The sequence below is a fragment of the Adiantum capillus-veneris genome, chromosome 21 (assembly GCF_014529385.1).
Source record: "Adiantum capillus-veneris isolate H3 chromosome 21, ASM1452938v2, whole genome shotgun sequence".
NCBI lineage: Eukaryota > Viridiplantae > Streptophyta > Polypodiopsida > Polypodiales > Pteridaceae > Adiantum > Adiantum capillus-veneris.
Genome location: NC_140951.1, coordinates 39,626,586 through 39,770,764, shown reverse-complemented (window position 1 = coordinate 39,770,764; position 144,179 = coordinate 39,626,586).

The following is a 144,179-nucleotide window of genomic DNA, read 5'->3' as shown; positions in this document are numbered from 1 at the left end:
AATCAATTAGAGATTTAACTCTAATGATTTCTGCGTAGTGTTTCTCGCTAGATGAGAGAGAAATTCTCAAGGCTCCGAGTCTAACAAAATATGAAGAGAATGGTCCTATTTATAGCTTTTTCTGGGCATCTGGCAGCTTTTGGCAGCTTTCCCCTAGCCCCCCAGCTTGAAAATGGCGCATTTGTTTGCCATCACTTCCCCTGGCAAGTTTCCACAGCTTCCACACTCACCCCATACCTTCCAGAATTTGCATGTTTGATTTTTGCAGATTTTCCATGATGAAATTTGGAATTTCCTATTTAACTCTAGAACCTTAGTGTAAAGAAGTCTTTGCTAATGATTAAAATGAAACCATCCAATTTTTGTTATTAATTAAATTTCTATGGTAATTTTCCAGGTCCCGTAACTGTTCCTGTTTTTATCGGAATCAGATTCTGAAAATTTCTAGACATAGTAAAGCTCTGCTTATAATTCCAAAAATACCAAAATTAATAGTGTTTGGAGTCCTGCAATAGTATTTTCCATTAAGTTTTTCAAGCTTAGTACAATTTTGAAGGTTTCGGAAACTGGAAACCTTACAATCACCCCAACTTAAGGATTTGAGATGTCCTCATCTCAACCAAAATTGGTAAAATCCTTGTGAAGGGATACTTCATCCTCCCAGGTGGCATCCTCAGTAGGGTAGTCCTTCCATTTGACCAAATATTCTTTGATAACTCTGTTTCTTAGACTCCTTTCCATGGTGTCGAGAATACAATTTGGTTGAAGTTCAAGAATTCCTTGCTTCTGCATTACAACTTGTTCGTCGTCCAGAGTATGATTTGGATTTGGGATGTAAGGTTTTAGAAGACTGATATGGAAAACATTATGGACCTTGAGATGATCAGGTAATTTTAGTTTATAATCTTGATCACTGATTAATTTAATCACTTCATACGGTCCACAATATCTGGGGCTTAGTTTTTTGTATTTTCCCAAGGATAGAGTGCTTCTTTTTGGCCGAACCCTTAGGAATACTTTATCTCCTTGTTTGAAAACTTGATCAGACCATTTTTGATCAGCATACTGTTTCTGGCGATCCTTGGCTGCCTGAATGTCTTGCCTTATGGCTTTGGTTTGGGCTTCCATTTCCTCCAACATTTGTTTGAAGCTTCTACCCTTGTAGTAGGATCAGAAAAGTTTAGGGGTGATATACACTCATGCCCATAAAGAGCATTGAATGGTGACATCCCAATGCTTTGATGAATCAAGGATTATTCACTTGAAGAGGGGCTTCTCTATTATAAGTATCGGCTTTACATTCCTAAAAATCCAACATTAAAGGAGTTAATCCTTTATGAAGGACATAATGCTCCAGTTGCCGGCCATCCCGGCTATGCAAAGACCCTTAATGCCATAAGGAAAAACTATTTCTGGCCAGGAATGAAAGGAGATATACTTCGCTACATCAGACAATGTCTTTCCTGTCAAAAGATTAAGGCTGAATGGGTAATGATGCCAGGAAAACTTCAACCTCTGGACATTCCTCAGATGAAGTGGGAACTCATTAGCATGGACTTTGTAACACGACTTCCCACTATTCAAGGGGGTTACGACTCCATTATGGTGGTAGTGGATATGTTGACTAAAGTCTCCCACTTGATGCCTGTAAAAACAACTTATACTGCATCAGACATAAGCCGTCTCTTTATCAAAGAGATCTTCAGATTGCACGGGCTTCCTAAGAGAATAGTCAGTGACAGAGATGCAAAATTCACTTCAAAATTTTGGAAAGCTTTATTTGAATCCTTAGGAACGCAGCTATGTTTCAATACATCCTATCACCCCCAGACAGACGGCCAGACAGAAAGAGTAAACCAAGTCATTGAAGACATCCTTAGAGCCTATTGTGGTAGGGAACCCCGAAAATCGATCAAATTTCTTCCTTTGGTGGAATTCGCCTATAACTCTTCTTTAACCTTGTAGAGGATTGGATTGTCAACTGTGGAAATAGCCCCAAGAAAAACCTTACGGCTAAGAGCGTCAGCAACCACATTCTCTTTCCCCGGTTTATACTTTATCTCAAAGTCATATTCCGGTAATAGTTCAATCCGTCTTCTCTGCCTCATGTTGAGTGTTGCTTGTGAGAAAATCCATTTTAAACTCTGATGATCGGTGATCAATTGAAATTTTCCTCCTAGAAGGTAATGCCTCCAGGGTTTTAGAGCATGGATGATAGCTAGAAGTTCCAAATCATGAGTTGGATAGTTCAGCTCGTGGATTCTTAATTTTCGCGAGGTAAAGGCGACTGGTCTACCTTCTTGGTTCAAGACTCCTCCTATAGCAAGACCGCTGGCATCTGTTACTACTTCAAACTCTTGAGTGAAGTCCGGAAGTTTGAGTACGGGAGCTGATGTGAGATTTTGTTTTAGTTTGAAGAAACAATCTTCCTGTTCTTTCCCCCAGGTAAGTTTGGCTGACTTTTTAAGTAACTGCGTCAAGGGAGCAGCGATAACCATCCTGTAATGTCCAAAAATCCTCTAATCTCACTGACTGTTTTGGGTTGTGGCCAGTCTATTATATCTTTAACCTTTGTGGGGTCTATTGAAATTCCTTCAGGGTTGATTATAAAACCAAGATAACTAACTTTTGGTGTGGAGAACACACATTTACTCATCTTGGCATATAACTGATGTTGGCGTAGAAGATGGAGTACTTTATGTACATGGTCTTCATGATGTTTTTCATCCTTAGAATATACCAGGATATCATCGAAAAACACCAACACAAAATCATCCAGATATTCTCTAAATATATCTTGCATGAGACGGTTAAAAGTGGCTGGAGCATTTGTAAGGCCAAAGGGCATCACTATGAATTCATAATGCCCATACCGGGTGTTGAAAGTAGTTTTGTAAATATCTGCCTCCTTAATCCGGATTTGGTGGTAACCTGATCTGAGATCAATTTTTGTGAATACCTTGGCTCCATGTAACCTGTCAAGCAATTCATCGATGCGTGGAATGGGATACTTATTCTTTACTGATACCTGGTTAAGCCCCCTATAATCAATGCAGAGACGTAAGGATCCGTCCTTCTTCTTTTGGAACAGAACAGGTGCTCCCCAAGGTGAAATGCTTGGTCTTATGAATCCCTGCTCAATAAGCTGACGAAGTTGTTCTTTTAATTCAATAGCTTCAGGGAGGGACATTTTGTAGGGTCTTCTTGAAATTGGTTCACTACTTGGAAAGGTTTCAATTGCGTGGTCTATATCTTTGGGAGTAGGTAAATTCGAAAGATCTTCCGGAAATATATCCGAAAATTCTTTAAGCCATTCTGGAGTTGGGTTGTCCCTTGAATCATCTGCCTTGTTAAGTTTTACTACAAAGATCTGTTGCCCTTTACGTAACCCCTTCAGAAGTCGGCTAGCCTTGACTAAATGAGCCTTAGGTTTCCCATTTAATCCTTGTACTAATGTTTCTTCACCTAAGTGATTTTTGAAGGTTAAGTTCCCTTGAGCACAGTGAATTTGGGCTTGATTTTTGATTAGCCAATCCATTCCTAGGATACCATCATAGATTCCTACTGGAAGAGTTCGAAAGTAGGATGAAGTCAGGGTTCCCCCTAGTTCAAACTCAACTTTCCCAGCTGTAAATTGAGATAGAACCTCTTTCCCATTTGCTAATTCTACTACTAATTTCTTGGTAGGATATCGGTTCAATTTAAGTTTTCTTAAACATTTAGGGGAGAGAAAAGAGTGCGTGTTGCCACAATCTATAAGTAGTTCAAATTGTTCACCTTCTCTGTTTGCAGTGGTTTGGATGACAGTGTACTGTTGTCGAGCTCCAGGATTATCAATGGCGGCAAAAAGAGTAGCTCTTTCATCTTCCTCATCCTGCAATGTAGGTTCTCCTAATGCAGCATAAGTTCTGGATCCTCTACCTCTTCCTCTGCCTCGTCCTCTATTGCCTCTACCTCTTTGATTATTCCCTTGTCCTATTTGAGTCTGAGAAGGGGTTCCGATAGCAGTTTGAGGATTTTGCCCCTCAGGACATTGACTCCTGTAGTGTCCCATTCTATTGCACCCATAGCATCTTATGTTCAGAAAAGTCTGCTCTATGGTGGCTACAGCTGACACTGTCCTTCGTTGACCTCCTTGATTATAATTCCCCCTTGCTCTTCCTCTAGAGTTATTGTAGTTGTAATAGTTCCTGGCAGGAGGGTTCCCTTCCGCTGCAAGTGGTTTAGCTCTTAGAAGAGCATCTTGAATAGAGGTGGGTCTCATAGCTTCCAGCCGGTTGCTCAAGGGTTTATTTAAACCCTGACAAAAGCGAGCAATCTGTTGTTCCATAGTCATTGGTGGTGCGTATCGTCATAAAGACACATATTTGGTGTAATACTCTTCCAAAGTAAGCCCTAACTGTTTGAGGGCGAAGAACTCGTTCATCTTGATAGCTTGGTGAGCTGGAGGAAGATATCTTTCTTTCACTGCCTGCTTCATTCTTTCCCAAGAGGGACTAATGGAAGGATTATCCCTATAGTATTGTTTCCACCAGAGTTTGGCATCTCCGGTGAGCCGGAACATTCCTAACATTGCTTGATTTTCTGAAGCAGTTCCTTCTACCAAGAAATAATCATCCATGGCGTCGAGCCATGCTTCGGCATCACGTTCTAAATTGGTTCCTTCTCCCTTGAAAGTTGGGAGTTGAACTTGTTTTAACAGTAGTTTCTTTTCCTGGGTGGGAGTATAGAGACTTTGGGCAATTCCCTGAGTTTGTAATTAATGAAGATGTTTTAGTGTTTATACTTCTTTTGTTTTGTCATGTAGTTCTCTAATTTATATACTTTTTAACACACTAAAAACAGAATCTGACAATCATTAACAACATTTCAATTTAACTACACAAGCATGTCATAAAACCATGGTATATACAAAGGTTGATACAACACTGACTCATACTATGTACAAGATGGGATCATACTATATACAATGTGTGATTCCCTAAATCAACAACCTCTTTACCACTGGTGGGTCTGACAGGGGATCAAAAAAGATGACGTCTTTTGGTCCCCTAAACCTTGGGCCTACTCTCATGGGCTTGATCCTACCTGAGTATATTACTGTGGATACCTGATCATAGACCCACTGATTCTGTAACACTTCTACCCCATCTACCACAATGGTCTGATCTGGATCTTCAGTCCCACTAAAGAAGAAAACTTCGATGGTCCGAAGTGTTTCTACCCACTTGAGTCTTTTTAGATTGAGTGTCAACCCTTCTAACTGTCCCGCATCAATCAGGAAAATTCCGCCAAACTGTGACCAGCTGATTCCCCATGTAGGAGGAGGGGAAAACATTAAATCTAACAATTGCATCATGCTCTTGCGAAGTACAAAGTTGTTGGAGCTGCAAGCAGCCTCGAACATGATGTTGAAAATCACAAACTTTTGGTAAGCTTGGCGGATATTTTCTTGTATTGATAGGGAAATTCTCATTTCACAATATACTATAATTAAAAATGCAATACAACTTATGCCTATTTTCCAAATTTTACCCTTCTAAGGTCAGGACCTTATTAAACCATGCTCTGATACCACTTGTAAGGTCTCCAAACCCGCCGACACCAAAAGCGGGATGGAACCTTTGACAGGTCTCTAGGCCTACTAAGGTCAAAGTCTTTTAAAAAACAAAGTTCCAGGGAATTCACCCTTACCATTGACAATGGTTTAGGTTTATAGCCCTAGAAGAGACCTAGTCCTGTCTCGCAGTGGAAACGGGACCCTAGAAAAAAATAAATTCCGGCCCTAAATCTTCATCCTTTAGATTAAGGTTTCCTTAGCCAACGCTTTTTTCCCTCTAGCATATGTGAGGGCACAGCCGCTGGTGGATTCCTTGTCCAAGTGAAGAAGTTTCTAATCGTTTTAGTGCGCGGGAATGGATAGTTACCTGACTAATCAGGTCCACCCGTCCATGATTGACAACCTTAGTCAATCCTCACTTACCAGCCCCCACTCACACATGATTCTATTGTTGTTTAATTACTACCACATTCATTCCACAATTAAAATAATGATTCTTTTTTAACTTTTCAAAGTGCATATCCTTAAGACAACCTTTGAAAACAGCATTGAAAGCATTCTTTCAGAAAACAGACATCTTTAAACTTAAGACAAGGTACTGTCATTTTAAGGTATCACTGACTAGTACTAATGTTGAGATGTCGAGCTCTACACCTTGAGCTGGCATCCACTACGGGTCTTGGCCGCTTACGGCATTTACTCACTGGCACGTTAGTCATTGCTCGCGGGTTTCGTGGAAGTTACCTTCCATTTACAGCCAGTTTTTTTCTCCCTAACCTTACGTATGCAATGCTTAACTTGAACTGAAATCTAAAAGTTTATTAATGGCATAATTGAAATCCACCTGGGACTGGTCGTCCATCTGCTGTGGGGCAGGTGCCCGTAAACTCTCCTCTGTTGGCCTATGGCTAGGCCCTGCTTCATGGTCGTTAGTTGCTTTGTTTCGTTTGTTACTAACATCTTCATCTTCCGTCAAAGGGTTCCCCCTGGTTCTCTTGGGAGCCATTTCGGCAGCCTTATAAAAAGACTTAATCCATTAGAGGATTTATTGAATAACATTTATTTTTCCTTGTTTACCCAAAAATAAGGGTTTTGGACCTCGGTTAATTCTTTGGCACTTAGATAATTTTATTTCTTAATTTTTCTTATCCATTATATACAAAAATTGGTTACTTTTCACCAAAATACGTACCTAAACTATTTTTCTAAGGTTAGGATAATTATGATAGATTTCCCAAGGTATATTCCTTCTCTGGTATTGATATCAAAGTGTTTCTATTAACTTTACTATATTTCCCTTTTTTATTCTTCCCAAGAATTTGAGTAATTTTACTGGGATATACAATTAAACTAATTTTCTAATGGTAGCATAATTACCACAGGTTCCTTGAGGTCTAATAAACCTTTGATAAAGATCTCAATTCAATTTAAATCTATTTTCTAATTTCCCTTATTTAAATTTCTCATAAAACAGGGTATTTTAGCTAAAGTAATTAGCTAGATTTATTTTTTGAATTTCTCCTAATTATCACGGGTTTTTGAACACCTATTAATCCCTGATAATTATATGAAAACATTTGAATTCCATTTACTAATTTCCTCTATTTAAATTGCTCAAAAAACAGGGTATTTTAGCTAAAGTAATTAGCTAATTTAATTTCCTGAACTTCTCCTAATTATCACCCGTTTTTGAACACCTAATTAACCACTGATAATTATATGGATGTGTTTAAATTTTATTTACTAATTTTCTCTATTAAAATTGCTTAAGAAACAGAGTATTTTAGCTAAAGTAATTAGCTAAATTGACTTTCTGAACTTCTCCTAATTATCACAGGTACTTGAACACTTATTTAACCACTGATAATTATACAAGAGCATTTGAATTCCATTTACTAATTTCCCCTATTAAAATTGCTCAAAATAGGGTATTTTAGCTAAAATAATTAGCTAAATTAAATTTATGAACTTCTCCTTATTATCACGGGTTCTTGAACACCTAATTAACCACTGATAATTATTTGGAAGTGTTTACATTCCATTTACTAATTTGCCCTATTAAAATTGCTCAAAAAATAGAGTATTTTAGCTAAAGTAATTAGCTAAGTTATCTTTCTGAACTTCTCCTAATTATCGCAAGTACTTGAACACTTAATCAACCACTGATAATTATATGGAAGCATTTTAATTCCATTTACTAATTTTCCCTATTAAAATTGCTAAAAAAAACCTGGGTATTTTAGCTAAAATAATTAGCTAAATTAAATTTCTGAAATTTTCCTAATTATCATGGTTTATTGAACACCTAATTAACGACTGATAATTATATGCAAGCATTTGAATTCCATTTACTAATTTCCCCTATTAAAATTGCTCAAAAAACATGGTATTTTAGCTAAAATAATTAGCTAAATTAATTTTCTGAACTTGTCCTAATTATCACGGGTTATTGAACACCTACTTAACCACTTATAATTATATGGAGGCATTTGAATTCCATTTACTAATTTCCCCTATTAAAATTGTTCAAAAAACAAAGTAATTAGGCCTAATTAATTAGGAAAACTTCTGAGAAAATTATAGGATAATTTTCCTAGATTAATAACTATCTAATGTATCTCTAATAAATAATTCAACTTAATCTAATCCTAATTAATATTTTTACCATTAATTCATGGTTAAATTGGCTAATTTCAGCCCTAATATGAGAGGATAAATAATTAACTTAGTATTACAAAGCTTAATTATAATAATCAGTAGAGATTAATTAATTTAAAGAGGTTTAAGAAGCATATATAGGCCTAATCTTTGATTAATTAACCATTTATCTTAATCTAACCTTACTAATTAAGAAGGATTAGGTTAATTACCGTTAGGGTTAATCAATTAGAGATTTAACTCTAATGATTTCTGCGTAGTGTTTCTCGCTAGATGAGAGAGAAATTCTCAAGGCTCCGAGTCTAACAAAATATGAAGAGAATGGTCCTATTTATAGCTTTTTCTGGGCATCTGGCAGCTTTTGGCAGCTTTCCCCTAGTCCAAGCAGCCCCCCAGCTTGAAAATGGCGCATTTGTTTGCCATCACTGCCCCTGGCAAGTTTCCACAGCTTCCACACTCACCCCATACCTTCCAGAATTTGCATGTTTGATTTTTGCAGATTTTCCATGATGAAATTTGGAATTTCCTATTTAACTCTAGAACCTTAGTGTAAAGAAGTCTTTGCTAATGATTAAAATGAAACCATCCAATTTTTGTTATTAATTAAATTTCTATGGTAATTTTCCAGGTCCCGTAACTGTTCCCGTTTTTATCGGAATCAGATTCTGAAAATTTCTAGACATAGTAAATCTCTGCTTATAATTCCAAAAATACCAAAATTAATAGTGTTTGGAGTCCTGCAATAGTATTTTCCATTAAGTTTTTCAAGCTTAGTACAGTTTTGAAGGTTTCGGAAACTTAAAACCTTACAGAGAGTCTTGTCTTTGAATGAGTTACCTGACATATGTCCTACTATGGATGCATGGCATAAGAGGAAGTTCATTGGAGAGGCTTATATTGATGGAGGTGCACAGATATGTGTTATTACTCAAGCTTGTGTATCAAAGTTGGGACTCAACATGGTGAAGACTTCAGGTTTTCGCATAAAGCTTGCCAACCAATCAAGGGTGAGGTGCTTGGGAGTTGTAAAGGACTTAGAGGTGGATGTATTTGATTTTAAGGTGCTGGTGAATTGCCATGTTATGCCCGCGGGTATTGGTGCTTTCCCTCTCATCCTTGGAAGACCATGGTTACAGGCAACCAAAGCTATACAGGATTGGGGACATGGTACCATCACTCTCTACAATAGAAGGGGTGATAAGAAGAGGTTTGACATGGCTAGCAAGCAATATTTGGATGCTGATTTTGATGAGAAAAGTGATGAAGAAGAGTACTCAAGTGAAGAAGAAGACAATGGGGATGAGGGCAGTGAAGTGGTAGATAGCAGCGATAGTGATCTAGATGTTTCCTCCTTGTTTCTCGAAGAAGAGCATGATGAGAAACAAAGATTTCTTGGCCTTATGGAGAATGAGGATATCTCTGGTCCTTATGAGAAAATTGAAGAGCTGATGCAACCCAAAGTTCAACCTAATGTCAAACAGGAGCTGATACAAGGTATGTTGTTTTCCGACTTGACTAGTCATGAGAAGGGTGAGTACCTGCATATGATACAACAATTTCCCCATTTATTCATCACTTCTTATGAGGAAATTAGAGGCTTTAAGAGAGAGGAAATCCACATTCCAATCAAGGAAGGAGCTCAGCCCGTATGCCAAAAGCTAAGGAGAATGGGACAGGTACAACTTAATGCTTTAAAGGAAGAGGTAGACAAGCTTCTTGAAGCAGGTTTCATATGTCCTGTGAGCACTGCAGAATGGGTGAGTCCTATTGTGGTCACACCTAAGAAGGATGGAAAGTGGAGGATATGTGTTGATTTTAAGCCTGTAAACGCAGCCATGAAGAGGGATCCATACCCTCTTCCTTTCATAGATGACATACTTGATTCTATTGCAGGGCATGAGAGGTATAGCGTATGTGATGGATTCTCTGGATATTTTCAGCTCACCTTGGCTTTGGAAGATCAAAAGAAGACCACATTTATCACGCCATTGGGATGCTTTTGTTATTGTGTACTTCCTTTTGGTCTTATGAATGGCTGTGCATGGTATCAAAAGCGCGTCAACAAGGTGTTCTCTCCCTTTCTTGGCAAGTTTGTGAAGGATCTTATTGATGACTTTTGTGTTTATAGCTCTAGAAAGGATCATTGTGCAAAGCTTGGGATGGCATTGAAGCAATATGATGAAAGTGGGGGTCAACTCAACCCAAAGACGTGTCATCTTGCTCAACCAAGAGTGAAGTTTTTGGGGCATATGATCTCAGAGAATGGGATTGAAGCGGATCATGACAAAGTGAAGGCTTTGGTGCTCCTCCCATCACCTAAAGATACAAAGCAACTTTCTACTTTTATTCAAAAGGTGAAGTATATGGCAAGGTTCATTCCTTTGTCCTCTCAACTTCTTTATCCTCGACAACAAGTAGCAAGGTTGGATCCTCTACAATGGACAAATGAATGTGAAGAGGTTTTCCAAGGTATCAAAGAGGTTCTTGGTTCTCTTCCTGCTATGCAAGATCCTAATTGGGATAAGGAGTTTTATGTGAATCCATCAGTAGGTGAGGATGCTATTGGAGCTATGCTTCTTCAACGAGGTAACAATTCTCACTACATGAAGCCTATCTATTGTGCTAGCAGGGTGAAGCTAGAGGTGGAGAGAGGCTATACTGAGGTGGAGCTCATTATGGTAAGTGTGATTTATGCATGTAGAAGGTTTAGGCACTACCTTCTCCCTAAACCATTCACATTCCTCACTAGCTACACTCTTCTACCTCAATTGGTGAATAGCCCTACTTTGTCAAAGAGGCTCATGAAGTGGATTGTGGAGCTACAAGAATTCCAATTCTGTTTTCTTGTTGAGGAGAGTACAAGGGCTACATTGGATGATTTGCTTACCTATAAGGAAATCACTCTTCTTCTTAAAGAGGATGCAGTGAAGAAGCAACACATGGAAGCTCCTGACATAGACAATGCCTATCTATTGTTTTTTGATGGCTCTTACAGGAAAGCGCATGGTGAAGCTTCAGGAGGTGTGGTAGTTTATGATCCTCAAGGTGCTTTGGTAACTAAAAGGAGTTTGAAGCTTACCGCACAAAGCAACAATGAAGCTGAGTATGCTACTTTGGAGAAAGGTCTCAACCTTTGACTTGAGCTTGGCATCCGTCGTGTGAGGGTAAGAGGTGATGCTCTTTTAGTGGTTAAGCAAGTACTTGGGGTGTGGAAAAGTAAGAATCCAAGGTTGAAAAATATGTGTTTTCAAGTGAAGAATCTGCGTAAGCATTTTGAAGCTTGGAGTTTAAGGCATGTGGACAGGTCTCAAAATGAAGAAGCACATGGTGCAGCACAAGCTTCAATTGGGCTATTGTATGTGATAAGGTCTGATTCTCCTCTTTATTTGGGAAGGGAAGCTTTAGAGAGGGAGGAAGAGTTTCTACAAACAGGTATGCTTCCATCAGAGTTGGAAAAGCCAAAAAAGTACGCCTTCCTACGTCGTGCCAAAAGGTATGTGCTACTTGGTGATGCCTTGTATATGAAGGGGGCTGATCTTGTGATGAGAAAAGTGCCTTGGAAAGAGGAAATTTACAAAATTTTAGAGGAGAATCATGAGGATTCTTGTGGTGGTCACTTTGCTACAAAGATCACTTTGCATAAAGTCTTGCAGGAGGGTTATGTGTGGCCAAGTGTTCAACGTGATGTTCATCATTGGTGCAAGTCTTGTAAAGAGTGTCAAAGCATGGCAAATAGGGTTCTAAAATAAAAAACTAGAGGCACCATTGTGGCTTATGATGTGTTTGAGAAGTGGGGTATTGATGCAATAGGTCCTCTACCTATGACAGCTAGAGGCAAATGTTACATACTTACTGCTATTGACTATCTATCCAGGTGGGCCGAAGCAAAAGTTGTTAAGCACATCATGAGTAAAGATGTTTCCTTATTCATATATGAAGATATTTTCTGCAAATTTGGCATGCCATTGGAGTTGCTTTCTAACAAGGGTCCAGGTTTTAGGGGAGAGTTGGTGGATTATCTATGTGAAAAGCTTCATGTGCATCGCAGGTTTACTACTCCATATTATCCCCAATGCAATGGCATGAATGAAAGGTTTAATGGAGAGATCATAAGGATGCTTACAAAGATGACAAGAAACAATGTGAAGACTTGGGATTTAGAGCTACCTTGTGCTCTATGGGCTTATAGGACTGCCATCAAATCAGGTACTGCTTTTTCTCTCTTCCATCTAGTTTTTGGCAAAGAGGCTTTACTTCCTATTGAGGTGGAGATACCAAGATGATGCTAAAGCTTGAAGAAGAGCCCAAGGATGCATTCAAGGAAAGACTTTTATATTTGCAATGTGTACAATTGGATAGGGTGTTAGCTTTTGAGCATTATGAGCAGGTCTTGAAGAAGAATCAAGCAAAGGAAAATGAGAAGGTAAAGAACAAGGACATCAAGAAGGGTGACATGGTGCTTCGTTACAATAGTAAGCTTGATAGCACTTTTCAAAAGAAATTTCAAATCAAGTGGCAAGGTCCTTTCTTGGTCTTAAACAGGTTTCCGAATGGCACATATCAGCTTGCTGACTTGGATGGTACCCTGCATAAAGCACATGTGAATGGCTACAGGTTGAAGAAGTATATTGCAAGGTTGATGAGTGTGATTGAGGATGAGCCTTCTTTTGAAGAATTTTCTGATGATGTGGTTAATGATGAAGATGAGGTGAAGACTCCCTCATGTGGTTTACAGGATCTCTTTTGTGCTGCTGATCATGAATGATCTAGCAGGCTGGGGTGTGGCAAACTATGTTGGGCGCATTTCTGACACCCCGTTTTTTGTAAATTTGTACATACGGACATGAAGCCCGATGTCAAAAGGGCGTGTGGATTTCTTTTTGTGGGTTTTTTAGCTTGCTTTAGCAAGCACATGTACATGCACTGCAAGTCGCTAGTCTAGTGACAGCTGTCGGGCTACTGTAAGTGCCCGTGAGTGAGTTTTTTGAAGTGAGCCTTGTATATAACTTAAAATCATGTACAAACTAAAAAAATTTCAGCCAAAGATCAGAAATTTTCAGGTTTTAGCTCGTTCTGTCTCCTTGGTGCTCTTGGATGCAATTTTTTGCCCCGACTAGCCTTCTCTACGTGTAGTCGTGTTGGGACAACTCTCTGTTCGCGTCAATTTTGCTCATGGGGGCGTATGGAATCAATTTTAGTAATCTTCAGCTTTCTCGCCAGTCATTTTTCAAGCTTTCTCTCAAGCTTTAAAGTGCCCCAATTGGAGTTGTGCTCATCAGGTTACGACTAGTTCTCTGCAGGGTTATGGCTATGGCAGCTTAGTGGCAAATTGTGTGTAGACAGATTCGGAGGGCATGTATTTATGAATTGTGGAATTTATGTTGAAGTTGTGGGTTTGTGATGTTTGATTGTGAAAGGAGAGGCTCTTGTCTTCATATGCATTGGTCGGCGTGTGCTGTAAATCCATGCTTTGGCAGGGTTTTGCTCCTATGTGACATAGTCTCTTGGGTGGGCGATGGCTAGTAAATTCCCAAGGGTCTACTCCTATTGGACTTGTGGTGTTTCAAAAGGATTTTGCGAAGCTTTTGGTGTCTTGTAGTTATCTTTCAACGCTCTTGGGTGACATCACTATAGAGGTGTTTCAGTTTGCTTGTTTCCCAACAGCGTCTAGTGACCTTTTTAGTAAACATGGGTACCTATGATGAAGAACAAGATTTACATGACTACGCGGATGACACATATGGTTTCATGGATGATGACTTTGTTTATCTCGACGATGAGGATAGGGGTTTAGCCTTAGGGTTTCCCCCCAATCTCTACAATATCCTATTCCCTTGACTCTCTAGGGGGAGTGCAAATAATTAGGTTAGGGTTCCTTATGTTTTTTTGTTGTGTTCAATAAGTGTTTGTACCTTTTCCCACTGATGTGCCTCCTAGACTTAGTGTGTACAAGAACGTGTTGCTGTTATTAGGATTTGGACCTTCATGGGATCTTTCTCTCATCCACTTTTCAAATCAAGCATGATTATCAACGCAAACAAGTGTTTCTTGTCCATTAGCATTGCCCCTTATCTTTTTACATCCATGTTTGTCTACTTTAATTGTGATGGGTAGCATAATATTCAACACATTTGCTTAGTACCAAACATTAAATTCAATGTAATGTTTTTGTCATAATCACTTGTCTAGGTTTAAAAATCAAGTATTCCGACTAAGTTAGTTTGACCAAGCTAGGTGTTAGAGATCTTCTCTTAATACCGTGCGGAATGCCTTCCTAATAATCAATGGTTACTTAGGTTCTTAATTCGATCTAGGCAGCATTGTGTGAAATGTACTAGGGCTTTCTAGTGGGCTTAGTCCCTATTGACCTTTAGCTTAAGTATTATAAAGGGAGTTTACTAGTGTAATGAGCCTGGGGAGGTGTAATAGTGTTATATGACCCCCCAAAGTTAGAAAATTAAAATGTTGAAAACGAAAAAAAAAAAACAAAGTGCCACAATGTAAAATCTTAAGATGGAAGAGAAATCTCAGCTTGATTGGGTACTTCACTCACATGTATCGCCTATGGTACTAGAGCCCTAGAGGTTCCCAGTGTGGGCGCTTTTCCTTGAAAGCAAAAATCCCAAGGCATACAAAATAAGAACACACATCAAAATTGAATCCCTTTGAAAAGACTTTGGGGGGTCAAAGAAAAGGTAATCAGTCAGGCGATGATTTCATAAGAAATTCCTTTTATCGTAGCTTAACTACAAGGTTTTCTAGGTATAGCCTCTAGTCAGCCCTCGGACATGAAATACTTGGCTCTCGCGATTAAACAACTTAATTGACCAGAGAAAATTGAGAAGCTTGCCCATGGCATTAATAGTCGATCTTTAGTGTCTTTCGACCGTTAAATTAGCGACCCTAGACTTGTTTAATTTTTTACCTTTACAACTGTTTATGCGTTTGATTATATTGAAATTTAATGTTTATTGCTGAAAAATAATTTAAAATTCTATTACCAATCAAATTGTCTGCCTACAACTACATATTCTTTTTAATTGTTTATGAGAATGCAATTATTGTGCCAATGTTGTTTGATTTTGCAGTGACTGAAGAAGGCTAAGGACACTCATCTCAAATGCTCTTCCACCTCAACGAATGAGCTTCAACTCACTCAATAGCTTCCGAGGACAGAATCTACATAAGGAAGGGGGGCATGTTAACCCTCACGGCTCACGAACACCCTATAACCTACAACATACATTGTACTATTTACTTGGTAGAGTCAGGTACCGGGCTTGTCGGTCCAATAGGAATGGTTAAGAGTGATCGCTGATGAGAGGTGCACTCTAAAACTGGAACGTATAACGTTTGGGTAAGATTGGCTAAGTGTGGGCGCCCAAATGTGAACGAGCGAACCCATATAAAAGTCAATCTAAACCTTTAAAACCTCATTCTCTCATTTGTGCAATTGAAGAGTGCTCTTGCTCCATCTCCATCTTCTTCTTCTTCATCTCCTTGTGTGTGTGTGTGTGTATGCATGAGAGAGAGAGAGAGAGAGAGAGAGAGAGAGAGAGAGAGAGAGAGAGAGAGAGAGAGAGAGAGAGAGAGAGAGAGAGAGAGAGAGAGAGAGAGCATTGCGGCGGCACGACGGCGGCGAGGCGGTTGAGCGTGGCGTAGCGGCTTCTCCCTCTTCTTTGCGGTGAGGAATCCTCCATGATAGGAAGCGTAGAGCAGTGAGTGACACACCAATTCCATCTTTGAGCTTACTAGTTTAGGCTTGTTGTGTACTTGGAGCCATTTGTGGCTCGCACACAATGTATCAGTAAGTTCCTTGCATTGACACGTGCGACATACGCGCACATCGAGGTGGAAGAGCATCCGAGATTGAATTTTCTTAGCCTTCTTCAATAATTGCAAAATCAACAAAAATTGGCTCACTAACTGCATTTCCATATACAATTAAAAAGCATATGCAGCTGTAGGCACACAAATTGATTGGTAACAGAATATTAAACAAATTTTCAGCAATAAACATTAAACCATAATATAATCAAACGCATAAACATGGCTAATTTAACGGTCAAAAGGCACTAGAGGTCAACTATTTATACCATGGGCAACTTCTCAATTTTCTCTAGTCAATTAAGCTGTTTAGTCGGTAGAGCCAAGTATTTCATATCCAAGGGCTGACTAGAGGCTATGACTAGAGGCTATACCTAGAAGACCTTGTAGTTAAGGCTACGATAAAAGAAATTCCTCATGAAATCATTTCCGGACTTATTTTCTTTTCTTTGACCCCCCAAAGTCTTTTCTCATTGATTCAATTTTGATGTGTGTGCTTATTTTGTATGCCTTGGATTTTTTTCTTTTCAAGGAAAAGCACCGACACTGGGAACCTCTAGGGCTCTAGTAACATAGGCTATACATGTGAATGAAGTACCAAATCAAGGTAGGAATTCTCTTCCAGCTTAAGATTTTACATTGTGGCACTTTTGATTTTTTTGTTTGTTCCTTTTCAACATTTTAATTTTGTAACTTTGGGGGGTTATATAACACTGTTATCCTCCCCAGACTCATCACACTAGTAAACTCCCTTTATAATACTTAAGCTAAAGGTCAATAGGGACTAAGCCCACTAGAAAGCCCTAGTACATTGCACACAATGCTGCCAAAATAGGATTAAGAACCTAAAGTAACCATTGATTATTAGGAAGGCATTCCCCATGGTATTAAGAGAAGATCTCTAACTCTAACTTGGTCAAACTAGCTTAGTCAGACTGCTTGATTCTGAAACCTAGACAAGGGATCATGACAAAAAAATATATAGAATCTAATGTTTAATCTAAGCAAATGTGCAGAATATTGTGTGATCAATTACATTTAAAGCAGACAAACATGGATGCAAAGACAAAGACAAGGGGCAATGCTAATGGTCAAGAAACACCTGTTTGTGTTGATGATCGCGCTTCATTTGAAGAGTGAACAAGAGAAAGATTCCATGAAGTTTCAAATCTTAACAACAACAACACATTTCTGTACACACTAGGAAACACAAAGAATACCTCTAGGAGGCACATCAGTGGGAAGAGGCACCAACCCTTATTGAGCACAATCAAACAACATAAGGAACCCTAACCTAATTATTTGCACTCCCCCTAGAGAGTCAAGGGAACATGATATTGTAGAGATGGGGAGGTAACCCTAAGGCTAAACCCCTATCCTCATCATCATCGAGAAAAACAAAGTCATCATCTGTGAGACCATACATGCCATCCGTGCAATCATGTAAATCTTCTTCATCATTAGAGGCACCAATGTTTACTAAGAAGGTCACTAGACGTCTATAGTCATCTTGGACAAAAGGGTAGGCTTGTGCAATGGGAGAGACACTCTCTACTAAGTATGGATTAGTCGTGGTCAAAAGATGTATCAACCATTATAATTCCTCAAAATTCCTCTCACACATGCTAGCGTACCTACCAAATCCCATTCACAGGCAAGCACCGGAAAGACTATGTGAAACACTTGTGAAAAATCAAGAGGGTACCTCTCACCCAAGGTAGGAGTGGATGACTCTAGCGTACTAGCCATATCCATACACATAGATAGATGATGATTAGAGTGCAAATATTATAAGGGTTGTGTCAAAAGGTCGTGTCCTTGTACATAATATATTTTTATGATTTTGTGTCATATATAGAACTTGTAGGTTTCCAAATTTTTGTTCGGTGGCTCTTGCTCTTTTAATTTTTAATTTTGGTTTTATGAATATAAGGCTTTATATATACATTCCGTAAGATTGGAGATTGACAGGTCAGGGAGGAAGGTTAAGAGGGGAGTGAGTGAATGATGAATGCCAACAACCACTCCCCCCTTCCTTGGGTAGATCATACCTTTTGGAATGATGTCGTCACCTTTTGAAACCAATTGGTCCAAGTTGTCATGGGTGAAGATTTTGACCAATAGTTTTTGACCGCCCTAGACATTTTATCTAGTTGCAAGGGTGGCAAGGTAATCTCCCATGATTTTATTTGCAATGTTGTTGTAGGTGTGAAATTACAACAGGAGGTGAAAACTCTTTCTTGTTTGTATGGATATGTATAATGGTAGGTGGAGGTTGTGTTGAAGCTTCTATTTCCGTATATGAACCTCATGAAGAGAAAGAATCTTCATGAAACTCATGAAGAGAAAGAATCTTCATTCATTTTTTCTATGGTTGAGCTGACCGAAACAAGCCTTTCTCACTTGGCAACCCATACTAGCTTCGGATCTGTGTATAGTGTTCAGTGATTTTTCCTTTCCCACGATCTTCCATCGGCTTTGTCGTCATAGGATTTGACTCACATGGGCTAAGTGACTGGTAAGGACACCATTTACATTTTGGCACCCAGATTTGATCATTTCTTTGACAGTAGCCTTGGTCTTCTAATAGTCGTTTAGGAATCCAACACAACATTTTCTTACATGTCTAGGTGCGAGTGGGGCGTTTTTTACAAGAAGGTTCCTATTTTTTAGCATCAACCATGGTCACCAAAGAAGCTTTAGAGACCCATTTGTATGTTTTATTCGTTATATTATGGCGCCTTGTGTGTCTCAAGCTTTGTTTCAACTACATAAGTTGAAGCTCTAGAGAGTTGGGCTATAGGTACATATGGTTCAACCTCCTGGACATGCAATGTTTTGGGTTTTATTTCCTCAGGAGGCAATATCTCAGGGACTATGGCTTGGGTGGTAGGGCTAAGAGTTGGTTTCTGCGTTGTAACACTCCCAGTACCCCAATCAATAGTGCATTGTGGTGGCTATCATCCACGCATGTCCTAGCTTTATACTGCCTTCCATAGTTCCAGTAGGCATGAAAAAAAATTCTTGAGTCACAACCCCATTGTCATAATTGACAGAAGTGTGCTAGTTTCCAAAAACCGTAATTTTTTTCTTGTTGACACCCTTGACTTGGATAGTACTCTTAGATAGAGAGATGGCTTTCCCAACTAACACCACACTCCATACGACAAAGATTATATTTAGCACCCGTGTCTAACAAGGCATTATATAGCACTTTCCCATAGGTGCTATTTAGTTCAATAGGGTATCGTATAGGTGTGTCAGAGTCCAACCAATCATCCTCTATTTCAACGTGGAATGCATGTGTAACTCCAAGGTTGGCCTCTCGTTGGCGTCTTATGCGTTGTTGTCGCTCCTTCCCCTCAGCTTGAGCTTGTATCTTCTTCAACTCTGTCTGTGCCTTGGTTGCCTTTTTTTGATGGATGGCATGTAGATCCTCTTGGCTTAAAGGATCATAATATTTTTAAAATTTTCTCCCATTGAGGAATCCAATGGTTTCATCTCTATCAAGTGTCTCCAAATGAATGGTACCTTGTGGGGTGATTTCACATACTCTATATGGTCCTTTTCCCGCATATTTCAATTTTTTCTTCTCATTTTGCACTCCATACATAAGGACTTTATCACTAGCATTGATATCTTTGTTCTTTAGATGATGGGAAAACCATTTCTTCCTCCTATCTTTCTCCACAAGTGCATTTTGCACAGCCAATTGCCTTTCTTTGTCTAACCTTTCAAGGATATATAAACGCTCAACTAAAGGGTTACCATCCCAAACTACTTGTGAAGCTACATGCAGACTAGGAATTACAAACTCCCATGGCATAACTGCTTCTTGGCCATATGCCATTTTGAATGGTGTATAATTACGATAAGCCCATAGAGCTGATGTCACCTTCAAATCCCAATCTGTGCGATGAGCTTTGATTGTTTTGGTCAAGATAGAAATTAAGGTCTTGTTAGTGCTCTTAGCTTGGCCATTTTCTTCTTGTGGATAATAAGGCGTGGACTTATAGCGGGCTATCATGAAGTTTGTTGTGAGCTCCTTTATCACTCCATTTATAAAATGAGTACCATTGTCACTCACAATCTCAAAGGGACAACCAAATCTTGTAATAATATTCTCAAAGAGAAACTTCGAAGCTGATCTTGCATTAGCCTTACGTGTCACCCTGGCTAACTCCGAATTTGGTTAAAAAGTTGTTTTAGCTTGGTTAGTGCAATTGTAATTTGATTGTATCTAGAGTACCCATCTAAAAAGCTATAAGCTTCCTTTCCTACAACTCTTCCAAGCACATGTTCTGAATATGGCAAGGGGTAATGGTCCCTCCTAGTGGCGGCATTGACTTTCTTGAGATCCACGCATACTTTGAGTTTCCTATTCTTTTTCGGCACAATCACTATTGGAGACACCCATTCTGAGTGCTCAATAGGGTATATGAATCCGCATTTGATAAGCCTTTCAATATCTTCTTGAAAAATCTTTGCATACTTAGGATTCATTGGGTAGGGTCGTTGCTGGACTAGTTTAGCCATGCTATTCATGGGGATTGTGTATTGCACCATGGAAGGTGGAACATCTTTCATATCATGATATGTCCAAGAAAATATATCCTTAAATTCCTTGAGAGGTTCTTTAAGTACATAGTCCTCAATCTCTATCAAATCTTGGGCAAAGAAAACAGGTTTGGACTCTTCTCCTGGGTCTTCTAACTCTATTTTCTTCACTATCGTTGGACCGTCATAGACTCCATTATTTCCATAGATAGGTATCCTCTGTGACTTTGTATACACAACCTTACGTTCCTCTATGGTGTAGGATTTGAAATGTTCAGGTGTAGGGTGTAAGTCTGTGGGGTCTTGTTGTTCTATGGACTGTGATTTCTCTTTTGTTGTTGAGCTAACTCTCAATTTTGTTGTCTCTTTATGGTATGACTCAACTTTGGCTTCTCTGTAGCAAATAGCTATGCGATGCCAATGGGTTGTGGACTACACTACATAACGCTTTGAAGGTATTCACCCCACTTATCTACCAACTTCCAATGAGAATCACATGCCCCTATATATTTAATCCATTTTGTGGTTGATTTCTTTTCATTTATTCTAGCACGCATATTTGCTTGATATCATTGCCTCTTATATCTCTTACTCTTCTTGTCTAATTTTCTATTACGGCCGATCTCTAGTGAAGACTCACTAGATGAATCGCTACTTGTGTCTTGTGCTCCCTTGGATAGATTTGTCATCTAGGGTACCACTGGGTTTGTCCCCACATTTGCATTAAGATTTAACTCAGATTCTTTGTCCTCAGAGTCAATTTCAAATGATGATTTTGATGCTAAATTGTGTGGGCTATAGTCTTGTGAGACATTACTGGTTCCAATGTCAGTCAAGCCTTCATCCTATCGGTCATCAAAAGCTATATGCATTGCTTCTAGCATATTTAAGGGTACGGGTTGTGGCATTTCATCCCCCTCAGGTGCTACCTAGGTCATCCCCCTATTTCCCCAAGTGTCTATGGTTGCTGCTAGGTGGAGCCAATCCACATTGTCAGACTCAGTCATCCGAGGTAGAACATCCATATAAGAAGAATCTTCTTAACATCAATGTCCATTTTACATGTGTAACAATACTGCAATGGGGCTGAGTGAATTGTGGTGCCATATCTATGATCAATTATAAACCTATTTCCTAAAGGATGTGCTCAACTAATTACAAGATCCACTCAAATGATAGAATCTTAGAACTACAAGTAGACATGGTTTTTAAACCAGTCATGCACCATTTTTGCTTCCCTCATGAAAGGATGTCCTAAGATCATCTCAGATGACATAGTGTGCTTGGAGAAATCCATAACAATGAAGGTATTCCTTATTTTGTGTCCAAAGACCTTGATCTTGAGATCTTCTAGCATCCCAACAGGTTTAACAATAGTCCCATTGGCCATCTTTACTACTATGTTTGTGGTCCCAAGTTGAGGTCTTCCCATAGTTTCCTCACAATTTTTAGTCACAATGCTAACCCCAGTGCCACCATCAAGGATTGCCTTCACGGTTAATCCCTTGGTAGTGATTGGTATGGTTGCATTGGATTCATCACCCTCAAAGTATTGTCCCAACTTGTTAACAGGTATTTCTACAACAGAGTTCTCATCTATGTTGGGTTGTGGATCTAAGCGTTCCTCCTATATTGGCATCTTTGTAGCTCCATCCATCTGTGAAAATTGTGGTAGCTTGAGGAAAGCTCGAAGAGCTAAGAATAGCTTGGGGTCTCCATATAGTTTGGACATGATGGTGGTTCTAACTTCTGAAGCCATGAAATCCATTGATTTGGAAATATTTAACCGGCACCTTTTGGGCTTCAGTCCCTTGACGTGGGGAAGATGGGATCTCCATTTCTTTGATATGGTCAGGTAGTCCCTTCTTTAAAAATTATTTCCAACAAGAAGTGAGTACGACCACTTTCCCATGACTTTAAGTCACTTTCTTAATGGATGACACTAGGGATGGCTAGGGGTCTATAGAATTTGTGAGGTTGTTGTTGCATAGGGAACACTGTGTCTATAATCTGGATCTACCTAGGTGCTGGCTCTAGATCCCTTTGGGTCTCTTCTACCAAACTCCTTAATTTCTTAACTTGCTCGATCTCCTCTGTAGGGTTTGGGTAAGTTCCTATCTTCTTCTTGGGCCCTTGGCCATTGTGGCTCATGACGATTTTCCTCGTTGGTTTCTTTCCTAGTGGTCGTTTTGATCTCCATGGTTTCACCTGAATCAAAATCCTCTTCAGTGTCGTTCATATATATGGAGTCATCTCCAATCCCTATGTTGGTCTTTGAAATGGGTGTTACCATATACATGTGGTAGTGATGTGTGTGAACACACTAGGACTGCCGGGACATTTTTTCCCTCTTTAGGAGGTTTTCCCCCCCTTGCATTGTATATACTCCCATCACTCTAGGGCTATCTATCTTTCCATTGCACACTAAGTAATACACTCTCTATTGTGTGCCTTGAGCTTCCTTCATCTTCTCCAAGTTTTGTGTTTTTTTTGCAACCCTAATTTCAACAATTGGTATCAGAGTAGGTTGCGTCCTCCCAAGCTTAGTCGCCAGCAGCTCCAGCACACGCCTGTCCACTTTCTTTGATTTTAGTGAGATTTGGCGAGCGTTTGTAGGTCGACAAAAATTTTGGGTGTTCTCGTAGAGCTCAGTCTGTTCACATTTTTTATTCAGGCTCTCTTTGGAATCCGTTTCCACTACAGGCAGTATTGCACATGCTATTTCGTCATTTTGTGCAAAATTTTTGTTAGTGCCATTTTTTGAATAACAGGTGCCTTACAATCTTCTACGGTTTGTGCTATATAGCATGTGTTGTTCTTGCTTTCATTCTCCTCTTTTTGGGCAGTTTTCACATCAAGCTCAACATTTACCATGTTTGACAACAACACAAATGTGTTCAAGATGTTTGTTGTTGAGGACACATTGGATGGGGACAATTACCCTATGTGGGCTTACATGTTGCAACCTATTATTGTGTGAAAGGGTGTTTGGAATATTGTGCAGGGCATTGATGTACGCCATGGTTCTGAAGATGTAGGTGATGTTGAGGATGTGGCAGGTCTTGCTGCAAGGATTGCTGCTATTAGAGTTGTTTTGTCTAAGACAGAACAAGATCGTTGGTATGTAAAGGATGCGCAAGCTCATGCATCCATTACATTGTCTGTAAAGCACACCATAACTCCTCACGTTTGTTCAATGAAATTTGCAAAACAGGCTTGGGATATTCTGGCTAGTCTTTATGCAAGCCGCAATGAGGCAAAAATTGCTTTGTTACGTAAAGAGCTGGAATCAAAGATTATGCATGAGGAAGATGATATGGACACTTTCCTTGCTGGTGTCAAGAATAACAATGAGCAATTTATTTTTGCAGGTGAAGTCATTTTAGACAGTTCCCTTGTGTAGACTGTTCTTGATGCCTTACCAGATTCTTACCAGACTTTTGATAGTACTTGGAAACTTATGATCCAAGGAAATCATGAAGTTGTCAAGTTTGATACATTGTTGTTTCAAGAGTCACTGTCTAGAAAAACAAGACTAGACAGCATGCAATTGAACAAAGTTTTATTGTTTCTCAAAGAAAAGGGTGGTAACAACAATGCAACCACTTCTTATAATTCTTCTGCGAGTGGAAAATCATATGTTCCTAATGCTTCTGCTCGTAGTAATTTGTCTGGAAATTATGGTGGTAAGGGCAAAAAGAAGACGCGTTGCCATTATTGTAAAGCTAATGATCACTTGATCAAGCAGCGTCCTAAGTTGAAGGCCAAAGAGGCTAAGAAGAAAGAGGGTGGTTCCATTACAAATGCTGGTTTCACTACAAAGGCAGCCATTGTTGCGTCTTCTGTGAAAGGAGACTGTGATGTTGATGTTGATATAGAATGGGCCTTTAGTGCAGAGTGCACTTACAATCCTACTGTCCATGATGCATGCATGTGAGTAGCTGCAGATTCACATGTGTGGTACTTTGACAGTGGTGCTACAAAGCACATTACCTCACATTGTGAATTATTCATGTAACATTTAATGGCCTAGTAGCTTGTGTGTAGCAAAAAAAAACATGAACATGGTGAGCATTTCATTAGAATAGGTTCCTAATGACTATAACAAGAGTGCTTGGGTGGAGAGAGCAACAAAAAGCATAACACCTAGTTAGATAGGCATGAATAATACTTCAAAAGAGAGAGAAACTAAGCTATTGACAACAGTTGAGGACCACATTTACATGGAGCCGGTCCCCCCTCCAAAAGGCTTTCTATTATAGGTTTCCCCCATCAAGAGAGACATTTTACAATACAATTCTTTGTGTTCCTTCAATAACTAGCTAGTGCAATGAAGATGGAATCTTCAAGCACTAAGCAAAACACTTATAAAACACAACATCAATTCCCTCACGGTCTCAGACCCAAGATCTCACACACCTTCGAAGATGGTGAGAGCTAGCGGGGTATGAGAGTATATTGAGAGGAAGGAGTAGTCTTACAAGAAAGGGGTACATCTCCTCACATAATCACTCATGTTAGCATAGCATAGCTTAGTCATTAGCATGGTAGAGGAGATGAGCATGCATTGAAGCTTGGTTCTTGGTTGGATTTGCATCACAAAGCCAAGAGTTGTTGGTGTAGGCCTCCCTTCTCACAAGCTTGGAGTAGATGATGAGCTTTTCATTAAAGCTTGAGAAGGAGAGAGAGAGAGAGAGAGAGAGAGAGAGAGAGAGAGAGAGAGAGAGAGAGAGAGAGAGAGAGAGAGAGAGAGAGAGAGAGAGAGAGAGAGTCTTCTTGCTTCACACATGAGCTAGTGTGAGTGTGCGTAGAATATTTCCTTGAGAAAATCAGCGCCCTCTTTCTCTTGGTCGACCCCTCGTGCAAATAACTCATGCTGACACCCCATTGGACCTCTCCAAGCTTAGCCAATGAGAGTTAAGTAGCATAAGTGGTAACCTTCTGACATGTGTCTTCCTTTCCTCTTTTGTCAGAGATTTAAGTAATTAATTAATGCAACTAAACTCTCGTTGGACCCCTTTGTCTCCTGTCCAATAGGAATCAGGCAAGCCATTGGGCTGTTGAATGCTCATTGGACCCCTTGGGAGACTGTCCAATAGTCTTCTAGAGAGCTTAATTCTTATTGGTTCTTTTATTAAGTATTTTTAGATGAATTAAACTAGATTTACTCTAGCCTAATTCTCATTGGTCCACCTCCATGGTCATCCAGTAGGATTTGAGTGCACCTTGTGGGCATCTGGCCTAGGGAGCTGACATGTGTCCCTCATACCCTTTGTGTAAAGGAATCTTGTGAGTGTGTGTGTGTTTCTCTCTTATCCCCTACTTACAGGGCTCGCCCCCTCCTATGTAGGAATCATGAAGAGTTTTTTGTACACACACAAAGCATCTAGTTTTCCTAAGCTTGACCATTGGACACAACCTTTGATTTTTGGAACCTTAGCATTTTGGAAGTCTTAATGGGCTGAACCTTAGGCCCCTTTAAAACCTGTTATTGCACATTGCTCTTTTGCAGATGGCCCCCCCTTAAGATCCCTACTGTGGCTGGTCTGCCAACTTAACCAATGCTCTAGCTTTTTCTCCCCTGGCACTTCCCCATAGTAAATGATCATTTTAACATGAGAAAATCATTTAGGAGAATTATATATTAGTTATTATGACAATTCACCTCTCTCGAGTTTGTCCCTCATGGGAATTCAATCACTTGTGCGAACAATGCCTCTTATCCGATTCAAGGGGTTGGAAAGATTGTGCTTACTACTACTAATGGAAGTTCTTTCACACTTGTTGATGCACTTTATGTACCTAGGATCAAGAAGCATCTTTTGTCTGTATCTGCACTTGCTAGACTTGGACTTGTAGTCAAATTTGTGGATGACAGATGTACAATTCATGATCTCAGATTTGGTGATGAAATTGTTCCGACCCCGTCCATGTATAAGCTCACTTTGTATGATTAAGTGTGGAATTTTTTTTGCAAATGTAGTTGCAGATTCAAGGGTTGTTTTAGATGCAAAACTGTGGCATGCACATTTTGGGCATCTGAATTTTGCCAGTTTGCTGCATTTTCAGAAATTTGATATGGTTGCTTCTTTGCCGCCTCTTGAAGCACCTATCAAACATATTTGTGAAATGCAATGTTCTAAGTTTCCAAAGGATGGTTCAGTCAAGGCCACATGCAGGTTGCAGCTTGTGCATAGTGATGTTTGTGGGCCCATGCAAACTCCCTCCTTGGTAAATTACCTTTACTTCATGACTTGCATTGATGATTACTCCAGACATGCATGGGTATTTCCGCTTAAAGTGAAGTCCAAAGTTTTTATGTGCTTCAAAACATTTCTAGCTATGACTGAAAATGTATCAAAATGTACTATGGGAACCCTCTGTTCCGATCGAGGGGGGGAGTATATGTCTCATGAATTTAATGCATTTTTGGATAGTTGTGGTATAAAATACCAATGTATAGTGCCTTATACACCTGGCGGAAATGGCATGATGTATGGTCAAAAGTCAAGATTTGCCACATTCTTTGTGGCTTGAGGCCATCATGTGTGCCACTTATATACTTAACAGGAGTCCTATGAGAGCTTTGCAGTCTATTACTCCATATGAAGCATGACATGATAGAAAGCCTTCTATTGAGCACATGTGTGTTTTTGGCTGTTTGGCATATGCTTTGGTTTCACAAACACAGCCCAAAAAATTGGATGATAAGGCTGTCAAATGTATTTTATAGTGCTGAAAGCAAAGGCTACATGTTGTATCATCCGCGAACAAAGCGTATTCTGGTTTCACGGGATGTAATGTTTGAGGAAGATTTTGTTCAGCCCTTGCTGTCATGTAGTAGAGACGTTACTGTGATCTCACAAGACATTTATGACACGTTGTTGCCTCTTTTCAGTCGTGGAAGTTTAAATGTAAATTCAAATGAGAAAAATGTACAGGCTATGGGGTTTCCAAAAATGTTACAGATCAGTCTGTTACTGATGCAGATGTACATGATGTACTTGATGAGGAAAGGGGTGAAAATGAGCAGGCTAGAGGTATGCCAAAATGGCTGGTGCATACATTGCGTGATAGTAAATTGGATGCACCTTTGTCTAGCTGTACTCATTCCAGCTCTAGCCATGCATCTTATGCATCAGATTGTGATGCTTTGGCTGTGTCTAGCTAACATGATGTTGAGGAACCTCTGTCTTTTAATGAAGCACATAATTTAGAAAATTGGATGACTGCCATGCAATCTGAATATGATGCACTTATAGAAAATGACACATGGACTTTATGTGATTTGCCTCCTGGAAAAAAGGCATTGGTATGAGGTGGGTTTACAAGTTGAAATGCAAGCCGGATGGTGAGATCGATCGCCATAAGGTTGGACTTGTTGCAAAGGGTTATGCACAACAAAAAGGCATAGATTATGAAGAGACTTTTTCTCCCACTTGTCATATGACTACTACGTGTTTTCTATGTGCATTGGCAGCTCATTTTTGTTGGGATGTACATCAATCAGACATTGTTACTGCTTTCTTCAAAGGTGACATATTTGAGGAAGTTTATGTAACACAGCCTCGCGGTTTTGTCAAGAAAGGACAAGAGGACAAAGTGTGTAGATATAAGAAGTCTTTGTATGGGTTGAAGCAATCTCCTTGTGCGCTTGTCGCACGTGTCAATGCAAGAAACTTGCTGATACACTGTGTGCAAGCCACAAATGGCTCCAAGCACACAACAAGCCTAAACTAGTAAGATCAAATATGGCGATGGTGTGTCACTCACCGCTCTACGCTTACTGTCGTGGAGGATTCCTCGATGCGAAGAAGAAGGAGCCACCGCTGCACCACGCTCAACTGCTTCGCCGCCGCCGTGCCATCGTCACAATGCTCGATCGCACACTCTCTCTCTCTCTCTCACGCATACACACACACACACAAGGAGATGAAGAAGAAGAAGATGGAGATGGAGCAAGAGCACTCTTCAATTGCACAAATGAGAGAATGAGTGATTTTAAGGTTTAGTTGACTTTTATATGAGCTCGCCCCATTCACACTTGGACGCCCATGCTTAGCTAACTAATCCCTTGAATGTTCCAGTTAGAGTGCACCTCTCATCGGCGATCACTCTTTACCCTTTTCCTATTGGATCGACAAGCCCGGTACTTGACTCTACCAAAGAAATAATATAGTGTTTGTCTTAGGTGATAGGAATGTGCATGAGGGTTAACATGGCCCCCTTCCTGATGTAGATTCCGTCCTCGGAAGCTATTGAGGTGAAGCTCCTTTGTCGAGGTGGAAGAGAATTTGAGATGAATGTCCTCAACGTTCTTCAGTCACTGCAAAATCAAACAACATTGGAACAGTAATTGCATTCTCATATACAATTAAAAAGCATATGCAGTTGTAGGCAGACAATTTGATTGGTAACATAATTTTAAACCATTTGTTAGTAATAAACATTAAATTGCAATATAATCAAACACATAAACAGTTGTAAAGATAAAAAATGAAACAAATATGGGGTCGCTAATTTAACGGTCGAAAGACACTAAAGATCGACTATTAATACCATGGGCAAGCTTTTCAATTTTCTCTGGTCAATTAAGTTGTTTAATCGCGAGAGCCAAGTATTTCATTTCCGAGGGCTGACTAGAGGCTATACCTAGAAGACCTTGTAATTAAGCTACGATAAAAGGAATTTCTTATGAAATCATCGCCTGACTGATTACCTTTTCTTTGACCCCCCAAATTCTTCTCACAGTGATTCAATTTTGATTTGTGTGCTTATTTTGTATGCCTTGGGTCTTTTGCTTTTCAAGGAAAAGCGCCCACACTGGGAACCTCTAGGGCTCTAGTACCATAGGCGATACATGTGAGTGGAGTACCAAATCAAGATGAGGTTTCTCTTCCAGCTTAAGATTTTACATTGTGGCACTTTGATTTTTTGTTTGTTTGTTTTCAGCATTTTAATTTTGTAACTTTGGGGAGTCATATAACACTGTTACCCTCCCCAGGCTCATCACACTAGTAAACCCCCTTTATAATACTTAAGCTAAAGGTCAATAGGGACTAAGTCCACTAGAAAGCCCTAGTAAATTTCACACAATCCTGCCTAAATCGGATTAAGAACCTAAGTAACCATTGATAATTAGGAAGGCATTCCCCATGGTATTAAGAGAAGATCTCTAATGCCTAGCTTGGTCAAACTAGCTTAGTCAGAGCTTGATTTTTAAACCTAGACAAGTGATTATGACAAAAAATAACATTGAATTTAATGTTTGATACTAAGCCAATGTGTTGAATATTATGCTACCAATCACAATTAAAGCAGACAAACATGGATGCAAAAAGATAAGGGGCAATGCTAATGGACAAGAAACGCCTGTTTGTGTTGATGGTCGTGCTTGATTTGAAGTGTGAACAAGAGAAACACGTTCCTGTACACATTAGGAAACACAAAGAATACCTCTAGGAGGCACATCAGTGGGAAAAGGTACCAACACTTATTGAACATAATTAAAAAAAACATAAGGAACCCTAACCTAATTATTTGCACTCCCCCTAGAGAGTCAAGGGAATAGGATATTGTAGAGATTGGTGGGAAACCCTAAGGCTAAACCCCTATCCTCGTCATCGAGAAAAAAGAATTCATCATCCGTGAGAACATATGTGCCATCCATATAATCATGTAAATCTTCTTCATCATCAGAGGCACCAATGTTTACTAAGAAGGTCACTAGACACCTATAGTCATCTTGATCAAAAGGATAGGCTTGTGCAATGGGTCAGGCGTGATCAAGAGACATATCAGCCATTCTAAGTATGGGTCAGTCGTGATCAAGAGACGTATCAGCCATTCTAAGTATGGATCAGTCGTGATCAAGAGATGTATCGTCCATTCTAACTTCTCGAAATTCGTCTCACATGCTAGCGTACCTACCAAATCCCATTCACAGGCAAGCACCAGAAAGAACATGTGAAACATTTGTGAAAAGTAACAAAGGTACCTCTCACCCAAGGCCGGAGTAGATGACTCTAGCGTACTAGCCATATCTGTACACGCAAATAGATGATGATTAGAGTGCAAATATTACAAGGGTCGTGTTCTTGTGCATAATGTGTTTTTATGATTTTGTGTTATGGCTCTTGCTCTTTTACTTCTTTATCTTGTTTTTGTGAGTATTATATATACATTCCCTAAGATTGGAGATTAAGAGGTCAGGGAGGAAGGTTGAGAGGGAAGCAAGTGAATGATGGATGTCAACAAACACTCTCCCCTTCCTTGGGTAGATCATACCTTTTGGAATGATGTCGTCACCTTTTGAAACCAATCGTTCCAAGTTGTTATGGGTGAAGCCTTTAACCAATAGTTTTCAACCACCCTATGTGTTTCATCTAATTGCAAGGGTGGTAAGGTACTCTCCCATGATTTTATTTGCAACATTGTTGTAGGTGGTGAACTTACAATGGGAGGTGGCAAAGTCTTTCTTCCTTGTATGGATATGTACAATGGTAGGTGGAGGTTGTGTTGAAGCTTCTATTTCCATATAGGAACTACACAAAGAGCAAGAAGCTTCATTTGATTTCGTTGTTCCTGAGCTAGGTGGAACAAATCGTTTTTTCTTCGGTACCCAAACTAGCTCTGGAGCAGGTGTGTAGCATTCCATGATTTTTTCCTTTCCGTGATCTTCAATTGGTTTTGGAGCCACAGGATTGAGCTCACATGGGCCCGATGACAAGTAAAAGCACAATTTATGTTTTGGCACCCATATTTGATCATTTCCTTTATAGTAGCCTTGGGCTTCCAATAGTTTTTTAGGAATCCAGCGCAACGTTTCTTAACATTTCTTGGGGCGAATGGGACGTCTCTTACCAGGATCCTGTCTTTTAGCACTGGCTATGGTCGCTAAAGAAGCTTTAGGGACCCACTTGTATGTTTTCTTTGTTACATTGGGATGGGTCTTGTGTGTCTCAAGCTTTATTTCAACTACATCAGCTGAAGCTCTAGAGAGTTGGGCTATGGGGACATATGGTTCAACCTCTTGGACATGCAATGTTTTGGGTTTTATTTCCTTAAAAGGCAATATCTCAGGGACTATGGCTTGAGTGGCAGGGCTAAGAGTTGGTTTCTGTGTTGTGACACCCCCTGTCTCCCAATCAATAGTGCATTTGGTGGCTATCATCCACGTGCCTCCTAGGTTTATATTACCCTCCATAGTTCCAACAGGCATGACCAAAATGTCTTGAGCTACAACCCCATTGTCATAAGTGACAAAAGTGTGACAGATTCCAAAAACCGATTTTTTTTCTTGTTGACACCCTTGACTTGGATAATCCTCTCATATAGAGGTGGTTTCCCTAACTGACACCACACCCATATGATAGCAGATTATATTTAGCACCCGTGTCCAAGAAGGTGGTATATATCACTTTTCCATAGGTGCTGTTTAGCTCAATAGGGTATCGTAGAGGTGTGTCATAGTCCAACCAATCCTCATCGATTTCAACGTGGAATGCATGTGTGACTCCAAGGTTAGCCTCTCGTTTCCGTCTTATGCGTTGTTGTCGCTCCTTAGCCTCAGCTTGAGCTTGTATCTTCTTCAATTCTGTTTGTGCCTTGGATGCCTTTTTTGTATGGATGGCATGTAGCTCCTCTTGGCTTAAAGGATCATAGTATCTTTTAAATTTGCTTCCATGGAGGAATCCAATGGTTTCAACTCCATCAAGAGTCTTCACATGAATGGTTCCTTGTGGGGTGATCTCACATACTCTATATGGTTCTTTTCCCGCATATTTCAACTTTTTCTTTTTTTTACGCACTCCATACATAAGGAATTTATCACCAACATTGATATCTTTGTTCTTTAGATGACGGTCAAACCATTTCTTCCTCCTATCTTTCTCCACAAGTGCATTTTGTACAGCTAATTGCCTCTCTTCATCTAGCTTTTCAAGGATATATAATCGCTCAACTAAGGGGTTACCATCCCAACCTTCTTGAGAAGCTACTCGAAGACTAGGAACGACAAACTCCCATGGCATAACCGCTTCTTGGCCATACACCATCTTAAATGGTGTGCAATTAATGGCAACTTTAAATCCCAATCTGTGCGATGAGATTCCACCATTTTGGTCAAGATAGAGATTAAGGTCTTGTTGGTGCTCTCAACTTGGCCATTTGCTTGTGGATAATAAGGTGTGGACTTATGGTGAGCTATCATAAAGTTGGTAGTGAGTTCTTTTATTACTCCATTTATAAAATGAGTACCATTGTCACTCACAATCTCAAAGGGACAACCAAATCTTGTAATAATGTTCTCAAAGAGAAAATTGGCAGTTGACCTTGCATCAGCCTTACGTGTCGCCCTTCCGCCCACTTTGTCACATAGTCAGTGGCAACGATAATATATCAAGATTGAGTGCTACTGTTAGCGGCTAGACACACTCAAAGGAGGATGATTGCCCGACACGATACTAATTTCTTTATTATTATTCCTTAATTGAGAAGAAACCGTCATTTCACCTTTGTAAATAGTGGGGCTTGCAGAAGCTTCCAAATTGTATCCCATTTTTGACATTTAGACTGAGTAAATGGTTAAATCGAAATGTTAGGGTTTGAGATTGTAAGGTATTTATACCACTTTTGACCTTAATGCAAAAAACCTTTTTTCATTTTATATAAGTTTTTGTCTATGTGAGTTGAGCGTACTCTGTGTACGAGAGAGAGTGAGAGTTTTATCTTGACGCTATGCGCGCACTGGTGGTCGAAATCGAGTGCGGAGAAGTGCAGCGTGTTGCTCCTGAAGAGAGCTATGCGCCAACACCTACATTGCAGGTGTACGGCCCGGCTTCACGAGATCAATCCACGAGCTACATCTGGTGATTCGATGAGCATACGCTGTCTGTTTTTGCATTTCAGCATATCCATGCGTTTGCATTGAGTAGAGCTACACATTAGGCACTTTAGTTTTTGAAAACGACGACCAGCAAATTTCGACGAGACATGCTACGTGATTTTGCACCGGGTGTTTAGGGTTGGGGTTTTGGTTCATGGACCTTAGGGAGAGCAACCTATTGGTGTTAATAGGGTTTCCTTCAAGTTCTGTAGCGTTTCGAGAATGTTTGATGGGTATTTGGCTCTTGAAAGCGTTGTAGGAAATCTCCTCTTGTGTACTCTTGAAGGCTATAGATTAGACATTGGGTAGAGACCTTTGTAGGAAGTAGTCAATAGTCGGTCGAGCGTAGGTTGACACCCTTTGCTTGCTTCCATGCACCTGCGGGTCGAGCTTCTTCTTTAACTGATAAATCTTGTTAGGTGAGTTCTCGCTGTGCTAACGTCCATCGCGGCGTATCCACCAACTTTGGCGCCGTTGTCGGGGATGAAAATGCTAGGTAGGTGATCGAGACTAGTCCTTGAGGATAGGGATTCTCTGGCTTGCCAGAGTCTTGTTTTACATTTACATAGGATCAGAGGGTGGGGGACTCTTTAGGTCTTAGGACGAGTCTAGGGAGCGAGTGTCTGGCCTAGATCCTTCGACTTAGGTAGACTTAGGTAGTTTTAGGTATTAGTTAAGTTGTGGTGTAGAGAGTAGGAGTTGGAGTGGTAGAGGTGGTGAAAGGATAGCTTGAGAGTCCGGAGAGGCCAGGAAGCAACCAAGACACCAAAATCACCATCTCACATGATGAGTAGGAGTAGGGTAAGCAGGACATCATGATTTATTATCTAGAGCACTTCATGCATGTTATATTTGTTGTTGCTGATAGGCTCATCAAAGAGTTGTAAAAGACGGAAAAGAGTGTTTAGAAGCTGAATTGAAGTTCAAAAGTTTCTGTGAGTATTTCTGAAAGAGCTGCAGAGCATAGGGAGTACTTATGTCAGAAAAAAGTTAAATTTTAAGCCAGTAGACATCCTACACGTAGGATGTCTACAGTGTGTTCTGGTGAGAATTTTGAAAATCTGAGTTGACTAGTGTGTTTAGAAGGTAGGTTTTACCCTATTTTCACCTGGAAATTGGAAGTTTGACCATATCTTGACAGGATAAGGCCAAAAGAAAGGAAATTGCCAGACATTCTACCCAAATTGTGCCAAGGTATTATTTTAAGACCAAAACCATAGGATGGCTTCATGAGCATGATCTACATGATTTATTGAGTGCATGAGAAAGGTTTCATCTCAATTGGGAGAGAAAATTGGGTTTTAAGTAGACTTTAGCATTTTTGAATGGAAAAAGGCTAGGATAGCTAGAATTGGGGTCTTTTGAAATCCAAACTAAAATCTGAGCATAGCATTGGGTTGCTGACATCAAGGGGAAGCTGTGGCTCAAGTTTGGGGTCAAACAGATCACTTAGACATCCTACACGTAGGATGTGTTCACAGTGATTTAGCACTCCAAACCCAATTGTGAGCATACCAGAGTGATCAGCACCTTAAGGGGAGTCTGTGGTTTGCATTTGGAGCAATTTTGAGCAGTTAGACATGCTACGTGTAGGATGTCTACTGCATGATATTGAAGTCAAAATGTGACTGTAGGCATAACAGGGTGTTGTATAGCTTGAGGCAAGTCTCCTAGTCAATTTTGGTCCAAATTGGACTTGATTTGACTGGTCAAACCAACATCAGGCTGCTGGAACAGATTTTTGATCAGTTGACCAGCTTATAAATGTCCAAATCAAAAAGTGAGAACAGCTGTGGACTCAGCACATCAAGGGGAATCTATAGTGCAAATTTCAGCCAAAACAGAGCAAGGAGACATGCTACGTGTAGGATGTCTACAAGGGCTTATTGAAGTCAAAATCTGATTGTGGACATAGAGTGATGTTCCAATTGACTTAAGAGTTTCAGAACTTCTTTCAGAAGTGAAATTGAACCTTGTTTAACCTTTTGACGAAGCACAGATGGAATTAAGACTTTCCCTCTAAACTGACAAACATTCGAGTAAAGTACAGTTCCAGATTAGCAGACCTAATCAAGAACATATGAAGTGTATAAAGTATAGTAGTGGTTGAGGTTAACCCTCCAGTTATACCAATCATTACTAAGACCACCTCTAGCGGTTAAATTCTTTGATTCTATTGTCAAAATTAAATGCTTGTGTACACGAAGTTGTGCGAAAACTAATCCTTTTTCAGGTGAGTGGTTGAATTTGTGATAAATTGCATTGCTAAGTTTGATGAATTTAAGATCAGGAAGACACATTCCTAGAGACCAAAAAGTGGCAGGTGATCAGGGTAGCTTAGTGTCCACTGAAGAGAGTGTAACACCAATGAAGGCTAGATCCCTTAGCACCAATCATTGAGGAGGGTAGTGATACTGACACTTCATCAGATAAGTCCTTCTTCATGATGGGTAGTCAACAGTCAGGAGGTTTCTCCGGTGGAGGACCAATGCTAGGAGTAAGTACCTCCCAAAACCCTTTGAACGATTCCAAGTTCACTATAATCTTCTTAGAAGTAAAAAACTCTAGGGGAGCCCTAGTTTATTATGACTATCGGGGACGCAAGTGTATTTGTATAGAAGAAAGACCTTCTCAGAGACTGGAGATAATTCGAGTCTATGATGATGGAGATAGATTCTGAAACAAAAAGGGGAACCACTATCTGATAGTTAGTAACCCTGAGGACTACAACAGATATGGAGATAATGTAACAAAAGAAAAAATGGTCTCAGAGGCTTAAGAGCCGCCTCCAAAAATTGATCAACCTGGAGCTCTTTTTATGTGTGATAAAAAAACAACCAGGGTCTCTACCTATAATGAGAAGGCGGGAATTTACAAGCATGAGAGCGAGGGAGTAGTCTCTTATTTTCAATGCAAAGAACCTTACCCAAATGAATTAAGCAAAGGCAAGGTTCTTTACTTATTCTCTTATGAAATTTCTATGGGAAAGGATATCATTTTTGTTGATAGGTACGGATGAGAATACAAACGTATTCTCCCAGAGGAGGTAGAAAAGGCAACAATTCCAGAAACATCAACATATGTCCATGAACCCCTAGCAAGTCGACAATCACCTATACCCCTAGCAAGTTGACAAATCCATTTTCAGAAGAGTACGACACAACATCACATTCTAACCGACAACAGACGTTCAACTACCATAACCAACAAGCAACCCAACCATCATTGCTGGCATGGCTTCAACAAAGTGCGACATTAGAACAAGACCAAAAAAGAGATGGTTATCCAGCCGCATGAGGGCTAAGAGATTTACAAGAACCACCACTCTATTCATAGTATCAAGGCGAGAGTAAGCCAAAAACTCAAGAGTCGGCACAGCCTGGAAGACAACCCATAGAACGAGTTCGAAGAGATGAACCACCTCTTGCAAGAAACATAAGAAATTATGGCTTAGGAGCACCTCTAGGAGAGGAACCCTCCCACTACCGAAGGCCAGAGGAGGTATATCGAGTAGGACGAGGAGAACCAATGATGAGATTTGTAGACCATCGTAGAATTAGACCTTCTCAGGTGCAAAAATGGGTAAACAAGAAATACACGGGAAATAGAGATCCTAAGGATCATGTAGCAGCCTTTGTGCGTGTAATTAGAGCCGAAGAAGTTTTGGACTTACCTACTCAATTTGCAGGGTTTGGACTTACCCTAGAAGAGGATGCCGCTACTTGGTTTGACTCTGTGGAGCGTAGAGACTTTGAGTCTATGGAGGAGGTGTTTGACGAGTTTATTGAGGAATTATCACAAAGGGGGATAGCAGCTCATAATACAGTCTCACGAATCCATAAATTCAAACAAAAAGAAGGGGAATCTATGCGAAAGGCAGCCCTACGACTAAAAAGATATGTGAAGTTCTGCCCTGTGGAAGAACTGCAACCTCAGTCCAGACTTATGCTTATATTTATTCAAGGACTAAGGAACGCAGATCTCTAGAAGGACTTACATATGAAGAGGAGCACGACGTTAAATGAGTTAACTAAGGAAGCTCTTTACCTTGTAGACAATTTTGCGGTCTACAAGGAGGGTGAACTCAAGCATCTTGATGACGATTCATCCTCACAACAAAGTGGAAGCAAGTCTGCTAAGACAGCATCGAAAGGAGAAGTAGCTGTAAGCCAAGAGAAGCTTGTAGAGAAAGTGCTAAAAAAAATTAATATGTATGCCAAGCCTCAGGCTAAACAGCCAAAGTGATGTGCTATTGAACAAAAATGGACAAACCATGTGACGGAGGAATGTTATTATAACAAGGGATATGTGAGAGAGCGACCATATGCTCCGCAAGTTCAGGTAGCATCTCCTCAACTTCCACCGATGCCTAGGTATCGAGCAGGCAACCTACCAGGACCTGTAGGAGTAGAAAGACCACAACCAGTATTGGGGCAAAAACCACCCCTACCAGGATTATGACCAGTCTGCATAAGATACACACCAACGGTAAACGAACCAGACGAGAAGGCCTTGGTACCTATGCATGCATATTATAAAGATTCCAATGGATATGTTGTAAATCCTATCTATTATCCATCGGAAGAACCCACAACGCCACAACCTTGGAGCATGATTGGAAGTACAGGACCACCAACAGCTGCACAGGCAGTAGGAGAAGGAAGATACATCTTGGATGAACGAACACTGTTGTTCATAGCCAACGGAGGCATGAGTGGACAGAGGCATGCATACCAACAAAGAGGAGCTCAAGGAGCACCTCAACAGCCTAAGGGACCCTGCTACAAGTGTGGTGGAGACCATTGCTAAGAGACTGTCCTCATGATGAAATCATTAGAGTCATCACGTATTGCACCGAGTGTGTAATTACTCACTTGATTCCTGATTGCCCTAAGAATCCGAGCAAAGGAGCAAAAACTACTTTGAACATGATGGAAGCAATTGCCTTCCAGTGGAGGGTCAGAAAATGAGACAATAATACCTATTTAGGCATTGACATGAGCCCAAGCTCAACGAATGACAAACGAACCCATAATTGAAGAGCCAAAGACCGATGCCCCAAGTGCAGAAATGAAAAATTAGAGAAGCACTTGGAAAGCTAAAAAGGCGCGTATGAAAGCCAGGAGAGAACAAGAGCAAACGGCTCTATCCGAGGAGTTAAAACACACAAAGGATAGATTAGAGTGGTTAGAGGATCTAACTAGTTTAAGATCACACAATATGGCAACCATATGGCCCAAGGAAGTAAAGGAACCCCGAAGTGCAGGGTTAGGAGGATCAGTGCTTGCAGAAAAAGTAAATGAGCAGTTGGAAGCACTTTTAAAAGCATACGAAGCCAGACTCAAAAACAACCAAACCCAAGATCAAAGATGGATGACTTATCCATATGCAGAAATAGAAAAATAGAGGTTAGAAATGTGTCGAAAGATGATTGAAAGAGTCCAATCCTTGATAGAGAATCCGCTTGGTAAACCTGCAAGTTGGCACGAGGTACCAGCTCCAACCCCTATCAAACCAACTCTAGAGAAACAAGTAGACATGAAGGAGAGACTCATGACTGCCTCTAAGTCTAGGAGAGAACCTATCATAGTGCCAAATACAACAGATGAGACAATTGATGGTTTCCAACCTAAAACATTGATAGAAATGGGTAAAGATTGTAACAGTCTAGATGACCTATGGAAGCAAATCCGGGAAGCAAATGAAGCTAACAGGGTGAGCCACCAAATAAATAGCACGAGAAAGGAGGAAAATGAGATCTTACCTCCCATTGAAGAATTTGAGGCAAGATCACAAATAAACTTTGATATGCATTCACAAGGGGGAGACCAGGGTTCAATTAGTTCGGGGCACAGCCGACCAGACTCGCTAAAAACTCTACCCTCTTATCTAGGGGAGTATGAAGCTAAGTCTGAGGTGAGAGCAATCCCATCTCAAAGACTTTCTTCCAACAGAGTGATGGATTCACAAGGGTTGATTGAGTTATTGTCCACCCCTATGGCATGCACAATCACGTTAGCTGAACTCCTGAGGTTACGACCAAACATGTGGACCATCGTAGCCAAATGCTTAGAAAAATTTGGAGTAAAAGACCCTACCTCAAAGCTTCAAGAAGGGATCATAGAATTGGACAAGCCTCAACTAAACACTAGGCCAGTACCTTTAAACAAGGTTGGAGAATATTGCGAGGGAGAAGATGGAAATACCACACTACCAATAGAATTCCAAGGAGTAGTTTCCAAAGCTATTCTTGACAGTGGAGCGGGAGTCGCTATCGCCACCAAAGAAACCTGGAAAAAATGGGGAAAACCGGCTTTGAGAGCTACCAGAATGAAATTACAACTGGCAAATGGGTTCATGGAAAAGCCTCTAGGACTTTTAGAAAAAGTAATTGTCACCTCTTGCGGAATCGAGTATGAGCATACATTTGTAATAGTTGATTTCGACAAAAAGAACAATTACGAGATCATCTTGGGAAGACTATTCATGAGACAGTTAAAGATGGTCCAGGATTGGGGTTATGACCACATATACCTCAGATATGGGGAGACTACGACCAAAATATACCTAAAAGACCATAGTTACAAGGATGTGAACCAGACACTAGTGGAAGAGTTTGATTCAGCTACATTGGCAGGGTCCGAACTCCTAGCATGGTTAGGGCAGAAAAAAGAGCTATGGATGTGCGGAGCTTCACATTGTGGGAGCTTAAAAAGAGAGGAATGCATCTTAGAAAGAGCTATTGAGGACAAGGACTACATTCCGAAGATGCCTTAGAACCTCTGGAACGGGAACACATACTAGCAACATTGGATGTCTGTACCATTACAGATAGCCCAATGACAAAATTTTGCGATAAGGATGGCTATGATGTGCTACCCTATTACATGGTAAGCCTTATACCAAGAGGAGATGAGAATGTAGACTTACTAGAACAAGAAGAGTTATGACTCCTCTGAGCATCTGGAGTTAAATAACGATGTAGATAACGAGTGTTCAGACAGCTCAAGCAAGCGTGGGGAGACAACCGCGAATATCAAGTTTTATGATTTTGCAAATCAACACCCTAGACGCCAAGAACGCTATAGAAAAAAAAGAGCAAAAAACAAAATTAGAGAGAACCCGATGCTCAGGATAAAAGATAAAACTCACTATCTAATGCTTGTCAAGGCAGAGGATTGTGTGAAAGACCAAATATCAGGAAGATTCTCAAGAGTTCAAAGGGAAAGGACACATGAGGAAATAAAACAAGCACGGAAGACTAAAACAAAAACAAAATCAAGAAAATCTTCACAATCAAAACAGAAAAGACAAAAAATCCATAATGTACCAAAATGGAGCGTAAAAAGAAATACCAAGAACTAAAACGGTCATTACAAGAGGTATGGACTACTGAGGGAGAAAGTGATGGTAAGGAGGATTCAGAAAAAGGAAACATGAATGTACCATCTCACTATCGAAAATTCACCATCCAAGACAGAAAAATCATAATGACACCACCAATAAGGGAAAGAATAAACCAGGAATCTTACGATGGGCCGGAAAATTCAAAACAGATAGACCTCGCTGCGCCAGGCGAAGAGCCTCAGCCTGTCTATATAGCACAACTGATTTAGAGCCTGAAGAAGAAGAACTGCTAACACAACTTCTCAAGAAGTATAAAGATGTGTTTACATGGTCCTACAAAGACCTCAAAGGAGTTGATCCATCGATATGCCAACATACAATTCCTTTGAAATCAGATGCCAAACCTAGCAAACAACGTCCTTACACATATAATGACACATTTGCTAAACGAATCAAAGAGGAGATTGACAAGCTGATGGATGCTAAATTCATCTATGAAATCGAGCATATAGATTGGGTGTCACCCATTGTGGTTGTCCCCAAATAGAACGGAAAGCTGCGTGTGTGTGAGAACCTCAAAAAAGTGAACGCAGCCACAATATAAGGCATAATTATCCCTTGCCGATCATAGAACATGTGCTTGAGAGGGTGGCCAGAAAATGGGCTTATTCCTTTTTAGATGGGTTTTCGGGGTATAACCAATTGGCAATTGCAATAGAGGATCAACACAAAATAGAATTTGCCACAGAGTGGGGAATATATGCGTATAGAGTTATGCCTTTTGGCTTAACCAATGCCCCAGCTACCTTCCAAAGGTTAATGACTCATGCGTTCAAGGAATAATTGAGAATATTCTTAGAAATATATATGGATGATCTTTGTGTCCACTCTCTTATACGAGAAGAACATATTGACCATTTACAAAAGGAATTCATGGTTATATATAGAAAATCTGCTCCATATCATCCACAGGAAAATGGACAAGATGAGGCCACAAATAAAACACTATGCACTGTTTTGACTAAAATTGTATCAGAGTCAAGGACGGACTGGGATCAACAATTACACTCAACACTATGGGCATACAGGGTAGCTTACAAAACATCAATCGGAACAACAACGTACAACATGGTGTTTGGTCTAGAGGCTATATTACCCATAGAGTTTTTAGTTCCAACTCTACGAGTAGCGAAACGCATAGAATGATAGGGCATGAGCTCTCTTCAAGAATAGATGATCTTGAAAAGCTAGATAAACTTCGATTGAGAGCTGTAGCTTCGATCTATGCTAAAAGAGAAGACAAAAAGAGTTTTTTGACAAGCATTTGTGCACGAAAGAGTTTAAAACAGGTGATTATGTACTTGTTTATACTTTGAAGCAACATGCGAAAAAACTTAAAAAGCGAGGGATGGGACCCTTTGTGATTAGTGACTTATCACAAAGTGGAGCTGTCAAACTTGCTACATTGGCAGGAGAAGAAATGCCAAATTGGATTAGTGGGTGTTGGTTAAAAAAGTATCATTTACCACTAACACAGGATATGCTTCAACAAATCCATCAAGAAAAACAACGGATGAAGGAGAAACAAAGGGTACGAGAAGAAGCACAAACAGAAGCAAAAAAACGCATTGCAAATAGAAGGCTTCTACGACAATAACAACAAAGTGGATCACCGTTGCGAATAAATGCTATTCGATTAACGAATTTTGATGAAGACATAGTGGAACCAATAATTTCAGTCAAAGTGGGTAGCAATCAAGTTGGATCGACGGCATTGCTTGATTCTGGAGCTCAAGCAAATCTCTTACAAATTATATAAATAGCTCAAGCCCAAAGGTTAACTACATCCTACTCCACAAGTGCTAGAAAGTAGTACATCACATTTGCTAGGAACATTGGGCTGGACAATATTGCATGTACAAATACATCAATATGTTTACCCCCACAAGTTTTATGTGGTTGAGGATGCGAGCACACTACACCCCATCACTACAAGAGGTTGTGTGCTCTTGTGACGCTATTAGCGACGGAAATACACTGGGTTTTTATAACCCCCGGCGTCGCTAAAATCGTCGCTATGAGCGTCGCTATATGCGTCGCTATGAGCGTCGCTATATAGAGACGCTCATAGCGACGGTTATAGTGACATTTACACAGAAGACTATAGCGACGCTCATAGCGACGCTACAGAGCCATAAATAGCGACGGTTATAGCGACGCCCGAGAGAATTTTTTTTGGTGACAGGGCATTGAATGCCCTGCCACCCATCAACCATATTGTACTTGATTCACTTTTTAAAAAAAGTGCAAGGGTAGATAATATACCCAAATAGTCACCCACAAGATGCATTGTTTGCAAAATTGACAAGCGTAAAATTGACAATTGTACACATCATAGGCAAAATGAATTGATTGGCAAATGTAATAATGACAATTGTACAACATCATAGGCATAAAGAATTGATTGGCAAAAGGAACTGCGGTGACAAATGTAATAATATACATGGTTCAAAAAGACGTATAAAATCCGTCTCATGATACATAAGCTATGAGAAACCCTAAACTAATGCTATCTAGCTACGGCTAAACTGACGTCGTCTAGTCAGACGTCTCATCGCGTCCAAGCGGCGTATCTGTCGGATTCTGCAAAAAAAGACAATAAGACAGCTTTCAGTAAGTATAAACATATAACGACATTTATAAAACAATACAAAAAATAGAAAAGAGTAAACCCTAATACTAACCATGCCGCCGCGAGAACTGAGAATGTCCATCAGGGCGTTTAAGCCCTTCCTGCCTGCGTACTCGCGCTCGTACGGTGTGGGATCACGTCTTGTCATCGACCACTGTCAAAACATACAAAGATTTCATTATGTTAGAATTAAAAAACTCATAAACCCTAAACTATCGAACATAAAGAGCAATGCGAAAACACTTACAAAATCGGCCTCAAATGATGCCCATCCACCGCTCCCCAAGTGGTGCGAGCTCCCTGCCTCTACTCGCGCTCTGGCTGCATCCTTTTGTTGCTTCCACTTGTCGGGATTCTCGCGCGATGCTTTCTTCGCATTCTTCCAATCTTCTTTGGCCAGCCAATCTGGCCTGTTCCACCCATTCTTGATTGCTTTTTGCACTTCGGAACGCTTGTGTTTGCAGTATTCGCGCATTCGAATCTTCATCAGGTCTTCATTGAAGCACTGATCCCGTGTTGGAATGGGAAACTCATCATGAAGTATGCTGATGACTCTGTTTTTTAAATCACTTGGTACTTCACTCCATTTGTTTAGTATGTAGTGTCTAAACAGCTGAGAGCAAAGACCACGCATGCGCGAGATCACCTTCTTGCCGTCATCATCCATGATGATGCCGCCGCTGAAGTCGACGGAGTAAGGCAAGCCCTTTGGCCGGTGACGCGTGAACCTGGGTGTCCCGGCAGGGGTCTCTAGCGGCGTGTCGATGGGGGTACGGACGTCAGGTGTCTCCACCGGCGTCTGGGCCCCGAAGCGAGGAGTGTCGAGTGGGGTGGCTCCTGGCGGAGTAGGTAGAGGTGTGTAGCTGCTAGGAACAGTCAGCCGCGCAAAACCTGGCGTAGATGGCGATGCTGTGGCTGGTGTGGGGGCGGGCAAAGAAGGGGAGGGTAAAGAGCCTCGTTGAACACGAGGCGGTGTGGAGGCATCGGCGACAGAATCCCCACAACAACCGCCACCGCCACCACTAGAGCGCCGGTGTCTAGACAAGTGTGAAGATCGTCTCGTCGACGCCGAAGCTTCGGAGCGCGCCGAATGCTCCGAAAGAGAGGGAGATGCGGATGGAGTAGGAACGCGCGATGATGCGCCAGAGCGATGACGCTCCACGTACCACTGTCTCTGCTGCGGTGACAAAGAAGAAAGAAACTCCTCATCATCCATACCTGCATTAAACACACAAATATTTAAACTTAATATTAAATGAATAGAGTAGACAATGACGCAAAGACCATTAAATACAATGACGTAATGACGCATATAAATACAATGACGCAATGAATTGAGTGATAGAAGAGGCAAGTCGAAAACTTAGAATTTTCAATCAAAAGATGTGAGCGCGAGTAGAAAAGAGCGTTATACACCATGGAAGGTACTTAGAGAGCCAGAGCTTTTACAACACGGAGCAAAATTGTTCAAATACAATATTTGTGGCTTTAAGAGATCTCTCTCTCATCCTCGCATAACTCAACATAACTTCCTATATCTATATAGAGCTCTCCGTTTAAACACATATCCTCTGTTTCATTTTGGAGCTCCTCTGCATGCACCCCATATAGAGTAGTAGCATCTTGATGCTCGTCTGGCACCACCGCAGCGGCTTCTGATTGAGCATCTTCTCTGATCTCCTCCATTGATGCCGTTGTGATTGGCACATGGTAGCCTTCATACGTCCTTGCACTATGAGGGGCTACCTCTATGACGTACCACCAGTTTGATGTAGACTTTGTAGGATGAAATATTACCTGCCAGAGCCACATAACTTACATGAGAGCTTTCAAGCACATAACTTGTAAAAGGGGGATGTTAACTATTTACATACTTACTTGTTCACAATGCTCTGGTAGTACGAAAGTGTCTCTTAGGTAAGTCCATTTCTTACTAGAATCCACCTCAAGAAAACCAGACTCTCCTCTACGCACAGTAGCGCTGCGACCCTCCATGATTATCTTGAACCATTGCACGTCGAACAAGTCGACAAAAAATCCTCTGTAATCGATCCTCAAAATCTCTTGCAGCGTGCCGAAGTAAGTGAGTTCCGCCACCACAGGATGTGCATCAGAGGAACGTCGTCGACTAGACTGTTCAAATTTTACCATGATTCCACAATCTTGAGTAAAACGCTTTTTGTCGATCCGTTTCACCCTAAAATGTCGACCTTTACACCATGCTGCTGTGTATGACTTATACTACAACGAACAAAGATTATGAGTGGCCGTTCAAACGTTTAGAAATAAAGTCACTAGCATGTCGTACATTGCAAACTTACCTTGGTCGCGCAACCCCGAGAGTACTCCCACTCTTCCTCAGTCACTTCGTCACCGCATTGTTGTGCGCTTTTCAATTGGTTGTGCAACCATCTTAAGCTCATGAAGGTTGGTAGGCTCTCCAGACCCGTCGGATAGTGCATCGGTGGTCGTCTTCCCCGTCTCCACTCGATTCGTGCCTTTTGTCGCTCTTGCTTTGCATCCTCATATTGTGAAATCCACTTTTGCATCACTGGATTGTGAAGCATGCAAAATCGGTTGATTTTAGCCTCTAGATCTTCCGTCATCTTCTTCTCAATAGCGAGATTGCACATGACAATCCCAGATATGCGCTCATCATCTATGGTTCGCCATAGCGTGTCCCGGGCTTTATCAAATCCGTCTAGCCACTCTCCAATGTACACTAGGGACTCTGATACCAACCAACCTTCTGCCATGCTACCCTCCGGACGTGCCTTTTGACGCACATATCCCTTAAGCGTTTTCATGAAACGTTCTAAGAAGAACATCCATCTGGAATGAACTGTGCCAGCTATTTCCACCTCATCAACTATGTGAACAAGAAGATGCACCTGAATGGTTAGCATGGTAGTAGGAAAATGTTTCTCAAACATGCACACAAGCTCCGCAGCATTTAGTTTGGCGAATGGTATGGAGTCTACGTTGATCTCCTTTTGTGAGATCCATTGCACCAGCTTTGCAAGTTTGTAGATTGTGTTACGGATGTCGAGAGACAAACATCCCTTAATGGCAACCGGTAAAATAAACTGTAAAGTATGTGCAGCAATGATATTAAAGTCCACATTTTATGCAATGATATTAAAGTCCACTATGAACGTACCTGACACATTTTATGCCAATCGTGTGACTTCAAACCGGTAAGCTTTCCGTCTTTAGTAAAACACGTTCGGAGCGAGTGCATTACGCCAGTGGGGGTCCGCAAAGATCGAATGGTCTCTTTTACTTTGCGTTCTTGGGCTCCTGTGAAAATCCATGGTGCTTTAGGGAGTTTTATCGATCCATCAGACGCTGTTTGCGGCCAATATTGCTCCATACGATCCACATTTCTAAGGTCAACTCTGGCTCCCAAAGTATCTTTCTTGCCGGTCAGATGGTCCCATAGTAGATTACCCACATTCTTGAATATGTGCATTGGATTGAGCAAGTGATTGATCATGAGTCGGGGCCAGTATGGTAACTCGTACCATAGAGATAGTCTCTTCATCCCTGGAGGCAATCCGTCATCGCACATCTCCTTCTGCTCTAACCATGCTTGTGCAGACATCCTTGGTGGCTCTCTTCCCAAAAAGCCGTCGCGTAACACATGATTCTCTGGAAGATACGGTTGATGACCTTCGTAGATTTGCTTCTTCAGTGAGGGCGCCCTACGTGCATTCAGTCTAGGTCCACATGTGACACATGCTCTGTATCCGCTTGTTTGAAGCCCTGCATGTATACACATGATAATAGATCAACTATGGGAAAAAACAAGATTTACAGTGTCTGAGTGAGGAGTGTCAATAGATCACCTGAGCATTCTGTTAGCCCGGGATAGTCATGCATGGTCCACATTAGAATTCCTCTGATCAAAGCATTCCGTCGTCCTATGTGTCGGCTCATATCCACCACCTCTATGCCAATCCACAATTGTTGTAGCTCTACCAATAGTGAACGAAGATACACATCCATATTCTCCACTTTATATCGCCCTGGCACAATCAAGCTTAGCCATAGGTGACCCTTCTTCGTAGTCAACCACGGGGGAATGTTGTAGTTGACGATGACAACGGGCCATACACTGTAAGATGTTGATCTTTGACCAAATGGATTTACGCCATCCATAGCTAGGCCTAAGTGCAAATTTCGAGCTTCCCTGGCAAAATCCGACCATGTTCCATCTATATGTTTCCAGGCTGCGCAATCTGCAGGAATTCGTAGCACACCATCCGAAGATTTATTCTCCTCATGCCATGATGCTAGGGCGGCCATGGACTTACATTCGAAGAAATGCTTGATGCGAGGAAGCAGAGGAAAATGTCCCAAAACCTTTTGTGGAATTTTTGTCCCGTGGAGATCTACTCGATATCTTTCGGAATCACATTTCGGACACTTCTCCATGTCTATGTATTCCCCTCTGAAAAGAATGAAGTCATTAGGACAAGCGTGGATAGAATTGTAATCCATCCCCAAGTTTCGCAAAATCTTTCTTGCTTCATCTCGGGAATCTGGCATCACATTGTCAGCTGGTAGTATGTGCTCTTTAAGCAATCTACACAACATAAAAATACGATACAGTCGTGTAAAAATCTATCAGATCATTATACATTTAGAGTTTTATTAAAGTAAACTAATTGTAATAGATCACCTGAAAAGCGCTGTGACGCTAGTGTCACTCCATCCAAACTTTGCTTGCATGTTGAGAAGAACCAGGAGTGCTTTCAATCTAGACATACGTGCTCCATTATACAATGGCGTATCGGCTTCACTTTTCATATCATCATAGATAAGCCTTTCTGAATCCATGATCGTCTCGATCATTTCATCAATCTCGGGCTCAAACATTGCCTTGTTGGGAATGTGCTCTGCATGATCATCCCCCGAGCTGTCAGAGGCTACATCTTGTGGCCTCACATATGCTGCTTGACCAAAGCGCCTGCGAACACGTCTATTGGGTTGCAAGATTGCTGCTTGTTGGCCAGCGTCAGAGTCTGACGAGTTATAATTGGCAACAAATCGATCTATAATAGATGGATCGAACTCGCCAAATTCGCGAACGTGCTGCAAAGAAACACGTCTTGTCCGTCGCACAGCATGCTTGCATTGATTACAAGGACATAAGACCCTCGTTGAGAGATAGGTGTTTCGGTTGGACGGTCCCACATCCTCGTCACTACTCATAATGAGGATAAAAATCTTATAACCTGGACAACAAATTTAATATTCTATTGGCAGTCTTCGTCTTATCTCTCTTTCTCTCTCTCTGTCTCTCTCTCTCTCTCTCTCTCTCTCTCTCTCTCTCTCTCTCTCTCTCTCTTTACCTCACATTCTCTAGTCATGTCCAATCCCCGCACACCTCGGTCTAGAGGTGCACGGAGATCAGAACCACCGGGTTATAATCTCGTCTTTATTGGTCAATACCTATATTTGTTGGTACAAGAAATCTACAGACCCACATCTACATGATACTGCATGTAGTGGACAAAACCCCTTTGCCTCTTCTCTAGCTGTAGCACTTCACAGCATCTTAACATCTTTTCACAGTAGATCTTTTCACTGTTCGTCTAACTCTAAACCCTAAACCGTAAGTAATTCTTGCGTGGACTCGATCTAACGTAAATAAGCGTAAATCTAAATAAACGTAAATCTAACTAAAAATAAACCTAAATCTAATTTAACGTAAGTCTACATCTAACCTAATCGTTAAATTAGTTTCTCTCTCTTTCTCTCTCAATGTGTGTGCGTTTTTTTGGATCGTATGCATGTTTTCTCTCTCTTTTCCTCTCTCAATGTGTGCGTTTTTTGTTTATGCATGTTCTCTCTCTCTTTTCCTCTCTCAATGCGTGCGTTTTTTGTTTATGCATGCTCTCTCTCTCTCTCTCTTCCTCTCTCAATGTGTGTGTGCATTCTTTGTTTATGTATGTGTGTGTGCGTTTTTGTTTATGTTTGTACTCTCTCTCTCTCTCTCTCTCTCTCTCTCTCTCAAAAACACTATGTGTGTGTGTATGTGTGTGTGTGAGAGAGAGAGAGAGAGGGAGAGAGAAAGAGGGGAACGGAACATGAGAGTGAGGAGAGGGAAGGAGCATACCTGGCTCTCCTTCCTCTCCTCGTGTGTGTGTGTGTGTTTGTGTGTGTGTGTGTGTGTGTGGAGAAGAAAAAGAGAGAGAGAGAGAGAGAGAGAGAGAGAGAGAGAGAGAGAGAGGGAGAGCGTTACCTGCTCCTTGCTTGAGGGCGTCGAAAAACTCAGATCTGAGATCTGAGTTTTGGGCGCGCTCTGTTATTTTTTTAGCCCAGTCGGCGTCGCTATGAGCGTCGCAAATTTCTTTGTAAATTTGCGACGCTCATAGCGACGCCGGGATTTTTTTTTTGAGCGTCGCTGTGTGAGCATCGCTAATATGAATAGCCTCTTGTAGTGCATGTTGTTGGGACAACCTTGGTAGAAAGAGTATAATGTGCAGATAGATTGGAATTCGGATACAGTCAAACTTCAACATGCACAAGAACAACAGGTGGTAGCCTTTGCTCAAACAACCCGGAAGCACTAGATGATAGCACCACCATCACTAGGTAAAGAACAAAAAGGATGGGTGCTAATAAAGCACAACACAATACCATGGAGAACAACCAAGGAACTGCCAACCATGTTCACTATAAAAATAAGAGAACACAGACAACAGTGAATAGATCAAGGTTAGAAACACGCAAAAAACAAGTATGGGTACGGAAGAATAGAGGCGACATGGCATACAAACCACAATACAACAGCAGAAGTCAACAGAAGAACACAGTTAGACCAACAACCAAGGGAATAAAAAAGATATGGATCCCAAAGAGAATTCCTTAGTAACCACTTAAATGCGACTCGCATTTGGATCCCAAAACCAAAGCAACAGGAACTCCCTTCAGTATAAGCAACACCAACAGCCAGACACTCACTATATATGAAATCGGCAAACCGATCTATGTGGGTGTCAGTCAGCAGAACAACAATGACGACCACAGATGAGGCAATAAACCTACAAAAGCCTCCAAAACAAAGCTACAAATGGCAAGCAAAAGAGAAAAAGACTACGGCCAATTCAACCACGACAGTTCTCTCTACGGAGACAACCACGGCCATATCGACAGTAGCGGCAAACCAAGCAACTTTTGCAAAAAAGACGATCAAACAGAGATCTGTAGAGTTATAAATTTTACTTGCAAAGAAAATTCGACAACCAAATCAACAACAAACAGAAAACCTCGACGTTGAATGCCAATAAGCATCTTGCGTATTCTCTCCTCTCGCACAACATTGATTTTTCCATGCATTGACTGAGTATGCATCAAATAGAGCCACATTACAAGGCCATGCATTAGCAGAATTTTTAACCCATGCAGTGCACATACCCCGAGGCAATACCTTGTCGTCCGGGAGGACTCGAACTAGGAGGGGGGGAGGCATTCTCAATGCGGACCCAATGAAGGTGAAAGGAGCAAAAAACGGCATGTTTTTTGACTATTTTGAAGGGTTTTCGTTTGATTGCAAAATTTTCTGGACTAGCCTAAGTACATATGCCCTTATACAGCATGAATCTACAAGTATATGAGGCCAAACGCCAAATTAGGCCTCTAGGTTTGTGTATATATGTAAAAATAGCCATTTTTCGGGCAAAGTATTGGTAAAACGGATAAATCCGGCCATAAAAATTACATATGAGTGTACATAGTGTTTTTTTGGTGATGTTTTTGAGTTATAATGATTTTTGGGGATTTTTTGGGTTTAATTTGCTATTTTCTTTTTAATTTTACTAATTATCGACAGAAAAACTTCAAAAATACAAAAAGCAGGTGAAATACAGTCGTAATGAAAAACAAAAAATATGGGGATAATGAGTGACTATAGACAACCTATGGTACAATGGGGGTTTTGACCGAATCGTCAAATTTCTCAGAAACTGGGCAAATGGAGTCCAAATCAAAAACTTTTAGAGCCTAAACTGCATCTCGCAAGAAGTTGGGAGCACATGTCAAATTTCATAGAAAGTGGTCCGGGGGACCCCATTATAAGATTTTTTCACTTCACTTAGAGCTCATTTCTATTATTCCCTTCTTGAGAGAGAGCTCTAGCCACCTAGAGCGAACCGGACTTTTAACTGCTTCTACGATGCGCACGACCACCCGACAGATTCCAGATATGAGAGGTGGGCTCACCACCTTGAGATTTTCGCGTATGTTTGATGTTTTGTCGTGAAAACTAGTGTAGGGTTCACACGGGAAACGAGCAGTAGAGACCTACAGGTAGAGGTGGCCACCTAACAGCTAACCCAAAAGTAATAAGGCTTCATAGGGGGTTACCCTAGCATAGGAGACCACTCTTGAATGCACAAAGGCGGCAAAAAACCATTGGGAAAAACCCTAATTTCTAGAGCCCTGCAAGAGGCCACCAAGTGGTAAATCGGTGGAACGTCACCCAAATGCTACCAAAACTCATGGGTAGGAGTATCTCGACATGCTCTACAAGGCTATATAGCCCACATGGCCATAAGGCGACCCGAAGCGGGACTAAGCTTCATAAACGGCATCAGACACACAAAGCGTCAACTTGCTCTCACGGCCAAACCGGATGTCCGTTTGCCACCAAACTTCACGAGCGGCTCTCCTAGACAATCAACAACCAAGTCCTATGGTGGTAGACCACCACAAGTCATCGATGGCATGCAAACGCAACCACGGGCGCTTCTAGAGTGACAAATTGCCAAGCGGAGCTTCGATGAAGCCAAAGCCAACAAAAACCATATGGCAAGAATCCCCAAGGAACCATGAAGCTATGGAGACTAACATCAAGAAATTTCATCTCCGAAAAGCACTCCAAGAGTCAGAAAATGATTTAGGCTCTGAAAGCCAAGCAGGGAGTTTCTATCTATCTTTTTGACTTTTTTTTTGAAATAAGGCTTAAAGGGGACTCAGGGGGCTCAGGGCATATTCTAGTAGCATTTCTCATAAAAAATTCGTCAGGAGACATCCTATACGTAGGGTGTCTCAAGGCCATGTTTGCGCACCAAACTCAATATCTCACCTGATACACAGCTTCTACATAGCTTATACATGCTAGCCATCAAGTTTCATCACATTTGGACAAGAGTTGACCTCATGTGCATAAAAAAAAAAGAAAGTCAGAGCATAGAGACAATAATGGGTCATAGACCTACCAAAACTAGTCCAAATCACATGAAACTTGCACAATATACTCATTAGCACATTGCCAAGCTAACTGTGGGGTCAGATATGAAAAATAAGGAAATAGACACGCGTAGGATGTCTAAATGACCTATTTGACCTCCAGTTGGTGTTTTTGAGTTCCACACATCTTTATCACATCTTCACAAGCTTATGTATCAAATTTCAAGCCAGACCCATCACATTTGGCCCCCAAAACCTCAAAGATGCACTTTTATGAGCCTAAAAGCACTACACATGCTCCTAACAACACTAATGCTTATCCAAATAAAAAATCTAAGAGCAAGGCCATGTTCTACATGCTAAGGGCTACCCACAGAACCAAAATCAAGTCATTCTGAGAAAGTAGACATCCTATACGTAGGATGTCTCCAGGGTCATATTGACCTTCTATGCAGGAATTGACTTCATGGGAGTCTTTTACATGGTATAAGAAGCTTATATATCAAATTTCAACCCAATCGAATATCATTTGCCATCCATATAGAACATCCTACCCATTTTGTGAGCCAAAAGCCTAAATCTGCTCAAAATTGCACTTTTTGATGTCCAAACCAAATTTCAAGTACATAGCCATGTTGCACAGGTCAAGGGCCACAATCCTGTTAAGTTTCATCAAAATCAGAGAACGTAGACATCCTACGCGTAGAATGTCTATATGCTTATTTTTTAGCCAAAAATCTACTGTGGGCACATGCATGGTTTTCCTAGTCCCTTTTGAGTTCTTATTTCAATTTTCATGTTATTTGGGTAGTCAGAACTCAGTTTATCAGCTAATCTGTAAAAAACGGTAACTTTGGACTACTGAGTGCATCAGGATCCATGGCAGCCACAAAATCACTTGCAAAGAAGAAGAGGATGACTATCAAGGACTACTTAGAAGAAGTGGAGCCTTTTGTTATCCCAGTGGGAACCCTGAAGTCCACAAGCACTTGGATTCAAGATGACCTACTAGAAACCAATGATCTGAGAATCTACCAAGGAGTATTTAAAGATCCGGAGGGAAATGCAATGGAGCTACCCATGATCCCTCAAGAGCTCAATGAATTTGTCAGGAGCAAGATGGGGGACTACTTGGAGAAACTGGATCTCCACAATTACTTTGAAGCCTCGCCAGCAGGGATTGATGTTAAAAGAGTGTGGGAATTTGTCACCACAATCAAAGAGGATGGCATAGCCAGAGTTACAGATCTGCAAGGCAAGCCTAATACAATGATTGTCATCACAGAGAAGGTGGTGGCAGTAGAACTTGACCTCTCTAACAAAGGAGACAGTGTGACTAAGAGGCGAGATGACATTAATGTCTACTCAGAGAAGAAAAATAACTATACATTTGAAGATATTGCAAACCTGAAGGTGGCCATCATGAGCCAATTATACAATCAGTACTTCCACATGTGTACCAAGCGGCCATAGAAATACAAGATGCCACCTGGAGCTATTGCCACCACTTTCACCTGGGCGATGCAGAAGAGCAAACCGAAGGAGATAAACTATGCCGCTTACATTCACGACAACCTTGTGAAAATGGGAACCAAAAATCCCACTTATATTGTGCCTGGTGAGTTGATAACCAAAGTCATCTATGGAGCATTGCATGCCAAGGAAATTGGCCTCTACCTCCCTCCCAAAATGATTGGCTCAAGCTGAAGGAAGACAAAGAAGAAGAACCTCCTAAGGCTCCAAGGGTAGCCACAAGGTTGAAGCACCGTTTAGAGACAGTGCTAGAAGAGCCGCCAGAGCTTAAGAAGGGAAAGAAAGAAACTCTACAGGTGCCAGTAAAGGAAACAAAGTCACAGAAAGCAGCAAGGCTAGAAAGACTAACGGAAAGTTTCAAAGCTGAGAGAGCGCTAAAAGGGGATCTGAGCGAATTATGGAAGCCATCACTTGAGGCTATGTTTGGATCATCTCGAAGGACTCAAAGGGATCGGTTTGAAGATTATATCAAGAATTTTGAGATCTTAGATGCTACAGCTGAGAATATCCCAAACATACCTTTTACCGAAGAAGAAGTTGATGATGTGAGACGACACCTGCTAGAAGAGCAGGAAGGCCAAGAAAGAGAGAGGAAAACAATGGCTGATCGAAACTTCAAGAAGAAGCAACCAGCCCCACCATCAAGCCGAGAATCCAGCCCTCCACCATCACCACCTCCTCATAGTTCTCCTCAAACCCGACAAAAAGAGGAGTTGAATAAACTTGATGGGCAACAAGACTCCAAGGAAGAGAAGAACAAAGAGGAAGAACAGAAGGCAGAAGTTGAACCAAAAGATGAGAAGCCAGATCCAGAAGAAAAAAACTATAGAATATTTCTTGATCTACTAGCTGCTGGATACTCTCGAGAAGAGGCAGCTAATGCAGATTTTGAGTTGTCTAGCACTAGGCCCAAAGAATATATGAAGAGCCCTCGATTGGTGGAGTTAAAGGAAATGGCCATATATACAGTGGATTTACAGCCACAAGCCAATGATTGGGATGAAGTGATGCAAAGACTCACTGGGCTCAGAGCAAGGTCTATGGCCACTGAGAGTGAAAGTAATAATCTCAAAGCAAATGAATTTCAAATCAAAGCCGAGGTGGACTCGCTGTAAAAGCAGGACCAAGCGGACACATAAAAGCAAGCCAAGCTGCAAGCTGATCTGGACGCGGCACTAAAAAGATGCCAAGAGATGGAAAGTCAGAGTCAGACAGCAGACCAAAAGCTCCAAAGAGCAGAGAAGGAGTACAAGAAAATTAGCAAATCACTGACGGATGCGGAGAAAGAAAGGGACAACTTGACACTCCAGCTTGCTAATGAGTCCAAAGAAGTGGAAACTTTGAGGAATGCTAAGGAAAAAGCTGTGTTAGAACATGAGGCAAGCCAGGATGAAGTGATAGAGCTAAAAGATCAAATGAAAGTGAAAGATCAGACCATCCAGAGGCTAAGGGAATCTCCGGGCAGAGTCAGAGCTGCTACCTCAACTAGCACTACTTTAGAGAAGGATATATATGAAGAACAGATAAAGGAACTCCAAAAGGAGTTGACACTGGAGAAGAGACAAAGATTGATGCTGGCCGAGGGCTCCCTAGTGATGCAAAGCCGTTTGGAGGATGAGAACAAGGCCATGAAAGATGAAATAGCATCCTTAAAAAAGAAGATGGACGAGGATCTAAAGAGGATGCAAACAGAAAATGAAGACACCAAGAGGAACCTAGAAGAGGCTGAAAAAGCCAATGCTGAATTGAACGACCTCTTAGTGAACATGGGGGATCAAGCTAAACAGGAAAAGAACGCATATCAAAAGCAGATTAATGAGTTGAAAGGCCAACAGCAGACTGAAGAGCCACACTTGAGCATAGGGCCAATAGCAATGGAAGGAATTGACATAGACAATGTGTCAGATCCAGTGGACACAACAATGCAAGAGGACATCCTTGTGGGACCATCCCAAGAGCCTTGGGATCTGACACAAGAAGAAGAAGAAAATCTACAAAAGGCAATAGAAGCGGCAATAAAAGACACAGCCAAAGAAGCAATGGAGTGGGAGCAGAGGGTATTGAAGTCTATGACCATTCAAAAGTTAGATGCAAATGTTGTTCGACATGAATGGCTACAACCCTCTCTCCCATACCCTCTTCTCAAGTACAAAGCTGCTACAATAAACAAGAGGATTAAAGAGGAGTCCATTATGCCACTCAGACGAAGAAGATGTCTTCAAACCAGAAGGTGTTAAGCTTATTGTGGACTCTCAACCAAAATGGAGAAAGGCATGGCTAACTAAATACCCACAGTATTTAGTACATCTGGTAGAGGCGCCTAAAATAATCAGAGACAACCTTAGCTTTTGCCATGTACCAAGGATGCGAACCTGAAAAGAACAAGAGCTGCTAAAGAAAAGCCACCCCACGTGGCTCAACTACCTAAAGCTGCCAGGCTTGAAGACAGGTGAGAGAATGAGTGAGCAATATATGGTGAAAACCCTAACGGGCGCTATTAAATTGTTCACTAGCTCGCCTGACCTCTCTTGCATCATGCTCAGGATAATTTGTAAAACCCTTCTGGCAGTTTTTGAAATCTTTAAACATGGATAGGCAAAAGACAGCTTATTATTCTTCCAAGACACATATAGATGTTCATATGAACTGTTTGCTCAGCCTTCCCATGAGGTGATACATGCCCTCTACCAGCAAATAATTTTTTTGCCCTCGTATCATCTCCAGGCATTTGAAGAAGCCTTCTACACCGGTTTCTTCACCACCATCGACACATAAATATTCGGCCCTACATTATTGGCCTAGCATGCACGGTATGAGTCTCTTCTGAAGATGCACGAAAGCCTCCACTGAAGAAGCATCTCTATTGTCATGTCTGGGATGACATGATCTAGGAGGGGGGGGAGTGTTAGTGGCTGGACACACTCAAAGGAGGATGATTGCCTGGCGGGATACTAATTTCTTTTGTAATTATTCCTTAATTGAGAATAGCTCGTCATTTCACCTTTGTAAATAGTGGGGTTTGCAGAAGATTCCAAATTGTATCCCATTTTTGACATTTAGACTGAGTAAATGGTTAAATTGGAACATTTGGGTTTGAGATTGTAAGGTATGTATACCACTTTTGACCTTAATGCAAAAAAACTTTTGTCATTTTATATAAGTTTTTGTCTGTGTGAATTGAGTGTACTCTGTGTACGAGAGAGAGTGAGAGTTTTATCTTGACGCTACGCGCGCACTGGTGATTGGAATCAAGTGCAGAGAAGTGCAGCGTGTTGCTCCCGAAGAGAGCTACGTGCCAACACCTACATTGCAGGTGTACGGCCCGGCTTCGCGAGATCGACCCACGAGCTATATCTGGTGATTCGGTGAGCATACGTTTTTGCATTTTAGCATATCCACACATTCGCATTGAATAGAGCTACACATTAGGCACTTTAGTTTTCGAAAACGATGACTTGCAAATTTCGACCAAACATCCTACGTGATTTTTCACCGAGTGTTCAGGGTTGGGGTTTTGATTCATGGACCTTAGGGAGAGTGACCTATTGGTGTTAATAGGGTTTTCTTCAAGTTCTGTAGCGTTTTGAGAACGTTTGATGGGTATTTGGCTCTTGAAAGAGTCATAGGAAATCTCCTCTTGTGTACTCTTGAAGGCTGTAGCTTAGACATTGGGTAGAGATCTCTGTAGGAAGTAGTGAATAGTCGGTCAAGCGTAGGTTGACACCCTCTACTTGCTTCCACGCGCCTGTGGGTCGAGCTTCGTCCTTAGCTGACAAATCTTGTTAGGTGAGTTCTTGCTTTGCTGACGTCCGTCGCGGAGTATCCGCCAACATTGGTGCCTTTTCCGGGGACAAAAACCCTAGGTAGGTGACCAAGACTAGTCCTTGAGGATAGGGATTCTCTAGCTTGCTAGAGTCTTATTTTACATTTAGATAGGATCAGAGGGTGGGGGACTCTCTAGGTCTCAGGAGGAGTCTAGGGAGCGAGTGTCTGGCCTAGATCCTTTGACTTAGGTTGAGTCACCTTAACAGGATGTAAGGGCATCCTATCCTTTCGTTGTGTGATCTTGTAACATTGGCATTCATCACATCCTTTTGCAAAAAGTGATGCATCCTTAAATAAGGTTGGCCACTAATAGCCTGACTGCAACATCTTTCTAGTTGTTAGTTCCCCTGAGAAATGTCCTCCGGCTACACCCATGTGGGATTCTTGCAGTATGTATAAATACTTATCCTCACGGGCACAACGTCTAAGAATACCATCCTTCCCTAGATTGTAGAGAGTTCCTACAATGAGAGAGTAAGGTTCACATTCTTTTAATAGTTTTCGAGCTATGTCTTTAAGAAGCTCTTTGGGGGGAAAACCATTAACTAGAAAGTTCACAATCTTCTCACTCCATTCAGGTATGGTTTCGACTAGGAATAGAGAAGTATTGGGAAACTCATCATCGACTCCTGTAGGGGCTTCACCATTGGGTATGCGAGACAAATGATCCGCCATGACATGTCTTTTACCAGGTCTCACCACAACGGTAAAATCAAACTCAAGGAGAATTAACAACCATCATTTAATTCTTCCCGTGGAACAAGGTTTATTTACTAGATACAACAAGGATTGATGATCAACATAGAACACAAACTTGTTGGCCAGAAGGGAGTAGCAAAATTTCTTCACTACATAAATCATATCTAAACCTTCTCGCTCTGTAGTGGTGTAGTGTCTCTCGGCATCATTCAATTGATGACTTGCAAAGCTAATGGGGTAGTCCAGTTTATGTTCTCCTAGTTGAGCTAGAACACACCCAACAACAAATTTTGATGCATCAATATGCACATGGAAAGTTACATTCCAATCGGGCACTCGTAGAATAGGAGCGCTAGTCAAGGTCTTTTTCAATGACTCATAAGCATGGTCACACTCCACAGTCCATTGGAACTCAATAAGAAGCTTGTACAAAGGACGAGCTATCTTGGCAAAGTTTAAAATAAATCATCGGTAATAACCAACATGACCCATGAACCTTTGAACTCCTTTATAGTTTGTAGGTGGTGGAAATTCAGCAATGGCTTTAATTTTTCTCTCGTCTATGGAAATCCCATTTTTGGACACTACATGCCCTAAAATGACTCCATGTTTAACCCAAAATTGGCATTTGAAAGGGTTTAAGGAGATGTGATATAATCTATACTTCTCAAACACTTTTCGTAAGCATGATAGATGTTCTTTCCAAGAGGAATAAACACAAAGGTCATCTAAGAAAGCTTCACAAAACTCCCTTAAATATTCTCTAAAAGCAGTGTTTACTAATCTTTGAAAGGTAGCTGGGGCATTGGTTAAGCCAAAAGCCATAACACGAAATGCGAACACTCCAAATTTAGTTATAAAGGCTATTTTAGCTTGGTCCTCCACCGCAATTGTGATTTGATTGTAGCCAGAGTACCCATCTAAAAAGCTATAAGCTTCCTTCCCGGCAAGGGGTAATGGTCCCTCCTAGTGGCAGCATCGACCTTCTTGGGATCCACACACACTCTGAGTTTCCCATTTTTTTTGGCACAATCACTATTGGAGACGCCCATTCTGAGTGCACAATAGGGTATATGAATCCGCATTCCACAAGCTTTTCAATCTCTTCTTGAACAATTTTTGCATATTTAGGATTCATTGGGTAGGGTCGTTGCTGAACTGGTTTAGCCATGCTATTCATGGGGATTGTGTGTTGCACCACGGAAGGTGGAACACCTTTCATGCTACTAGTTCCAATGCCAGTCAAACTTTCATCTTGTAGGTCATCAGAAGCTATATGCATTGCTTCTAGCATATTTAAGGGTACGAGTGGTGGCATTTCATCCCCCTCAGGTGTTCCCCAAGTGTCTATGGTTGCTGCTAGGTGGACCCAATCCACATTGTCCGACTCAGTCATCCCAGGTAGTACATCCATATAAGGAGAATCTTCCCCAACATCAGTGTCCGCTTTACACGTGTAACAATACTGCAATGAAGCCGAGTGAACTGTGGTGTCAGATCTATGATCAACTATAAACCTGTTTCCTAGAGGATGTGATCTACCAGTCACAAGATCCACTCGAATGACAAAATCTTGGAACTGCAAGTAGACATGGTTTTTAGACCAGTCATGCACCATGTTTGCTTCCCTCATGAAAGGAAATCCTAAGATCATCTCCGATGCCATAGTGTGTTTGGAGAAATCCGTAACAATGAAGGTAATCCTTATTTTATGTCCAAAGACCTTGATCTTGAGATCTTCTAGCATCCCAATAGGTTTAACAATAGACCCATTGGCCATCTTCACTACTATGGTTGTGGTCGCAAGGTGAGGTCTTCCCATCGTTTCCCAGCAATTTTTAGTCACAATGCTAACCCCAACACCACCATCAAGGATTCCCTTCACAGTTAATCCCTTAGTAGTGATTGGTATGGTCGCATTGGATTCATCACCCTCAAAGTATTGTCCCAACTTGTTAACAATTATTTCTATAACAAGGTTCTCATTTAGGTTGGGTTGTGGATCTAAGTGTTCCTCCTGTATTGGCATCTCCCCAGCTGCATCCATTTGTGTAAATTGTGGTAGCCCAAACTTTAGTTCTCCATTGAGGAAGGGTCGAAGAGTTGAGACTAGCTCAGGGTCTTTATATAGTTTGGATATGATGGTGGTTCTAACTTCTGAAGAAATGAAATCCATCAATTTGGCAATGTTTAATGGCACCTTTTGGACTTCAGTCCCTTGACGTGGGGAAGATGGGATCTCCATTTCTTCAATAGGATCAGGTAGTCCCTCTATAAACATTCTTTCCATCAAGAAGTGAGTACGCCCACTTTCCCATGACTTTAAGTCACTTTCTTCTTGTGTGACACTAGGTATGGCTAAGGGTCTATGGAATTGGTGAGGTTGTTGTTGCGTAGGGAACACGGTGTCTGTAATCTTCATCTGCCTAGGTGCTGGTTCTAGATCCCTTTGAGTATCTTCTACCATACTCCTTAATTGCTTGAGTCGCTCAATCTCCTCTGTAGGGTTTGGATAAGTTCCTATCTTCTTCTTGGATCTTGGCCATTGTGTCTCATGAAGATATTCCTTGTTGGTTTCTATCTTAGTGCTCGTTTTGGTCTCCATGGTTTCACCTGAATCAGAATCCTCTTCAGCGTCGTTCATATATACGAGGTCGTCACCAGTCCCTATGTTTTTGGTCTTTGAACTAGGGTCTGACTTCACTGCTTTTTGCGATCTCTTCCTTTGTGTTTTCTTCTTTTTCTGAGACTGGGCAATTGATGCTGTGTCTCTTTCCTCAAGAATATAGTTTTGTTTTTTGAGCATCGATCGTGTGAGTAAGTTTACTAGTACCACATGTGTACTTTGTGATGGCTCCTCGGTAACTTCAATTACGTTTAATGGCGTGATATTTGGTGCATTTGGATTATTTGGACATTGGGAAATCAAATAATCTATGCCACATCGATTACACATGAGTATCGGCATTGTAGACGTGCTCACTTGATTGATTTGCATTAGTGTGGCGTTCTTTTGTAGCCTAATAAGACACTCGGCTACACGATGTGGACCTCCACACTCATAGCATTGAAGAGGTGGTCTCTTAGAAGTGTAATTGATATTTTGGCCTCTTGTAGCAAGAGTAGCTACTTGATAGGACATGTTTGACTCGTCCCCAATAGGCCTCCATGTAGTATTGTGGACTTTCTTCATGCACATCCATCCCATAGGCAATATTAGGGTCCATATCTTCCTCACAACCTTCCAAACAAGCAATAGATGACTCACAACCCACTTGATTCATAGAACTGATTCTCGGATGTGGTGGTTGTGGTCCTAGCACTAGAGGTGGTAAGGGTGTTGTTTGAACAACATTTTGGGCCCTAGGGACCATGTGTTGTGCTGTTTGTTCAAGAGGTGGGGCCGGCATCAATGGCGGCACTTAGAAATATGCTTTAGGGTCATTGGATGATGCCCTGATACTTGCAAGCTAATAGATTTAGGCTCAACAAACAATCTTTCTCCTTGAATCATTAAATTATCTTCCAACTGGATCACATTGGTGGTGGCTGCTTCCCAAGTGGTGATACCTCTAATGACTAGGCCATTGTAGATATCCTCATGTAGTAATCCCCTAATGAATCTATCAAGCAATTGATTTTTATTGAAGTGCTCATTTGGATTACAACAAGAATTCAAATGCTTCAAGCGACTAATAAAGTCTCTCACCGACTCTCCTTCCTCTCGTTGGGCTTTCTGGAGCTAAGAGGCTACACCCCAAAGTACTCCCTCTCATATGTATTCTTTCAAGAACAGTCTCCTAAGAGTAGGGTAAATAGTTTTTTCTTCCATCCTTAGGGTTCTATACCAATCCCCAGCCCCCCCACTTAAGGTTAGGCTTAAAGCATTACTCTTATGCAGGTCATTGTGTTCTCCTAGAGAATCGCATATTTGTTCAAACACTTCGATATGCTTTCTCACATCCCCGTCTCCATTAAATTTTTTTGTGAGCTTGGATATTTGTACTGCCTTACTTCTAGGCTCTCTATTAGGCGTGCTACACATATTCTCAGCAATAGATCGACCAATAGCTTGAGCAAATGTTGCCAAGTCACCTAAGTGAGCATGCACCGTGGGTGTAGGCGCTCCAGAGACTACATGTGGAGTAGGTATTGACATTGGGCTTGGGTTTGGTACGGTGTTGTGCCATATGGCGGCCCAAAGTTCATATGTGTGGCCCTAGGCATAGCAGACATCGTATGTGACATGCTAATGCTAGCCGATATAGTCTCATGGAAATAAGAACTTGGGTGTTGTGGTTGTGGAGCATAGGGTGTTGAGACAATGGGAGGGGTAGGGACTACATGAGTACGAGGACCGATGGGTGTATACGATTGGTACACACTTGTCGGTACTATTGCAGGCATTGAGCTACCATGTAGTGGTGCTTTACTAACAAATGAGGTCCATGGCGTGTTTCTCGGCATGCCCATCATTGGGGTAGGCATGGTAGCCATGGTGTCATCAAGGGAAAGATGAGATAGACTTAGAAAGGTAAAGTTATCACTTGTGGGCTCAGATTGCATTGAGACCCTTGGCAAAACAACATATGGAGGATCCATTGGACTTATTGAGGGAGTCTCTATTTGCGATAAGGTCGGTTGTTTAGCCTTTCCTGTATCCAAGAATCTCATGAGACCCGTTGAAGGCATGTTGATCCCCTTGTTCTGTCTCTCTAACTCAATGACCCTATGGATGACCTCACAAACTCTTTGTTGTTGATCCTCCACACTAGTAGCACCCATTGTGGATTGTAGGATATCTAACCAACCCACGTGATAGGTGTGACCTGTGTATAGTTTGGTTAGAGTTTTTGTTTTTAGTTCGTACTCCCAATTCTCATTTAAGAACGCTCCATCTAGGATTGAGGTGCTAGGGGTGTCCTTTGAGCTAGATGCAATGTTGCTTTCTAGGGGTTGGCCCTTAGCGGTTGCTAAGTCAGGAGCACTTGATTGCTCTCTTAGCAAGGATATTGACATAGGGGCTTTCGCTTTTAACTCTCTTCGTTGCTCCGCCTTGCATAAGATCTCGACTTCGTTTTCCCTAGCCACAATGATATATTGCTCAACCTCTTGCACTTTGGCAAGGCTTCTACCATCGGGTAATATGACCTCGGAGGGGAATAGATGCACCTCTCAAGAGTCAGGAGGTGCAGTGAATGAAGTATTCACTTGCACATTCTCTAAGGGAACAGGGTCTACGTTGGTCATGAATGGAGAATTTACTTCCCCACCCCCCTCATTTACATCATTAGCTCCATGTTTGGAGCGAGTGGATCTACTAAAGGTTTCCTTCAAGCGGCTAAGCACGCTCGACCCAGACCGCGGGCCCATGGCATGCATGTCTTGGCTTGAGCTATCAAGGTTAGGCATTGGGAAACCCTCCATGACATCGTAGTCAGAGGAAGAGTCACTAGCCGCTATGTTCGGGTCTTGGTTTGTACTACCTTGGGTCCCCGCCGAGGGCCCGGAACCGAAGGTAGGTGGATATTGAGAACTCGCGTAAGTCGAAATTCTCTCTAGTTTCTCTGTCTCTAGCACATGACTAGAGCACAGATGCATGTGCCTTTGACACCCTACAAGCATCGGCGAATAACCTCGAAGGTTAACCGCTTACTTTTTTAGGCGTCCGTTTTCACTCGTTTTTTAATGTTTTTTAATATTTTTTAATGATCAAAATTTTATTAAAGTGTGTGATACCTCAAAATGAGCATATCACTCAGAGGGTCGTGGTGTGCTTTACAGCACAACGTTCGATCACCTGAAGCTCCGTTGGTCCTCAAAAAAGTCGATTTTTAGCCGCGTGTGAAGCTAAAATACGTAATTTTAAAGGGCGATTGAGGCTTGAGCTTGAGCATGAGCTTGGGCTTGGGTCTGGGAGATATTCCCAATCCCGATCCTACCTTTAAATTTTATTATTATTATTATTATTTTATTATTATTTTTTGTTGGGATAAGGTCGCCGTGGCCTGCATGCGAGCACACACACACTCTACCTACCTACTTACAACTAATACACCTACTATTACACACTAGCACACTTCATTAGCTCTAACAGATCTACTTCCTACTTACTATACTTTGCATTACATAGAACTAACAACATTAGTACTAACACCCTATCACAGAGAAAACACAGTACCTTTACAAACTTCATTAACAAAGAAATACACAGTAGCAAAAACAAAATCCTTCTTCTCAACACACAAACCTTCCTTTTCTACCTTTCCTACAATTGAAATTGCACCACAAAAGAAGCACAGAGTGCCATTCAAGCTTAGTGTATGGCATTCCCCGGCAACGGCGCCAAAAAAGTGCGCATCTGTCGCACGTGTCAATGCAAGGAGCTTCCCGATACACTGTGTGCAAGCCACAAATGGCTCCAAGCACACAACAAGCCTAAACTAGTAAGCTCAAAGATGGCGATGGTGTGTCACTCACCGCTCTACGCTTGCTGTTGTGGAGGATTCCTCGCCGCGAAGAAGAAGGAGCCGCCGCTGCGCCACGCTCAACCGCTTTGCTGCCGTCGTGCCGTCGTCGCAATGCTCGATCGCACTCTCTCTCTCTCTCACACATACACACACACACACAAGGAGATGAAGAAGAAGAAGATGGAGATGAAGCAAGAGCGCTCTTCAATTGCACAAATGAGAGAATGAGTGATTTTTAGGTTTAGTTGACTTTTATATGAGCTCGCCCCATTCACACTTGGGTGCCCATGCTTAGCCAACTAATCCCTTGAATGTTCCAGTTAGAGTGCGCCTCTCATCGGCGATCACTCTTACCCTTTTCCTATTGGACCGACAAGCCTGGTACCTGACTCTACCAAGTAAATAATACGGCGTCCGTCTTAGGTGATAGGAATGTGCGTGAGGGTTAACACTCCTCGTGCTTGGTATGAGAAATCTGACACTCATTTGGTCAAATGAGGCTTTCATTAACAGTCCAATAGAAAGCACATTATATGTAAAGCGTGAGGGTGATGTGCTTCTCATTATGGTCTTTATGTAGATGATTTGCTGATCACTCGACCAAATGAGAGACATATTTTTGAATTTAAGGCTGATTTGAATTCTACTTTCAAGATGAAAGATTTGGGGCTGTTGCATCATTACTTGGCATATAGTTTAAGTAGTGTGATGGTGTATTTGCCTTGTGTCAGAAAAGTTACATAGAGACATTGCTATGTAATTTTGGACTTAACGACTGCAAACCTATTGCCACTCCCATGGAAACAGGTTTAAAATTGAGTCTTCATGATGGTGGTGATCCTGTAGATATCACTCTTTACCAAACAGCTAATGGAAGACTCATTTATGTATGCAGCACGAGGCCGAATATTCACTTTGCAGTCTAACATGTTAGCAAATTTATGCATAGCCCAGGGTCTAAGAATTGGCAGGCTGTCAAGAAGATTTTTTGCTACCTTAGTGGCACTTTACATCTTGGCTTGTTTTATCTTAAAGGGGGATCATTGCCACCAGACTTACATTCTTTTTTGGACTCTGATTGGGCTGGTTGTTTTGACATGCGAGTGTCCACAAGTGGTTTTTGTTTCATGCTTGGCAATTCATGTATATCATGGTTGAGCAAGAAGAAACCTATTGTGGCCACTTTGAGTTGTGAGGCTGAGTACAGGGCAGTCTTCACAGCTACGGTTGAGTGTGTATGGTTCAGACTCCTTATGGATGATTTGGGTGTTGGACAGGACACTGCCAACACTATCTACACTGACGAGGGTCAGAGCACATTGGCAATTGCGAGGAACCCAAATTTTCATGATCGCACAAAGTACATTGAGGTGCATTACCACCATGTTAGGGAGAGGCTCTCAGCAGGAGAGATCAGCTTGGATTATGTGCCAACACAGGACAACCTTGTAGATCTTTTCACAAAGGCATTGTCTCGTGAGAGCTTGAAGCTTTCCGCAAAGCTTTGGGCTTACTATCCTTTGTGGACTGATCATGTCCTAGGGGCATGGCACTTCCGTTTACTCATGTGCCAGCTCTTGTTCACCAGATCACTCCCAGGGGGGATTTGTTACCATATACATGTGTAGTGATGTGTGTGAACACACTAGGACCACCGGGGCATTTTTTCCCTCTTCAGGAGGTTTTTTTCCCCGTGCATTGTATATATGCCCATCACTCTAGGGCTATCTATCTTTCCATTACAGAGTAAGTAACACACTCTCTATTGTGTGCCTTGAGCTTCCTTTGTCTTCTCCAAACTGTGTGTGTTTCTCTGCAACCCTAATTCCAACAATTGGTATTAGAGCAGGTTATGTCCTCCCGGGCTTAGTCGCCAGCTGCTCGAGCACACGCCTGCTCATATTTCTAATTCGGGCTCATTTCGGCCTCCGTTTCCACTACAGGCAGGTCTACACAGGCAATTTTGTCATTTTGTGCAGAATTTTTGTTAGTGTTGTTTTCTACATAACAGGTGCCTTACAGTCTTCTATGGTTTGTGCTATATAGCACGTGTTGTTCCCACTCCATTTCTCCTATTTTTGGGTAGTTTTTACATCAGGTGCATCATTGACCATGGCTAACAACAACACAGATGTCTTCAAGATGTTTGCTGCTGAGCACAGGTTGGATGGGGACAATTAACCTATGTGAGCTTATAAGATGCAACACGTTCTTATGTCAAAGGGCGTCTGGAATATTGTGCAGGGCATTGATATACGTCCTAGTTTTGAGGGTGTACACGATGTTGAGGATGTTGCATGTCTTGTTGCAAGGATTGCTCCTATTAGAGTTGTTCTACCTAGGGCAGAACAAGCTCATTGGGATGTAAAGGATGTGCAGGCTCATGCATTGATTGCATTTTATGTGAAGCGCACTATTGTTCCTCACATCTGTTAAGCAAAATCTGCAAAACAGGCTTGGAATATTTTGGCTGGTCTTTATGCAAGTCGCAATGAGGCTAAAATTGCTTTGCTACGTAAAGAATTGGAGTCAAAGATTATGCATGAGGAAGATGATATGGACACTTTCCTTGCTGGTGTCAAGGATATCAATGAGGAACTTATTTCTGCAGGTGAAGTCATTTTAGACAGTTCCCTTGTGCAGACTGTTCTTGATGCCTTACCAGATTCATACCAGACTTTTGCTAGTACTTGGAGATTGATGACCTAAGGAAATTCTGAAGTTGTCAAGTTTGATGCATTATGCACATTGCTGTTGCAAGAGTCACTTTCCAAAAAAAATTGGATTAGGTAGTGTGCAGTTGAACATGCTTTTATTGATTCTTAAAGAAAGGGTGGTAACAACAATACGACCACTTCTTATGGTTCTGCTACGAGTGGAAAAAATTCTATTCCTAATGCTTCTGCTAGCAACAATTTGTCTGGAAATTCTGGTGATAAGGGCAGAAAGAAAATGCATTGCCATTATTGTAAAGTTAATTATCACTTGATGAACTTGTGTCCTAAGTTGAAGGCCAAAGAGGCTAAGAAGAAAGAGGGTGGTTCCACTCAAATGCTGGTTCAACTACAAATGCAGCCATTGTTGAGTCTTCTATGGAAGGAGACTATGTTACTAATGTTGATGCAGAATGGGCTTTTAGCGTAGAGTGCACTTACATTCCTGCTGTCCATGATGCATGCTTGTCAGTTGTGCTGCAGATTCACATGTGTGGTATTTTGACAGTGGTCCTACAAAGCACATTACCTCACATCGTGAATTGTTTACCTCTCTCAAGTCTGTCCCTCATGGAAATTCAGTCACTTGTGCCAACAATGCCTCTTATCCGGTTCAAGGAGTTGAAAAGATTGTGCTTACTGCTGCAAATGGAAGTTCCTTCACACTTGTTCATGCACTTTATGTACCTGGGATCAAGAAGAATTTCTTGTCTATATCCACATTTGCTAGACTTGGACTTGTATGAAAATTTGTGGATGACAGATGTACAGTTCATGATCTCAATTTTGGTGATGAAATTGTTGCATCTGGCTTTTTGTGCCGTGGGCTATATAAGCTCACTTTGTATGACAAGTGCGGACAAAATTTTGCAAATGCTGTTGCAGATTCAAGGGCTATTTTAGATGCAAAACTTTGGCATGCACGTTTTGGTCATCTAAATTTTGCCAGTTTGCTGTGTTTGCAGAAATCTGATATGGTTGCTTCTTTGCCACCTCTTGAAGCACCTATCAAACATGTTTGTGAAGGCTGTATTTTAGGTCAAAGGAAGCGTTCTAAGTTTCCAAAGGATGGTTGCAGGTTGCAGGCTGCAGCTTGTGCATAGTGATGTTTGTGGGCCCATGCAAACTCTATCCTTGGGCAATTACCTGTACTTCCTGACTTTCATTGATGATTACTCCAGGCATACATGGGTATTTCCGCTTAAAGCAAAGTCCAAAGTTTTTATGTGCTTCAAACAATTTTTGGTTATGGCTGAAAATGTCTCGAAATGTACTATGGGCACCCTCCGTTCCAATCGAGGGGGGGAGTATATGTCTCATGAACTCAATGCATTTCTGGCTAGTCATGGGATAAAACACCAATGTATAGTGCCTTATACACCTCAACAAAATGGTTTTGCTGAGAGGAAAAACAGGTCACTTATAGAAATGGCACGATGTATGGTCAAAAGTCAAGCTTTGCTGCATTCTTTTTGGCTTGAGTCCATCATGTGTGCCACTTATGTACTAAATAGGCGTCCTACAAAATCTTTGCAGTCTATTAATCCATATGAAGCATGGCATGATAGAAAGCCTTCTATTGAGAACGTCCGTGTTTTTGGTTGTTTGACATATGCTTTGGTGCCACAAACACAGCGCAAAAAATTGGACGATAAGGTTGTCAAATGTATTTTTGTTGGTTATAGTGCTGAAAGAAAAGGTTACATGTTGTATCATCTGCAAACAAAATGTATTCTGGTTTCACGGGATGTAGTGTTTGTGGAAGATTTTGTTTAGCCCTTGCTATCATGTACAAGAGACAGTAATGTAATCTCACAGGACAGCCTATGGGGGTTTTTGAAAATGTTACAGATCAGCCTATTACTGATGCATATGTACATGATGTACTTGATGAGGAAAGGGCTGAAAATGAGCAGTCTAGAGGTATGCAAAAATGGCTGGTGCACACTTTGCGTGACAGTATAGTGGATACACCTTTGTCTAGTCGTACTTGTTCGGGCTCTCGCCATGCATCTTATGCACCAGATTGTTATGATTTGGCTGTGTATAACTTACATGATGTTGAGGAGCCTGTGTCGTTTGATGAAGCACAAAATTCAAAAAATTGGATGGCTGCCATGCAATCAGAATATGATGCACTTATAGAAAATGACACATGGACTTTATGTGATTTGCCTCCTGGCAAAAAGGCCATTAGTACGAAGTGGGTTTACAAGTTGAAATGCAAGCCGGATGGTGAGATCGATTGCCATAAGGCTCGACTTGTTACAAAGGGTTATGCACAACAAAAAGGCATAGATTATGAAGAGACTTTTGCTCTCACTTTTCGTATGACTACTGTGCGTTTTCTATGTGCATTGGCAGCTCATTTTAGTTCCTGTTAGCTGAAGACAGGCGGCCACACTCAATTGAAGACTGACAAAATAATAAAAGAAGGAAATCCTATGTAGTCATTCCCTGATTAAGAAAGCCCATAATTTCACTTGTAAATACTTGGGGCTTGCATAAGTTTCCAATTTTGTATATTATTTTTTCCATTAGAATAAGTAGGATTTCACTTTGGAACATGAGGTTTTGTATTTGGAAGGTATATATACCAAATTCTAATCTTAATTTTAAAAAATCCCCTTTGTTAATTGGATGTCTGTGAGAAGCGTATTCTGTGTACGAGAGAGAGTGAGAGCTTATCTTGATGCTACGTGCACACTGGTGGTCGGAATTGAGTATGGAGAAGTGCAACGTGTTGCCCCCAGAGAGAGCTACGCGCCAATACCCACACTACGCATGTATGGCCTGGCTTCGCGAGATTGACCCGCGAGCTATTTCTAGGGATTCGGTAAGCAAACGATGTCTATTTTCACATTTCAGCATATCCACGCGTTCATATTGAGTAGAGCTACACATTAGGCACCTTAGTTTTCAGAAATGTCGACCTGCAAAAACCTGTCAGACATCCTACATGATTCTGCACTGGGTGTTTATGGGTAGGGTTTTGGTTCATGGACCTTAGGGAGAGTGGCCTATTGGTGTTAATAGGATATCCCTCAAGTTTCATAGCGTTTCGAGAACGTCTAATGGGTATTTGGCTCATGGAAGCATTGTAGGAAATCTCCTCCTGTGCACAATAGTAGGCTGTAACTTAGACATTGGGTAGAGACCTCTGTAGGAAGTAGTCAATAGTGAGTTGAGTGTAGGTTGACACCCTATGCTTGCTTCCATGCACCTGCGGGTCGAGCTTCGTCCTTAGCTGACAATTCTTGTTAGGTGAGTTCTCGCTGTGCTGATGTCTGTCGCGGAGAATTGTACGCTGGTTTATTATATTGCTAGAGTTTGACTTCACAGTGGTAGTAAAAAAAGGTAAAACGCATCTACGAGCGGATCATCTTTCAAGGCTACAAAATGGGGAAGCTCCTGAAGGAGTCGATGATGACATACCTGATGCTTATCTTTTCAATATTGAAATGATACCCAAATGGTCTTAGAAAATTGTTAGCATTCTTTCCTTTGGAGGTAGATTTGATAAAAAGGAAGAGGGATCCAAACAACAAACATTTCGATAAACAAAAAACTTTCAATTGATTGCGGGACGACTATACCATCTAGGCCCAAACAAAATTCTACGATTATGCATAAATCCATAGGAATTTGAGTGTTATCTTGATGTGTTCCCCGATCCATCATGAAAAACAACGGACAAAGGAGAAACAGAGGGCAAGAGAAGAAAAGCACAAGAAGAAGAAAAAGAATGCATTGCAAAAAGAAGGCTTCTACAAAAACAACAACAAATTGGATCACCGTTGAGAATAAATGTTATTCTATTAACGAATTTTAATGAAGACACAATGAATCCAATAATTGCAGTCAAAGTGGGTAGCAACCAAGTTGACTCGGCGTCATTGCTTGATTCAGGAGCTCAAGAAAATCTGATTTCTTGCAAATTATATAAACAGCTCAAGCTTGAAGCACAAATCCATCCTACTCAAGAAACACTGGAAAGTAGTACATCACATTCATTAAGCATGTTGGGCTGGATGCGAGCACACTACATCCAATGTTTTTGGGACAACCATGGCAGAAAGAATATAATGTGCAGATAGATTGGAGTTCGAATACGATCAAAATTCAACAAGCACAAGAACACCAGGTGGTAGCCTTTTCTCAGACAACCCGGAAGAACCAGATAATGGTGCCACAATCACTTGATAAAGAGCAAAAAAGATGGGTGCCAGTTAACTAGCAAAAGATACCTATGAAGGATAACCAGGAAACCACCCACCATATTCAATCAAAAAATGAGACACCACAGGCGACAATGAATAGATCAAGGTCAGCAATACGCAAACAACAGGTATGGGTAAGGAAGGATGGAAGTGAACGAGCCTACAAACCACAATGCAATAGCAGACAACCTCCGAAAAACAATGTAGTTAGAGTTAGACCTTAGGAGGATTACTTTTGACAAAGGTGTGAACCGTAGTCTATTTTTTAAGTGACTTTTGGGATCTTGGAAGTTAGGGGTTGTTTTCTCTCTTTCATGGGAGGAAGAAAGACATTCAGTTATGTAGCAAGATGGGATGGGTGGATTTTCTGTGTAATGGTGGATTTCTAGTTTTTTCAGATGCAGTATGTCAGATGCAGCAGTTTGTCGAATGCAGAATTCAGATTAGTTGTCGTATTTCTGTTTCATTCTCTATGTGTATTCCATGTTCTGAGTACAATACAAGTGCAAAAATGTTCAGTTCGAAGTGTGTGTGTTGCTGAAATGATGCATGTACAGTAGGCTGAATTTGTATGGTTGTCAGAGTGAAATGTCAGACGAATTGTCAGAATGTGTACAAAACTGCTCGGCTAAACAAACCATTAAACACGATGATCAGAATACAAGGAGAAGTTTGAATTGCAGAGATGGAATCTGATTTGCAACCACAAGAAGGTAACATTTTATCACAAGGTTTTCGAGAAGAATCGAAGTAATGGGGGGTAAAAAGAAGAAGAAGAAGTGCAAGATTTGTATGAGTAGGAAGCATGAAGCGGATGACTGTCCATGTGCAGTTGATAAATGCTCGATGAAAGATGCATGTAGGAAATGGTGTATGGTTGATTTATGCACAAAGTTTCATAGAATAATCCGTAAAGTGCTTTATAAAGCATTAGATTTGGGGGAAATGAAGAATGCATTACAAAGGCTAACTGATTTTGAGGATGACTTGGAGAATGCATATGAATGGTTGGATACTCATAAAGGGGACAAGCGGAAGTCATGTTCAAGCACGAAAAGCATTGGGCGATTACAAAAAGCATGTGAGAAGTTGAGAGAAACGTTTGAGGATCCGTTTGAAGGGGAGTCTAGTGATGATGATGACATTTGGATTGGCATGGAGTTTGAAAGTCACCAAGTGGGAGTAACAAAGATGGAGGAGAAGGAAGTGCAGAAGGAGCTTGGCCAAGAGAGCCTCAAAGAGCCCTTAGCTACTCCTAACCTACCAATAGAGTATGCTCACGTAGTGATTGTGGAACTTATACCAAACATATTCACACAAGAGGATTTGCAGCAAGATGATGTAGTGGAATTGATACGTGAGCCCCATACGCAGAGGTTAAAATCAGGATCCCAGTGCGTTGAACAAACCATAAAGGAGTTTACATATGCTGATTGTGATGGTTTACAGATTCAAGCAAAAAGTCATTTTATTGTGTCTGAATTTACAGTTTGTCAGGAGAACTCTAAGAAGTCATCTGATAAGTCAGAGAATGCAGATGCACATCAGAATTTAATTCAAAAGTCATAGAATGCAGATGCAGATCAGAATTTAATTCAAAAGACAGAAGTCAATCAGAGGTCAAATGTGAAGGCAGATTTCAACAATTTGGATGGGGATATTGCAACAAAAGAAGCAAATACAAGAGTTGAGTGCTTGTATGACAAGGTGATGGAGATAGTTTCAAGGGTGAAGAAGGATGCTTTGCAAGAGATGAATTTGGGATCTAAATTGAGTCCAAAAGTTTTCAAAATCAGTGTTCATCTTGATGACAGATTTATATTGAATTTGAAGAAGTTATTGCAGGAGTTCATTCATGTATGTGCTTGGGATTATTCAAATATGAAAGGTATGGATTCAAATGTGTACAAGCATCAGTTTAATGTGAAAGAAGATGCAATTTAGTAATTCAACAGAGATATATAATGAATGCAAAGTTGAGTTGTCATCATGGAAGTCAGATCTTGATGCAAATTAAGCCAGAGAGAAAGGATGCAATGATGCAGGGGAATAGTTTTTTGGTTGAAGCTTTGGATACACAGGTTATAGATGATAGAGAGCGTGGAAAGAAATGTGATGGAAAATTAGCAAACCTGATTAGAGATGTGGATGCAAAGCAGAAGTCAACAAAGGAATGTCAAATTCTTATGTGGGAAGTCACAAAAGTTGTTGAGGGTAAAAACTTCGGTTTGAAGCATCTAAATCTTTGATGTGGATAAAAAATGTTCAGTTTAACTTTCAGGATGTTTTCATTGTGAAGAAAGTTGGTGACTATTTGGCAGATTTGGGTTCAAATTTATTTGACAAAAGTTGTTATGATAGCAATCAGCTTGGAGGATGTCAAATGCAGTTATTTGAAGGATCTGAAGCAGGTTTTACAAGTCCAATTATGTCAAAACAGGTGTGGAGGATCAAAGTGGATTCAAGGAGGAAGTATGATGCGGAATATCAGAATAAGCCACATGCAAAATATCAAAAAAGGAAGCAGGTGGAAGATCAACAAAAACAAGAGGATATACAGCCAAAGGATATTGCAGAAGTGATATCTCAATCCTATAAACAGAATTTGGAATCAACTTATCAATGTGAGGAATTTTCAACAATTTAATTTCATCACGATGAATATGGAGGAACAAGAGGCAAATCCATTCTAGGTCGTCAAAGCATGTTTGTTGCAGATAATTGCTATGGTTACATTGCAGGTGATACAAGAATGCCAAAAAAGTTATGGAAGCTTATCTTGATGCTTGGCAGATTCAAGAGCATTTTTTGATGTCAAAGATTGAGTATGTGAAAGGAGAACATTCAGTTGCAAAGAATGTAGCTGAGCGGATTGTTTTGTGGTCATATTTTGATAAGAATGGATCAGATAGAATCCTCACAGATGTGGATGGCGGATTGTCAGAATTCAAATTTTCATGTGTTCCAGATTTTGGAGTTGTTGATTTGTGGAAGAGGAATGTGTTACAAGTTTGTATGGATGCTCAAGAAGTTGAGGAATCGACAGATGGATTCAGTGGAATATGCTTTACTCAGGAGGATGATCCGATGGAGATTATGCGGACTTTCTTCATCAAGGCGGAAATTTTGAGTGTTGCAATAGTGTTGTCTGATTTGACAGTCAAGTTTCTTTCATTTAGTTTGACAAGGGAGTATGGTCCAATTTTCAAAATGTGGAGGAAGAATTTATTCAATGACAAGGCAAGAAGTTAGAGAAGCAAAAATTCAGTAGTGTAGCATATTCATCAAAAATCAATGGAGGATTATATTGTAGAAGAAAAGTTAGAGCATTTGCAAAATTTCAAAGAGGAGGATATTCAGATGGCTCTTATGCTGATTTTGTTTTATCTTTGTAAGTTTCTTCTTTTATCTAGTTTACAAATCAAGGGATTGTGGGTCCGAGGTCAGCCTATGGCTCAAGCCACCGGGCTGTGCCAAGTGTTAGAGTTAGACCTTAGGAGGATTACTTTTGACAAAGATGTGAACCTAGTCTATTTTAAGTAACTTTTGGGATCTTGGAAGTTAAGGGTCGTTTTCTCTCTTTCATGGGAGGAAGAAAGCCATTCAGTTATGTAGCGTGATGGGATGGGTGGATTTTATGTGTAATGGTGGATTTCTAGTTGTCAGATGCAACAGTTTGTCGAATGCAGAATTCAGATTAGTTGTCGTGTTTCTGTTTCATTCTCTCTGTGTATTCCATGTTTTGAGTACAATACAAATGCAAAAATGTTCTGTTCGAAGTGTGTGTGTGTTGCTGAAATGATGCATGTGCAGTAGGATGAATTTGTATGGTTGTCAGAGTGAAATGTCAGACCAATTGTCAGAATCTATGTACAAAATTGCTCGGCTAAACAAACCATTAAACAAATGTTAAACAAACACCGAACAGGGTCATAAAATAGATATGGATACTGAAAAACATGCTCAAACGCCAACTACATGAGACACATATTTGGATCCCTAAAGCGATGCTATAGGAACTCCCTTCAGTACAAGAACACCAACAGCCAGACAATCACTAAATTTGACATCGGCAAACCGATCTATGTGGGTACCGATCAAAAGAACAGCAATAACGACCAAAAAAGAGGCCATAAACCTACAAACACCTCCAAATAAAAGCTACAAATGGCAATCAAAAGAGAAAAAGATTATGCCACATTGGAAACGACAATCCCATCCACGGAGATCACAACGGCCATATTTACAGTAGCGGCAAACAAGCCACTTTCGCAAAGAAGACGATCAAACAACGAGCGGCAGAATTACAACTTTTAATTGCAAAGAAAATCTACCAACCAAACCAGGAACAAACAGAAAACCTTGACGTCGAATGCCAATAAGCATCTTGCTTATTCCCTTCTCTCGCACCGCATTAATTTTACCATGCATTGAATGAGTATGCATCAGGTAGGGCCACGTTACAAGGCCGGGCATTAGCAAGATTTTAACCCATACACTGCACATACCCCGAGGTGATACCTTGTCGTCCGGGAGGACTCCGATTAGGAGGGGGAGAGACATTCCCAATGCGAACCAGATGACTGTAAAAAGCAGCAAAAAGGGCATGTTTTGACTATTTTTGAGGGGTTTACATTTGATTGTGAAATTTTCTGGACTAACGTAAGTACATATGCCCTTATACAACATTAATCTACAAATATATGAGGAGAAATGCCAAATTAAGGCCTATAGGTGTGCGTATATATGTAAAAATAGCCAATTTTTGAGCAAAATATTGGTAAAACGGAGAAATCCGGCCATACAAATTACATGTGAGTGTACATAGTGTGTTGGGGTGAAGTTTTTGATTTATTTTGATTTTTGGGGTTTTTTGGGGTTGACTTTTCTATTTTCCTTTTAATTTTACTAATTATTGGTAAAAAAAACTTCAAAAATACAAAAAGCAGGTGAAATACGAGCGTAATGAAAAAAAAAGATGGGGATGATCAGTGACTATAAGACAACCTAGGGTACAGTGTGGGTGAAATTATGAGAATGAAGCGGGAGGCGTGTCGTGGCCAGATTTTGACCGAATCGTCAAAATTCTCAGAAAACTGGGCAAACGGAGTCCAAATGGGAAACTTTTTGAGTCTAAACCGCGTTTCGCAAAAAGTTAGGAGCACATGTCAAATTTCATGAAAAATGGTTTAGGGATCCCCATTATAAGATTTTTTCACTCCATTTAGAGCTCATGTAAGGTCTCTGACCCGACCAAAAAGAGCACCATTGTACCATGAAATGAACATAATGGAAAAAGTTACTATTTTTAGCAGTTTTCCAAATTCTGTCAGTGCCATGATGATTAGAATTTTTTAAAGCTTTGAAATGTGAATTAAAATAATTTTTGTAAAAAATAGTAAGTTTTTGGTCACCCGACCCGTCCAGTTTTGACCGTCTCGAAAAACTGCACCCGCACCCCGAATTTCAAAGAAATGCATTTTCGGACCCCGGGGGCTGCTAAATATGGCAGGTACTCGCGCCAGTACGCCTTAGTTAGAGCTCAGTATAGCAATTTACGGAATTAAAATCCGACTCGTATGACTCGTTTTAGCCTAAAATCAATTTTTTCAAAAATTTAGCGGGGAGGCACCCGAGCTCGAGGCTGTGTGGGAACAGGCTCCAGGCCACTCCAGGTCAGCTTTAGCAGCTAGGGGGCGCCTTTTGTCCTTGTGGGAGTCTTGGGAGAGTTTCCAAGCTTGCAACTAAGTGTGAGAGCCAGTTAACCAAGCCAACTGGACACTTGGTGGGTAGGAGACTCGACTTGCCATGCTTAACTGGAGTAGCTCCCAGATGCAAATAGCAAGCAGGGTTGATTTTCATCTTGAGGAGGCCTATTTAAAGGTGTGCTCACACACACACACACACACACACACACACACACACACACACACACACACACACACACACACACACACACACACACACACATGCTCACACACACACCCAGTACACACACACACACACCTACACACACCTTGGGGAGGTGCTGCCGGTACACACACAGTTTTTGAAGGAGAAGCAAGGAGGGAGGTACTGCCGAAATTCTCATCTTGAGGATTCGTTTGTATCATAAAATCAAGAGGATTCTCAGCCCCTAATCACGGTAATCATGGTTTAATTCCTGCTTTTCTTAATTCTCATCATTATTCTCCAAATTCCTCGTCTACTATGCTTAATCTTAGCTATAATTCCCAATCGCTGCTCTCTAAGTTGACATAGCTATACTCCATTACATAATCCGCATTCAATTAGCTAATTTATGCAGCCATTCATCATTCTCAATCAATGATTAATACATGATTAGGAGAGATTCTCTCTCTATGCAGCATAGTTAATAAATTGTCAGCAGGTAATAATGTAGATTTGATGAAATTCACCCTTTTACCATTCAATAGTAATGTAATTAATTAGATTCAAAAAGATTCTCACATTAAGATGTGATTAAGGTAAAAATTAATCCGTCATTAGGCCAATAAGAGGAGAATTTTTATCACATATGCATGCGGTAATTCTACATCTTCAAATTGCACTAAGAAAGTGATCGAGCTTGCTTACTTCATCTCTATTGCAAGTCAATTAGTAAAATTCTGAATTCTTAATCATCTAAGCCAAGTGATTAACTTTAGAGTCAGTTCCCATAGGGTAAGCAAAGTATTAACCATAACATTGCTAGGTCTCGAAGGAGAAATCTAATCCTTCTTGCATAAGGAGGATTCTTTAATGATTCTAATCTGCCAAATTGGTTGTTATGATGCTCTCGGACCTTAGCTCTTTTTCTTCAAGTTTATCATTTAAAGTAGTGAGTATAAAATGGCCCCGGTTAAGAGAACTCGCTTCGGTGGTACCCACGACCGCGAGGAGGGAAAGAGCAATGTGAATGGAAAGGGAAAAGCTCCCATGGACGAAACAGGCACCGGCCATCTCACGAGCCATTGACAAAGAAATGGAAGAGGTAGGTCACAATTTTATTCAGTTGTTTAATTAACATTGCAAACGTTTAGCTAGGAAAGAACATATCCCCAAACATGTTGGAGAAATCCGACGGAAATCTCGGCATTTGAATTCATTGTACATTTAAGTCTAAGGTAGGAAAGAAATGATTGATGGATATATTGCTTGCAATAGGAAAGAATGTCTGCTAGGGAAAATTTAGCTCGACATGTTCATTCTATTTCCAATGTTGAATTAGTCTTGACCCCCCTACTGATCACAGGGGGCAGAGTTACTCGTTAAGGGCTCTTGAATCCACGACTTGCTTTCTATGCGGTGGATACCCACGACTTGCTTTCTATGCGGTGGGAGTGTCCATGTCGTGCTTTCTATGCCGTGGACATACCTAGTTGTATGGGCAGCTAGGCGACAACAGGAGGAGTAAACTCTCGCTGGAGGAGGGATGTTGTACCTCCAAAACATTGGAATTTTAATGAATAAGTTTGAGTAGAATTTTTACTAGAATACTGTCTTGGTGCCGCTTTGCAATACTGATTGAAGGGCTGTCTTAACGAACATTGTGATTCGGAATTTAATCAAGGAATGTTTATATTGAACAATCATTGTGGTAGTAAATTAGGATAGAGAAGGAAGTGTGAGTGTGGGGGTGGAAAGTGGGGGCTTGGCTCAGGTTGCGAATGCCTATGAGAAGGGTGGTCCCAATTGGTCGGGAACTCTCTGTCCCCATAGTGTTTATATCGATACTAGTAATATTCATTGCCCCTAGAACGGCGAAGTCTCAAGTGTACGTGCCTCTGAAACATGGGGAAAAAGGCACTCGAGGTTTTATCTCCTCTTGGAAGGTGGGTCTTAGGATCGCTAGATAGTTTAAATACGCTTCCCCTGCGAGGTGGAGCTAGATCTCATTGCTAGTGAGGCGGTCCGTGGCGGGAAACAAGAAGAGCGGCCTCTAAACACCCTTCGAGGCTCCCGTGCTGCTCAATTGGGGCTGGGGCAAGCACAATCAGAGACAACAACAACCCACAGCTAGAAACCAAACAAGAAAAGGGGCACCACCTAGTTGTAGATGCGAACTAGGACGCACGTGATATCTCCTTGTACTCAAACGCACAAAGAGAGGGGAATGCAAGATAGCCACACACACCAAACACAAACATTCACCACGCCAGAGAGAGGTAAAGAGCACAAATCAACTTGAGCAACTCAGTCTTAGCCTTAAAGACTAGATGCACACAAAGCTTGATGAGAAATAGAGGGACAACACAAAACTTGACCTTGTTGCCAATACACAAATTGTCTTAGGGTCACGGGAGCCCTCTCACCGAGCACCCTCTTACAATTTACCTTTTAGGCAAACAATTCAACAAGCCCTCAAACCACCAAGCATGAAATGGCACAACAAACTTCAAGGAAGATATACCTTCAACCACCTGATGAGCCAACTTATCAAGTCAATTTGGAGAGAAGAGTCATAGTTGCAGCATACAATTGCACCCAAAACTATGAATCTTATTTATGGACAAGAGTAGGCTACAAGTGTGATTGTAGAGTATAGTATCACTCCACTCTTCTAGATGGCATAACTAACTTCAAGCTTCTCCATGCACCTATGTGTAGTGATGGAATAGAGCACTGCCAATGCGCACACTCTACACAAGTAGGCTTGAAGAGTGGTGTGTTATGTGTTGAGAATGGTGTGCTGTAGTGTGATCATGTGATGATTTACAAGGGAGAGAAGGGCTCTATTTATAGGTTTTAGAAGCCCCGATTAGGATTAGGCCTAATCAAGTTTATTTGAAGGAATAAAAGATTATGCATATATATATATATTTTAATGAGGGTGGGTCTCTCTTGTCCTTTGAGTCACATGGATGTGGGTTCAAGGGTAGAGAATTATTGAGGATGAAAGGAGAGAGGAGTGAGTGAATAATTTGGGAGTGCCTACTCTAGTAGAGGGTGCTTTTACAATAAGGTTAGTGGTTAGTAGTTAGTAATTATCACCAAAAAATATTTACAAAATCATTCACCAAATGGTGAGATATATGATGAGAAAAGTTAGCGAAGGGATGAGCTTGTAAAGAGAGGTTGAAGCTTTGGAGAAGTTGACATTCACCTCTTTACAACACCGGAAGAAGCATGTCGATGAAGCTATGTTATCTTCAAAACTTGGAAAATTCATGATAAAAGCCTTAGTTTGCAGAGGTTATCCTTGGATTTTTACTGATTTTTTGAAGTTCTTTACAAAGCTGAAGAGAGTATGGTAATATGGACATGTATGTAGAGAGAAAGGGGGACACCTAGGGTGTAGAAATGGAGGATGAAGGCTATGGAGGTGTGAGAGAAGTGGCAATGGTGAAGAGGGTGAATTAGGACATGGGAGTTGCAGGTTTGGGAGTGGGAAGGAGAGGGAGGAGTGTGTGTGAAAGAGAAAAATGATAAAGTGGAAGAGGGAGTGTGGCTGCATAGCATGGGCAAACTCGGGTCCACTAATAAAATCATAGCTCATAGCTCGTAGCTCAAAAAAATATGAAAAAATTTGACTTGAAAGTTCAGCTCACGAGCTAGAACTTTTGTTTGTATCACCTTTTCAAATTCGGGGAGCATGTGATCTTTAAAAATTCAGCAAAACCGACTGTTTTTTCCACTGCACAAGGTCCTTCTTTGGATGATTCTTTTGAATACCTCCAAGAGTGAGCTCCCCATGGTGCATGCATGCATGCCACATACCCTTGACCTTATTTGTTAGGTCTATAATTGAAGATATTGTTGAGATCATGATATAAGTGAATAGTACAACTAAGAAAATCAAATATTGAGGGGTCTGAAAAAATATAAAGGGGTCAAAATAAATCTCTCTCATTATAAGTCTACCATAAAAAGATGAATATTTTTGGTGGTCTAATTTATGAGAGTAATAGAGAATAGATGTAGGAAGAAAAAATGACAATAGTGAAAAAATATACACATAAATAAACTAGTTTTTTTTGGATTTGTTGGGATGGAGTTACACCAAAAATAAGAGAATCTTGGATGAAATTATTTTTATATGGAATAAAGAGTATGCAAAATGGTAAGAAAAAATATGGTAATGGTGAGTCAATGTACATAGCATAAATAACACACACCTAAGTATAAATATTTAAATAAACACCAAAATAATTATGAAAATCCTTTTATTTAGGCCCTATATTCAATGAAATATTTACACACAAATGGGCCATAATATATTTAAAAATTTTTATTTTATTTAGTTTTTTTGGCTCAACTAGCCCAGTGACTAGCTAATTGAGGGTTTTTAAGCAAATATGGAGAAAGTCCCCTAACTCACACACGCCTATGTACAGTGAAATGGTAGGGATAACCAAAATGTTTGAGTGATTTGATAGGGTGAGGTAGCTTACTATGGCAATTATGGAAAGCCGAAAAAACGGCTATCACTAGTAGGCTCGAACTCGACTCACTTTGTGATGAGAGATCGTCCGCTAGTTGAACCCTGAACCACTTTGTTTGCTTCCGCTATAGATCTAGTGGCCACCAGGTTCACCATTAGATCCGTCGTTTGATACGGCGGGGTGGGGACCTCACAACTCATTTCTACTATTTCACTTGTGAGAGAGAGATCTAGCCACCTAGAGCGCACAGGACTTCCAGTAGCTGGTACGCTACGCATAGGCACCCGACGGCCACCAGATATGAGAGGTAGACTCAACACCTTATGCTCTTCGTGTATATCTGATGTTTTGTTGCCAAGACTAGCATTGAACTCCAACGGGGTTTGCAGGGTAGAGGCCTGTGAGCATAGGTAGCCACGTAACGGCTAACCCAATACCAACAAGATGTCATAGGGGGTTTACCCTAGCCTAGGAGACCAATCTTGGATGCCCAAAGGAGGCAAGAAAGCAGCGGAGAAAAACCTGGCACCTCAAGCCCTACAAGAGGCCACAAAGAGGAAAATCCGGCAAAAGTGGCCCAAATGATACCAAAACTCATGGGTAGGATCTTCTCGACGAGCTCTACAAGGCTACATAGGCCACATGGCCATAAGGCGACCCAAAGCAGGCCTAAGCTTCAAAAACAGAATCGAAAACGCAAAGTTCCACTTGGCTCTCACAGCCAAGCGAAACGTCCGTTTGCCACCAAACTTCACGAGCGGCTTACCAAGGCCTTCAAAAACCAAGTCCTATGGTGGTAGACCACTACAAATCATCGGGGGCATGCAAACGCAATCATGGGTGCTTCCAGACGGACAAATCACCAAACGAAGCTCACGTGAAGCCAAAGCCAACAAGAACCACATGGCAAGGTTCCCCAAGGGTTGATGAAGCTATGCTGGTCATCATCAAGAAATTTCATCGGGGAAAAGCGCTCCAAGAGTCAGAAATCACCTCTGAGGCTTTGAAAGCCAAGAAGGGAGTTTCTACCTAACCATTTGATTTTTTAATTGAAATAAGGCACAAAGGGGACTTAGGGAGGTCATATGCACATAGTAGTAGGACTTGTTCCTAAAAAATGCACAGGAGACATCCTACGCGTAGGATGTGTCAAGGACACTTTTGGGCACCCAACTCATCATTCAGCCATACACACAACCTCTACATGTCATTTACAACTTATCCCTCAAGTTTCACTCCATTTGGACCAAGTTTGACCTCTTATGCATCAAAAAACGCAAAGTCAGAGCATAGAGGCAAGAAATGGTCATAGACCTATCAGAAATGATCCAAATCAAGTGAAACTTGAACCACGCACTCTTCATAACATGTCAAAGCTAACTATGAGGTCACATCTTCAAAATCATGTAAAAGACATACTACTCGTAGTATGTCTCCAAGCTTGAAATGACCTCCAGGTGGTTTTTTAATCTTCATACATCTTTATCACATTCATACAAGCCCACCCACCAAGTTTCAAGCCAAACAGATCACTTTTTGTCCTCATAGCTCCTTAGATGGACTTTTCAAACTCTGAAACACCAGAAATGGTCTTCCTACCCTCAAAACTTATCCAAATTCAAATCTAAGACCATGGTGATGGTCCACAGGCTATGCCCTATCATACTGACAAGTTTCATGCAATTATGAGCGAAAACACATACTACGCGTAGGATGTCTTTAGGCTTATTTTGTAGCACAAATCCTACTATTTTCACTTGCAGGACATCCTTAGTCCCTCTTGAGCTCATGTTTCAATTTTCAAGTCAGTTGGATAGTTAAAACTCAGTTTATCAGCTAATCTGTTTTAAAAAAAACGCTAACTTTAGACATAACTGAGTGCAACAGGATCCATGGCAGCCGCTAAGTCGCCAGCAAAGAAGAAAAGAATGAACAACAAGGATTACCTGGATGAGGTGGATCCATTTATAACACCAACAGGAACCATAAAGCCCACTACCACTTGGGTACAAAGCAACTTACTTGAAGCAAACGACCTCAGAATATACCAAGGCATGTTCAAAGACCTAGAGGGCAATTCCATAGAGCTGCCAATGATACCACAGGAACTCAATGAGTTCACGAGAAGGCTACAGATAGTGTCTATCTTGGAAAAGGTAGACTTACACAATTATTTTGAGGCTTTGCCAGTAGGAATTAACATTCAGAGATTCTGGGAATTCGTCACAACAATAAAGGAGAATGACATAGCCAAGGTGACAGATATGCAAGGAAAGAACAAAATGATTGTGATCACATCAGAGGTGGTTGCAAGTGCCTTGAACCTCTCTAATGCAGGAGACAGTGACAACAAGAGGCGAGACGAGGTGAAGGTATACAAGGGAACCAAGAAGGACTACACCTTTGAGGATATTGCGGATTCAGTGGTGGCAACCATGTGCCAACTATACAACCAATATTTCCATATCTGCACCAAGAGGCCTCAAAAGTACAATGTGCCACCTGCAACAATTGGAACAACATTCACATGGGCAATGAAGACAAGCCACCCAAGAGAGATAGATTATGCGGCATACCTGGAGTACCACATTGTGAGGATGGGAACCAAGAATCCCACTTATATTGCAGCAGGGGAGATGCTCACCAAGGTAATATATGAAGCTCTAAATGCTAAAGGCCAGTGGCCTCTTCCTCCATCATAGAATGAATGGTTGAAGCTGACAGAAGACAAGGAAGAGGAGCAACCTACAACTCCCAGGGTGGCCACCAGACTGAAAAGAAGGTTAGAGACAGTAGAGGAAGAGCCACCTCAGACAAAGAAAGTAAAGAAAGATACCATTCAGATGCCAGCAAAAGAGACTAAATCCCAGAAGGCCGCTCGGCTAGAGAGGCTAATGGAGAGTTTCAGAGCCGAAAGAATGCTTAAAGGAGATCTAAGAAAATTATGGAAGCCCTCACTTGAGGCCATGTCTAGATCTTCTCGAAGGACTAATAGGGATCGCTTCGAAGATCATATAAAGAATTTTGAGATCCTAGATGCGACGGCCGAGATTATTCCAATTATACCTTTTACCGAAGAAGAAGTTGATGATGTGAGGCGGCAGCTGTTAGAAGAGCAGGAAAGTGTAGAGCGAGAAAGGAAAACAAAGGCTGATCGGGACTTCAAAACGAAGCAATCAACCCCACCATCAAGCCGCGAGTCCAGTCCTCCACCATCACCACCTCCTCCTAGTCGTCCTCAACCTCTACAGACTGAGGAGTTGATTAAATTTGAGAAGCCTCAAGAATCCAAGAAAGAAGAGGACAAAGAGAAAGAGCAAAAGGAAGAGTTTGAACCAAAGCCTGAGAAGCAAGATCCAGAAGCAAAAAACTATAGAATATTCCTGGATGTACTAGCTGCTGGATACACCTGAGAAAGGGTAGCTCATACAGCTTTTCAACTTTCAACCCCTAAACCAAAAGAATACACGCTGAGCCCTCGTTTGGTGGAGCTAAAGGAGATTGCAATAGATACAATGGATTTGCAACCACAAGACGAAGATTGGGAAGAAGTGATGCAGAGGCTGCAAGGATGAAGATCTAGATCAATGGCCAAAGAGATTGAGTATGAAGGGTGGAAGTTGAGTGAAGTAAAGGTGAAAGCTGAAGTGGAAACACTTCAAAAGCAAAGGCAACAGAAAATGCACAGCCAAGCACAACTGCAACCTGAACTAGAAGTAGCACTGAAGAAATGTCAAGAGTTAGAAAGTCAAAATCGAGAAACCACTCAGAAGCTAATGAACTCTAAAGAAGAGTACCAAAAAGTCAGCAATGCTCTAACTGAAGCCAAAAAGGAAAGGGATGGGCTCACCCTACAGCTGGCGGAAGAGTAAAAAGGGGTCGAGAGCTTGAGGGAGGCCAAAGACAAAGGTGAAATATCACATGAGGCTAGCCAAGATGAGGCGATCGAACTAAAGGATCAAATCAGTGAAAGATCAAACAACTCAGAGGTTGAGAGCGTCTCTGGGCAAAGCAAGAGCTGTAGCTACGGGTAGTACTAGCCAAGATAAAGAAGTGTTTGAAGAACAAATGATAGAACTTCAAAAAGATCCGACGCTTGAAAAGAGGTAGAGAGTAATGCTAACATAGGGATCAATGGTGGTACAAGGTAGGTTAGAAGATGATAACAAATCATTGAAAGCAGAATTGGATAGGCTTCAGAATAGACTAGAAGATGACACATAGACACTGCAGAGAATGATGAGGTAAGGCAGAAGCTAGAGAAAGCTGATAGAGTCAATGCAGAACTTAATGACCTATTAGTAGCTATGACAGAACAAGCTCAGTTAGCAAAAGACGACTTACAGAAGAAGCTGGACGAACTAAAGAGCCAACCAAGTGAAGAACCTCAACAAATTCATGGGCTAGCTGCTGTGGAAGGAATTGATATAGAGAATGTGTTAGATCCGGTGGACACAACAATACAAGAAGACATTCCTGTGGGACCCTTACAAGAGCCTCGAGATCTGACACAAAAAGAAGAAGAAAATATACAGAAAGCAATAGAAGCAACCATAAAAGACACCGCCAAAGAAGCAATGTTGTGGGAGCAGAGGATATTGAATCCATGACCATTCAGAGATTAGATGAAAATTTCGTTCAACATAAATGGCTACAACCCTCTCTCCCCTATCCTCTTCTAAAATACAAGGCTTCTACACTCAACAAGAGGATTAAAGAGGAGCCTATAGTGCCGCTGTACCATGAAGACATCACCAAACCAGAAGGTGTTAAGCTTATTGTGGACTCTCAATCAAAATGGAGGAAGGCATGGCTCACTAAATACCCACAGTATTTAGTACATTTGGTAGAGGCACCTAAAATGATCAGAGATGACCTTAGCTTTTTCCCTCTACCAAGGATGCGGACATGGAAGGAACATGAATTGCTGAAGAGAAGCCACCCCATGTGGCTCAACTACCCAAAGCTACCAGGCTTGAAGGCAGGCGAGAGAATGAGTGAGCAATACATGGTGAAAACCCTAACGAGCACCATTAAATTGTTCACTGTCTTGCCTGACCTCTCTTACATTATGCTTAGAAAGATATGTAAAACACTTCTAGCAGTCTTTGGGGTCTTCAAACCTGGACAAGCAATAGACATCATATTCTTCTTCTAGGACACTTATAGATGTGCTTATGACCTGTCTGCTCAACCTTCACATGAGGTGATACATGCCCTCTACCAAAGAATAATGTTCCTTCCCTCATACCATCTCCAAGCCTTTGAAGAAGCCTTCTACATCGCCTTCTTCACCATCGACACAGATATATTCAGCCCAACATTAGTGGCCCAACATGCACGGTATGAGTCCGTTTTGAAGATGTGTGACATCCTCCACTGAAGCAACGTCTCTACTATCATGTCGAGGATGACATGAGCTAGGAGGGGGAGAGTGTTAGCTGAAGACGGGCGGCCACACTCAGCTGAAGACTGAGAAAATGATAAAGAAGGAAATCCTATGTAGTTATTCCCTGATTAAGAACATGAGGTTTTGTATTTGGAAGGTATATATAACAAATTCTAACCTTCATAAAAAAAACCCCCTCTTTGTTCATGGATGAAGTGTCTGTGAGAAGCGTATTCTGTGTTTGAGAAAGAGTGAGAGCTTATCTTGACGCTACGCGCACACTGGTGGTCGGAATCGAGTACGGAGAAGTGCAGCGTGTTGCCCCCGGAGAGAGCTACATGCCTATACCCACACTGTGCGTATACGGCCCAGCTTTGCGAGATTGATCCGCGAGCTATTTCTAGGGATTTGGTAAGCAATCGGTGTTTGTTTTTTCATTTTAGCATATCCATGCGTTCGTATTGAGTAGTGCTACACATTAGACACCTTAGTTTTTAGAAACGTCGACCTGCAAAAAACTGTCAGACATCCTACGTGATTCTGCACTTGGTGTTTATGGGTAGGGTTTTGGGTCATGGACCTTAGGGAGAGTGGCCTATTGGTGTTAATAAGATATCCCTCAAGTTTTGTAGCGTTTCGAGAACGTCTAATGGGTATTTGGCTCATGGAAGCGTTGTAGGAAATCTCCTCTGTGCACAATAGTAGGCTATAACTTAGACATTGGGTAGAGACCTCTATAAGTAGTCAATAGTCGGTCTAGTGTAGGTTGACACCCTATGCTTGCTTCCACACGCCTGCGGGTCGAGCTTCGTCCTTAGCTGACAATTCTTGTTAGGTGAGTTCTTGATGTACTGACGTCCGTCGCGGCGTATCTGCCAACAGTTGGGACGTGGTTTTGCCATAAAAGGACAAGAGGACAAAGTGTGCAGATGTAAGAAGCCTTTGTATGGGTTGAAGCAATCTCCTCGTGCTTGGTATGAGAAAGATGACACTCATTTGGTGAAACGAGGCTTTCGTAACAGTCCAACAGAAATCACATTGTATGTAAAGCGTGAGGGTGATGTACTTCTCATTGTGGTTCTTTTGGCGATGATTTTCTGATCACTAGACCAAATGCGAGACATATTACTAAATTTAAGGCTGATTTGAATGCTACTTTCAAGATGAAATATTTGGGGCTGTTGCATCATTACTTGGGTTTACAGTTTAAGCAGTGTGATGGTGGTATTACCTTGTGTCAGAAAAGTTACGTAGAGACATTGCTATGTAAGTTTGAACTTGAAGATTGCAAACCTATTGCCACTCCCATGGAAATAGGTTTGAAGTTGAGTCTACATGATGCTGGCGATCCTACTGATGTCACTCTTTACCAAACTGCTGTTGGCTGCCTCATTTATGTATGCAACATGAGGCCACATATTTAGTTTGCATTCTCACAGGTCAGTAGGTTTATGCATAGCCCAAGGTCTAAGCATTAGCAGGATGTCAAGAGGATTTTCCGCTACCTTAGTGGCACTTTACATCTTGGCTTGTTTTATCCCAAGGGGGGATCATTGCTGCCAGATTTACATGATTTTTCGGACTCATATTGGGCTGGTTGTTACACGAGTGTCCACAAGTGGTTTTTGTTTCATGCTTGGCAGTTCATGTATATCATGGTTGAGCAAGAAGCAACCTATCGTGACCACTTCGAGTTGTGAGGCTGAGTTCAAGGCAGTCTTCACAACTACGGTTGAGTGTGTATGGCTCAGATGCCTTATGGCTGATTTGGGTGTTAGACAGGACATTGCCAACACTATCTACACTTACAATCAGAGTGCATTGATAGTTGCGAGAAACCCAGTTTTTCATGCTCGCACAAAGCACATTGAGGTGCATTACCACTATGTTAGGGAGGAGGCTCTCAGCAAGAGAGATCAACTTGGCTTATGTGCCAACACAAGAAAACCTTTCAGATCTTTTCACAAAGGCATTATTTTGTGAGAAGCTTGAAGCTTTCTGCAAAGCTTTGGGCTCACTCCCCTTTGTGGACTAATCATGTCCTCAAGGCAATGGAACTTCCCTTTACTCATGTGCCAGCTCTCGTTCACCGCATCACTCCAGGGGGGGTTTGTTACCATATACATGTGGTAGTGATGTGTGTGAACACACTAGGACCATCGGGGCATTTTTTCCCTCTTTAGGAGGTTTTCTCCCCCGTGCATTATATATACGCCCATCACTCTAGGGCTATCTATCTTTCCATTGCACACTAAGTAACACACTCTCTATTGTGTGCCTTGAGCTTCCTTTGTCTTCTCCAAGTTGTGTGTGTTTCTCTACAACCCTAATTCCAACAATACATGTGGTAGTGATCTGTGTGAACACACTAGGACCACCATGTCATTTTTTCCATCTTTAGGAGGTTTTTTTCCCTGTGCATTGTATATATGCCCATCACTCTAGGGCTATCTATCTTTCCATTGCAGAGTAAGTAATACACTCTCTATTGTGTGCCTTGAACTTCCTTTGTCTTCTCCAAGCTGTGTGTGTTTTCCTGTAGCCCTACTTTCAACACTAGGGTCTGACTTTGCTGCTTTTTGAGATCTCTTCCTTCGTGTTTTCTTCTTATTCTGAGATTGGGCAATTGATGCCGTGTCTCTTTCCTCAAGAATATAAATTTTTTTTGGAGCATCAATCGTGTGAGTATATTTACTGGTACCACATGTGCATTTTGTGATGGCTCCTTGGTAACCTCAATCAAGTTTAATGCCGTGATCCTGGGTGTATTTGACTTATTCAGACATTGGGCAATCAAATGATCTATGCCACATCGATTACACATGAATATCGGCATTGTGACGTGCTCGCTTGATCGGTTTGCATTAGTGTTGCATTATTTTGTAGCCTAACAGGACACTCGGCTACACGATGTGGACCTCCACACTCATAACATTGAATATGTGGTCTCTTGGCAATGTAATCAATATTTTGGTCTCTTGTTGCAAGAGCAGCTACTTGATAGATAGGTTTTACTTGACCCCAATAGTCCTCCATGTAATATTGTGGACTTTATTCAAGTGGATCAATTCCATAGGCAATATTACGATCTATATCCTCCTCACAGCCTTCCAAACAAGCAATAGATGACTCAGAACCCACTTGATTCACAGAAGTGATTCTCGGATGTGATGGTTGCGGTCCTAGCACTGGAGATGGTAAGGGTGTTGTTTGAACAACATTTTGGGCCCTAGGGACCATGTGTTGTGATGTTTGTTCAAGAGGTAGGGCCGGAATCAACGCAGGCACTTGAGGTGTGTCCTTCCATGGTAAGGTTGGTCTATTGGTCATCGCGCAATTAAGTACTATGCAATCCTTAGCTTGATGACCATACCTCCCACAAGCATTGCAATTCCCATTACATTTTACTGTAAAAGTAGGGAATTCGCTGGTACTATGCAAACCATAGCAAACTGAGCACCATTGGTTGGATACATATGGTTGTTTTGCGGAGCACGATTGTTTCTAAGACTTTCTTGAATGTCCTTGGTGAGATTTGCTCATCTTAGATATCTTTGGCTCCTTTGATCATGTGGGACGAGTGTCTAACCTCACTCCTATCTTACTTCACGCATAGCGAGAACCACGAATATAATTGTCAATCCATGGGACGAAGCTGACTCGACTAGTGCACAGAGGCTACAAGAGGTTGTCAATCTCTTGGAAAACAACAGACAACTCACATCAGCTACACTCAAATGACAGAAATCACCCCAAAATCTAGTCGCTAATCGGCAAACAAATCATAACCGTTACAACATCAAATGACATCCAAACGTTACAAAACTTCTAAGACATGTTTATAAGACCTAAGAAAACATGCTTATGGTCTCAATTCTCACTTTAGGTCGTAAAAAAATTACGATTATTAACAGCAGTGAGTTTTTGACCTAGTTGTTTTCGGCCCAGAATGCATCTAAATTCTTAGCAATGATGCCCCAATACCCCGCCTATCCTTATATTATGATTCTAAAGATTAAATACCTACTTATGATGAAATTAGGCCACGGGTCGGCGATGCCAAAATCTAGGATTACCATGAAATGCTTACGTCAATGCGTAGAGCTCTTACGTGCGGTTGCAACGCAACAGGCGGCACTGCAATGTGACAACTGGGAAGGTAGTAGAAAGCGCGAGAAGGAGAGATGTGAGCACCCTCACGCTATATTCTATTATCCAAAAACTTTTAAAATACTTACAAGAATTGGCTTTTATACCTTAGCCAAGGTTTTTGTGGTCAAAAGTAATAATCTGGGAGCTCTAACTAAAGATACGTAGATACAATCCGGAAGCTTGTAGCCCTGGCTCATCAATTACACTATTTATCTGGAAAGTAGGAGTTACAACATTCCCAATTTATCAAAACAATAAGGGTTTTTACAATAAAGCTCCAAAAAATGTTATCCGAGTTAGTTTGCTGCTCACATTCTCCCCCTCCTCGACTGTGTCATCCCCCCTTGACACAACTTCATTGACTGAGCTAGTCTTCGGGTTGACGGCTGGCGAGGTGGTCTTTAAGCGCATATAGAATTTTTTCATATCTGATTCATCTTTCTTTGTCTAGGACTTGCAAAAACTACATGGTGACTCTGTTTTTAAGTTCAATGACTGAATAGCCAACAAACCTTGATGTAAGGTTTCTAATCAATGGCCCAAATATCTTTGTTCTCCATGTGAAGAAACCTATATTGAATGCCTCTTCAAATTCCAACATATTCCTAGATGGCAAAAACATACATCTAGCATAGAATCCATAGAGGACTTCTTCTGAAGGCTGTCCACTTAAATCATAACATAGACCTTTGTTGCCTTTGAGGAAAGAAATCCATGGTGCTCTTGCTTGCTCAGGCTTGTGAAAAGTTTGAATGCAGGTGAGTAGCATTCTGCAAATCTTACAAATCATTGCACATGAGAGGTCAAGAAGTCTCTTGAAGAAGGTCATGGAATCCGTTAGGGTTTTCACCATGTATTCTTCCATTGTTGGTCCCTGCTCCGGAGCTGGTAGTCGTGGTAATTCAGCCATGTTCGCCTTTTCTTCTTCAGTGCATCGTATGTCTGCCATGTCCTTACCCTTGTTGGTATAGGACAGAATGTAGGGTCGTTTTTTAGGGATGCAGGTGCTATTGTGAACTGAATGAGGTATATGAAGTTCTTGTTCAACTAGATTTTTCACCAAGGATATCATCTGAGCTTTCTGCCTGCATATCTTTGTAAAGTCTTTCTTTAACCTGTAGTAGCTCTACTTTTATCAATGGTTAGGGCAGTGATTGCTGATGCCATTGAGCATTGATTTGGTTGGGAGTGAGTTGAGTTACATTTACTGAGTGGAGAACTCTCAACTTACAATCCATTGTTGCTTTTCGTTATGCATCTACTTCTTGGACACTTTGCTCTTTTAGTGCATCTTCCTCAGATTCAAAAAGCTGGACCATTGGCACTTGCTCGGCTTTAGTGATTGGTACTTGAAAATTTGACTCTCTTGCAAGCCCTTCTGATGGTTGTGTTTGATATCAACAAAAGAGATTGAGGGTATGTCGATGGTTGGTTGTTCAGAGATTCCTGTTTCATCGTGAGTTTTTGTTTGTTCCTCTCTTAGCAGTTGATTGACTCTCTTCAATTCTTCTATTTCCTTGAGCAATTGCTCTTCTCTTTGAACCCGCATCAATGCAAGGTCTCGTCTTTGTGTTTGTTCTAGCTTTAGCTCAAGCTCAAGGTCCTTGTTCCTCTTTTCTAAAGTCTTGTAGACTTCATCTATTCCCTTGATTGAGGCTAAAGCTAGGTTTTCTCCTATCTGTCTTAGAAATGCTGCTTGATCATTGATCCGCTGCTTGGAGTACTGCAAAGAAGCATTAGCTACATCGAGCTGCACTTGGATCTTTTGTACTGATAGAGTAGTGGTTTAAAGTTCATTGTTTACTTCTATTAGTTGTTGATCTTTGCTTTTGCATGCATCGGATAACTTTGTCAGGAGCTCTCCCAACTCCTCCATCTCTTTCTGTTGTTTCTCCTTTGCAATCAGGTGTTTTGCTGCTTTATTTTTCAACTCTGTAATTTGTCCTTGAAGATCTTCAAGGATGTTCATTCTGTTTTCTAGCTCTCCTTATAGAGCATCAATCACTTGCTCCATCTCTTTAGCCTTGTAACTACGGCTAAGTGTTGTTTTTCACATCTTATCTGTCATCAGCTGCATTTGCTTTGCATATTCATTCACTTGCATGATGACTTCATCATTTGTAATTTCCCAAGCTTCAGGCTCAACCTGGGGTTGTTTAGAAGTTTAGGCTATTTGGGTTTGTGGCTCCTTTGTTGGAGTAGTGGCTTTTGCTTGTGGTCGTAGAGGTGGTTCTACTTCTTTTCCTTGAGGCTTTGTGGATTCCTCAGTTGATTCTGCTTGTGTTGTTGTAGAGGAAGGTCATGCTTTAGCTGTTTCAGCTTCCTTGGATTGTTCAAAACTTGCTTCTTCCTGTTGTTTAGGCTCTTTTTCTTTTTCTACGTTGTCTTCATTGGATTTATCTGTTGGTAGAGACCTTGGACTCGGCATGGGCTGATGTTCTTGTTCCATGGTTAGTGACGAGGGTCGTGGAGACATCTCCTCGTGGTAACGATGTGAATCACTTTATTTAGCAGCTTCCACTTGTCTCTGTTTCTCAGCCACTTCTTCCGTTGCTTTCCTTTGAGCTTCTTGAGCTTCCTTCTGCTTTAAAGCTTCAACTTCCTCATACATCTGCTCACGCAATTCTTTGGGATCCTCTAGTCCTTTCCTTGTAGGTTTCTTGGTTCTTGGTACCTTTATATCTCTTGGACTCCATCTTTCAGGATCTTCACCTGCAGCTTGGCGGCTCCTTTCGTATGCCTGCTTTTCTCTTTCAAATTTAGCCTTCTTTTGCTGTGGTTCCTCTTGGTGAACTGCTACTTCTTTCTTTTTCATTGCTTCAATCCTTGCTCTTCTTTATTCGTTGTCAAATCTTTCACTGCTATGGGCTTGATGGGAGCTTTTTTCAGATTCCTCATCTGACTTGTACACTCTCTTTGTTGATCGAGTGGTCCTTGAAGAAGGTTGAGCTGACATGATCCATGTGTTTTGATCTAGGGCTGGGGGCAAATTGTCGGCCATTCCAATAGCATGATATTCTATTCTTGTTAGCACTTTTGGAGCACCTAGATATGTGATATTTTCCTCTTTCTTTGTGCCCTTCAGTGTTGTAAGCACATACTGCGCATGATCTATTTCTTGTCTAGTTGTCGGCTTCAATACTTGCGTGAAAGTAGTCGCAACCACATGGATTGGAGTTGTGTACCGTGGTGGTATCTTTGAGAGGAAGTGGAAATGATGGTAGAGGCAAGCTGGTTCCTCCACTTGCCTTTGTATGAGATCAGAAAATGTGGCAGTGGCAGTATCTTTGGTAAAAGTACCTGCTGCCTTTCTATCTCTTCCCCGCATAGTTATACCTTCTGTTGGCAGCTTCAGTGCCTCAGCCACTATTTCTTTAGTGATCACCACTTCAAATTTTTGCCCTTGTTGATCAGTAATTTGGGCCGGTCCATCTTCTTTAATTGTGGATAGCAATTCATATGCTTTCTGGAAATCCACTCCGTATGGTTCCTTGTTATAGAAATTTCAAAGCCCCAGCCTTCTGTTGGCTTCCTTGGTGTTTGGCTTTGCCGCTACATCTTAAAACTCCTTAGGTATCATTTGCAATCCTACCTGGTGTCCTTCTTCACTCTTGAATCTTCCAGTGAAAACTGTTGTGTTGTTTTCTTTGACCTGTTCTTTAGACAAGTAAGATGCTTTTGTTGTCCTCACTGAGCTTGCATCTAACTGGTATGGTGGCAACTCTTGCAGCTTTTCTTTCTGGGACACCCTTTTCTTTGCCTTCTTGGCCGCTTGCATTTCTCCTGTTAAGTGAATACAATGTCAAAGTTAGAAAATTTTGAGAATTCCGCTCTGAAATGCTTTGATTCTAAATTGCTGACAAATGATGTCCATTTTTCTTCAAATCAATTTTGGAGCATGCATAGATGCATAAAAACATGTAGAGATCAAAATCATATAGTTCAAGCAAAAATTGCAACAAAAATAAATAATCTGATTATTTACAGCTGGGGATTTTTTCAACTTTTTGCATTTTTGACATCATAGGCTTGAAACATATGGCATTTAGGGACTCTAAGTGAAGTGTGGGCTCATTTGAGTGCACTAGGTGGAAATGGTACCAGATTTAGGCTTTCAAACTCTGAAGCTATAGATATAAAGGGATTTTGAGTTTTTGAGATCCAAACTTGCTCAAAATTGATTTGTGGGCTTGGACATCATGTTCTTTGGTCCCATAAGGTCAAAGTTACAATTTACACCCATTTTGGCAAAAAAGTAAATAATTGTAATTATTAACTTTTTTATCAATTTGTACATTTATTGTTGCAACTTGGTTCTAGGCATGATGTAGAGTCTGTGTGTGAGATATGGGGTGATTTGGATCAAAAAATGTGACAATAAACTCAAAAATTAAATTAAAAAGACTTTGGTGCGTTTTTTTTCTACAAATTCATAAATTTTCTTCATCATTTTGGCTCATATTTGACATGTGGCATGTAAAAGATCTGTACAAGTGATAGGTGAAGTGAAGAGATCAATTTCAAGCCAAACAAGCACAAAAGTAAATAATCGTGATTATTTACAATTGTCACTTCTTTTTGCAAGAATTGACAATTTGGTGAGCTAAGCTTGATTAATACATTTAAAACAAGTCCTAAATGAATTTAGTAAATTTCGGTCGTGTCGGCATCACTTCGTGCTCCTTTCAACTCTGAAATCACCTATTTTTGTGACTAGATTGCTTGTAGAGTTGGTTAGTCAATTTTGAAGCTATGGACTTGTCCGCTACATAGTCTTGATGCTACCCATCCAGTTTTGACCCATTTGGAGTCAGTTTGACTTCATATGTCAAATTGGAGGCTTTGTAGCCTTCAAGCTGTTTTCTACTATTCATCAAGAGCTTGCTTTGATTGTTTCCATGATACCATCTAGGTACATTGTGTATAGACCTAGTCTATAAGCTTCCTGTGGAGTCAGAATCCAATTCTGGCATATGGCAAAAACCTAGATTATTTACCTGGGGACCCCTCGACCCCATCCAAACCCCTGTCTCTCTCTCGCTCTCCCTCTCTCGCACTCTCTCTCATCAATTCTCTGTCATTATTTTTTTCAAAGAGACATAATTTATGTTTCTAGGTTTTAGAGTTTGGTATTGTTATGATGCAAATACACATATTGTATTACTATGCAAATACACATATTTCAAACATACAGAGATATGCAGATCTATTATTTGTGTAATATCAAATACATAGAGTATTAACAATAAACATGAATGACAAGTTGACTTACATGTGTCAATTGCTTAAACATTGGGTTGGCCAAATGGTTGGTCTTTGTTGAGTTGCTGATGGCTACTTTCTTTGTCTGTTGTTTCTGAAATGGTTGAAATATGAAATATTTGAGCTAGAATTTTGGTGGATGTATAATGTTGGGGTTTTTCTTGGTGTTACTGGTTGGGCAAGTGACCTTGTTTGGCTATAGATGCAAAAAATGTGATTCAACAAGGGCGGATTTGAATTTAGGCGGGACAAAGACATCCTTTTAACTGAACTTGCTTTCAAATTTGAATTTGGATAGGAAAATTTGAATTTAAACGAGATGGCGAAGTTGATTTAGGTGGGATTATTTAAGTTTGAGCGGCTTGATTTGAATTTAGGCGAGATCATTTAAATTTGGGCTATTTAATTCAAATTTAGGTGAGATTATTTAAATTTAGGCAGTTTCATTTAAAACGAGCTAGCTTGGACAAGTGGTGGACCTTAAAACAAAACAAAATGAATAATAGGTTGGACAAGTGATGGACCTCTTCCTCAAACCATCCATGGGGGTAAATATGGTAGTTATACTCCATTCACACATTGACCTTAAAAGAATAGAGATAGGACTATTGGATAGAGCTAGCTTGGACAAGTGGTGGACCTTCAAACCAACTTGGGCTAAAACCTTTATAACACAAGTGATAGTAGGTTGGTCAAGTGATGGACTTCTACCCGAAACCATCCATTCACACATTGACCTTCAAACAATAGAGATAGAACTTTTGAATAGATCTAACTTGGACAAGTGGTGGACCTTCAAACCACCTTGGGCTAAAATCTCAGTAACACACTGGATAGTAGGTTGGACAAGTGTTGGACCTCTACTAGAAACCATCCATGCTATCAAAATAGAGATATGACTATTCAATAGAGCTAGCTTGGACAAGTGGTGGACCTTAAAACCACCTTGGGCTAAAACCTTCATAACACAGTGGTTAGTAGGTTGGACAAGTGGTGGACCTTTACCCAGACCATCCTTGGTAGTAAACATAGTAGCTTCACTCCATTCACACATTGACCCTCAAACACTAGCGATATGACTATTCAATAGAGCTAGCTTGGACAGGTGGTGGACCTTCAAACCACCTTGGGCGAAGACCTCCATAACACAATGGATAGTAGGTTGGACAAGTGTTGGACCTCTACCCAAAACCATCCATGCTATCATAGTAGAGATAGGACTATTCAATAGAGCTAGCTTGGATAGGTGGTGGACCTTCAAACACCCTTGGGCTAAAACCTCCATAGCACAATGGTTAGTAGGTTGGACAAGTGGTGGACCTCTACGCCAAACCATACATGGTAGTAAACATAGTAGCTACACTTCACTCACACATTGACCTTCAAACAATAGAGATAGCTTCCTTCAACACAGCTAGCTTGGCTAGATGGTGAACCTTCAAACAACCTTGGGCTAAAACCTCGTAACACACTGGTAAGTAGGGTGGAAAAGTGGTGAACCTCTACCCTAAACCATCCATGGTATTAAACATAGTAGCTACTCTCCATTCACATATTGACCTTCAAACAATAGAGATAGATTCTTTTAGTAGATCTAGCTTTGACAGGTGGTGGACCTTCAAACCACCTTGTCCTAAACCCTCAATAACGCAATGGATGGTGGGTTTGACAAGTGTTGGACCTCTACTCCTAACCATCCACACTATCAGAGTAGAGATATGACTATTCAATAGAGATAGCTTGGATAGGTGGCGGACCTCCAAAACACCTTGGACTAAAACCTCCATAACACAATGGTTAGTAGGTTGGACAAGTGATGAACCTATGTCTCAAACCATCCATGGTAGTAAACATAGTAGCTACACTCCATGCACATATTGATCTTCAAACAATAGAGATAGCTTCTTCAAAAACAGCTAGCTTGTACACGTGGTGGACCTTCAAATAACCTTGGCCTAAAACCTTCATAACACAATGGTTAGTAGGTTGGACAAGTGGTGGACCTCTGCCCCAAACCATCCTTGGTAGTAAACATAGTCGACACTCCATTCACACATTGACCTACAAACAATAGAGATAGCTACTTTTAATAGATCTAGCTTGGACATGACCTTCAAACAATAGAGCTAGGTTCTTTCAATACATCTAGCTTGGATAGGTGGTGGAACTTCAAACCACCTTGGGCCAAAACCTTTATAACACAAGAAAGAGTAAATTGGACAAGTGATTGACCTCTACACAGAACCATCCATGCTATTAGAGTAGAGATATGATTATTCAATAGAGCTAGCTTGGACAGCTGGTGGACCTTCAAACCACCTTGGGCTAAAACCTCCATAACCCAATGGTTAGTAGGTTGGACAAGTGATGGGCCTCTGTCCCAAACCCTCCATGGTATTAAACATAGTAGCTACACTCCATGCACATATTGACCTTCAAACAAAAGAGAAAGCTTCTTTCAATAGATCAAACTTGGACAGGTGGAGAACCTTGAAACCACTTTGGGCTAAAACCTCAATAACACAATGGAAAGTAGGTTGGAAAAGTGATGGACCTCTACCCCAAACCATCAACATGATCAGACTAGAGATAGGACTATTCAATAGAGCTACCTTGGACAGGTGGTGGACCTTCAAACCACCTTGGGCTAAAACCTCCATTAAAAAATGGTTAGTAGGTTGGACAAGTTGTGGACCTCTGTCACAAACCATCCATGGTAGTAAACATAGTAGTTACAGTCCGACCTTCAAACCACCTAGGGCTAAAACCTTCATAACACAATGGCTAGTAGGTTGGACAAGTGGTGGACCTCTATGCCAAACCATACATGGTAGTAAACATAGTAGCTACACTTTATTCACACATTGACCTTCAAACAATAGAGATAGAATCCTTCAAACAGCTAGCTTGGCTAGATGGTGAACCTTCAAACAACCTTGGGCTAAAACCTCTGTAACACAATGGTAAGTGGGTTGGAAAAGTGGTGAACCTCTACCCTAAACCATCCATGGTATTAAACATAGTAGTTACACTCCATTCACAAATTGACCTTCAAACAATAGAGATAGATTCTTTTAGTAGATCTAGCTTTGACAGGTAGTGGACCTTCAAACCACCTTGTTCTAAACCCTCAATAACACAATGGATAGTGGGTTGGACTAGTGTTGGATGTCTACCCCAAACCATCCACGCTATCATAGTAGAGATATGACTATTCAATAGAGATATCTTGGATAGGTGGTGGAGCTTCAAACCACCTTGGGCTAAAAGGGTGAAAGCATAGAATGGTGTCTAAATACTTGGTGTCCATGGACACCAAGTATGATGCTATGGATGGCACCATAGCTGGGCTTTTAAGTCAATAATTAAAAGAATATAGGTAAGATAACTGACTTCACGACTCCAGTACTTGGATTGAAAGACATGGAGCGGTTAGCACGCGTGGACCTCTCCCTCTCTCTCCCTTTCTCTCTCTCTCTCTCTCTCAGATGGCCTCCAATACCCATCTCCATCTCTCTCTCTCTCTCTCTCTCGTACTGTCCTGTTTAGAATATGGATGATGGAGACTCCCTTCCTCTCGCTTTGGTTCCAACTCATACCTCCTCACAAGTAGCAATGGAGCTTCTTGAACTCAAAAATGCAGCACAAATGGATTTCAATTCACTATTACAATCAGGAAGTTTTGTACGACTTCATTCATTTAAAACTACTGCAGACTGTTCTAGGATGGTGGACGATGGATTTTATGACGAGGCACATGGAATAGACACCATTCATACGCAGGTGCACTCCAAGAGAATGGCTTGTCTAAATGAGGATGAAATTATTGCAGTGAGGAAGTATGAAGCACAGGCTAAACGTGAGTACAGAAAGCGATGTCGTGCAAGAAAGCAAGTGCATCCAAGTGTCAACATTGGAGCGGAAGATTTTCATAGGGAGGACGTCGATGTACACACAAAGGAAGACAAGAAGCAACATACTATTCAGAATATTGTTCAGCACATTGTGAGACAGTTGCATAGTTACGGGAAAGAAGATAAGAATGCAATTCTTCAAGGTGTTTTCAATGATGATAGAATCTTTCCATTCTGTGAAGATTTGTATCTTCATAGAAAAAATGTCCTTATTTCTGCACTCAAGGTCTCCTTACAGGAATTAAAGATTCCAAAATCAACTGACGAGATGTTTTTAAAACAAAGAACATTTAGCATGCTGGTGAATGGATTACTGCATGATAATGGGAGCCAAGGTAGAGGTGTTACTCTACATAAAGTGGCAAAGCTATTAAATGTTCATCCAAGGAATTTATATTCAGCTTTGGGTAGACTTGACAGCGATCCTATGTCAAGTACGCTAAGGTTCGACTTATGCAAAAGGAAGTCTGGAAATGCTGGGTCCTTATCGGAGGAATTGAAGCAAACAATTATTACATTTTGGATAGAGCACAGTAGGGTGTCTCCAAACAAGAAAGATATTTGTCGGAAACGATTGGGCAGAAAACATTATCGAGAGCATCCCATACACTTACTTGATGAATCTCACGCAAACATGTCTCATTCTTACCATGAATAACTCTCAAGTGAAACATCTCACTCTTATGAATAGCTACCCATTGGGTGTTATGGAGTTGTGTACATCCTACTATATGTGATATGTAGCCAAGTAATGTGTCAAGATAGTCCATTGTCTCTACCTATGCTATTATGTGTGCTATATTGCACAAGTGTAGCCCAATGTCATTGGTTATGCTATAAGTGTGCCATGTAAAAGGACTCTATTGTAGTAAGATAGCAACATGCGTGCTATATAGTAAAAGTGTGTGTAATAATAGCACAATGTTCTTGTCTATGATATGATGTGTGGTATGTGAAAGAGCTATATTACATATTGAGAGCACTATGTGTGCCATATAGCGTTAGTGTGTGTAATAAGAGGCCAATGTCCCTATCTATGCTATTATGTATTTCTTGCAGTATGAGTGCTATATAGCATAACTATGTGTAATAATAGCCCGATGGTCCTGTCTATGCTATTATGTGTGCCATGTAGCAGGACTCTATCAGAGTATGACAACATCATGTCTACTATATAGCAGACATGTGTGTATACTAGCACAATATACCTATCTATGGTATTATGTGTGCTATCAGATTTTATAATATTATGAGAGCACTATGTGTGCTACATAGCAGATGTTAGTGTAATAGTAGCCCGGTATCCATGTCTATACTATTATGTGTGCTATGTAGAGTGTGATATGTGTAATAATAGCACAATATCCCTGTCTATGCTCTTTTGTGTGTTATGTAGAAGAACTGTGTTATAATATGAGAGCACTATGTGTGCTATATAGAAGACGTGTGTGATGTGTGTGCAATAACAGCTAAAAATCCCTATCTATGCTATTATGTGTTATATAACAAAATTGAGCATGTAATGAAAGCTGAGTTATCTATCTATGCTATTAACTGTGCTATGTAGCATAGCTATATGTATTTATACCAATGCATGTGTAGCTATGCTATTATGTGTGATATATAGAAAAATGCAATTTTTTTCAAGCAGACAGAGTATTTCTTGAAGTTTAAAGATAGCCACCCACATGTGACAATTGGGCAAAGGTCCTTTGAGAAGCTCAAGCCTTGGTTCGTGTGAAAGTTGAAAGATCGAAATACTTGCTGTTGTGTTTATCAATCAAACTGATGTATCTCAAAGATGCGTTTAGTCATTTTAAAAAAAGTTCTGTCTGTGAGTGAGCGTACTGTGTACGAGAGAGAGTGAGAGTTTCATCTTGACGCTATGCGTGCACCGGTGGTCATAATCGAGTGCGGAGAAGTGCAGCTTGCCCTCGACGAGAGCTACACGCACATACCTTCATTGCGGGTGTACGGTCTGGTTTTGCGAGCTCGACCTACGAGCTTCATATAGTGATTTGGTGAGCATACGTTATCCATTTTTGCATTTCAGCATATCCACGCATTCACATTGAGTAGAGCTACACATTAGGCACTTTAGTTTTCACAAACAATGACCTGCAAATTTCGACCAGACATCTTACGTGATTTTTCACCAGGTGTTTAGGGTTGGGATTTTGGTTCATGGACCTTAGGGAGAGTGACCTATTGGTGTTAGTAGGGTATCCTTCAAGTTCTGTGGCGTTTCGAGCATGTTTGATGGGTATTTGGCTCTTGGAAGCATTGTAGGAAATCTCCTCTTATGCACTCCTGAATACTGTAGCTTAGACATTGGGTAGAGACCTCTGTAGGAATTAGTCGAGAGTCGGTTGAGTGTAGATTGACACCCTATGCTTGCTTCCACACGCCTGCGGGTCGAGATTCGTCCTTACCTAACAAATCTTGTTAGGTGAGTTCTCGTTGTGCTGACCTCCGTCGCGGCGTATCCGCCAACATTGGCGCCACTGCCGGGGACAAAAACCCTACGTAGGTGACCGAGACTAGTCCTTGAGGATAGGGATTCTCTGGCTTTCCAGAGTCTCATTTTACATTTAGATAGGATCAAAGGGTGGAGGACTCTCTAGATCTTAGAGGGAGTCTAGGTAGCATGTGTCTGGTCTAGATCCTTCGACTTAGGTAGACTTAGGTAGTTTTAGGTATTAGTTGAGTTGTGGTCTAGAGAGTAGGAGTTGGAGTGGTAGAAGCGGTGAAAGGAGAGCTTGAGAGTCCGGAGAGGCTAGGAAGAAACCAAAACACCATTATCATCATTTCACATGATGAATAGGAGTAGGGTAAGTAGGACATCATGATTTATGATCTAGAGCACTTCATGCATGTTATACTTGCTGTTAGGTCGTGCATCACAAGGTTGTAAAAGATGCAAAAGAGTGGTTGAAAGCTGAAGTGAAGTTCAAAAGTTTCTGTGAGTGTTTCTGAGAGAGTTGCAGAGCATCAGGAGCATTTCTGTCAGAAAAAAATAAATTTTAAGCCAGGAGACATCCTACGCGTAGGATGTCTACAGGGTGATCTGGTGGGAATTTTGAAATTCTGAGTTGACCAATGTGTTCAGAAGGTAGGTTTTACCCTATTTTCACATGGAAAGTGGAAATTTGACCATATCTTGACAAGATAAGGCCAGATAGACATAAATTGCCAGTCATCCTACCCAAATTGTGCCAAGGCATTATTTTAAGACCAAAATCTTAGGATGGCTGCATGAGCATGATCTGCATGATTTATTGAGTGCCTGAGAAAGGTTTCATCGCAATTGGGTGAGAAAAATTGGGTTTTAAACAAACTTTAGCATTTTTGATTGAAAAGGGCAAGAACAGCTAAAATTGGGGTCTTTTGAAATCCGAACCAAAATCTAAGCATAGCATTGGGTTGCTGACATCAAGGGGAAGCTATGGCTCAAGTCTGGGGTCAAATAGGCCAAATAGACATCCTACGTGTAGGATGTGTTTTGTGTGATTTAGCACTCCAAACCCTGATTTGAGCATACCAAAGTGATCAGCACCTTAAGGGGAGTCTATTCTTTGCATTTGAAGCCATATTGATCAGTTAGACATGCTACACATAGAATGTCTAATGCATGAAATTGAAGCCAGAAACTAACTGTAGGCATAGTAGGGTGTTGTATAGCCTGAGGCAAGCCTCCTCGTTAATTTTGATCCAAATTGGAGTTGATTTGACTGGTCAGACTGCTGGAACAGATTTTTGATCAATTGACCAGCTTGTAGGTGTCCAAATCAAAAAGTAAAAACGGTTGTGGACTCAGCACATCAAGGGGAACCTATAGTGCAAAAACCAGGCAAAACAGACTAGAAGACATCCTACACATAGGATGTCTACACGGGCTTAGTGAAGAGAAAAGCTGACATAGGAAATACAGTGCTGTTCCATTTGACTTGAGGGTTCTAGAACTTCTTTCAGAAGTGAATTTGGACCTTGTTTGACCTTTTGACGGAGCAAAGACGGAATTAACACTTTCCATGTAAATTGACCAACATCCGAGGGAAGTACAGTTCTAGATTAGCAAACCCAATCTAGAACATCAGAAGTGTATAAAATACAGGAGTGGTTGAGGTTAACCCTCCAGTTATACCAATCATTACTAAGACCACCTCTAGCGGTTAAATTCTTTGATTCGATTGTCGAAATTAAACGCTTGTGTACAGGTATATTCAGCGGCAAAGCAAGAAGTTGTGCGAAAACTGATCCTTTTGGACTTGTGTTAAATTGCATTGCTAAGTTTGATGAATTTAAGATCAGGAAGACACATTCTTAGAGATCAAAAGGTGGCAGGGGATCAGGGTAGCTTAGTGTCCACCGAGGAAAGTGTAACTTAGGCAAGGCTAGATCCACTAGCACCGATTATGAGGGTAGTGATACTGACACTTCATCCGATAAGTCCTTCTTCATGATGGGTAGTCAACAGCCAGAAGGTTTCTATCCAATGAAGGACCAATGCCAGGAGGAAGCACCTCCCTAAATCCTTTGAACGATTCCAAGTTCACTATAATCTTCTTAGAAGGAAAAAACTCGAGGGGAGCCCTAGTTTATTCTGACTATCGAGGACGCAAGTGTATTTGTATTGAAGAAAGACCTGCTCAAAGACTGGAAATAATTCGAGTCTATGATGATGGAGATAGATTCCGAGACAAAAAGGGGAACCACTCTCTAATAGTTAGTAACCCTGAGGATTACAACAGATATGGAGATAACGTAGCGAAAGCAAAAATGGTTTCAGAAACTCAGGAACAGCCTCCAAACATTGATCAAAAGGTAGCAGGGGATCATGGTAGCTTAGTGTCCACCGAGGAAAGTGTAACTTAGGCAAGGCTAGATCCACTAGCACCGATTATGAGGAGGGTAGTGATACTGACACTTCATCTGATAAGTCCTTCTTCATGATGGGTAGTCAACAGCCAGGAGGTTTCTATCCAATGAAGGACCAATGCCAGGAGGAAGCACCTCCCTAAATCCTTTGAACGATTCCAAGTTCACTATAATCTTCTTAGAAGGAAAAAACTCGAGGGGAGCCCTAGTTTATTCTGACTATGGAGGACGCAAGTGTATTTGTATTGAAGAAAGACCTGCTCAAAGACTGGAAATAATTCGAGTCTATGATGATGGAGATAGATTCCGAGACAAAAAGGGGAACCACTATCTAATAGTTAGTAACCCTGAGGATTACAACAGATATGGAGATAACGTAGCGAAAGCAAAAATGGTTTTAGAAACTCGGGAATTTCCTCCAAACATTGATCGACCTGGAGAAAACAACCAGGGTCTCAATCTATAATGAGAATGTGGAAATTTACAAGCATGAGAGCGAGGGTGTAGTCTCTTACTTCCATTGCAAAGAACCCTACCTAAACGAATTAAGCAAAGACAAGGTTCTTTACTTATTCTCTTATGAAATTGCTATGGGGAAGGATATTTTTTTTTGTTGATAGGTACGGAAGAGAATACAAACGTATTCTCCCAGAGGAGGTAGAAAAGGCAACAGTTCCAGAAACATCAACATATGCCTCTGAAGAAGTTCCAAGGGACACCTATACCCCTAGCAAGTCAAAAAATCCATTTTCAGAAGAGTACGACACGACTTCACATTCTACCCGACAACAGACGTTCAACTACCAAAACCAACCAGCATCCCAACCATCATTGCAGGCATGGCTTCGACAGAGTGCAACATTCGAACAAGACCGAAACTGAGATGGTTATCCAGCCGCACGAGGGCTACAGGATTTACAAGAACCACCACTCTATTCACGGTATCAAGGCGAGATTAAGCCAAAAACTCAAGGGTCAACAGAGCCTGGAAGACCACCCATAGAACGATTTCGACGAGATGAGCCATCTCTTGCAAAAACCGTCAGAAATTATGGCTTAGGAGCACCACTAGGAGAGGAACCCGCCCACTACCAAAGGCCAGAGGAGGTATATCGATTAGGATGAGGAGATCCAATGATGAGATTTGTAGACCATCGTAGAATTAGACCTTCTCAAGTGCAAAAATGGGTAAACAAGAAATACACTGGAAACAGAGATCCTAGAGATCATGTAGCAGCCTTTGTGCGTGTAATTAGAGCTGAAGAGGTGTTAGACTTCCCTACCCAATTTGCAGGGTTTGGACTGACCCTAGAGGAGGATGTTGCTACTTGGTTTGACTCTGTGGAGTGTAGAGACTTTGAGTCTATGGAGGAGGTGTTTGTTGACGAGTTTATTGAGGAATTCTCACAAAGGGGGATAGCTCATAATACAGTCTCACAAATCCATAAATTCAAACAGAAAGAAGAGGAGTTTATGCAAAAGACAACCCTACGACTAAAAAGATATGTTAAGTTTTTCCCTGTGGAAGAACTGACAAATCAGTCCAGACTTATGCTTATATTTATCCAAGGACTAAGAAATGCAGATCTCCAGAAGGACTTACATATGAAGAGGAGCACGACGTTAAATGAGTTAACTAAGGAGGCTCTTTACCTCGTAGTAGACAATTGTGTGGTCAACAAAGAGGGTGAATTCAAGGATCTTGACGATGATTCATCCTCACAACAAAGTGGAAGCAAGTCCACTAAGACAACACCGAAAGAAGAAGTAGCTGTAAGCTAGGAGCAGCTTGTAGAAGAAGTGCTAAAAAAGATTAACCTGTATGCCAAGCCTCAGGCTAAACAGCCAAAGAGGTGTGCTATTGAACAAAAATGGACAAACCACGTGACGGAGGAATGTTATTATAACAAGGGATATGTGAGAGAAAGACTTTATGCTCCCCAGGCTCAGGTAGCATCTCCTCAAATTCCACCAATGCCTAGGTATCAAGTAGGCAACCTACCAAGACCTGTAGGTGTAGAAAGACCACAACCAGTGTTGGGGCAGCAACCACCCCTACCAGGATTACGACCAGTCGGCATAAGATACACACCAACCGTAACTGAACCAGAAGAGAAGGATTTGGTGCCTATGCATGCATATTACAAAGATCCCAATGGATATGATGCAAATCCTGTCTATTATCCAGTGGAAGAACCCCCAACGCCGGAACCTTGGAGCATGATAGGAAGTGCAGAACCACCAACAACTGCATAGGCAGCAGGAGAAGGAAGATATAGCTTGGATGAATGAACATTATTGTTCATAGCCAACGGAGGCATGGGCGGGCAGATACATGCATACCAACAAACAGGAGCTCAAGGAGCACCTCAACAGCCTAAGGGACCCTGCTACAAGTGTGGTGGAGACCATTGGTTAAGAGACTGTCCTCATGATGAAATCATTAGAGTCAATGCATATTGCATCGAGTGTGGAGTTACTCATTTGATTCCTAATTGCCCTAAGAACCCGGGCAAAGGAGCAAAAACTACCTTGAACATGCTGGAAGCAGTGCCTTCCAGTGGAGGGTCAGAAAACAAGACAATAATACCTATTCAGGCAGTGACATGAGCCCAAGCTCAAAGAATGACGAACGAACCCAAAATTGAAGAGCCAAAAACGGATGCCCCAAGTTCAGAATTGAAAAATCAAAGAAGCACTTGAAAAGCTAGAAAGGCACGTATGAAAGCCAAGAGAGAACGAGAGAAAACGGCTCTATCCGAGGAGTTGAAACACACAAAGGATAGACTAGAGCGGTTAGAGGATCTAGCTAGTCTAAGCTCACACACTGCGGAAACCCTAGCACCCAAGGAAATAATAGAACCCAAAAGTGCAGGATTAGGAGGATCAGTGTTGGCAGAAAAGGTAAATGAGCAGTTAGACGCACTTTTAAAAGCCTACAAAGCCACCCGGGGGGTTCACTATATTTAAGACTATTGTATCACGTGTGTTCAGGCTCTTTTTCTAAAATCTCTATTCTGTGAATTTTCTAGGAAATATAATGAACCCTTTTCTTTTAAAATCTGTAGATTTTTTTAAGATTTGTAAAAAACATATCCTTATGTAAATTTATTTCTGTAAGTTTTAAGGGATTTAAATACCCTTCTGTTGAACTCACGTGATAGGTTACATACTATGTAAGGTGAACCCCCCGGGCAAAGCCAGACTCAAAAACAACCAAACCCAAGAGCAAAGATGGGTGACATATCCATACGCCGAGATAGAAAAACAGAGGTTGGAAATGTGTGAAAGATGATTGAAACAACTCAATCCTTGATAGAAAACCCGCTTGGTAAACCTGCAAGTTGGCATGAAGTACCAACTCCAACCCCTATCAAACCAACTTTAGAGAAACAAGTAGACACGAAGGAGAGACTCACGACTGCCTTGAGTCTAGGGGAGAACCTATCATAGTGCCAAATACAACAGATGAGACAATCAATGGGTTTCAGCCTAAAACATTGGTAGAAATGGGTAAGGATTGTAACGGTCTAGATGACCTGAGGAAGCAAATCTGTGATGCCAACGAAGCTAACAGGGTGATTTACCACATGAATAGAACCAGAAAAGAGAAAAATGAGATCTTACCTCCTATTGAAGAATTTGAGGCAAGATCACAAATGAACTTTGATATGCATTCACAAGGGGGAGACCAGGGATCAATTAGTTCAGGGCACAACCAACCACACTCGCTAAAAACTCTACCTTCCTACCTAGGAGAGTATGAAGCCAAGTCTGAGGTGAGAGCAATCCCATCTCAAAGACTTTCTTCTAACAGAGTGATGGATTCACAAGGGTTGATTGAGTTATTGTCCACCCCGGTGGCATGCACAATCATAGTAGCCGAACTCCTTAGGTTACGACCAAACATGTGGACCACAGTAGGCAAATGCTTAGAAACATTTTGAGTAAAAGACCCCACCTCGAAGCTTCAAGACAGCATCAGAGAATTGGACAAGCCTCAACCAAACACAAGGCCAGTACCTTTAAACAAGGCTGGAGAATATTGCGAGGGAGAAGATGGAAACACCACGCTACCAGTAGAATTCCAAGGAGTAGTTTCCAAAGATATTCTTGACAGTGGAGCAAGAATCGCTATCGCCACCAAGGAAATCTGTAAAAAATGGAGAAAACTGGCTTTGAGAGCTACCATAATGAAATTGCAATTGGCAGATGGGTTCATGGAAAAGCCTCTAGGACTCTTAGAAAAAGTAATTGTCACCTTGTGCGGAATCGAGTATGAGCATACATTTGCAATAGTCGATTTCGACAAAAAGAACAATTACGAGATCATCTTGGGAAGACCATTCATGAGACAATTAAAGATGGTCCAGGATTGGGGTTACGATCACATATACCTCAGACATGGCGAGGCTACAACCAAAATACACCTGAAAGACCACAGTTACAAAGATGTAAACCAGACACCAGTGGAAGAGTTTGATTCAGCTACATTGGCAGGGTCCGAACTCCCAGCATGGTTAGGGTAAAAAAAAAAGATATGGATGTGTGGAGCTTCACATTGTGGGAGCTGAAAAAGAGAGGAATGCGTCTTAGAAAGAGCTATTGAGGACAAGGATTATATTCCGGAACCTTTTCCCGAAGATGCTTTAGAACCTCTGGAATGGGAACACATACTAGCAACATTGGATGTCTGTACAATTACAGATAGCCCGACGACAAAATTTTGCGATAAGGATGTCTATGATGTGCTACCCTATTATATGGTAAACCTTATACCAGCAGGAGGTGAGACTGTAGAACCACCAGAACAAGAAGAGTTTTATAACTCCTCTGAGCATCTGGATGTAAATAACGATGCAGATAATGAGTGTTCAGACAGCTCAAGCGAGCGTGGGGAGAAAACAACGAATATCAAGTTTTATGATTTTGTCAATCAGCACCCTAGACGCCAAGAATGCTATAGGAAAAAACGAGCAGAAAACAAAATGAGGGAGAACCTTATGCCCAGGATAAAAGATAAAACTCACTATCTAATGCTTGTCAAGGCAGAAGATTGTGTAAAAGACCAAATATCAGGAAGATTCTCAAAAGTTCGAAGGGAACGGACGCAAGAGGAAATAAAACAAGTACGGAAAGCTAAAACAGGAACAAAATTAAAAAAAATCTCAAAAATCAAAACAAGAAAAAACAAAAGACCCAGAGTGGACCAAATTGGAGCGTAAAAAGAAATACCAAGAACTAAAACGGTCATTACAAGAGGTATGGACGCCTGAGGGAGAAAGTGATGGTAAGGAGGAGTCAGAAAAAGGAAACATGAATGTACCATCCCACTATCGGAAATTCACCATCCAAGACAGAAAAATCATAATGACACCACCAATCAGGGAAAGAATAAACCAGGAATCCTACGATGAGCCGAAAAATGCAAAACGGATAGAACTCGCTGAGCTAGATGAAAATCCTCAGCCGGTTTCTATCGCAATTGATTTAGAGCGTGAAGAAGAAAAACTACTAACACAACTTCTCAAGAAGTATAAAGATGTGTTTGCATGGTCCTACAAAGACCTCAAAGGAGTTGATCCATCGATATGCCAACATACAATTCTGTTGAAATCAGATGCCAAACCTAGCAAACAGCGTCCTTACACATATAATGACACATTTTCTAAACGAATCAAAGAGGATATTGACAAGCTGATGGATGTTGAATTCATCTACAAAATAAAACATACAGATTGGGTGTCACCCATTGTGGTGTCCCCAAAAAGAATGGAAAGCTGCGTGTGTGTGTGAACCTCAAAAAGGTAAATGCAACCACCATAAGGGATAATTATCCCTTGCTGATCACAGAACATGTACTTGAGAGGGTGGCTGGGAAACGGGCTTATTCCTTTCTAGATGGGTTTTCAAGGTATAACCAACTGACAATTGCAATAGAGGATCAACACAAAACATCGTTTGCCACAGAATGGGGAATATATGCATATAGAGTTATGCCTTTTGGTTTAACTAATACCCCAGCTACCTTTCAGAGGTTAATGACTCATGCGTTCAAATAATACCTGAGAATATATATGGATGATCTTTGTGTACACTCTCTTCTACGAGAGGAACATATTGACCATTTACAAAAGGTATTTGAGAAGTGCAAAACATATCAAATCTGTCTCAACCCGGAAAAGTGCATTTTTATGGTTAAGTAAGGCCGCATCTTAGGACATATTGTCTCAAGAAATGGAATAACCACTGACCTAGACAAAATCAAAGTCATAGTAGACCTGCCCCGGCCTAGTAATTTGAAACAAGTGCAATCCTTCATGGGACACTGCTGATATTATCGAAGATTCATATATATGTATGCAGTCATTGCACAATCTCTGTATCGCTTATTAGTCAGTTTTGAGTGGATGGAGGAGTGTGAAACTTCATTCCAAAAGCTTAAGAAAAACCTTGTAACAGCACATGTACTTAAAGCACCAGATCGGGAAAAGATATTCCATGTTCACATTGATGCATTTGCATATGCAATTGGGAGTATTCTGGCTCATCCTGGAGACAGAACAATGGATTTCCCAGTTTTTTATGCAAGCCGACAGCTAAATAGCGCAGAAAAGAACTACACAACCACTGAAAGAGAGGGGTCTGAATGATTTATGTTGTAAAGAAATTTCGGCATTATTTGCTCGCAAACAAATTCGTGTTCTTCACAGATCATCAAGCTCTTTTGTATCTGGTAAATAAACCATGCAATACTGGAATAATTGTACGCTGGTTTATTATATTGCTAGAGTTTGATTTCACAATGGTGGTCAAAAAGGGTAAAAACTCATCTACGGGTGGATCATCTTTCAAGGCTGCAAAACGGAGAAGCTCCTGAAGGAGTAGACGATGACATACTTAATGCTTATCTTTTCAATATTGAAATGATACCCAAATAGTCTCAGGAAATTGTTAGCATTCTTTCCTTTGGAGGTAGAGTTGATAACAAGGAAGACAGATCCAAACTACAAACAATTCGACAAACAAAAAGCTTCCAGTTGATTGCAGGATGACTGTATTATCTAGGCTCGGACCAGATTCTACGATTATGTATAAATCCGGAGAAATTCGAATTTTATCTTGAAGAAGCACATGTCCAGGATTTTGCATTTCATTGTTCAACAATGAAAACACACCAAAGACTGAAACAATTAGGGGTTTATTGGCCAACTATGTATGCTGACACACATGCTTATGTTAACAATTGTACTATATGTAGTGCCAAATTACCACAGGATCATGCGACATTGTTTCAGGTAAACATTGCACCTTCATGGAGTCAATATATCATTGATTTCTTAACAACAAGGACATTTCTTGAAAACATAACAAAAGCACGGAAAAGGGCTATAGAGCTGGAGGCTCGCGACTTTAATTTAATTGGGAATCAACTCTATAAGCGAAGAAAGGACAATCAACTTAGAATATGTGCAAGTGAAAGTGAATACCTGCTGATTCTAGATCACGCACATGGAGGTATAGGTGGAGGCCATTTTTCAGGCGATAAGACAACAAAAATTGTCTTAACCGCAGGAATATGGTGGCCTACATTGCATATGGATGCTAAGGAGTTTGTAAAGCGTTGTGATGCATGTCAGCGCACCAAAGTGCCGATAAAGAGAGATGAGATGCCACTACGGCCAATGATGGGAGCAAGAGCATTTTCAAAATAGGGCATTGATTTTGTGGGGCCTATTTCACCCCTTGTATTTTACACCCATACCCAATATATCATTGTGGCTACGAACTATCTCACAAAATGGGTGGAAGCCAAAGAAACACAAAAAGCAGATGCATGAACCACTGCACAATTTTTGTATAAGAATGTCTTTGTACGATATGGATCACCAATAGAAATTGTCAGTGATCGAAGAACACATTTTCTTAATGAAGTCATTGAATATCTGCTAGAGGAATTCATGGTCATACATAGAAAATCTACTCCATAGCATCCACAGGAAAATGGACAAGCTGAGGCCACAAATAAAACATTGTGCACTGTTCTGAGTAAAATTGTATCAGAATCAAGAACAGACTGGGATCAGCAGTTACACTCAATACTATGGGCATACAGGGTAGCTTACAAAACATCAATAGGAACAACACCATACAATATGGTGTTTGGCCTAAATGCTATATTACCCATAGAGTTTTTAATTCCAACTCTACGAGTAGCAAAAAGCTTAGAATGGACAGGGCATGAGCTCTCTTCAAGAATAGATGAACTACGATTGAGAGCTGTAGCTTCGATCTATGCTAAAAAGAGAAGACAAAAGAAGTTTTTTGACAAGCATGTGTGTACGAAAGAGTTTATCTCCGCGACGTAGGCGGGAATTTCGATTTCATACAGGTGATTATGTACTTGTTTATACCTTGAAGCAACATGCCAAGAAACTTAAAAAGTGAGGGATGGGACCCTTTGTGATTAGTGACTTATCACAAAGTGGATATGTCAAGCTTGCTACATTAGCAGGTGAAGAAATGCCAAATTGCATTAGTGGGTGTCGATTAAAAAGTATCATTTACCACAAACACAGGATATACTTCAACAAATTCATCAAGAAAAACAACAGATGAAGGAGAAATAGAGGGTACACGAAGAGGCCCAAGCAGAAGCAAAAGAACGCATTGCCAAAAGACGGCTTCTAAGACAACAACAACAATGTGGATCACCATTGCGAATCAATGCTATTCGGCTAAAGAATTTTGATGAAGACACAATGGAGCCAATAATTGTAGTCAAAGTGGGTAGCAATCAAGTTGAATCGACGGCATTGCTTGATTCTGGAGCTCAAGAAAATCTAATCTCTTATAGATTATACAAACAGCTCAAGCCCGAAGGTCAACTACATGCTACTCCACAAGTGCTGGAAAGTAGTACATCACATTCGATGAAAACATTGGGCTGGACTATATTGCATGTACAAGTATATTAATATATTTACCCACACAAGTTTTATGTGGTTGAGGATGAAAGCACACAACACCCCATGTTGTTGGGACAATCTTGGCAAAAAGAGTAAATGTGCAAATAGAGTGGAATTCCGATGCAGTCAAAGTTCAACATGCAAAAGAACAACAGGTGGTAGCTTTTGCTCAGCAACCTCGGATGAACCAGATGGCAACAATGCAATCATTGGATAAAAAACCAAAAGGATGGGTGCCACTAAAGAACAACACGATACCCATGGCAAACAAACAGGGAATTGCCAACCATGTTCACTACAAACAGAAAACAACATAGACCGCAGTGCCAAGATCAAGGTTAGCAACACGCGACAAACAAGTATGGGTGTGGAAGGATAGAGATGACATGGCAGACAAACCACAATACAACAGAAGAAGTCAACAGAAGCACACAGTTCAACCAACAAACAAGGGAATAAAACAGATATGGATCCCAAAGAGAATGCTCAGTAACAACTTAAATGCGACTCGCATTTGGATCCCGAAACCAAAGCAACAGGAACTCCCTTCAGTACAAGCACAATCGGCATGCAGACCAACACTACTTATGAAACCGGCAAACCGATCTATGTGGGTGCCAATCATCAACAGAAAAAAAATGACAAACGCGGAAGTAGCAATAAACCTACAAAAATATCCAAAGCAAAGCTACAAATGGAAAGCAAAAAAGACAAAGACAATGGCCACTTCCGCCACATCAATTCTCTCCAACGAGACGACCATGGCCATTTCGACTATAGCGGCAAACCAAGAAACTTTTGCAAGAAAGATGATCAAACAGCGAGCTATAGAGTTACAACTTTTACTTGCAAAGAAAATCCGCCAACCAAATCAACAACAAATAGGAAACCTCGACGGCGAATGCCAATAAGCATCTTGCTTATACCCTCCTCTTGCATAGCATTGATTTTTCCATGCATTGATCGAGTATGCATCATATAGGGCCACATCACACGGCCAAGCATTAGCACGATTTTCAACCCATGCACGACACATACTCCGAGGCGATACCTTGTCGTCTGGGAGGACTCCGGCTAGGAGGGGGGGAGGCATTCTCAAATGCGGACCCAATGGCAAAAAGAGCAAAAAAAAAGGGGCATGTTTTTTGACTATTTTAAAGGGTTGTTGTTTGATTGCGGAATTTTATGGACTAACCCAAGTACATATGTCCTTATACATCATGAATCTACAAGTATATGGGGCCAAACGCCAAATCAAGCCCCTAGGTGTGTGTGTGTATATAGATAAAAATAGCCATTTTTCGGGCAAAATATTGGTAAAACGAAGAAATTCGGCCATAAAAATTGCATGTGAGGGTATATAGTGTTTTGCGGTGATGTTTTTGAGTTATTATGATTTTTGGGGATTTTTTGGGTTTAATTTGCTATTTTCTTTTTAATTTTACTAATTATCGACAGAAAAACTTCAAAAATACAAAAAGCATGTGAAAAACGATCATAATGAAAAACAAAAAATATGGAGATGATCAGTGACTATAGGACAACCTAAGTTACAATGGGGGTGCAATTATGTGAATGGAGCGGAAAGCGTGTTTTGGTCGGATTTTGACTGAAACGTCAAATTTCTAGGAAACTAGGCAAATGGAGTCCAAATCAAGAAATTTTTGAGCCTAAACCGCATCTCGCAAGAAGTTGGGAGCACATGTCAAATTTCATGGAAAGTGGTCTAGGGACCCGGATTATAAGATTTTTTCAATTCATTTTTAGCTCATTTCTACAATTGCCTTTTGAGAGAGAGCTCTTGCCACCTAGAGCGAACGGGACTTCCAGCGGCTTCTACGACGCGCACAACCACTCGACAGACTCCAGACATGAGAGGTAGGCTCACCACCTTGAGCTTTTCGCGCATGTTTGTTGTTTTGTCGCGAAAACTAGCATAGGGTTCACACGGGAAGAGGGAAGTAGAGACCTACAGGTAGAAGTGACCACCTAACGGCTAACCCAAAAGCAACGAGACTTCATCAACGGCTTACCCTAGCATAGGAGACCACTTTTGAATGCCCAAAGGTGGTGGAAAACCATCGGAAAAAATCCTAACTTCTAGAGCCCTGCAAGAGGCCACCAAATGGTGAACGGCAGAAAGGCGCCCAAATGCTACCAAAACTCATGGGTAGGAGCATCTCGACATGCTCGACAAGTCTATATAGCCCACATGGCCATATGGTGACCTGAAGAGGCACTAAGCTTCAGAAACTGCATCAGACACACAAAGCGTCAAAAAGCTCTCGCGGCCAACCGCATGTTTGTTTGCCACCAAACTTCACGAGCGGCTTTCCTAGACCATCAACAACTAAGTCCTATGGTGGTAGACCACCACAAGTCATCGACGACATGTAAACGCAACCACAGGTGCTTCTAGAGTGATAAATTGCCAAATAGAGCTCCGGTGAAGCCAAGGTCGACAAAAACCATATGGCGAGGATCCCCAAGGGACCATGAAGCTATAGAGACCAACATCAAGAAATTTCATCGCCGGAAAGCACTCCAAGATTCAGAATACGGCTCGGAGGCTCTGAAATCCACACAAGGAGTTTCTTTCTATCAATTTGACTTTTTTGTTGAAATAATGCTTAAAAGGGACTCAGGGGGGCTCAGGACAGGCACCAGTAGCACTCACCATATAATTTTCATCAGGAGACATCTTACGCGTAGGATGTCTCAAGGACAAATCTGGGCACCAAACTGAACATCTCTTATCACACACAGCTTCTGAATAGCCTATACATGCTAGCCACCAAGTTCCATCACATTTGGACAAAAATTGACCTCATATGCATCAAAAAACGCAAAGTCAGAGCATAGAGGCAATAATGGGCCATGGACCTCACAAAACTTGTCCAAATCACATGAAACTTGCACAATATACTCATGAGCACATTGCCAAGCTATCTGTGTGGTCATAGGTGAAAAATGATGAAATAGACATTCTACACGCAGGATGTCTAAGTGACCAATTTGACCCCCAACTGATATTTTTCAGCTCCAGATCTCTTTATGACACCTTCATGGGCTCATATATCACGTTTCAAGCCATTCTCATCACATTTGGCCCCCAACACCTCCAAGATGCACTTTCTGAGCCTAAAAACACTACACATGCCCTCACCAACACCAATTCTTGTCCAAATCAAAATCCAAGAGCAGGGCCATGTTCCACATGCCAAGAGCTACCCCCATAACCAACTTCAAGTCATTTTGATGAAAAAGACATCCTACGCATAGGATGTCTCCAACATGATTTTGACCTACTCTGCAAGAACTGACTTCATAGGGGCCATTAACATGGTGCAAGAAGCCTGTATATCAACTTTCAACCCATTTGAATATCATTTGCCACCTGTTGAGGAAATCCTATCCAATTTGTGAGCCTAAAGCTTGAATCTGCCCAAAATTACACTTTTTGATGCCCAAACCCAATTCCAATCACATAGCCATGTTGCACAGGTCAAGGGCCACCAGCCTACCAAGTTTCACAAAAAACAGGCAAGGTAGACATCCTACGCGCAGGATGTCTAAATGATAAATTTTAGCCAGAAAGTTACTGTGAGCACATGAAGAGTTTCCGTAGTTCCTTTTAAGTTTTATTTTCAATTTTCAAGTCATTTGGATAGTTAGAACTCAGTTTCTCAGCTAATATGGAAAAAAGGCTAACTTTGGACTACTGAGTGCAACAAGATCTATGGCAGCCGCAAAATCATCGGCAAAGAAGAGGATGACAATAAAAGACTACTTGGAAGAAGTAGAGCCATTTGTGATCCCAGAAGGAACCCTGAAGCCAACCAACACATGGATTCAGGATGATTTGCTAGAGTCCAATGATTTGAAGATCTACCAAGGCGTGTTCAAAGATCCTGAAGGAAATGCAATAGAGCTACCCATGATACCACGCGAGCTCAATGAGTTTGTCAGAAGCAAGATGGGAGATTACCTGGAAAAGCGGGACCTCCATAACTACTTTGAATCTTTGCCAGTTGGGCAAGCCAAAAGTGATCAATTATGCTGCTTACATCTATGACAACCATGTGAAGATGGGCAACAAAAATCCCACCTACATTGTACCGGGAGAGCTGATAACAAAAGTGGTCTAGGGAGCATTGCACGCCAAAAGAAACTGGCTTGAACCTCCTTCACAGAATGATTGTCTAAAGCTGAAAGAAGATAAAGAAGAAGAACCTCCCAGGGCACCTAGAGTAGCCACACATTTGAAGCGCCGGTTAGAAACCGTGCTAGAAGAGTTGTCAGAGTCGAAGAAAGGAAAGAAAGAAAGCCTACAAGTGCCGATCAAAGAAACCAAGTCACAAAAAGCGGCACGGCTAGAACGACTAATGGAAAGCTTCAGAGCCGAAAGAGCACTCAAGGGATATTTGAGCGAGTTGTGGAAGCCATCCTTGGAAGCCATGTTGGGATCATCTCGAAGGGTGCACAGAGATCGGTTTGAAGACTACATCAAAAATTTTGAGATTTTAGATGCTACAACGGAAAATATCCCGAATGTCCCTTTTACAGAAGAAGAAATGGACGAAGTACGATGACAACTGCTAGAAGAGCATGAAGGCCAGGAAAGAGAGAGAAAGACCAAGGCGGACCGGGATTTCAAGAAGAAGCCACCGACTCCACCGTCAAGCCCGGAATCCAGCCCACCGCCATCACCACATTCTCTTAGCCCTCCACAAACCCAACAAAAGGAGGATGAACAAGAAGATTCCAAGAAAGAGAGGAATCAAGAGGAAGTGCAGAAAGAAGAAGCTAAACCAAAAGAGGAGAAGCTAGATCTAGAAGACAAGAATTTCAGAATATTTCTTGATCTACTATCTGCTGGGTACTCACAAGAAGAGGCAGCCACTATGGCCTTTGAGTTGGCAAGCACAAGGCCCAAGGAACAAATGTAGAGCCTTCGGTTAGTAGAACTAAAAGAGATGTCCACTGATACAGTGGGCCTACAGCCACCAACCAATGATTGGGATGTGGTGATGCACAAGCTAACCGGGCTCAGGGCAAGATCAATGGCCATAGAAAGTGAGATTGATAATCTCAAAACCAATGAAGTTCAGATCAAGGCTGAAGTCGACACACTACAAAAACAGGGCCAAGAGCATATAGAGAAACAAACATAGCTGCAAGCCAGTCTGGACGTGGCATTACAAAGATGCCAGGAGATGGAACGACAAAATCAGGCAGCAGAAAACAAGCTTCAAAGAGTTGAAGAAGAATACAAGAAAATCATCAAGTCATTGGCAGATGCAGAGAGAGAAAGGGACAACCTGACTCTACAACTTGTTGAAGAGTCCAAAGAAGTGGAAGCCCTGAGGAATGCCAAAGAAAAGGCAGAGATAGAGCTTGAAGCGAGCCAGTATGAAGTGATCAAGCTGAAAGATCAGATTAAAGTCAAAGATCAAACCATCCAACAGCTGCGGGCATCTTCATAGATGCTCTTCATGATGCAGTTGTGGCTATGGGTACAGATGCCACTGTTGAATCTGGCACAGATGTCATTGATGATGCTACCACAGTTGATGCCTACACAGATGCCATTGCTGATGCTACGATAGTTGATGCCTACACAAATGACATTGTGGATGCTATGGAAGTTGATGCTAGCACAGATACTGTTGTTGATGGCAATGTTAATGATGGTGGAACAGACAGTATTGTTCATGCTGTCATAGATTCCCTTCTTGATGCAGTTGTGCCTATGGGTACAGATGCCACTGTTGAGGATACCAGAGGCATGGGTGAGGAGGTCCTCATTGAGAGAGAAGCTAGAACACGTGAGGCATTGGGTGCAAGTGATGTCACAGCCCAAGTCAAGGTGGTATGTCCAAGTAATGCAACTGATGACATTGTTGATGCAGAGGAGGCAAAGGGTACAAATGCCGTTGTTGAAGATATGGGAGGCTTGGGTGAGGTTAGTGAGAGTACCCGGAATAGGCTCAACAGTGGGTAACGATGATGTCGCGGCTTCTGCCGACACAACTGAGGCAGGTGACAGAGCAGTTCAATCGGGAGAGGCAATGGGAGAAGTTCTCGTGGTTGCTACGGACATGAAAGAGGAAAATACACATAATACAATTGAGGCATATATAGAGAAAAACAATGAGGCAAGGAAAGGCACAGAGGTGCCCACTGACAGAGCAACTCAATCGGGAGAGGCAATGGGAGAAAATTTCATGGCTGCTGTGGACACGAAAGAGGCAGTTGCACATGATACAACTGAGTCTTGTACAAATCCCACTGTTGGGAATACCAAAGGTAAAAGTCCATAGGTCCCTATGGGTCGAGCGGCTTCTATAGATACAAATGAGGCAAGTACAAAGAATGTTGATAAAGAGGCCAAAAATGGACATGAATATGAGAGGCAAGAGAGGCCGTGTCTTGTGGTAATGCCAGTACAGATTTTTGCACTGCCTCCTGCGTCTTTTGAGGACAAGAAGAGAAGGGAAAATTTATGCATCATACTGGATGTGAATGGGCTTCTCATAAGGAGGTATAAGGTCTCCTTGTACAAAGGAATAGCGAGAAGCAGTACTCCTGATTGGGCAAGATCAAGGTATCAGGTAGTCACTGGGAAAAATGCTACAGGAAAGATGCAATTTGAATATGTGGTTAGGCCCAATGCATCAATCTTTTTGCATGCACTGCTGCAAAGAGCACAAGTTGCACTATGGAGCTGCATGACCCAGGACAATCTAGCACTTGCTTTGAGTGCATGCTTTCCTAGGCTAAACAAACAATTTTTCCTCGATATTATCGGTCAAGAGGGGTGTAGAGAGGAAAGCTTGAATCTAAATGAAGTTCCTGGGATCCCTCCATGTAGAGATAACACAAAGCCCATATTTTTCAAGTGTTTGAAAGACTTTTGGAAGCACCATCCTAAGTTCAACTTTGATAATACACTGGTGCTGGATGACACACTCTACAAGTGTCTGATCAACCCTCCCGGGACTTGGGTCTGTCCTGCTTCATTTGAACTAGCAGATATTTGTCAGTCCCCAATTTACCTGGTTAGCACATTGTTCCCTTGGTTAGTCAAGTGGACAGTCTCACCCAGCCCTAATGCTTATGCAAAGATGAACCAGTTTGAAAATCCTTCGGACATAGGGTCTTCTCGTGTCATCAGCCACTATAGAAGTCAACGAGAAGTATGTAGGTAAGGTTGATTGTGGTTATGGAATCATGTATACAGCATTTTGCGCACTGAATGTACTTGCAATTGCTATACAAAAAATTGACCTGTTCAAAGTTCTCTAAACTTAATGGTTGAATTATGTAATTTTATTTTGGTGATATGATGTTGTCATACTCTGATAGAGTCCTGTTACATGGCACACATAATAGCATAGACAGGACCATTGGGCTATTATTACATATAGTTATGCTATATAGCACTCATACTGCAAGAAATACTATGACATAATAGCATAGATAGGGAGATTGGCCTCTTATTACACACACTTACGCTATATGGCACACATAGTGCTCTCAATATGTAATATAGCTCTTTCACATACCACACATCATATCATAGACAGGAACATTGTGCTATGTGATACACACACTTTTACTGTATAGCACACATGTTGCTATCTTACTACAATAGAGTCCTTTTATAGCATAGATAGGGACATTGGGCTATTATTACACACATTTGTGCAATATAGCACACATAATAGCCTAGTTAGAGACAATGGACTATCTTGACACATTACTTGGCTACATATCACATATAGTAGCATGTACATAACTCCATAACGCCCAATGGGCATCTATTCATAGGAGTGAGATGATTGTAAGAATGAGACATGTTTACCTGAGATTCATCAAGAAAGTGAATGGGATGCTCTTGATAATGTTTTCTTCCCAATCGTTTCCGACAAATATCTTGGCTAACTTTTTTCAAGGTGCAACATGTTCACAATAGTAACCTCGTTATCTAAAATGTGTGTGATTCTATGCTATGTGCTCTGTGTGGTTGTGTGCTATGTGATACATAGCACAATGGACATGTGTAAGGAGGTACTGAATGGTGAAGGCTATATAGAACATAATATAAGCATGTTAAATAGGTATCATGTTGCTTCATAGGGCATGGCATTGTGAATGGTTTCATGTAGTTTCGGAGATAAATAATATGTCTTTGAGGTAGCATCTACCAAAGGCATGTCAAACTTGATTGCCTGAACAAGGTGAGAGTACAGGTTAGTAACTCCCCTATCATCAAGTAGAGTGTAGTGATTTGGGTCCCCCTCTTGCTGTTGATAATAACACCTTGTGACAACATAAGTGTTTTTATCACATTTGTTTTTCCACTTATCTCTTAAGATGCAATCTGTCATCCATTTTCTCTTTGTACATCTCAAAAGAAAGAACTCTACACCTTCTGCGTGTGCATTGACTGCAAAGTTATCACCTTCAATGAGATACTCACTCAACATATCCGGGGATCCCTCAAACATTGCAGCTTCATCTTCTGGTACCTCAGTCTCTTCTGCTACCTCAGAGAGTGGTTTCAATGCCTTGTGTGTCCACTTGCCTGCATATGATTTGTTGGAACAAGTCCTCCAATGGCCCTTCATGCAAGCATCACAAAAACAAGAAAGCCGCCTGGTCCTTAATTGAGTAGGATCATGACGACAAAAGCCTGAAATGCAATGGAGTGATTGAGATCCTGGTACTCTCTCACAACCCCATAGATTAGACATGTCCACTTCTGTCTCTTTTACTAGCCAAAATTTCATGTTTATAGTAGGACCTGTTTTAGTGGATTGTGCATACAAGCTACATGCAGCATTGGACATTGTTCTCATAAAAAATGCAACCACGTCTGCAGCTTGCCTAAGAACAAATCCATTACTCTTGAGTTGTTCATGTGTAAGGGCTCTCTTTATCACAGTGCCAGCGCCATCATGCTCCCCCTTGCCATGGCCAGAGCCAAAAAAATTCCATGTCATCTCTGTACCTGTTAGTTGGTAATATCTAGCAACAAAGTAAAATGGCCTTGCAGCCTTGAATTGCGAGGCTGCACCATCTGACCACACCCAATGCTTCTTGAAATTCAGCCCCTGGTCTTTAAGCCACTGATCACAAAGAAGAAAACAATGTTGGACAAATAGCATATCATGTTGCCTATCATCGGAGATGTAGAAATGCATATGCTTGATAATACTGTCATCTTCGTTGTCACGCATGTACGTTATGTGAACAAGGATGGTGCATTGATCTGTATGCCAATGCATGGATTGTACTTCATTTTTCTCTTTGAACGAGTAATTTTCAACAAAGTCTACTAAAGACATAATGGTATCTGAAGGAAACATCTACTCAATCTAAATGTCAAAAATGGGATACAATCTAGAAACTTCTGTAAGCCCCAATATTTACAAAGGTGAAATGTCGGATCTTCTCAAAGAATACTTACAAAAAATAATATTCCGCCGAGCTCCGTAGGGTGTGTCCAGCTCCTAACATATGTTTACTACCAGGGATGGTTTGGAGTAGAGTTTCACCACTTGTCCAACCTACTAACCATTGTGTTATGCACGTTTTAGCCCATGTTTGTTTGAAGGTCCATGACCTGTCCAAGCTAGCTCTATTGAAAGAATCTATCTCTATTGTTTGAAGATCAATGTGTGAATGGAGAGTAACTACTATGTTTAGTACCATGGATGGTTTGGGTAATGGACCATCACCTGTCCAACCTACTAGCCATTATATTATGCAGGTTTTAGCCCTATGTGGTTTGAAGGTCAACCACCTGTCGAAGCTCACTCTATTGAGTAGTCCTATCTCTACTATGATAGCGTGGATGGTTTTGGTTAGAGGTCCAACACTTCTCCAACCTACTACCCATTGTGCTATGGAAATTTTAGCCCAAGGTGGTTTGAAGGTCCACCACCTATCCAAGCTAGATCTATTCAAAGAAGCTATCTCTATTGTTTGAAGGTCAATGTGTGAATGGAGTGTAGCTACTATGTTTACTACCATGGATGGTTTTGGGTAGAGATCCAACACTTGTCCAACCTACTATCCATTGTGTTATGGAGGTTTAACTCCAAGGTGGTTTGAAGGTCCACCACCTGTCTAAGCTAGCTCTATTGAAAAAAGCTATCTCTATTGTTTGAAGGTCAATTTGTGAATGGAGTGTATCTACTATGTTTACTACCATGGATTGTTTGGAGAAAAGGTCCACCACTTTTCCTACTTTCCACTGTGTTCTACAGGTTTTAGCCCAGGTAGGTTTGAAAGTCCACCACCTATCCAAGCTAGATCTATTGAAAAAATCTATCTCTATTGTTTCAAAGTCAGTGTGTGAATAGAGTGTAGCTACTTTTTTTACTACCACGGATGGTTTGGGGCAAAGGTCCACCACTTGTCCAACCTAAAATCCATTGTGTTATGGAGGTTTTATCCCAAGATTGTTTGAATGTCCACCACCTGTCCAAGCTAGCTTCTTTGAAAGAAGCTATCTCTATTGTTTGAAGGTCAATGTGTAAATGGAGTGTAGCTACTTTTTTTACTACCATGGATGGTTTGGGACAGAGGTTCACCACTTGTCCAACCTACTATCTATTGTGTTATGGAGGTTTTAGCCCAAGGTTGTTTGAAGGTTCACCACCTATCCAAGCTAGCTCTATTGAATATTCCTATCTCTAGTCTCATCACATGGATGGTTTGGGGTAGAGGTCCACCACTTGTCCAACCTACTATCCATTGTGTTCTAGACGTTTTAGCCCAAGGTTGTTTGAAGGTCCACCACCTGTTCAAGCTAGCTCCATTGAAATAGGTTATCTCTATTGTTTCAAGGTCAATGTGTGAATAGAGTGTAGCTACTTTGTTTACTAACCATGGACGGTTTGGGGAAGAGGTCCACCACTTGTCCAACCTACTATCTATTGTGTCATGCAGGATTTAGCACAAGGTGGTTTCAAGCTAGCTCTATTGAAAAAAGCTATCTCGATTATTTGAAGGTCAATGTGTGAATGGAGTGTAACTAGTATTTTTATTACCATGGATAGTATGGGGCAGAGGTACACCACTTGTCCAACTTACTATCCATTGTGTTATGGAGGTTTTAGCCCAGGGTGGTGTGAAGGTGGCCCACCTGTTCAAGCTATCTCTTTTATTTCAAGGTCAATGTGTGAATGGAGTGTAAATACTATCTCTATTACCATGGATGGTTTGGGACATAGGTCCACCACTTGTCCAACCTACTATCCCTTGTGTTATGGTGGGTTTAGCCCAAGGTGGTTTGAAGGTCCACCACCTATCCAAGCTAGCACTATTCAATATTCCTATCTTTGTTGTTTAAAGATCAATGCGTGAATGGAGTGTAGCTACTATGTTTACTACCATGGCTGGTCTGGGACAGAGGTCCACCACTTGTGCAACATACTATCCCTTGTGTCATAAAGTTTTTAGCCCAATGTGGTTTGAAGCTCTACCACATGTCCAAGTAGCCCTATTGAAAGAATCTATCTCTATTGTTTGAAGGTCAATGTGTGAATGGAGTGTATCTACTATGTGTACTACCATGGATGGTATGGGGTAGAGGTCCACCGCTTGTCCAACCTACTATCCATTGTGTTATGGAGGTTTTACCCCTAGGTGGTTTGAAGGTCAATCTATGAATGGAGTGTAACTACTATGTTTACTACCATGGATGGTTAGGGATGGAGGTCCACAACTTGTCCAACCTACTAACCGGTCCACCACGTGTCCAAGCTAGCTCTATTGAATAGTCCTATCTCTAGTCTGATCATGTTGATGGTTTGAGGTAGAGGTCCAACACTTTTCCAACCTACTATCTATTGTGTTATTAAGATTTTAGCCCAAGGTGGTTTGAAGGTTCACCACCTATCTAAGTTTGATCTATTCAAAGAAGCTTTCTCTTTTGTTTGAAGATCAATGTGTGCATGGAGTGTAGCTACTATGTTTACTACCATGGAGGGTTTGGGACAGAGGTCCATCACTTGTCCAACCTACTAACCATTGTGTTATGAAGGTTTTAGCCCAAGGTTGTTTGAAGGTCCACTACCTATCAAAGCTAGCTCTATTGAATAATCCTATCTCTACTTTAATAGCATGGATGGTTCTGGGTAGAGGTCAATTACTTGTCCAATTTAATATTTCTTGTGTTATGGAGGTTTTAGCCCAAGGTGGTTTGAAGTACCACCACTTGTCGAAGCTAGTTGTATTGAAAGAAGCTATCTCTACTGCTTGAAGGTCATGTCCAAGCTAGATCTATTGAAATCATCTATCTCTATTGTTTGAAGGTCAATGTGTGAATGGAGTGTCTAGTATGTTTACTACCAGAGATGGTTTGGGGCAGAGGTCCACCACTTGTCCAACCTACTAACCATTGTGTTATGTAGATTTTAGCCCAAGGTTGTTTGAAGGTCCACCACCTGTACAAGCTAGCTCTTTTTTAAAGAAGCTATCTCTATTGTTCGAAGATCAATGTGTGCATGGAGTATAGTTTCTATGTTTACTACCATGGATGGTTTGGGGCATAGGTCCACCACTTGTCCAACTTACTAACCATTGTGTTATGGAGGTTTTAGTCCAAGGTGGTTTGAAGGACCACCACCAATCCAAGCTATCTCTATTGAATAGTCCTATCTCTACTCTGATAGCATGGATTTTTTGGGGTAGAGGTCCAGCACTGGTCCAACCCACTATCCATTGTTGTATTGAGGGTTTAGAACAAGGTTTTTTGAAGGTCCACCACTTGTCAAAGCTAGATCTAATAAAATAATCTGTCTCTATTGTTTGAAGGTCAATTTGTGAATGGAGTGTAGCTACTATGGTTAATACCATGGATGGTGTTGGGTAGAGGTTCACCACTTGTCCAACCTACTTACCATTGTGTTACAGAGGTTTTAGCCCAAGGTTGTTCGAAGGTCCATCATCTGGCCAAGCTATCTCTATTGAAAGAAGCTATCTCTATTGTTTGAAGGTCAATGTGTGAATGAAGTGTAGCTACTATGTTTACTACCATGTATGGTTTGGAGTAGATATCCATTGTGGGACGCATGTCTAACCTCACCATCCTATCTTATTGCAGTATTAGCGAGAACCATGATTAATTTGTCAAACCATGGGACGAAGCTGACTCGACCAATGCATACAGGCTACAAGCGGTTGTCAATCTCTTGGAAAACAACTAACAACTCGCATCTAACTCAAGCTACACTCAAGTGACTGAAATCACCAAAAGCCAATCGCTCATCGGCAAGCAAATCACATTCATTACAGCATCAAATGACATCCAAATGTAATGAAACTTCTAGGACGGGTTTATAAGACCTAAGCACACATGCCTATGGCCTCAAACCCCACTTTAGGTCAAGTTCCAAAATCACGATTATTAACAACAGTGGATTTTTGACCTAGTAGGTTTCGCCCCAGAATGCATCTAAATGCTTAGCAATGATGCCCCAATACCCTGCCTATGCTTAGTTTTCTATTTAAACATGTAAATTCCTAGTTATAATGAAATTAGGCCGCGGGTCTGCGATGCCAAAAGATACAAAATACTGTGAATGGCTTACGTCAATGCGTAGAGCTCTTACCTGTGGTTACAATGCAACAAATGCATTCGCAATGTGACAACCGGAGAGGGTGTAGGAAGCGCGAGAAGGAGAGAAGTGAGCGTCGTTAGCTCACGCTGTGTATTTCTCATCCAAAAGCTTAATAAAATCTTTACAAAGTTGGCTTTTATACCTTAGCCAAGGTCTGAAAGGTGTAATGTCGAGCGCCCAAGACCTTTTAGACTCCACACTTATTGTATCTGCAACCTAGGTACACTAAGTGACCTATGCTTTACATTCTAGAACTCTTATTGAGCCCATAACATGTTACAATTATCACAATGGCTAAATAAATCGGAAAATTACAATACATGGCCATTTTGCAAAAATGTGAAAAGTGTGTAACTCCAATCTTTACCGCTTCTTCACTTTGATCTTCAATATACATTCATACATCTTCAGTCTTTAGCAGCATCTGCTAACTGACGTTGACTCAGTTAACATTCCCCCCTTCCTATTTTAGTGCCGGTCCCCGGGCACTGTTGAAAAAGTGTCCTTGGAGGCTGAGGAAGGTTTGATTGTTTGTTGATGGGCCGATCTTCATTTTGTCGCTACATTTGTTTATGAGGTTCAATTTGCTGCAACATCTTCATTGGTCCGAGTAGTTGAATTTTAGAGATGATGTTGTATTTGTCATGAGGTTGCTGTTTATTTATGAAAAATATGTACAAAGGAAGTAGAATGATGAGGTTCTAAATTAGGGTCTTATACCTGGATGACCAAAGGGAAAAAACCCAGTGGGAAAAAAGTGCCTTTGGTATACGCACATTATTGGATTACTTATTAGCATGGAAAATATTAATAAAGTACTTTAGGGATTATTTGCTGATAGATATGGAATTAAAAAGGTAGCAAATATGAAAGGGTTGCGTGATGGAACATCGGTTTGCCTGTTGTAGTCCACTCAAGGTGCATAGGTGGAAGAAAAAAAGAGTGTCTAATGCATATGTCCAATGGTGGGACATCCTATTTATGCATACACAGAAATGCATGGAAAACAATATGTTGTGCAAGAAAGATTTTGAGGGGATCTTCAGAAAGATGGTGTAGCTATAAAAGCATATGACATGGCTTTGCACGCTTGCACCCCTTTAAGAGTGGTTTTCGATGACGAGGATATATGCTCTCATCTTACTGTGCACTGTGCGTGAGTGTTGGACTCTACGACACTCCACTAATTGTAAGTTAATAGACTTTGACTCTTATGCTCATCTCATCCACCATGAGCGACATGACTTTAGATATGCCCAACTCTTCCAGCTTGAGCGTAAGCCTAATAACTATGACTCTTAGCACAGAGTTTAATATGACTTGAAGCTTTGGGACTAATGCTTTGCTCATTTTATGGCTTAGCAGTCCGATTCTAACTATGCCAAAGAGTGTTTTTTGCACCCTGGCGACTTGACTTTTTACATTCTTGTGCTTACTACAAACATTTCTTCCGGTAAAAGTAAGCTCGAATCCTCAAAAAGAGGATTACTGAAGGACCAAGTTGGCATTGAAGGTTTCTTTTGCCATACCTATTTTATCATCTTCGAATCTGCATTCTCATTGGTTGGGTTGTCCTTCTTTGACTGTGAATACTCCATTATCCCTTTTATTCTCCAAGTAGGCATGTTGATAGGAGTCTTTGATGTTGTTGTAGGCCTCTTTTCACTTTTGGTATCTGGCTTTTGACTAGGAGCATTGGAAGACTTAGGAATCCAAACCTCTTGATGACCTTTGTAACTCCTTTGTTGACTTTCTTGAGCTTTAGGTCCTGCTGAGATGTTGAGATCTTCATGCAAGTCTGGTGTAGTTGCAATTGGCTTGTGGTTGACTAGTAGCCAAATCTTTGTATACCCTATGTAGAATCCTTGTCCAAGAAGAACATTCTTTGAGATCCATCTTTGTTATGTATCCTTTTGTGAGCCGTGGTAGACTTCATTATCATTCAATGTTGTTTTGTTGTAAACCTACTTCTTAGGTATCCTAGGATATTGTCGAGGTTGATACCTTGTGGGCCTTCTTTCTTAGGAGGGACTTGAAGTTACTTCATATGCTCTAACCTGTGGTTTTGGCACCCAAATCTGTTTGTTACCTCTATAGTACTCCTGTTCCTTTAAGATCCATCGTGATGCTATCCATCCCATGTGTTTGTCTTTTTGTGTTGATTTCTCATCCTTAATCCAAACTGGATCATTGACTTTAACTAAACTGCTCGAAACAAACACTTGCTTGACTTTCCTTTCCTTTCTTGAGTACTTTGGCTGATATACATTTGCTTTTTAGGGTGTCTCCTTAGAGGTTTTAGTTGGGTCAGCAATTGACTTGAAGTTTTGAAATCCTGATTTGCTTGAAGAAGATGATCCATGAGGGTTCTCTAATGTAGAGACATATGCTATCACACCTTTTGTGCTAATCGGTGGAAGTTCCACTTTAGCTTTACCTTTGTCTGCAACATTTTTCTTCTTTACCTCTGGTCTCGGTGGAATTCTTTGCTCAATAGCTTCCGTGGTTGTTCTTTGTTCTATTTGATTTGCACTTGCTATTGCCTGATTTGCTTTAAGTTCTTCTGAAGTTCTGAATGATGGAGATGAATCAATTTCAATAAGATCTGCTTTGATATCAGTCTCCATTTGAATTGTGCTTGAGGACTCTGTGCTGTCATCGGCGCAGGTGACCAATCTCGGTCTTCATTCTTTGATGTCTGTGATGACTCCGTCATGTTTGAATTCTGTATCTCTAACATCTTCTTGGCCATTTGCATTCCCATTATGATGTCGTCTGGCATATCTTTTGTTGTGATCACATGGAATTGAGCTTTGATGATCTGTGAACTTACTTCAATGGTGGTGGAGATGATTCCCCAGCATTCTACTCGTTTGTTTCCTGATATGATCACAAATTCAGGAGCATCTTTCAGCTGTGGTTGGCCACATCTTTTCCGAGTGCGAAAAGACATGAGGTTCTTATCTAGCTGAAAATCTAGCTTTACTTCTTTTGACAGTTTATCTTCATTCTCACCAACAATGTTTCACTTGATCGTCTCAGGATTTCTTTCTTTTTTGAGTGTTTTTGTGGTGGCGATGTCCGTGGGTTGAACATTTTTTACATTGGCTTTGCTTTGATCACCTGCTTCTATTGATGTCGACTTGTATGACTGTGATACTGCACTTTTTTGCAATTGTTGAGCATTGTCCTCCTGCATTTGAGTAACCTTTGACCTTAATAGGTCCATTGTACTTTCTGGTAGAATCTGTTTCTTCAAAGGAGATTTTGGTGGTGTAGCCTTTTGGACTTTAGCTTTCATTGATTTTGACTTTTTTGTCACCTGTTCTGGAAACTTGAGGGTTTCTATCATCTTCAGATAGTCTTTGACTTCAGTCGTACCATCCAAATGAGTTTGTACAATGTCTTGAACCTACTGAGAATCATTGCCATTTGCATCTCGATATGCATATGCGAGCTTGGTCTCATCCAATTGCTTGAGCACTATGGGATTTGTCGGTTTTTGGCTTTGACTCGTGGAGATCAACTGAAGATTTTGTCCCCGATGATCTTCATAGAAGAATTTTTCTGGAGATTTTGATGGTTTCTGGGTCAATGGAAAACTTCCAACAACCATATGATCTTTCAATGGTTTTTGCTATGAAGGGGTCTGCTGGCTAGAAGTTCTTGGGCTTCTAACTGGTGTAGCATTCTTTGGTACTAGAGCTGAGCTTGATGAATTTGCAGCTCCCCCCTTCCTAGAGTGATCACTATAGCCTGCTTCATTTGTGAGAGCTCAAAACTATTTGGATCTGGTTGAGTCTCACCTTTTGGGAATGTGAAGGTACACTTTGTGTAGCACTATTGAGGTTTGGCATATGTAAACCCTTTGCATAGTTCCCTATGTATCTCCATGAAACATGACAAATTATTCCCAAAGTTAAGCTGTAGATAGAATTATCTTTGCCTTGATATTGTCTATCCCATGGTCCTCTTATGATATGAGCTTCTGTGGTTTCAGGACCCAAGGCATCATAGATACTAGACTCTCGTCTATATCTACGACTATTTTGGTCAAAGTATATGCTCGTTTGGTCACAACATCGAAGCTTGATTTCCGATGGAGGAGAGTTTGGCTCTGAACAAATTTCTGAGTTCACTCGGGTAATATCCTTCAACTCTAGAGAGGATGGGCTATAATAGATTCTTTCCTTTGAAATGACCCATCCTTTCTGATCTATCACTGGACGCACTTCTATGAGCTGGTATGTGGGCTGTTCAAACACTGGTTGATCCGTTTTGTACAGCTCTCCTTTTTGGTCCACATAGTGTGCATATGAATTATGGGTACCATACAAAGCTAACATCATTCTGTTTGATGTGTCTCAGAGACTCATGAATGATTGCACACTTGTGTCAGTGGATGCAAAATCAATTGCAAACCTAACAGACTTTTCAACCTTCGGTGATATCTGGACACCTTGACCAAATTCATACAGGAATTTGTTGTTCGAAGAGTCAATTTTAAGCTTTCCACGTGCCTGTGCATCTTTATGCTGATTTTGAACTTGTATTACTTTTATTGGTGCTTCTAATGGTAATGCAAAATCATCCGATTGCATTAAAAGTGACGGGTTTGATGCACTTACATCAAGATTTGCATTTCCACTTTTCTCGGTACCTTGCTTGGTAGTTGATGTATCCCTGTTGTCTGGATTTCTTGGACAATCTTCAAAAAATCTGAGCAATACGCCATGACTGATGGTATTTCATTTGGTTCTGTCATGTCAAGATCTAGTTGAGAAGTTTCTGCTTCTATGTTGGCCAAATTATCGGCATCTTCTTTTAAAACACTAAGCATCAAGTTGTAGAATGCTCCATCTTGACCCTTGTACTGTCTTTGGCTCGGTTCTCCAATTACACTGGCTTCAATTGGTTGATCTGTTGGATCTTTCATTTCTGGTTCTCGATTATAGATCTGACCACTGTAGTCTATGTACAATGACCCTGATTGCATATGCACTAATTGTATGTTTTGCTGGCTTGTGCAGATTTCTGGATAAACACTCGGGTTGACTTTTTGAACTTCTATCTGCACTTTATCTTTGAGCTTGCAATACCTGGCTCCACTGAAGTCTGTGAACATTTGGGAGTTCTCTGAATCTGGTTTTACTCTGATCAATAGGATCTTGGCTCCTGTGCGGCTTTTGCTGTTCATCAAGTATCTATGGCCTTTTGAATCTGTATACAAGAATTTATCTCCATTGTAGCCATAAAGCTGTAAAATCTGCTCTGTTGCACTTGTACCTGTGTTACCACTGCTACTGGCTTGCTCTGTTGTACTTGAACTCTCAGCTCGCGATGAGTCCATGTCGCGACTGGTTCTATAAAACCTGTCTCCTAGCAGACTTTGGTATTGATTAGCAAAAAAAAAAAAAAATCTGCTTAAGTTTGATAAGGCTACCTTTGCCAAAGTACTTTTGGCAGTCGATTTCTCTTCAACTCACAAGAGTTGATTAACTCTAGCTCGAAAGTGTCAGAATTGATTGTAGCCTTTGAAATGATGAAAATCTAGGCCTTGAATAACGTAACTTGTAGATTAGATTGTTATCCGTTTTTTCCACTTAACTTGAATTCAGCTCTTGTCAAGCTCCCAATTCTTTGCCTGCAACCTAGTTCTTCAATCTGAGCTAAGTGAGTCAGCAATTGAGATTTCCAAATCCTATCCTTGCAAGGAGCTAAAGGACTAATCTGCAACTTGAAACTGAGTTAAGAGGTACCAATTTGGATCCGATGGAACCCAAAATTGACCAATAGCCTTGTATTATGTTGTTCTAGCACTGTACAAGCTCAAAAGTCCAAAATCTTGTTTCTAGGGTTCAAAAGTAAATAATCCCGATTATTTACTTTTCTCAGTTTCTACACTTTTTAGGCTTGTTTTGCCAATTATTTACCTTGTTGTGGTCTCTAGACAAGTTTGGTTGAGTTTAATCAAGATTTGTCCAAGTTATCAACTTGTTTAGTGTCTGCAGACTCTGATTCCAAGAATCTGGCTTAATTCTCAATTTTGTGATCCAAATTTCATCAAATTTGATTTGTGGAGTCTACTTGATGTGCTTGACCCTATGGTATACTCAATTGTGTAAAATTTTTCAATTCTGGAGCAAAAGTAAACAATCGCGATTATTTATTGCTTTTTTTTTAGAACCTTTTTTTTTCAAAAGTAAATAATCGCGATTATTTACTTTTGGTGATTTTTGGTCATCTGAGCATATACACTTGTTTAACACATCAAGATAAGCCTATGAGTCAAGTTTCACTGAATTTGAACAAGATTTACCAAGTCACACTCAAGTTCTCGACATTCAGTACAAATTTTATTTTTTATCAAGGTTTTGGTGTGTTTTGTGATCCAAACTTCATGAGCCTTCACAAAAGATGTTTGCAATCATGCTTAGAGTCTATGGTATAAATCTTGATCAATTTTGAACCAAAAGTTCATAATCGCGATTATTAACTTTTGACCTAAAATGACAACTTTTTTCAACTTTTTCAGAGGAGAGTCTTTTTATGATCTATTTTGAGCCTATGAATCAAGTTAAAACTTAATTCGGACAAGATTCATCAAGTCAGACTCAATTTCACGACATTCACTCAGATTTTAGTTGTTAGCAAGTTTTTTGCATGTTTTGTGATCCAAATCTTTTGTGCCTTTACAAAAGTTGTTTGTACACATGTAATGAATCACTGGTATCAACCTTGATCAGTTTTGAGCCAAAAGTTAATATTCGTGATTATTAACTTTTGACCTAAAATGACAACTTTTTTTAACTTTTTCTCTAAACAATCTTTTTATGATCTCTTTTGAGCCTATGAATCAAGTTAAAACTTAATTTGAACAAGATTCATCAAGTCAGACTCAATTTCTCGATATTCAGTACAGATTTTAGTTTTTATCAAGGTTTTGATGTGTTTTGTGATCCAAACTTCATGAGCCTTCACAAAAGATGTTTGCAATCATTTTTAGAGTCTATGGTATAAATCTTGATCAGTTTTGAGCCAAAAGTTCATAATCGCGATTATTAACTTTTGACCTAAAATGCCAACTTTTTTCAACTTTTTCAGAGGAGAGTCTTTTTATGATCTATTTTGGGCCTATGAATCAAGTTAAGACTTAATTTGGACAACATTCATAAAGTCAGACTCAATTTCTCGACAATCAGTTAGATTTCAATTTTTACCAAGTTTTTAGACTGTTTTGTGATCCAAATCTTTTGGGCCCTTACAAAAGTTGTTTGTATACATGCAAGGAGTCAATGGTATGAACCTTGATCAGTTTTGAGCCAAAAGTTCATAATCGCGATTATTAACTTTTGACCTAAAATGACAATTTTTTTCAACTTTTTCCCTAAACAGTCTTTTTATGATCTCTTTTGAGCTTGTGAATCAAGTTAAAACTTAATTTGGACAAGATTCATCAAGTTTATCAATTGTTTCGTGTCCGCAGACTCTGATTTCAAGAATCTGGCTTAAGTCTCACTTTTGTGATCCAAATTTCACCAAAATTGATTTGTGGGGTCTACTTGCTATGCTTGACCTTGTGGTATGCCCAAATATGCAAGATTGTCAATTTTTGGAGTAGATGTAAATAATCATGATTATTTACTCTGTCAAATTTTTTGCAAGCTTTTGTCCCAACTTTGACACAGATCTGTTAAGAACCTCAAGTTAAGGTCTCTAGCCAAGTTTCATCAAGTTTGGACAAGTTTTGGTCAAATGGTCATCAATTTTCTGTCCGCAGACTGACTTTGCAAAATTGGTCACAATTTCAATCCAATGATCCAATGATCCAAATCTTACCAAATTTGGTTTGTGGGCTTATTACAACATGGTAAAACTAGTGATATGCTGACTTGGTCAAAAAAGTTGAAAAACGGGACAGATGTAAATAATCACGATTATTTACAACTAGTAACTTTTTTCATCTTTTTGATCAACTAAGCATATACACATGTTTATCACATCAATATAAGCCTATGAATCAAGTTTCATCAAGTTTGGACAAATTTTTCTCCAATTTACACTCAAGACTCGAAAAGTTAGTACAAACTTTAGTTTTTACCCAGTTTTTTGCCAATTTGGTGATCCAAACCTTTTGGGCCTTTACAAAAGCTGTTTGTACACATGCAATGAGTCAATGATATAAACCTTGGTCAATTTAGAGCAGAAAGTTAATAATCGTGATTATTAACTTTTGGCCCAAAATGAACACTTTTTTGAACTTTTTCACTGGACAGTCTTTTTATGATCTATTTTGAGCCTATGAATCAAGCCAAAACTTAATTTGGCATAAAATGTCAAGAAAAAGTAAATAATCTGAGTTTTGGCCAACTCTTGAAAATTTTACCTCAAAGTGTCCTTGAGCTTACTGGTTCATACAACTTTTAGGCTTGCTCTCTAGTTGGATTGAGTGGTTTGGAGTCTTTTCACGCTATTTCTAGCCGTAGATCTGAAACTCTGCAACTTCACATAAACAACTCACAGATGATTCGTTTGGAGTTAGCAATGATTTGAGATCTCACCTTGGATTCTGCTTACCCTACTCCTAGATTCTCATGCAATGGGGTTGTGGAAAGTGTCCACAAACACTTGTTTTCTTGTTTTTTATGGTTTTTTGAGCATTGTTCTTAAGACTTGTCTCGCCTTTCAATCATTCTCCAAATCCTAATCTAAATCTACAATCCTACCATCCTAAAGGCACTTAGCAAGTACGACTTACCTCCAAGCTACCTCTACACAGCAAAAGACGACAATCTTAAGCTATGCGGTTTCTAAAAGAAAGTTTTACTCTAGGTGAACCTAGAGGAAGTTAATGAACAAGTACACAAGACCCTCGTGTTTTCCCTAGTTTAGGTCTTTCATCCCCGGAAGCGGCACCAAATGTGGGACGCATGTCTAACCTCACCATCCTATCTTATTGCAGTATTAGCGAGAACCACGATTAATTTGTCAAACCATGGGACAAAGCTGACTCGACCAGTTCATAGAGGCTATAAGAGGTTGTCAATCTCTTGGAAGAAAACTAATAACTCGCATCTAACTCAAGCTACACTCAAGTGACTGAAATCACCAAAAGCCAATCGCTCATCGGCAAGCAAATCACATTTATTATAGCATCAAATGACATCCAAATGTAACGAAACTTCTAGGACAAGTTTATAAGACCTAAGCACACATGCCTATGGCCTCAAACCCCACTTTAGGTCAAGTTCCAAAATCGCAATTATTAAAAGTAGTGGATTTTCGACCTAGTCATTTTCGACCCAGAATGCATCTAAATGCTTAGCAATGATGCCCCCATACCCTGTTTATGCTTAGTTTTCTATTTAAACATGTAAATTCCTAGTTATAATGATATTAGGCCGCAGGTCGGTGACGCCAAAAGCTAGGAAATACTGTCAATGGCTTACGTCAATGCGTAGAGCTCTTACGGTTGCAATGCAACAAACGCATTCGCAATGTGACAACCGGAGAGGGTGTAGGAAGCGCGAGAAGGAGAGAAATGAGCGCTGTTAGCTCACGCTGTGTATTTCTTATCCAAAAGCTTAATAAAATCTTTAGAAAGTTGGCTTTTATACCTTAGCGAAGGTCTAAAATGTGTAATGTTCGGCGCCCAATACCTTTGAGACTCCACACTTTTTGTATCTGCAACCTAGGTACACTAAGTGACCTATGCTTTACATCCTGGAACTCTTATTGAGCCCGTAAAACGTTACAATTATCACAATGGGTAAATAAATCGGGAAATTACAATACATGGCCATTTTGCAAAAATGCGAAAAGTGTGTAACTCCAATTTTACTGCTTCTTCACTTTGATCTTAGATGTACATTTGTACATCTTCAGTCTTTAGCAGCTTTCGTTAACTAACGTTTCACTCAGTTAACATTTGTCAAACCATGGGACGAAGCTGACTCGACTAGTGCATAGAGGCTACAAAAGTTTGTCAATCTCTTGGAAAACAACTAACAACTCGCATCTAACTCAAGCTACACTCAAGTGACTGAAATCACCAAAAGCCAATCGCTCATCGGCAAGCAAATCACATTCGTTACAGTATCAAATCCAAATGTAACGAAACTTCTAGGAAAAGTTTATAAGACCTAAGCACACATGCCTATGGCCTCAAACCCCACTTTAGGTCAAGTTCCAAAATCACGATTATTAAAAGCAGTGGATTTTTGACCTAGTCATTTTCGATCCAGAATGCATCTAAATGCTTAGCAATGATTCCCCAATACCCCGCCTATGCTTAGTTTTTTATTTGAACATGGAAATTCCTAGTTATGATGAAATTAGGCCGCGGGCCGCGGGTCGGCGACGCCAAAAGCTACGAAAAACTGTGAATGGCTTACGTCAATGCGTAGATCTCTTACTTGCGGTTGTAATGCAACAAACGCATTCGCAATGTGACAACAGGAGAGGGTGTAGGAAGTGCGAGAAGGAGAGAAGTGAGCGCCGTTAGCTCACGCTGTGTATTTCTTATCCAAAATCTTAATAAAATCTTTAGAAAGTTGGCTTTTATACCTTAGCCAAGGTCTAATATGTGTAATGTTCGGCGCCCAATACCTTTGAGACTCCACACTTTTTGTATCTGCAACCTAGGTACACTAAGTGACCTATGCTTTACATCCTGGAACTCTTATTGAGCACATAACACGTTACAATTATCACAATGGGTAAATAAATCGAGAAATTACAATACATGGCCATTTTGCAAAAATGTGAAAAGTGTGTAACTCCAATTTTACTGCTTCTTCACTTTGATCTTAGATGTACATTTGTATATCTTCAGTCTTTAGCAGCTTCTGTTAACTAACGTTGACTGAGTTAACATCCACCACATGTCCAGCCTACTATCCATTGGGTTATGGAGGTTTTAGCCCTAGGTGGTTTGAAGGTCAATCTGTGAATGGAGTGTGACTACTATGTTTACTACCATGGATGGTTTGGGACAGAGGTCCACAACTTGTCCAACCTACTAACCACTTTTTTATGGAGGTTTTAACCCAAGGTGGTTTGAAGGTCCACCACCTATCCAAGCTAGCTCTATTGAATAGTCCTATCTCTAGTCTGATCATGTTAATGGTTTGGGGTAGAGGTCCAACACTTTTCCAACCTACTATCCATTGTGTTATTGAGGTTTTAGTCCAAGGTGGTTTGAAGGTTCACCACCTGTCCAAGTTTGATCTATTGAAAGAAGCTTTCTCTTTTGTTTGAATATTAATGTGTGCATGGGTGTAGCTACTATGTTTATTACCATGGAGGGTTTGGGACAGAGGGCCATCATGGAGGTTTTAGCCCAAGGTGGTTTGAAGGTCCACCATCTGTCCAAGCTAGCTCTATTGAATAATCCTATCTCTACTCTAATAGCGTGGATGGTTCTGGGTAGAGGTCAATCAGTTGTCCAATTTACTATTTCTTGTGTTATAAAAGTTTTAGCCCAAGGTGTTTTGAAGGTCCACCACCTGTCCAAGATAAATGTATTGAAAGAATCTATCTCTATTGTTTGAAGGTCATGTCCAAGGTAGATCTATTGAAAGTAGCTATCTCTATTGTTTGAAGGTCAATGTGTGAATGGAGTGTCTACTATGTTTATTTCCAGGGATGGTTTGGGGCAGAGGTCCACCACTTGTCCAACATACTAACCATTGTGTTATGCAGGTTTTAGCCCAAGGTTGTTCGAAGGTCCACCATCTAGCCATGCTAGCTCTATTGAAAGAAGCTATCTCTATTGTTTGAAGATCAATGTGTGAATGAAGTGTAGCTACTATGTTTACTACCATGTATGGTTTGGAGTAGAGGTCCACCACATGTCCAAGCTACTATCCATTGCGTTTTGGAGGTTTTAGCAATAGGTGGTTTGAGGTCAATCTGTGAATGGAGTGTAAATACTATGTTTACTACCATGGATGGTTTAGGACATAGGTCCACAACCTGTCCAACCTACTAACCATTTTTTAATGGAGGTTTTAGCCCAAGGTCCACCACGTCTCCAAGCTACCTCTATTGAATAGTCCTATCTCTAGTCTGATCATGTTGATGGTTTGGGGTAGAGGTCCAACACTTTACCAACCTACTATCCATTATGTTATTGAGGTTTTAGCCCAAGGTGGTTTGAAGGTTCACCACCTGTCCAAGTTTGATCTATTGAAAGAAGCTTTCTCTTGTTTTTGAAGATCAATGTGTGAATGTAGTGTAGCTACTATGTTTTACTACCATGGAGGGTTTGGGACAAAGGTCCATCACTGTCCAACGTTCTAACCATTGTGTTATGGAGGTTTTAGCCCAAGGTGGTTTGAAGGTCCACCAATTGTCCAAGCTAGCTCTATTGAATAATCCTATCTCTACTCTAATAGCATGGATGGTTCTCGGTAGAGGTCAATCACTTGTCCAATTTACTATTTCTTGTGATATAAAGGTTTTAGCCCAAGGTGGTTTGAAGGTCTACCACATGTCCAAGCTAGATGTATTGAAAGAAGCTATCTCTATTGTTTGAAGCTCATGTCCAAGGTAGATCTATTGGAAGTAGCTATCTCTATTGTTTGAAGATCAATGTGTGAATGGAGTGTCTACTATGTTTACTACCACGGATGGTTTGGGACAGAGGTCCACCACTTGTCCAACTTACTAACCATTGTGTTATGCAGGTTTTAGCCCAAGGTTGTTTGAAGGTCCACCACCTGTACAAGCTAGCTCTTTTTAAAGAAGCTATCTCTATTGTTTGAATATCAATGTGTGCATCGAGTGTAGCTACTATGTTTACTACCATGGATGGTTTGGGACATAGGTCCATATGGCACTTGTCCAACCTACTAACCATTGTGTTATGGAGGTTTTAACCCAAGGTGGTTTGAAGGTCCACCATGTATCCAAGCTATCTCTATTGAATATGTAAGATCCCTAATTTTTGGGTCTCTTTTAATAATAATAAAAATAACTTTCACTATCTATTTTGGTGAATTTTGATTGACAGTATTCGAAAGTCATAATATTGTTGGATGTTACGGTGTGGCGTAGTTTATTTACGATTTTCATTAGTTGGTTAAATATTGTCTGGATGGTCAAATTTTGTGAGATCCCCACCCCGCCGTATTAAATGACAGATCTGATGGTGAACCTGGTGGCCACTAGATCTATAGAGGAAGCAAACAAAGTGGTTGAGGGTTCAACTAGCGGACGATTTCTCATCACAAAGTGAGTCGAGTTCGAGCCTACTAGCAATGAGATCTAGCTCCACCTCACAGGAAAAGCGTATTTAAACTATCTGGCGATCCTAAGACCCACCTTCCAAGAGGAGAGAAAACCTCGAGTGCCTTTTTTCCCATGTTTCAGAGGCACGTACACTTGAGACTTCGCCGCTCTAGGGGCAATGAGTATTACTAGTATCAATTTTAACACTATGGGGACAGAGAGTTCCCGACCAATTGGGACCACCCTTCCCATAGGCATTGGCAACCTGAGCCAAGCTCCCACTTTCCACCCCCACACTCACACCTCCTTGTGTGTCCTAATTACTAACACAATGATTGTTCAACATAAACATTCCTTGATTAAATTCCGAATCACAATGTTCATTAAGACAGCCCTTCAACCAGTATTCCAAAGTGGCACCAAGACAATATTCTAGTCAAAATTCTACTCAAAATTATTCATTAAAATTCCAATGTTCTGGAGGTACAACATCCCCCCTCCAGCGAGAGTTTACTCCTCCCGTTGTCGCATAGCTGCCCATACAACTAGGTATGTCCACCGCATAGAAAGCACGACATGGACACTCCCACCGCATAAAAAGCAAGACGTGGGTTCCCACCGCATAGAAAGCAAGTCGTGGGTATCCACCGCATAGAAAGACAGTCGTGGATTCAAGAGCCCTTAACGAGGAAATCTGCCCCCTGTGATCAGTAGGGGGGTCAGAACTAATTCAACATTCGAAATAGAATGAACATGTCGAGCTAAATTTTCCCTAGCAGACATTCTTTCCTATTGCAAACAGTATATCCATCAATCATTTCTTTCCTACCTTAAACTTAAATGTACAATGAATTCAAATGCTGAGATTTCCGTCGGATTTCTCCAACATGTTTAGGGGTGTGTTCATTTCTAGCTAATCGTATGCAATGTTACTTAAACAACTTGAATAAAATGTGACCTACATCTTCCAATTCTTCGTCAATGGCCCGTGAGATGGCCGGTGCTTGTTCGTCCATGGGAGCTTTTCCTTTTCCATTCACATTGCTCGTTCCCGCCTCGCGGTCGTGGGCACCACCGAAGCGAGTTCTCTTAACCGGGGCCATTTTACACTCACTACTTTAAATGATAAACTTGAAGAAAAAGAACTAAGGTCCGAGAGCATCATAACAACCAATTTGGCTGATTAGAATCATTAAAGAATCCTCCTTATGCAAGAGGGATTAGATTTCTCCTTCGAGACCTAGCAATTTATGGTTAATACTTTGCTTACCCTATGGGAACTGACTCTAAAGTTAATCACTTGACTTCGATGATTAAGAATTCAGAATTTTACTAATTGACTTGCAATAGAGATGAAGTAAGCAAGCTCGATCACTTTCTTAGTGCAATTTGAAGATGCAGAATTACTGCATGCATATGTGATAGAAAATTCTCCTCTTATTGGCCTAATGACGGATTAATTTTTACCTTAATCACATCTTAATGTGAGAGAATCTTTTTGAATCTAATTAATTACATTACTATTGAATGGTAAAAGGGTGAATTTCATCAAATCTACATTATTACCTGTTGACAATTTATTAACTATGCTGCCTAGAGAGAGAATCTCTCCTAATCATGTATTAATCATTGATTAAGAATGATGAATGGATGCATAAATTAGCTAATTGAATGCGGATTATGTAATGGAGTATAGCTATGTCAACTTAGAGAGAAGCTATTGGGAATTATAGCTAAGATTAAGCATAGTAGACGAGGAATTTGGAGAATAATGATAAGAATTAAGAAAACCAGGAATTAAACCATGATTACCGTGATTAGGGACTGAGAATCCTCTTGATTTTTTGATCCAATGAATCCTCAAGATGAGAATTTCGGCAGCACCTCCCTCCTTGCTTCTCCTTCAAAAACTGTGTGTGTACCGGCAACACCTCCCCAAGGTGTGTGTAGGTGTATTAGGTGTGTGTGTGAGCATGTGTGTGTGTGTGTGAGAGAGAGAGTACACCTTTAAATAGGCCTCCTCAAGCTGAAAATCGACCCTGCTTGCTATTTGCATATGGGAGCTACTCCAGTTAAGCATGGCAAGTCCAGTCTCCTACCCACCAAGTGTCCAATTGGCTTGGTTAACTGGCTATCACACTTAGTTGCAAGCTTGGAAACTCTCCCAAGACTCC